The sequence below is a fragment of the Buteo buteo genome, chromosome 9 (assembly GCF_964188355.1).
Source record: "Buteo buteo chromosome 9, bButBut1.hap1.1, whole genome shotgun sequence".
Lineage (NCBI taxonomy): Eukaryota > Metazoa > Chordata > Aves > Accipitriformes > Accipitridae > Buteo > Buteo buteo.
The window spans coordinates 32356677-32500855 of NC_134179.1; the positions used below are offsets into that span (position 1 = coordinate 32356677).

At 42.0% G+C, this 144179-nt stretch overlaps 4 protein-coding genes and 1 long non-coding RNA gene across 10 annotated transcripts in view; 2 read left to right on the plus strand and 3 right to left on the minus strand.

Annotated features, from left to right (window-relative positions):
- Positions 1-829: 829 nt before the first annotated feature.
- DCPH1 (damage control phosphatase 1) lies at positions 830-68811 on the minus strand. Of its 3 annotated transcripts, XM_075035975.1 has the most exons (15): positions 68707-68811; positions 66940-67045; positions 66165-66406; positions 64490-64655; positions 62796-63518; positions 42635-42766; positions 39069-39325; positions 34594-34738; positions 32645-32830; positions 21387-21704; positions 12689-12889; positions 10721-10894; positions 9297-9539; positions 8135-8371; positions 830-1972 (listed from the first exon to the last, which is right to left on the minus strand). In XM_075035975.1, the coding sequence occupies exons 1-15, from the start codon at positions 68754-68756 to the stop codon at positions 1772-1774; spliced, it is 3381 nt and encodes a 1126-aa protein (XP_074892076.1). In that variant the 5' UTR covers positions 68757-68811; the 3' UTR covers positions 830-1771. The 3 variants fall into 3 exon arrangements, with proteins under 3 accessions (XP_074892076.1, XP_074892074.1, XP_074892075.1); XM_075035973.1 differs by lacking the exons at positions 62796-63518; positions 64490-64655; positions 66165-66406; positions 66940-67045; positions 68707-68811 and adding an exon at positions 48245-48337; XM_075035974.1 differs by lacking the exons at positions 830-1972; positions 8135-8371; positions 9297-9539; ... (5 more) ...; positions 39069-39325; positions 42635-42766 and having other exon boundaries at positions 62127-63518; positions 66165-66451; positions 68707-68792.
- A 25-nt stretch (positions 68812-68836) lies between these two features.
- On the plus strand, positions 68837-90932 carry RMND1 (required for meiotic nuclear division 1 homolog). Its single transcript, XM_075035978.1, has 12 exons — positions 68837-68977; positions 71932-72449; positions 77060-77168; positions 80101-80176; positions 80531-80570; positions 83999-84099; positions 85095-85201; positions 87284-87348; positions 88230-88306; positions 89461-89581; positions 90368-90484; positions 90733-90932. The coding sequence occupies exons 2-12, from the start codon at positions 71946-71948 to the stop codon at positions 90763-90765; spliced, it is 1350 nt and encodes a 449-aa protein (XP_074892079.1). The 5' UTR covers positions 68837-68977; positions 71932-71945; the 3' UTR covers positions 90766-90932.
- A 9523-nt stretch (positions 90933-100455) lies between these two features.
- Positions 100456-110346, plus strand: ZBTB2 (zinc finger and BTB domain containing 2). Of its 2 annotated transcripts, none has more exons than XM_075035980.1 (3): positions 100456-100899; positions 104905-105088; positions 107049-110346. In XM_075035980.1, the coding sequence occupies exons 2-3, from the start codon at positions 104916-104918 to the stop codon at positions 108409-108411; spliced, it is 1536 nt and encodes a 511-aa protein (XP_074892081.1). In that variant the 5' UTR covers positions 100456-100899; positions 104905-104915; the 3' UTR covers positions 108412-110346. The 2 variants fall into 2 exon arrangements, with proteins under 2 accessions (XP_074892081.1, XP_074892080.1); XM_075035979.1 differs by lacking the exon at positions 100456-100899 and adding an exon at positions 101816-102451.
- Positions 110347-110481: 135 nt separating this feature from the next.
- Positions 110482-117449, minus strand: LOC142034522 (uncharacterized). 2 transcript variants are annotated; one of them, XR_012651677.1, is made up of 3 exons: positions 116859-117449; positions 115969-116148; positions 110482-114562 (listed from the first exon to the last, which is right to left on the minus strand). It is a non-coding gene; the product is annotated as an uncharacterized LOC142034522 (long non-coding RNA). The 2 variants fall into 2 exon arrangements; XR_012651676.1 differs by having other exon boundaries at positions 110482-113326; positions 113873-114562; positions 115969-117449.
- Positions 117450-129852: 12403 nt separating this feature from the next.
- AKAP12 (A-kinase anchoring protein 12) overlaps positions 129853-144179 on the minus strand; it is a 31920-nt gene continuing 17593 nt past the window's right edge. For both annotated transcript variants that reach the window (XM_075035981.1, XM_075035982.1), the window contains 3 exons: positions 135900-139699; positions 133166-135109; positions 129853-132520 (listed from right to left, as the gene is read on the minus strand). In XM_075035981.1, the coding sequence (XP_074892082.1) occupies positions 132512-132520; positions 133166-135109; positions 135900-139699 (5753 nt within the window). In that variant the 3' untranslated portion in view covers positions 129853-132511. The remainder of the gene's footprint in view (positions 132521-133165; positions 135110-135899; positions 139700-144179) is intronic.

Sequence of the window (144179 nt, forward strand, 5' to 3'; positions counted from 1 at the left end):
TGGCACTCTCAGAGACTGTTTCTTAAAGTTATGAATGTACTACCTGGGCTGAGTGGACCTAATTTTGTAATGCAGTTTAACTTGCAAAATATGGTAAAATATGCTTTGTACAATATTTATTAACATGGATGAAGAAAACAGGTTTTGTCATTTAGTAATAACTCAAGCAGAAGTGTCTATAGAACCAGCAAAACACAAGCTGAAACTATTTGTATTGTCTGACGAAGAATTAGAAAATTATTAAATCCTTTTCCACCCTCTAAATTCCGAACAAACATATCATGCCTAAGAATATTTACATTTCAATCTTTTACTTTACTTTGAAACTGTTGTGCTTTCCTAAGATTATATAATTTAATATTAGCTTTTTCCTTTATTGAATTTATTAAACTTTACCTGAAAAACAATGTTACATTTTAAAACAAGAAAGGAAATTGATTTTAATCCAGGTAGCCACAGGAGCATAAGCATACATGATTTACCATATCTCCTCAAATGACTGATTTTGCAAAAGCTTGGGTGTTTGTTAGTTTTTTACTAACAAGTCACTGAGAAATGATTCTTCAGAGGCAAGTGAAATAAAAGCAACCTATTGAGTCCCTAGTCAGATACCAAATTTACCACACTTACTTGAAAAAGTCTCATTTTTCTTAAAAGTGTGCACTCAGTTTTAGTGAGTGGGTTATCATTTGCTGAGATACTGTAGAAAGTCCACAAATGGTCAGACATAAATAGGTAAGTCTTCTTTACTGTTCTACACATCCACGCAAAATACATAATGGGAAGAGACAACTAAAAACACAGAATCACGTTTGAGTGTGCTATTAAAACAGATTTATTGTTCAAATTTCTTTAAAAAAAATCATGAAGTTTAACTCTCAGAAAGGGTGATAGACAAGCAGCTTTTATGATTAAGAGGTAGTTCTGGACACCTCATCATCGCTTTTCTGAAAATAAAGACTTTAGTAATTCAACTATTTACTGTAGTGGTTATCCACTAGTTATTTTAAAATAACTCTTTATTAACTCAGAAGAACTGCCTCTTATTTGGCCTATGGATTAATTGTCCAAGGAATACAGCAGCTAGAAGAAAAATTTTCAAGGCACCATGACCAAGAGCAGCATGCAATTTTATGAAATCTATCTACGTCAGACACATGACTGCACCCAGTGAAAGCCTTTGCCGAAAAAGCGTAACTTTTTGTTTTGGCACAAGAGCAGACTAAGGAAAACAACAGAAGAAAATCCCTTGTTCCAAAATTGATAGTCCTTTGTCTAACTTGCAGCTAACTGTCTTGAAGCTAAAGTCCTTATGCGTAAAAATGCAGAGAGAGGTCCCATTTTGCAAGAGGAACAGCAGCGGGGCAACCCCCACTTTATTTCATCCCTGTCACCCAGAGGTAAAGCACAAGGAATGTCACTGAAGCTGACATTCATTAGCAAGTACTTCCCAAAACCGTGAACTGACCTCGGGTGGCCCATGCCTTCAATGCCTCTGCAACTGAAGGGCTATACATTGTTCACATATTGCCTGTCATTTTCATAACTGAAGTATTATGCTGCCCAGGGATTTTCTGTTTGCTATCTCTAGCCTGCTGGCTTTACTCTATCCATTCTGCTCAGTCTCCCTACTGAAACACTAGAAATCAGCCCAAGTTGGTATTTGTAGAGTAGGAAACAGAAATAAATGTCTGTTTTGTATGCACATCTAGCAGGTAGGGAAGCAAAAAAGGAAAATTTTACTTTGTTCTGTCTCCTTAAAAAACATGTTTCAGTGAAGAAGCTCTATGTTTCTTTGTGAGTGTTCCTCTGGTGCCCTTGCCACGTCTTTGAGGCAGACACAGGGGAAGCAGTGGTGCTGATGAGAGTGAATCAACCCTTCAAGACGTGTAATAATTTCATAGTCAGGAAGAGCCAAGCTGGCAATGTTGAGGCCCAGCATCCGTGATACCACCTCTCGGAAATCTGCCAGCTGCAAGAGCAAACAGAAAGGAATTACTAATAAATCAAATACCAATCAAAGGAGATGCCTGGAAGAACATATACATATATGCACACATAAACCCACAAGGATTTGTATTAGCAGTGCAAAATGTAGGAATTTCTGCTGTTGCTCAATACAGAGAGCTGAAGAGGATGGAAACAGCCTTTTGGGGTTTACCTCAAATACCAAAACATGTAAACAGCTGAGGTGCTAAGGATCTTGAAAACAAAACACAGTTTGAAGTGTTCTTTAGTAACCCTCACAGGCATATCTTCCCTGCTGAGTCAACAGGGAAAACTGAGCAAAAGACGGGAAGAGGAGTTGTATTTGACCTAGATGACTGCAAACTATACAGACAACTGGAAACTCTGGTGGGAGCATCCCACGGCACAGGCTAAGGTGCTGGTCCTGACCTTGAGCTCCTGACCACTGCCTGCCACTGCTCCCCTCTACCCTGCACTTTCTTGTGGAAACCACAACAGAAAGGAGGAAGTTAGAAGAAAGGTGGAGGTTTGGCACATCCTCCAGTCTGACTTTGACTTGGAATCAGGATGCAGCCAAAATGCAAGATGCAGCCTGGGAAATGCTCATTTTTCTTCTGTCCGTAGCTGCTGAAAATATATCATAGGAAGAGTATTTGGCAAAGTAATTAAAGAAACCAGCTTTCTCTCTGCAGTTCCAAATGGGCAGACATCCACGAGTAATTGTCATCACCAGTACCCCCGCCAGCAACTAGATTAAAAACTTAAGATCAGATGAACATGAATGCTGATTTACTCTTCTCAACTCACAATATGGATCATTATAAGTCAAACTTCAATGCCTCTTCAATGGACAATGCATTACACAGCCCGAACGACCAATGTCTTAATACCCTTTATCATTAACACACAATTAAAAATGGAAAATGTTCCTATTTGAGAAAATATGCTTGTCTTGTTATCTATTTGAATGTCAAGATACCCATTCCCAAGCATGACAGAGACTCAAAATGTCACAGAATTGTCAAAACCATCAAGAAGCCAGACTGGTGCTCCGGTGTGGCAGCACTCTCACACCAACAATCATGCTGACAGCTAATGGTAGAGGAGCAGATAAATGCGCTCCTGAAATGGAGATAACAGCACTCCTGAAATACGTGTCCACCTCCACGAATACTGTGCAGAACTCTAAAGCACTTATAAAATCTGTGAGGCAAACTGCAAAAACTCTGAAAACAAGGTCTCAGTTCCAAGACTTTGCCAAAGACAGTTTGTTTCATCCCAGAACAAACCTCAAGGAGCTGCTATCAGTTCAGAAAAACAAATATGGAAACTAAGACAGTATAGTGCAGAAGGATTTAAGAATTCAGTCCCAGCTATCTGTCTTACCAAGGCAGTGCAATGCCTTGGATGAAACATAGGAACAATTTAACACCAAAAAACCCCAAGTCCCCACATATTCTTTTCAACACCAAGTCAGGAGGTCACTGATGTGGGGCTCTGGCAGTGTGCTAGGCAAGTACAATTTAGCAGACGCTAAATATTTTTTTAAACATCTGGATCACAGACAGAATGAGCAGGCAGCAAAGCTGGAATTTGTTTCCATACAGACTTTATGTTAAAAGATCAAGGCAGTCCTCTACGAAGATCCAGTCTTTGGAAGAATTAAACCCCCACAAGACATCTATACAGCAAACCCAGCTGATCCCATAGGAGCACATTAGGGTCTGTGTTTTACACCAAATTTCTTGTTCTCATATCTTTGCTATTGCATGCTGTTCAATTTAATTACAGCAACTGTGAGTAAACAAAATCGCAATACGACCATGTGTCAAATGCGATCAAAATAAATTTGATGCACTGATGCAGATTATTGGTCCGGTAGGATTTTGCCAGAGGGAATAGATGAAAATTAAAAGGTATACACAGTCATCTCACTCTTTATTTCTGATGGGAAAAGGAGGTCATAGCTATGCTGAATGGACAATAAATATGTTAAGAATTCAATAATTTTCATCAGCAAATAACCTAAACTGGAAAGCACATAGAGCCCTTAAACAAATCCTTTAAGCCATTCATTTATGTGAATTTTAAATTGAGGATTTTTTTCCACTTTAATGGAATAACACTTAGACAAAAAACAATTTTTCTGATTATTATATTGTGGCATATAAAGTACAATGCAGACAAAGCTGTAGTTCAGTGAAAATGCAAGAAAAGGGTTGACGACAGAGAAATTCTCCACATAAACTGACAAAAAGAACCATCACTCTTGGATGCAAAAATGCCCCAACAGAGGACATCAATCTGAATTTTAAAAACTCCAAACAAAAGCAACAGACAATACACACTGGACAATCTTTAGAAAGCTATTCCATGTCTCACATCGAGCAAGATGCATGTTTATACTCTTAAGTGGATATAGTGCTGTAAGCACATTATGAGCAACTTTTTAAAATCTTGCACTAAAACATGTAATAGCTAAAAAAAAATCAGATGAGAAACATATTTCAGCTTTAAAAACAATGCAACAGAGGTATGAAGAACACAACAGTTCTGCTGAAATACTAGAAGCTAATAGAAGTACCACCTAACTCTATTTAAGGCTTTCTTCAATAGCAGTTAATATTTCTAAGATAGTCACAATTTGAAGTAAAGGAGAGAAATAGTAGAAAGATAAACATCACTAAAGACTCAAAACCAAAAGTTTGCTACAGGAGTAAGCACTCATGATAAATTTTCTTTGCACCTTCCATCCAGTGAGTAAAATTATCTGAAGTAAAAGAGAGGAAATGAATAAAATTTAGAGCATTTATTAGGAGGGGGAAGCAGAAGTAAAAACCACTACATTTTGTTTTCATGCTGTACCTACAGGAAAGTAGAAGGGGTCTTATTCCAATAGAAAGAAAAGAAGGGGCGGGGGGAACCAGGACTGGAAAAAATCCTTATAACAAAACCACCAAAAACTCAACCAAAACATTGACATTTATATTCTTACTCCAAGTACTACTGCAAATAACGACTTGAGTTAAATAGATATAAAAATAAAATATATTCAGATTTTAATCTGTAGTTGACTGCAGTGGTCATATACTGATGTTATCAGTCCCTGTGAACATCATTTTTTCATCAGTCATTATGCATACTCTTTATCTAGTCTTATTAAAATGAATGTCGGCTATGCTGATAGTTATTTATATTCAGAAATATGCAATAATGATATATGAAGTCAGGAAGTTTTTCTGTTCACCCCACAGACAGAAGAAATCCAGTATGGATATCTGTAAACTTAGACTTACTCTTGTGAAATTTCAATATGTCCAACTAATTCTCCACTATATATCCATTCTACTAATCTCTACTTTTTTGACTCTTCACATATAGCTTCATCTCTGTATGGCTTTTACTCTGCAGTATGATTTAATAATGCTTTGAGCACCATTTTTTTAAAATGGTTTTATATGTCTGCCCAAGAATATGCACAATTTGCTGTTATTTGCTAAAGCCACCAAAGCTGACTGTTAATCCTAAAGCAGATTGGCAGTGTTATTACACCCCGCTTACAGGACTTCACTTCTAACAGTTCAGTTGCTTTGATTCTGTGCATTCTCTGAGAAAAAAAAGAAATAAAGAAAAAAAAGGAACAAAACACTGAAATGCCAAAGCTAAATTTTCCTCTTAAACTTAGTAGGAATTAATAGTCTAAAGAGCAAAGAACAATCAGAAACACTGTGTTAAATTCCAATTATGAGTTAATTTTAAATTATTTGAATCCGATCTTGATTTCTGACTTCACTTGGGTATGTTCTGCCTTTTTTTATGATCACAAGACAAATCAATATCTTAACCAGTTGGCAGTAGTTCGGTTCTGCATACTTTTAATTTTGACAGCATGGAAAATAGCCATGCAATATTATGAAGTTATTTAATATTACACATAGTGAGTGAAAAGCAGAGTACACCTGAAAAAAACATGCAAATGCATGTACAAGCTGTCAACCTGGCCAGATCAACTCCATCAGGTAACAGCAATTTCAGTTTCTAGTAGTTTTCTTGACATGCATACAGACACAGATGACATAGCTGTGCTTATATTCAGATTAAATATATACACACATGCTCAGAGAAGTATTTAACATCTGCATTCGCTACCTTTTACAGAGAGTGAGAGAAGTCTAGTCTTGTTTAGCTTCCCGAAGAAGGAGAAACAAGTGAGTCCGAAGCAGGTGAAAAACTACACAGGATTGAGGATAAGGAAGGAGTTCTTGGGTAATGGCTCCAGAGAAGTCAGGAAAAAAACCTCACGTGTTAATTAGTGAGAGAGAGAGTTTAGAATGAATTATCTGATTTAGCAACAGTAGCTTTATATTAAGGACAGATTTTAGCTAAGTAAACTGGTAAGATACAGGAGAGTATGCTATGAATATTACTGGCAATTCTCATATTCTCAAAATGCCATTACTGCTAATCAGCACTGCACAAGTACCAGGCATTGGTTTTCCAAACAGCTTTGCTCCTAGTTTACAGTATAGTTCTACTTGTATGTATTCAAAATGTTTCTGTGATGCAGATGATTGTGGATGTTGGTGAATGATGAGTTGACATTTTTCTTTCATTAACCCAGAAAGCTTGAGAACTAGTGCTATGCTGTCCTTGAGCATTCTGCACTTCATAGCCCACTTACCTCACTTTTCCCATGTTCTTCAAATTCAGCCAAAGAATACTGCAACAGTATTCAAGTGGCTTGAAATGCCTTGGGTTTGGACAGTACAAATTCAACATTTGTGTGTTTTTAGTAAGTACTCAATGTATGACTCCATGTAATAATTTCCTGAATATAAGTCATACCTTCTTCTATGTGCAGGATGCTTAGTTTCCTCATGAGACATACAAATTAAATTTTCCTGACAAATTCCTAACCTTCAGTATAAAACAAAACAGTGCTAAAGCTTTCCAGGAAGAAAGATCCCCAGGTTGTTGGTCTTTCCTCCATGTGAGAAAAAAAATATTTCTCTGGACTCTTTTTTTGAAATAGCATTCTTAAACTTCATCCAGAGTCATCGTTAAGGCCAACATATAGCGTAAAAATTTTAGCTGGGAAAACTAACAAAGTTCTAAGCAGTTGGAATAAGGAATTTAAAATTACACATTTTTCTACTTTGAAGAAGCATCACACTAGCTTTCAACAATTATGCCATCTATAAAGTTCATACGAAACACAATATGCAGGTACTTTACAATTATTTGAAATTCGAATGGAACACATTTACTAATGTGTTTCCCACAAACTCCTTACACTCTCCTCAAGGTGAGTTACCACAAAAAATTTTCTAACCTAAACTTTAACAAAGTTATATGTCACAAATAGATCCAAAACAGTTACATTCAATATTAAGTCTGTTTTGGTTTGGTTTGGTTTTATTTTCTGATCTTTTCCAACATTCTTTGAATTTATGGCCTATACATGATAACATAGAATTATGGAATCATTTAGGTTGGAAAAGACCTTTAAGAACATCAAGTCCAACTGTAAACCTAGCACTGCCAAGTCCACCACTAAACCATGTCCCTGAGGGTCACATCAACACATCTTTTAAATACCTCCAGGGATGGTGACTCAACCACTTCCCTGGGCAGCCTGTTCCAATGTTTGACAACCCTTTCAGTGAAGAAATTTTTCCTAATATCCAATCTAAACCTCCCCTGGTGCAACTTGAGGCTGTTTCCTCTTGTCCTATCACTTAGCCTTGTTGAATCTCATACAATTGGCAAGGAGAAAGTGCAAGAGATGGATGAGGAGAAACATAAGGAAATGGATGAGGAGAAGTTGGTAAGTTTTATACCTAAAATATATGGAGAAAACATACCTTAAAAAGATACCAGGATTTTAAAGCATTTTTATACTTCTCCAAAAGGTGATATAATATTTTGCAATGAACAAAGAAAACAATGCCTGTATTCATTATTCATTTTCTTGCATATATAACTTGAAAAATAGCTTTGCCTCTCAGAATCACAACTGCTACTCTGGCTCACAAGTGTCAGCTAAAATTTCCTTGTTTAATAATGTTCACGAAAGTTTTCAGCACAGCTGGATAGCTGCTCCGCCTGTATCACATTCTTATATTCTACGTGACAGCTAGCAGTTCTCAAATACCTATACACCTACCTGTATCTCTCTTTTTGCTAATTCTGCAAGGGCTGTTTTAAGCACCTTCATCTCATTGGTAACTGCTTCTAACATAGTTTTGTTTTTTTCTTTATCTTCAGTAGCTTTACGCTCCTTTAAAAGGAGTTCTGATTTGACAGAGGTAAGTTGTTTCTCAGCCTTTTCTTTCATTCTTTCCAATTTGCCTTGAGACTTACTGAGTTCTTCTATTGTTCTGCTCTGCTCCAAAGTTTTGATCTGCAATAACATAAAACGATGTTAAATTTATCACACTTTTTCATCTAACACAAACAAATAATAAAAATATCAGGAGTAATCTTGAGTAAGCACTTTAATGTGGTGTCTTATGGGTTCTTGATGAAATTACATGCACATGTGAACTGAAAAGTTATTAAAGGAGACTGGCTAATTTCAAGTCAATTAACAAAAAGATTTTTGTTTCAAAGACAGTTAATTCTCTAAAGGTTTTGTGAAAAGAGGTAACTGGACAGACAAAAACCCACAGTGAGAGTTCACTTTGTGCTAGCCCCTGGAAAAATAGTATGAAAAAGAGCTGCCAAATGTTTTGTTGGTAAAAATTGTTCAGCTGGAACATGCCGCTACTTATCTCTTATTACTCCATCAGCCACAAGACAAAAACTCACATAAAATCACTCTTCCTTTCTTCCAGCGGTGGCAAGCTATCAATGACTGCACACTACCTGTATTCACCTGAGTTAAAGCAGGTAATTTATTACTGCTGCAATGTAACAAAACACAGGAACAATGAAAATTCAGCATCTTGCCTGTTTTATGTGGAAAAAAACCCTTTTTTTCCTCATACCTATCAGAATAGATCTTCTGTGAGCATTGTATGGAAAAATACAAGATTACAGCCATATCAACAGGAAAGAAAGGGATGCATATATCATATTTTTTTTACACTAGCCTGAAAATTTACATTGTGCTTTACAGATGCTACTTAGTATATCAACAAATTGCAAAATACCCAAAACATTGTAATATTATAATTGTTTTCCCCACCTAGATGGATTTGAGCAATTCTCCATGAACACATTTATTGTAAATGAACTCCAGCTGTATCAAACTGGAATAGAAAAATGGACGGAAGCACAAATGTAACCTTTTTGGAGAGAAGCACAAATGTAGCCTTTTAACTCACCTTAAGTTCATTGGTTTCAGACAGCTTGGCTTTGAGATCAGTATTCATTTGCATCGCCAGATCAAGCTGCTTCTGTAACCTCTCTATCATCTTATGTAACTTTCTGACAGCAAGATTGGCCTCATCCCTCTCCACAGCTAAGGTGGTCCTTACTTGCTTCTCTTCTTCTAGCTGGGTTATTTTCTGCCGCAGAAGGTTCATGTGCAGCTCTTTGCTTTCAAGTTTTTCTTTCTGAGTCTTCAACTAGTTTTCCAAACACAAGGATATTTGAAAAAATGTATGTGAAAGACAATGGTACTACACAGACAGTTTTGCAAATTTAATCCCTGTGTTTGGGATTTTTTTAACCCATATTTAACCTGAAATCCTATTCCTCTCTTGAAAACCCTGTAAAGCAGTATAAACATATATACACTAACTTGATACCTTTTATATTACCAATTCATTGTGCTTCTCCATCCCTGAATTTGTGCACTACCTTTTAGAATGAATTTACATATAGACTGCACCCAATTTGGACATAAATACTTGTGCATCATTCATAACATCTGAGATTGTCTGAAGTATAAGACTCTAGTCAAACGCAAGAGGTAAGAGGGATTCATTAAGGAAACTGGTTTCAGTGGTGGTAGTTTAAGATATTTCCATCTTTAATCATTTAATTAAGGCTATTGTGCAAGAAAGAGAATCAATATACAGAAATAAGAAAGCTTTCATTCACTGCTTCAGTACAAGGTCCGGCAGCTTCGTTTTGTAATTTTGGTGCTCAGGGAGCTTCCTGTTTTCAGTTTACCTGAGCTGAGCTGCCAGGCTTTACTCTGGAACATCTAAGGAATATTAACATACATACTATACTCCCTGCTAGAGAGGCAGTTGCTTCCAGAAAAAATACAGTGTTGTTTTAAACAGACCTAATTCTAAGCTCTGAACTGTTCTGATAATCCTAAAACCAGAAGATTGTACTCTGTCATAACAGGATGATGGAGAGGTGTCTGACCAAATTTGAACAGATTTTCTCCTAAAGGAGCACAGTTCTCGTTGGAGATGTTGAAATTCTTCGTGAAGTACAACCAACATCCTCCTAGTTTCTAAAGAAGGTTGTGTAAGATGTCCCCCTTCCCAGCAGATCCTTTTATATTTAAAAAGTAGACATACATACACATATAAACTTTATACACTTATTTAAGAAGGTGTGAAAAGCAGTATCATGTATTTAACCAACTGGTGATTTTAGTTGTTTTAATTTGCAGTCAGTTTGAACAGTTTGCAAACGTTTACTATCTTCTTTTTATGTAATGGACATCTTTGAAATTCCTTGCACATACAGGAAGCTGCAATCTGCTGCCTCTAGCAAGCCGCTACAGAAGTATAGCCATAATGTTTATCTTTGAAACAAACAGTAACAGTATGTCTTTTTTGCCTACCTTCCTTCTTAGGCTATATGCCATAGTCTTGTTTTCAATCACTGCATCACCTTCCAGTTTCACCAACTGCTCTACCCGGGCTAGGATTGCATCTGCATTCATATCAAATCCAACCTCTGCTGCTAGGCTATCCAACTTCATCTTCTCGTTAAGTTGCTCCAGAAATTTTAGATACTAAGATAAGATGTGGAAAAGTGAGTAAAAGAATATAAGAACTTCATCAAAAGTCCTGAAGTACAATTTAAAAGCAATTCCCCCTACACCAGCAACCAACTATATATAGCCAAGTCCACTATCCACAAGAAATAATGTATTGAAAGGGTACCTTTACAGTACACACACCTGACACAATTGCAAATTCTCCATTTGTCCTTTTTTAGTCAATAATTATTTTGTTCATAAATCCCTGGACCTACTGTATTTATCTTCTTAGCAAGATGAGATTGGTTTTTGCTCCTCTGTAGTAAGAAGAGCACTGGGTATGTGTGCCTGCTTCTGACTCCCGTTCCTGTCTGTGGCTCTGCTGCTTTACAGGACCATGCATTGATAAGGAGAAGTTAGAAGACAGCTACATCCCAACTATTTTCAAGTGCTGTGATTGCCCATTGCTGTAAGCAATAAAACAGGTAAAACTGGTACCAGGGATGCCATGGGCAAGATCCAATGTAGTCTGAGGAGATGCAGGAATGTTAACATGGTCAGTCTTTTGCCCTTCTTTGGAATAGCAAGTTTTAGAGATAACAGCTATTGGTTTACCAATTGCTTTAAAGACTATTTTCATTGCATCTCCATCTGGTTTACTGATGTGAACACATACAGATGTCAAGTATTATTTAATCTGGTTTTTCCTTCTTTTGTCCTGTCCTGCTAGCTCTTTAAAAATTGCATTAGTTCCCTAGTCTCAATTAGCCTCTCTTGCAAAATCCAAAGCTCTCCTACTCACTAAGAACTATGTTTGCCTTTGTTTTCTCTCACTTCTGTTGCAGGTCATAATCTTTGCAAAGAAACAACAAAGGGGGAAAAAAAAAAAAACCCAAACAGTTCCATAAGTGTTGCTTGAGCCCAAGATGATAAAACATAGCAAGAATCTCTTTTTGTTTCATGATGCTTCTGGTTCAAAAAATTAAAACCAGCAGCAGCAGAAGAAAGCACTGAAGTTGTTCATTAACAGAAAAAAATCACAACAAAAATCTCTTTATTGCAGCAAAATCTAGAGAGACATTAAGAAACTAGGGCCACGTGTTCTTCACAGAGGAAGCAGAGGGGAAGGAACAGCTCCATTTTGTGGTTTACTCCCAATGTGGTGGATGCTTCATTCATAAAAGTTATTCTCATAGATTAATGCAAAACAGCACCAAATTGTTGATTCTTTGCAAATTCAACTTTCTAAGCATTGATCTTGGCCTGGTAACATGCTACAACTTTGTCTTTCTTCGCTGTATTGGATGGCTGGTTTAGCTTTCCAGGTACCATGTCATTTTTCAAAATCTTAGTATGCAGATGTGTTATAGGCTAACAGTGTGTTCATTCATACAATTAATAAAAAAATCCTGGTAGCCATGATGGTCTAAGGATATAAAAGAATCAAGGACTGCAAGATCTTGAGAGACTGCAGACCAGATGATGTATCAGAGAAGGACAGAGAGATCAGAGAAAGCTTCAAGATCAGAGAATCCTTGAAGGACCTCAGATGTATTTACAGAGACTTCTTTTAATCTGGGGGGGGGGGGGGGGGGGGGGGGGGTGTCCACAATAAATGGATTTTTAACCCAAAAGCTTAACTACTTTTTCCAACTAAGACTGTTGGTTAAAGAAAAGATATTAGCACTCCCTACATGATGCCTGACTTTGCTAATTTGCATTACTTACAGTACTGTGAGTAATACTCCAGCTGATCAATGCAATATAATTAGCTGTATCTCTGTCTTTAGTGACTTTTATGCAAAAGAAAATAATGCATGCACCTACTTTTTGGTTCTCAAGCTTCAAACCATCTTGCATCAGATCTAGAGACAGTAATTCCTCTTCCAAGTGTTTCAGTTGATCCTGGAAAGTCTCAGAACATTTTTCAGCTTTCCTGCTCCTCTCCAGAGCTTCTTGGTACAATCTGGTCTGATTTTCCAAAGCTTCAGTCAATTTAGCTATTTGGCTTTCAAGCTGAGATACCATCTAGGGAGCAAACAAGCCAACAAAACATACGGAGTTAGGTGAGTATGGAAATGTTAGAAAGATATGAAAGATGCATCCTCAAATTATTAAAAAGAGGGTAAAATACCTATATTTAATATATATACACAATTAAAAGGACAAAAAGAGAAAAATCTGCTGTAACCACCAGGAGAAAACGGCAGAAATGGTGACATGTGAGACACCCAAAAGTGAACAGCAGAAACCGTATTTAAAATGAGTAAACTAAAAGGGGCTAACATCTATAAAAAATTAATACAAACTAATTTAGACACAAACTTTCCAAAGATGTTAGCAAACCAGCAACACCTGGCAGTCAACTACCATTCTTTAAAATAAGCCAACAAAATCAGTAGTCTACCAAGGAGCTGAGTGGAAAAAAATAGATCAAGTGATTTAGAAAATACATGCAGCATGTAAGTGAAAATGTAGATACGGAATCATAGAATCATTTAGGTTGAAAAAGACCTTCAAGATCATCGAATCCAACCATCAACCATGCCCACTAAACCATGTTCTGAAGTGCCTTGTCTACGTGCTTTTTGAACACCTCCAGGGATGGTGACTCAACCACTTCCCTGGGCAGCCTGTTCCAATACCTGACAACCCTTTCAGTGAAGAAAGTCTTCCTGATATCCAACCTAAACCTCCCCTGCCGCAACTTGAGGCTATTTCCTCTCGTCCTATCTCCAGCCACCTGACAGAAGAGACCAGCACCCACCTCACTACAACCCCCCTTCAGGTAGTTGTAGAGACTGATAAGGTCTTCCCTCAGCCTCCTTTCCTCCAGACTAAACAACCCCAGCTCCCTCAGCCGCTCCTCATAAGACTTGTGCTCCAGGCCCCTCACCAACCTGGTTGCCCTTCTCTGGACACGCTCCAGCACCTCCATGTCTTTCCTGTAGTGAGGGGCCCAAAACTGAACACAGCACTCGAGGTGCGGCCTCACCAGTGCCCAGTACAGGGAACAATCACCTCCCTGCTCCTGCTGGCCACACTATTTCTGATACAGGCCAGGATGCCGTTGGCCTTCTTGGCCACCTGGGCACACTGCTGGCTCATATTCAGGTGGCTGTTGATCAACACCCCCAGGTCTTTTTCTGCCAGGCAGCTTTCCAGCCACTCTTCCCCAAGCCTGTAGCGCTGCATGGGGTTGCTCTGACGCAAGTGCAGGACCCGGCACTTGGCCTTGTTGAACCTCATACAACTGGCCTCGGCCCATTGATCCAGCCTGTCCAGATCCCTCTGTAGACCCTTCCTACCCTCGAGCAGATCAACACTCCTGCCCAACTTGGTGCCATCTGCGAACTTGCTGAGGGTGCACTCCATCCCCCCGTCCAGATCATTGATAAAGATATGAAACAGAACTAGCCCAAACACTGAGCCCTGGGGAACACCACTTGTGACCCACCACCAACTGGATTTAACTCCATTCACCACAACCCTTTGGGCTCGTCCATCCAGCCAGTTTTTCACCCAGCGAAGAGTACACTTGTCTAAGCCATGAGATGTCAGCTTCTCAAGGACTATGCCGTGAGAGACAGTGTCAAAGGCCTTGCTGAAGTCCAGCTAGACAACATCCACAGCCTTTCCCTCATCCACTAGGTGGGTCAGCTGGTGATAGAAGGAGATCAGGTTGGTCAAGCAGGACCTGCCTTTCGTAAACCCATGCTGACTGGGCCTGATCGCCTGGCTGTCTTGCACATGCCATGTGAGCACAATCAAGATGAACTGTTCCATAATCTTCCCCAGTACCAAGGTCAAACTGACGGGTCTGTAGTTCCCCGGATCCTCGCTCCGACCCTTCTTGTAAATGGGCGTCACATTGGCAAGCCTCCAGTCGTCTGGGACCTTCCCCATTGACCAGGATTGCTGATAAATGATGGAAAGTGGCTTAGGAAGCACCTCTGCCAGTTCCCTCAGTACTATTGGATGGATCCCATCTGGTCCCATAGATTTGTGAGTGTCCAGATGGTGTAGCAGGTCACGAACTGTTTCCTCCTGGATTAAGGAGGGGATATTCTGCTCTTCATTCTTGCCTCCCAGCTCAGGGGGTAGAGTATCCTGAGGATAACTGGTCTCTCTATTAAAGACTGAGGCAAAGAAGGCATTAAGTACCTCAGCCTCTTCCTCATCTCTGGTGGCAGTGTTGCCTTCTGTATCCATTAAAGGATAGATATTCTCCTTGGCTCTCTTTTTATTGTTAACATAGTTGTAAAAACATTTTTTGTTGGGTCTTACAGTAGTGGCCAGATTGAGTTCTATCTGAGCTTTTGCCTTTCTAATTTCCTCTCTGCAAATGTGATATGGATAAGTAAGTCTGAGAGGACTGCTTCCAAATTATTAACTCTTAAAGGGTGTTCAACTAAAAGATTCTGCTAAAAAAAAAATAATAATATTTTCTGTAATCCAGCCAAAGGCCAAGGCTAAAAGGATAGAATTTCATAACAATAAATTAGACTAACAATTCTGAAAACACTTCTAGCTCTACAGTGTTAACTTTGCAACACCTACATACAGTGCAAGTTGTAAACTACTTATAAATTAAATGCCTGAAAGCATTTGATTACAGTACTGCCAAATACTGAAAGACAGTTCTATCCAAAAGTTGCTTGCTTCCCTCTTTCCCTCTCTCCTCTTCTTACTGTCATATAATTATTTGGTTACATAATTAATTATGTTGCATTTGTAACTCAGTGTTCAGGCACCCATCTCCAAACAGTCTTTTCATTTTAAGCATCTGTTTGCCTCCTGTTAATAAAATGAACAATAAGCACACAAAACTCCCATTAATTTTAATGGCACAGAAAGGTTTCCAACTTAGACTGCAATTGAATACAAACAATAGTTCGCACCCAGCCTGCCTAAAAAACACTGAGAAATTACTGTTGCTCCTAACAGTGGCAGAAAACACTAAACAATAATAAAACTGCAAGACCCCCCACACACATTTTATGCTTTTCTGCATCACATATCACTCAGTATGAAAATAATAAAGCTTTCAGTAACTTGTGCCCACAGAGATGCACTGCTGCCAGAGAATGCAGAGCCCCTTTATCAGGCTGCAGCATGGCGCTGGGCACAGTCCAGCTGTGTAGGGCTTTTACAGGCTTCAAAGGTCCATAAACAGGAGAAGGTGAGGGATCATACCACAGAAGGTGAGACCACAAAACCACTAAGTTGTCGGTTTATCTTCCAGAGCATCCTGGAGTAACCTTCATCTTTGGCTTAGGGACAATCAACAACTTAAGGGTTTCCTAAAATATAGTTGCACCCTTATTACCCACCCATGCCTCTATCCAGTGACTATACAAAGGCTGCATTTTTGGTCCTGCAGTTCTAACCTCCACCATTTTCTGTGCCAATAACTTGTGCAGCTTCATCAGCCAGCCTGCAAAAAAACAATTCCTGCTTTTTGTTTTAATGCAGCTAGCTGATAACTTCAAATGAAGACCTTTTATTTCTTGTGTCAAAAGAAGTTGCAAATACTCATTTCCAGAGGCACCTCCTACCTTGGGGACAGCAGGGTTCATCACTGCTGCAACTAAATAACCCTCAGTTAAAATCTTCCCGAACTTTATTTCTTCTCGTTCTAAGCTTTTATTTCTTCTTGTGCTAAGAGGGCATGTGCAAGCAGCAGGCCCAGCCCCACACCACATCAGAACAGAAAGCGGGCTACAGCTATGCAGTCGGTAGGACATTTCCCTCAACAGCCCAAAAGTCACAGACAGGCACATGGTGGACTTAGGATGAGTGCAAAAAAGCAGCGTGTAGGATGAAGTTACAAGGTCCTTCACATCATAGTGGCAATTTTTTTTCCTCTTTTCCAACATAACTAAATATTCTTATCTTCTTACTATTATCTTGACAACTAATAAACTATACTGTTCTGGTGTGGTAAGATGCTATCTTGAACTTCCACTGATTTATATGTAACCATACACGCACACATGCACCTAGTACATTATTTTTTTTAAGACCCCTTCCAGCTGAAAAGCATTAGAGCTGCCACATCTCTTATCATGGTACTTATGACTTGTACTTTGCTTTACTGCATTGTACTCACCATCCCAAGCTGGAAAGATCTTGTCTGTTGAGCCTTTCCTTGCATGGAAGCCTCTAGACACTCTCATGGCCCTTCTGGTACTTTTTGAGGGCCCTTTTTTTGAATGAAGTGATCATAACTGTGTGTGCTACTCAGAATGCAGCAGCCATGGATTTATACAGTGGCATAATTATGGTTTTCATTTTCTTCTCAACTTTTTTCCTAATAATTTCTCACATTCTAGTTGGTTGGGGTTTTCTTGGTCAGCCCTAAGTCAGTACCTGTATTACTCTGCCTTTATCAATGTTTCCTTTAATTTCCCAAATTATTTTCCACTCAATTCTTTTGTTTGAAGGATAAAGTGGATAAATCCCTAAAAGTAAATATGCATTTATGACATTGCCATAAAAATCATTATGAAACGAGAACCGCAGGAGATTTTAATGGGAGCAGTATTAGAGCCTAATCAATTTTGGTATTTAAGAGTCTGTATATCAATATGCAATGACAAAAACTGATAAAATTAAGATAATCTACAATCAGATCTGCTGTGGGTATTCAATAGAAACAGTTTTGGCCATATGAATTTAATTTGCTGCAACAGATCTGCAACAAAACCTGTCAAACAGAAAGGATCTGAACCCAGAGACCTCGTAACCAGGGCTGAGCTCTGTATGAACTGAGAACATTTGCTTGCCTTGAACTCCAGGTGCCCATGAACCCCTCCAGTATGTTACAAATAATAAATGACAAAAACACTGAAGAGCTGTGCAAACATATTCAGATGATACACATATTACTATAACTCCTGAAAAGATCATTAGGACACTGATTCAAAGCAGTTTCTTCATCCTGCAATAGAATATCACTGGACATTGTCAGAGTATATGCTGATTTTTATATTTTTTTTTGAATGAAATTACAATTTTTGCTAACGTTAATGCTAAGGGCTAGTATACAGACTATGACTAACTCAGATGCCCTTCAGATACCAAAATCACCATAATTAGGAGACAATCTTCAAAAGCATTTCAGATTTAACAGAAAGTCTGACTATAGCAGTTGCAGGTCTTTTAAAATTTAAACTTTTCACAGTTCTGTTTGACAGGTGCATATGCAGAGGTAAGCCACACATAGCTGACTGGGCTTGGATGTAAAGATGAACATTTTGCCAGTTCATCTAGTGTATACAATCCCATACATAAAACTCCCAGAGGAGCTGTAGTGATGATTTAAAAATGAAAACCCAAAACCTGTTTAGCGAAGGCATCAAAACACTCAAACAGAGAGGGTCCTCTTTCTCCCAAATTCTTGCATTGTCTTTTCCTGGTCCCACTAATCTAGTTTGCAAAGGCAAGTTGCTTGCAGCAATGTCCTAACAGAAGTGAAACAAGCTTTACTCAGGGAAAGGAAAGATCTAATAGTAATCCTCCTCCTGTTATACGTTAGTGCATTCATTAGCACATTTTTAATTTCCAGCAGCAAGGTACTCAGCTGCTGGATTCATACCCCTACCTGTCCTGGCATTGCTGCTGGATTGCAGCCACAAAGGGACTGTTTGGAAACAAGCTAGCTAGGGCACCGCAACGCTACAGGCTAATTTACCCTGCCAAGAAGTTTAATGACTCACTTTTGTGGGTCTTTTACTTAAGGCTGGACAGTTCGCTGAGAGGTCTATAAGAAATCCTATCTGAAGACAATTAACCTTTTTTCCTGATTGACTGATAGTAAAGCATACGTATCCTAATACTGATGTTATATCCAAATCCTGGAAAGAAATTCACCCAGAGATGCAATAGGAATCTGATCAACACAGATATACCAACATGTATATTCCTTACAAATGGAACCCTAGAAAATGTTCTTTTAATTCTGATTTACAGAAAGAAAAGCAACTCACTGTAAAACAATTTTTTGATGACAAAGTCTGTGTTTTATTAGAAACAGCTTCACAGGTATATAATATTGGCATTTTAGCTTAGTTATTTCAAAGTCCCTAATCTTAACGCAGAAACTCTTCTGAGAATAGATGCCAGCACTGCTTTAATAACATAGTTCACTTTGGGGCCATGCAAATAAATTTTTCCAAATGAGTCATAGCAGTAAAACATTAAAGCTTCATCCCTTAACATACTTAGTAAATACAATGATCTACAAAACTTCATCATTCAACTACAACGACCAAATTCACCAGGCAATATTAAGTTTAAAGCTAATATTTATGGTTCAGAAAACTGAGCCACAATTTTTTTTTTTTAGAAAGAACTAGCATTTTGAGAGAGTATTGCTAGAAGGATAGTAAGCAATTGCTGTATTTGCTAGCAGAGGCAGAATGCTATGCTAGACGGACCTGACATAGCTCCTCTACTGTATAAAAATAAACCAACAAAAGCTGGCAACTGTAAGACCAGCATCTTAGTTCCAAAGCACAGATTTAGGCAGTGACAGATTGGAGTTGATACCTGCTCTGTCTTAGTAACAAAGGCTTCCTTTTAGCACATATATTTAATTTTGATAGCAATAATGCTGAAAAACAAATCTGTCTCCTTCCTCAGACACCCGCCCCAAAAAAGGGAGTTATTTTCCATTGCAAAAGTCAACAGGTGTTTCAGGGGGCGGGGCAGGGAAGTTAGAGCACAGCATCCAAATAAATTAATTTTAACATAGTTATGGGAAAATACCTATTTTTCTGAACATGAGTTTCTTTACCTCTAACATAAGAATAATCACAGCTGTTTAGAAAAAAAATAGTTGATTATTGTATATTTTACAGTAGTTCTCTAACAGAACATGACTTCTCACATCAATACTGTTACTTGAAGAACCAGCCACATTCCCACCAAGCAGCTGGAAAAGTTCATATCTGCAACAAAATATAGACCAAGTTTGAATCTTCCCCAATACTACCAGTCTGCAGGATGATCAAGTGGGCAACCCAGCATGTAAACCTAATAATAAGGAATAAAATCAGGAACAATAAGAACTGAAACAAGTAGCACACACTATACATGTACTGTAGTATATCCACAAAGAGACTAACAGCTGCTCAATGTACTACACAAATGGACTTAGCCGCAACTGAATCTTAGAAAAGCAGCAGGTCACCTGAAAGCACTCCCAGGAGCAAAACCTTTTTACTCAATAGCTAACAGTCAACCTAAATTTCCCTGTCTCAGTAGTTCTCAAAATAATCAACACTCAACAGAGTGTACTGTATGCCAAAACACTAAACAGTACAAACACACATGCACATAAAATTCTCATTAGATTTTAATTTGAAAGTATTTTGTTTATGGAAACAACTCTCCATGACATATAGCAAAACTGTAAAGGGCTTCTATATGAAAAAGTTGCTGCCACACTTCCACTTCGGTGGATCACTTTTAAATGTTAATAATTTTTGCAAAGCTTGTTTTAATTGAAATTTGGCATACTGACTCTCAAACTAAGGTATAGGGGAGCTGGTTTGTGTTTTTTAACAAAATATTTAATCAAAATTCACAAGGATATTTTCAAGAGCTATTTCCAATCTTGGACAGAATACAAAAATACTTGCTAACATAAAAACCTATTACATCAGCAGGAGATGCTAGAATCTTAAAATCTGGCAAGGACACAGAAGTTGTTTTTCAGTGGCTCAGTGAAAACAGCTTTTGATTTAGTGTGTAACTTTTAATTATACAGTAGTCCTCACTGACAAAATTAATATATGCCCATGTAAGCAAGTGAGAAACTTCAGTGCAGCATCGGGATACTGACATTGGTCAGACTGTATTCTGGCTCACCTTCCTCCTCAGCTGTCCCTTCTCTACCTGTACATGCAAACACACCTTTGCAAACACTACCAGTCAAAACACCTTGACCCAGAGGATTAGAATACCCAGCTGCCTTCCTATTGCCTTTCTCCTGGATGGTGAGCAGTTAGAATTTCAACAATGTTTATCTCTAAGTGTAAAAATACTTTTTTCTTTTTTAGGTGCAGGTTTTGAGGGTTGGAGGGAAAGAAGGAAATTTCCTGGGACAACTCATCAATTATGTCTGCTTTGAGAAGCAAGTCAGTCCTTGAAGTCACTACTGTAGCAGCAAATCCATACTTGCTCACATGTTCTACTAAATCATAGCAACCACACAGCCACTTCTGATGTCTGCTAAGTGACACCAAAACCAAATTTCAATGTTTTAACTGAAAGACCATTCCATGTCTTTTCTTGTTAACAGCTTCTATTATTAATTTCATTTCTGACCTCTTCCTACTTAATAAAACATAGATGCTTTTCACCTATTATCTCAAATCAACAGACAACAAAATTAAAGGTTTCTATAATTTCAAAACCTAAGCAGAAGGAACCAACATTCTAACAGATTAATAAAATGAAAAAGGATCCAAAGAGAATAAATACACACATTGGGCAAGTGCAGTAGTTGCTGACTTACTATTTCTTTACTCCTCTCTTTGCAGTTTATTTCTTGGATCCTCTCCAAAATGGCCTTCTCGGAAGGTTTAACTATTGCAGATCTACCGCTGAGTAGAGTAGCAATTTGTTCTTTAAAAGCCACTAAAGAGGTCTGAGAAGTCCTGACCTCTTCTCTGCTGCTCTTCAAGCTTCTATCCAGCTCACTGGAAGATTTCTTCAGATTGTGCAGTTCCTGCTTTGAGGCGTCCAAAGCTTTCTGGTTAGCAGTCAGTTTATCTTGGAGGTTTCTAATTTCCATCTCCAAATTCTGTCTCCCTATTATAGCACTGTCCAGATCCTAAAATACATGAAAGATTAAACCAGGCTTTTAAAATTTGTTATAACCCTTCCACTCCACACACAAAGCAGGGAATAACTCAGAAGCAGGTCCTGCAGATAGAGAAATTAGGACCCATATTGTTCATATGGGCTCAACATCAGGGCTTCATAGGAGAAGTCCCACTGAAATTGGTGAAAGCTCAAAGCCTGCTGTAATCACACTATAGACTAACCTCTTGCAGTGGGCTGCAAGAAGTAATACATGAATAAGATTTGCAGGTAAACAAAAAGCAATTTTTAATTGTAAAACTACTGCTATCTTATTTTTTCATTCAGATAATACAACTTAGAAAACAAACGGTGAACAAGATGTAACACAAATAAAGCCAAAGTACCACACCTTAGAGGGGAAAGAATGGAATGGAATGGAATGGAATGGAATGGAATGGAATATTTCAGCTGGAAGGGACCTACAATGATCATCTAATCCAACTGTCTGACTGGTTCAGAGATGACCAAAAGAATACACATGAACTCTTTGAATATAGTGTTAAGAGCAGAATTAGAGGTGATCTCTGAGATCAATTTACCTCAATGTGACAAAAATTCCTGAGATTATTTACACACAGAAATGAGGAGTGAGGGGCCAAACAGAAAAAGTTGATGATGTTAAGACAGCATAAAAGAAGGTACAAATGCTCAAATACCAATTTCACCCCAAAGAAGAAATCTTTAGATTGCGAAGCTCTTAGAAAAATTTTCAAAAAGGGAATTATTCTGAGCTACGTCATTTTCTGAAGAAAGCAAAATTCCTATTATCATAAGGTCAAATTTGCCTGAGGAGTAAAAGAAAGTCAATGAAGAGCTATGCATCCTTCCACAGAGCCTACAAGTGCCCCCATCTGGTGCTCAGCTGGGCTGTCAGTGTGCAGAAGCATGACTGGGGAAGGACTAATGCGATAGCAGTTCTATCTAGTAACCTTGTAAGTTTTTTTTGTTTTCTTTTTGCTTTTTTTTAAGAAGTCAGTCCCTTGCATTTCAGAAGTAATACACTCAAAGATGATGTTATCTTTGGTAGGGAGACAGGGTACTGTAAGATAAGGCTACCTGGTGAATAGCCCATAGAATTTACTGCTCAGGGACATCCTCATATCTTTGGCATTTTGTCATGGTTCTCATTCAGCCGCTGACACCCATGATCCTTTCTTTCTAAGACCAGAGCTTTTAAAAGTTATTTTCCCTTTACCTTCTGATAAGTCAAGACTTGGTTTGGAAAGAACTAAAAATAGCTAGTACATATATACCTACATCTGTTGTTTATAAAATATTGACCCAACAGGGCAGAGCAGACAGATAGAACTGTGTATCCTGACCCATGACACAAAAGCAAATGATGACAGAAAAATGAAAGAAAAATAACCCATCTAAACATAAAGAAAAAAATCACCTCTCTCATTCAGTCAGCTTGTGAACCTCTTTCCTTTCCCCACAATACCAATATTAAGAGTGTTTACACACTCATATACAAGAAAAAAATATGCAGTGAAACCAACTAAAAGTATAGCAAAGACTAAGCCTTCATTCCTCAGGGTATTATCTGATTGATAGGAACAAATGGGAGAGAATATTACATCACACAATACACAAAATCATGCCAGAGGATGGCATGTTTATAGAGAGTGGTTGAATTTCTCAGGAAATTTCAGTTGTTTAGCAGAGGCTCAGTAAGTGGATTGGTATGAAGACTGTGTACATTGGAGTTAAAGAATTGTTCCCAGAGCAGCTGTGAATACGGTGACCACTTGGGGGTCTCTCAGGGTCTACGTGTGCTTGCTGCATAGTCATAGTAAGTCATTTGTATTATTAGAATACATGCCAATCATGTAATAAATCCAGGAGTATTTATGTAGATCAGCAGTGAGGATGGACAAAAAAGGAGTTTGGGAGGCACCCTTGGAAATAAAATAGAAACCTAAGATACTAAAAAAACTATAATTTTTAAATAGCTTCCAAAAGTCAAACATGCAAACAGATAAATGAAGACAAACCAAAACAAAGCCTGTCATTTAGGAAATTATTTGTTACTACCCCTTTCTAAAGTAATTGTAGAACTCTCTTAGAAACAAATATTGGCATGATTCCTTGTTATTTTCTCTTTTTTATTCTAAACAAGTCCTGTTAATAGAAAATTCCCACCTGTGCTCAGAATTACATTATGGTAATTACAGCAAAGAATAAAGAATGGTTTATTTCAATTACAGTTTTCAGCAGTATGTATTTTTCCTTTCAGAAAGGCAGTGCAAAAGTAGTTTTCCAGTACCAGAAGCATACCTAATTACAATCTTGTTTCAAATTGTGAACATCTGCAAACAAACACAGTTGAATCAAAAGATCAAGGTATAAAATAAGGCACTGCAAGCCTGTCAGTGCCCAAACATTTAAAAAAAAAAAAAACAAAACCAAAACCCAAGCAATTTACAGAATGAAAAGCCATAAACATCAAAACATTAAAATTCTTAACAATTCTCCTTGAAACCTCTCTTGAATGGAAAGCATTTACACTGGCTAGCTGCAGCAAGGTCAGCCTAAGCGTTGAACAGTATCCGGAACAGAGACTGTGACACGTAAAGGTGATATCCCAACTAGAAGAGCAGCCCTAAGAGCCTAAGTGATCAGTGCAAGCAGATAAAACAATTTCCGCCACAGAAGACTGAAAGGATAGAACTGCAACAGTTCATGTTTTCTCTTTGGCTCTTCAACACTTATGGTTAATGTCCCATGGCTCTGAATTATATGAAGGTTTCAGTGTGGAGCTTGTAGGATCAAAAAAGCTACCCAACACTGACACACAACCGATTTTGAAAACAGGAATAATTATGGAAATCGATGTTCAAAGAAAACAGAATTAGACATTAGATGGATTTACCCAGGGTAAACTGTGTCAATGACATGGGTGTTAGACACCAGAGATGCAGCTCTACCACGGCAATGCTCACCTGTGGACATAGAAAGCGGCACTAAAGGTTCTTCAGCTATCTGAGACCAGAGCAAAAGGGCTCATCTGGCATAGTGCCATACTTAAAGTTACCCACTCAGGCTGGGATGCAGTCTACCCACGCTCACCTGCTGGCACCCTACCTGCACTAGACTAGAGAAGATGTAAGAGTACCCAGACCATTGCACAAAACTGCAAGGCCTCCCTCATGAGAAATCATGTGTTCAATATTAGCTCAGCTGCGTTTACAGAAAATGTGTCCAAGCTGTAACAGGTGGGGAAAATTACTGCTGTCTTTTAAGCAGAGAAAGAGAGGGACTCTTTTATAAAGAATGGCTAGAAGAGCTGTATTTAACACTGCAAAACAAAATGAGGGAGATATGATCACATTAAAGAGGCAGACAAATGAAAGAGAGGAAACAAAGGAGAAGGTCTTTTAAGTAATGATACATATCCTCACTCTGTTGATCTCAAGATCTACTATGCATTTTTTTAAAGCTGTGATAAATCTTCCTTAATATACTGTATTCTTTCATATTTCTCAAAATTTCAACTAGCATGTCCTATACACATATAAGGTCTGTTGGTCTGTCAGTTCATCCAATAACCATTTTTTTAAAAGTGAACACTAGTCAAATTAATCACTCTTTCTGAGGCACTTTTAAGTGTCAGATTACATACTATAACTAATAATTAATCTATTTCAACTTCTAATTTCTTTAGAACATCTGAGTGGACATTACCTACTCCAAAGTGATTCAGGTGGTCAAACTCTGTTTTCCAGAGCTTTGAATTACCTCCTCTAGTTCTCCCTTCCTAAAGCAAACGAACAAACAAACAAACAAAAAAACAAAAACCAAAACCAAAAAACAATCCCACCAGCACAACTGAAGCACATTCAGAGAAAACACAACAGGTCCACATCCCAAAAGCACTGTAGCATTTTATTATGTTTGTAAGTAAACACAAATTTCATTGCTCATTTATCTAACGATACACTACAAAAATGAAATCTTTACTTTCATCTAATCCAATAAATTAAAACAGGCTGTGAAAATGGTTTTTCTCTAATGCATGTATGACATTACAGAAGCACACCACACCCTATTAAAAAAGCCACTGTTGTGGCTTTGCAGATGACATTGTGATAATACCAATTTTTATCTCCAGCACCAGCTTTCATCTTAACTTCTAAAGAAAAAAAAATAGCAAAGAATGTACAAAAACTCTCTTTTTGTACTGAAATTTTTGGTGCTAGGAATGGCTTTGTTCAATTTTAAACTGCCGAGCAAATTTTTTTTTATTTACATGAATTTTTAAAACCTGTGGGCTTCCAATACTAAAAAAGTGTCCAACCACATTTTCTTCTCCATTTACATATTGGAATCAAGCTCAGGTGCTTGCAAGTTTGGCAACGTCTAATTTCAGAAACTCTGCAAAGGTCTTCCCACAAAACACCTGCAGAAGAGAGGATGGCATGAAGGCTTCCCTTTCCACTGAGCCCTCTGAAGAGCTGTGAAGCTTTAATTAACAATCTTTCGGGAACGATTGGCATTCATTTCTGTCTTTCACTGTTCCTACACATGCAGTAGCTCCTAAAACAATTTCTCACTGGAAAGGAAACTGAATCATCATTTGCTGTTCAGGTTAAAATGGAGAGGTTTCCCCACAGACTGCACAGACCACAGCCACCTAATCACACAGTCTGTATTACCCAGCAGCCCTGTGGACAAACTATGCGGCCATACTCCTTCTGAACCCCATTAATTATCTGAGCCATAGCGAAAGCAAGGGACAGCTGCAAAGATGTTAGAGGAACTCATTCTCTCCTGATTTCATGTAAGCTGTTGTAAAATTTTTCACAGAAGAGGTTATCAACTAGGCAAGCCTCTATAGCCCTTCCTTAATTAGTTATCCATCAAAATTACAATGATATTTAAGTTCTATTATTAAAATATATTGTATTGATTGTGCCCGCTGCATGCAATTTTTTTAAATGTCAAACAAAATTATTATTTTCACAGAAAAACTGTAAGAAAGATTACTCTTATGAAAGCTATTTTCATACTTGAGATCAGCTTTGCACCTAACATACTTTAGGGGAAATCCCAACCCCACCTAAATTGGTGACAAAAGTTTCACTGACTTCTGTTGAGTCAAGATCCCACTGAAGAGAAGAGATTAAAAGACAATTTTAGTAACAATGACATTGTTATGCTTACTGTAAATACACCTTATTTCTCAGATTTAAAAATAATTAAAACTTTATAGTAAGTTCAATCAAGAATTTACGGAAACATGAAAATGAAGACTTGCTACAGGAAAAGCAAAAAACTTAGCAGAGAAATTAAACACCAGTTTTTCACTTCCAATGAGATAAAGAGAAATGCAACACTGTAAGAAGGTGGACACTGACTTGAAATCTCATGAGGCAGCTGAGGCTCTGCCTGGAGAATTCAGACCTTTAACAGCAACGGACACAGAGAGACAGCGTGCAGAGCCTTACCTGGACGTTAGCAATATAGCTGTCCCATGTACAGAACTGGACGAATTTCTGATTATTTTTCGTCAAAATTCACTGATAATGACAGGGCCATTTTCTAAAGGGCTTTCGTGAGATTTTATGTGAAACATTCATACTGTATCATATAGTAGCAGCAGCAGCTGCTAACATGGAGATGCAGCCTTTGAATCAGGAAGTCCCAGACTGATGGAAGCTGAGAGCATGTATGGCCAAAAGTATTTCTGCATGCTTGCCCACACATCAGCTACTGGCCACTCACACAGCTTAGACAACAGTTGTTTGGCTTGACATAGCAGATTCCTACATAACTGCTGTCCTTCACCATCATCTACCACTCTACAACCCCTGTCACAACCATCTCCTCCCTTTTATTTCTTGGAGCAGCCATACATTAACCTAGGCCCTTGTTACCCTTCTAGAGGAAACTCTGGGCTTTTGGGCTTTCATCTATTTTGAAGAGCAGAGTATTTAGGTTAAATAATTTGAGAGGGGTTTTAGACCAGAGAAGGGCATTTGAACTTATATCATAATCCATTGTTGGATGTGAGGGGAAACAGTGACAAAGGATGAGGAAAAGGCTGAGGCCACCTTTGCCTCAGTCTTTAATAGTAAGACCACTTGTTCTCAGGGTACACAGCCCCCTGAGCTGGAAGACAGGGACAGGGAGCAGAATGAAGCCCCCATAATCCAAGGGAGAAATGGTTAGTGACCTGCTACACCGCTTAAACACACACAAGTCTATGGGGCCGGATGGCACCCACTGAGGGATCTGGTGGCAGTGCTCACCAAGACACTTTCCATCATTTATCAGCAGTCCTGGCTAAAAGGGCAGCTCCCAGTGGACTGGAGGTTACCAAATATGATGTCCATCGACAAGAAGGGTCAGACGGAGGATCCAGGGAACTACAGGCCTGTCAGTCTGACCTCAGTGCCGGCAAAGGTTATGGAGTAGATCATCTTGAGTGCCATCACACGGCATGTGCAGGACTACCAGGGGATCAGGCCCAGTCAGCAGGGGTTTATGAAAGGAGGTCCTGCTGGACTGACCTGATCTCCTTCTATGACAAGGTGACCTGCTTAGTGGATGCAGGAAAGCCTGTGGATGTTGTTGACCTAGACTTTAACAAAGCCTTGGACACCATTTCCCACAGCATTCTCCTGGAGAAACTGGCTGCTCATGGCTTGGACAGGCGTACTCTTCGCTGGATGAAAAACTGGCTGCTCATGGCTTGGACAGGCGTACTCTTCGCTGGATGAAAAACTGGCTGGATGGACGAGCCCAAAGAGTTGTGGTGAATGGAGTTAAATCCAGTTGGTGGTGGGTCACAAGTGGTGTTCCCCAGGGCTCAGTGTTTGGGCTAGTTCTGTTTCATATCTTTATCAATGATCTGGACAAGGGGATTGAGTGCACCCTCAGCAAGTTTGCAGATGACACCAAGTTGGGCGGGAGTGTTGATCTGCTCGAGGGTAGGAAGGGTCTACAGAAGGATCTGGACAGGCTGGATCGATGGGCCGAGGCCAGTTGTGTGAGGTTCAACAAGGCCAAGTGCCGGGTCCTGCACTTGCGTCACAGCAACCCCATGCAGCGCTACAGGCTTGGGGAAGAGTGGCTGGAAAGCTGCCCGGCAGAAAAGGACCTGGGGGTGTTGGTTGAATATGAGCCAGCAGTGTGCCCAGGTGGCCAAGAAGGCCAACGGCATCCTGGCCTGTATCAGAAATAGTGTGGCCAGCAGGAGCAGGGAGGTGATCGTCCCCCTGTACTCAGCACTGGTGAGGCCGCACCTCGAGTGCTGTGTTCAGTTTTGGGCCCCTCACTACAGGAAAGACATGGAGGTGCTGGAGCGTGTCCAGAGAAGGGCAACCAAGTTGGTGAGGGCCTGGAGCACAAGTCTTATGAAGAGCAGCTGAGGGAACTGGGGCTGTTTATCCTGGAGAAGAGGAGGCTGAGGGGAGACCTTATCGCTCTCTACAACTGCCTGAAAGGAGGTTGTAGTGAGGTGGGTGCTGGTCTCTTCTGTCAGGTGGCTGGAGATAGGACAAGAGGAAATGGCCTCAAGTTGCAGCAAGGGAGGTTTAGGCTGGATATTAGGAAAAATTTCTTTACTGAGAGGGTTGTCAGGTATTGGAACAGGCTGCCCAGGGAAGTGGTTGAGTCACCATCCCTGGCAGTATTTAAAAGACATGTAGATGTGACACTTAAGGACACGGTTTAGTGGTGGACTTGGCAGCATGTGGTTAATGGTTGGACTTGATGATCTTAAAGGTCTTTTACAACCTAAATGATTCTACGATTCTATTAATACTGGCACCTCAATCAGCACCAGGGTCTCAATATACCAAGTCAATTACACATACATATACAAAATGCCCCACATTAAATTAACAGTAATAATAAGGTATAAAACAGAATGCAGTTATCTTCCAGATGAGTTCTTACACCAGCCACAACTCCAGTTACCACTGTCATACCACAAGGACTGTGAACTAGCTTCGTCTTATCTCCCATCTTGTCTGATGATTCAACCTGGAAATATTTGTGATGCTTCCTGAAACCTGTCCCTAATATGTATTTTCTTAGTGATATCTTATAAACAAACAAACAAACAAAAAAATCCAGGTTCTAAGAAATTCATTACTTTATTTATCTATTGGGACAAGAAAAACCGAAAATCGTTTGGTTGTGTCTCCTACAAAGTATTTAGGTGTATTCAAAACATAGGCATGTTTCTCAAGTTTAATCAATTTCCTTAAATAATAAATTTATATTTTAATTAATTATGTTTTCATACAATCAATTATTTTAATAAATTTATACTGATTAAATGCTACTTAGATAAATTGTATTCATTAATAACAATTTAATACAAGTCAGTATTGAATACTGAAGAGTATTTTCTTGGTTAATTTTGCATCGGTTTGCAGCAGATATATTTGTATTATTTGAAATACAATCAAGCAATTTTAATTATGTTCTTTAAAGACATTGCATGGTGCACATCTTTGCAAAACAAGTGTTTTAATTAACACTTCAGAGGGAATCACAAATATTTCCAGGTTGAATCATCAGCGAAGATGTGACACAGAACAAACCAGTTTACTAGTTCTTGTGGTTCATCAATGGCAATGCTGTACAAAAGGCAAATTCATCTGGAAGAAGAATATATGCATCTTCTTCTATACCTTAAATAAATGCCATATAGGAATTTATTAAATACTAGAAAGAAACTTGGTTAGAGCAAATAAGACATTTTTCAAGGACCTACAGACATTCTCAAAGAATGTTACAGTTCTGTAATTATGATTATCATAATCAATAATCACTGTCTGGACATACAGAAAGAACAAACAGGTATTCTGATTCTCAGTCTAGAAATTTGGGCAGTATTTAAAAGTTATTTTCCATCAAATGCAAATTTGATATCCAGCACTGCCAGAATAAAGATATGCACAATAGTTACAGAACTCCAGGAGCAAGCTCTTGCAATATTTGATCAGAAATGTGAGAAATTCAGAATTCTAAAAGAAAAATAATACATTACAACAAAATGGTGGCTTGCTTTTGTTACTTATATTAGTTCCGAGACCCCGTTCGTTTCTGTTGTTTGCTGTTTGCTATTGTGATGCAGTGAGGCTGAGAGGGGAACAGATAAAATTATCATTCACTTGTTAATGGTCCCCAAATGAAAACCAGCTAACTGCAAGAAATACTTGAGTATCAAATATACTAAAGAACATTCTGAATCACTCTCACATATTAACCTTAAAATGTAACCAATTGGCTTTCATTTTCTTCATCAAGAATTTCAGAATCTACAATCTGTTTAACTGAACATTAGATAGATAGCTGCCCCCTCCTGGGACATGAAGAAAGGCACCTGGTCAAGAGAGGGAGTTCATAGAAATCCCGAGGAGCAGGAATGAAGAACTACCTGGCAAGAAAAACTGGCAGCAATTCAGAGGGATGGCAAGGAACAGGGTGGTAGCTGAGGCTTGCTGGAGAAGACTGACAGAACAGTGTGACGGCCCCTATACACTTATGAAGAATTTTGAGAGAAAATTGGGGGAAACAGGTCACCATCTCAATCCGAAATACAGAAGATAGCAAACACATCTGGCCCTGGGAGCTTCAGGCAAACACAGACAAAAGTCACTTGTACTCAGTCTGTGCTGGGTAAACTCTGCTACAGGCAATTCCATTAATTAAAGCTCAGAAAACAGTCCAGAAACACACCACCATGTGCATGTCTTCTGGCACAGGAACAGTATGGATTTCTGCTTTTCATCTTCACAGGGGAATGTCACAACATGTGCAACTCTGTTCATGTGCTTAAACTGTGCAGCATAGTATATGACAAAGTCAAACTGACTTTATACCACTGATGCCCCTCCTGTAACCTAAGAGACCTATCAAGGGAACAGGGAATGCCATACATCCTCCTGTAGATATATGGATTTAAAGCATTTTTGCTTTTTTACTTATTTTTTCAATACTGAATTTCTTAATACACTTTTGTGAACACAAAACCTTCTTAACAAATTTACTCAGTATCAGCAAATTTAAGTAGCTAAACTGAAAGAGCACTGGAGGAGTCTGCAGCCTCTAGATAAGCCCTGGTGGCACACACTTCATTTGAAAGGCAATGCTAATAATTTAGCAAGACATTTCTGTAAAATGGGTTAAATAAATTATGTATTTGGCACATGCACAACAACGATAGGAAAATATTTTTCATAAAACTAGCTCAACTTTGGAAATGTTTTGGCAGTCAGAGCAAACTTGCAAAACAAATCACAAATGAAGCCCTCATCTTGGTTTAAAACATCTCCTGATTCTGGCTTGCTTAGTGAGTAAACTACACTCTGCTCTTACGCACACACCTGTGTTTGAAGTAAAGTATGCAAACAAAATGTTTTCAAAAAGGACCTGTTTAAGTTTTTGGTGCAGGTTCTCTCTCAGTCCCATTTGAGTCTTAGAAAAGTTTACACAGCTTCGTAAGAAGTATTTTCAGCAGTAAGTAAAATTTATGACCCTTGTGGTACTTAATATTTATCTTCCCTACAACAAATTCTTTCTTCTCCAGAGCACACTGTCAGCTATTTCTCATCTTCTAAGTATTTTGCCTACAACCAAATCAGAACACTATATCCTTTAAAGTGTATGGTGGTGGTCTTCTGTTCAGGAAAAAAGGAATGCCAGAGGAGCGGGGAATAAGAAAACCAGGGCAGATATATTTTACACAATGCTATTGTTTAATCTCCATATATTCTGAAGCTTTCAGAAAGTTGAGAATAACCTTAGAGAAATGTCCTTTTTAGGAAAGATCCTAATCACCAAAAGTCTTTCAGAAGCATTTTTTTCTCATACAACTCCTATTGAAAATTGAAATTTTGAGAAAACATTTGAAAACTAGACAAACATTCACGTCATACAATTATGTACCTTACTAAATTTTTCCATGTCTTGATAGTATCCTGCTGCCTTTTTCTGCTCCTTGGTCACTTCTGAAACAAGCCTTGTGATAGTTTCTCTACTAGCTTTGGACTCCATCTCATGGACACTGATAGCTTCTTGAAGAGCAGCAACCTGGTCTTTTAGAGTAAGATTTTCTTTACATATTTCAGACACCTAGAGAAATAATTCAAATATTAGTAACTTTTTTAAAGCACTTAACAATACATATATTCATCCCAGTATACCTGCTCCTAATCATCCCAATAAAGGCATGGCTTTTCTGGTGACCCCTGGGTCAGATTTATAACTGCACTCTACTATTCCTTTCTAAAAAGAGTAAAAATACAATTAAAATGAGAACCATATTCCCATCAGAAACCCACACCTTAGTGTAACGTGGTTCAGATTTACTCCCACACAATCTCTATGATCTATTAAACAAGTGGAGAGCTACTGTTGCTGCATATCTGCGCTTGACATGAAGCAGGTCAGAAAATGAAACCAGATCATACAGCTAACTTCATGTGAAAAACAAACCGTTTCAGTTTGGCTTGTTAAGATTTATGCACCTCATTTGGAACAAGAAACTGAAAGCTACATTTTATGCTTGAAACTTTTTAGGTGTGGGGAAGATCTGAGTTAGTAACAGCTCATAAGCATATTCAAGGGCAGGGCCAAATACCTGGTGGGCTGCTGTTCTGAGCAGCCAACACCTTGGAAAAAGGAGTCATTTCCAAGAAGTGGAATAGATGAATGTGGGCACTTCAAAGAGTGCATAAGTTAAAAAAAATGTACCCTGACTCTTACTGGCAAGACATTTGTTAGGACTAAGCCAGATCAATTCTGTCTTAAATAAAACCCTAACATGGAAAAGAAGCTAAATAGACATGTCATGACCCCAAACAGAAAATGAGTTGCTAAGTTTTCGTAATGCACACAGTTTTCAGCACAAATTAGATTTCCCAACTAGATTTATTATTACATTGTTAAAACAAGACATCAATATATACCTTTTTAAACTTCAGTTACTTCCTTAACTTAAAGTATGTAAGAGTTACAGCTTAATACAAACATTTTTGCCTCTAATAACAACTAGCCAAGTTTTCTTAAAGCATCTATTACAGTTTCAATGTGCTTGTAATATTATGAAGGCAAGTACTTTAAGAAATCACTGTGATATGTACCTAGATAATCTTAATTTATTAAGTATTCCTTATAGCCAGAACTCTTATAATAATATGAAAATAATGAAACATAATTTCCCAAAATACCTTGTATGCTCCCAAGTGAAGAAAAATAAGGATAGCAAAGAACCGGCAGAACATGAGAAAAATGCTCAAAATTAGGATAAATTGCCCTTCAGCATCATCAATAAAGTTTAAAAGAGTATACAAACAATTTTCCTTTCCTAAATGGAAGCTTATTCTTGGAACTTCAGAATTATTCTGATGAGAAATAACAGTTTTATGATTAAGTCTGAAAAACACCACACAGTTATTCACAGCATTTTGTTACAGGGCATAGTTAAGGTTGTTCTAGGGTATGCCATTTCAGATGTTTATATTTAATGGTATGTTGGCTCAAGATAAATGTTAAGATCTAGTGGTACAGTTTACACATCACCTAGTGACTCCCAGTGTTAATGTTTTCAGGAAAGCTTTCAACCAACTATCTAACCATGGCTGTACTTGGGAACTACAGGCTGATAAAATGCTTGTGCAGATAAGAGCAGACTGACTTCCCTGAGGTCTATTAGTGTTCAGCATCTTTGAACATCAGCCCAATATGGAAAAGAAATCTGTCTTAAATGATAGCACTGTCTGCAAATCATTACTTAACACAAAGATTCCTGTCTTCATCACTTGCTTTATTTCTTTGACAACCAAATATTCATCTGTTAAATCACTATACAGAAACCATTGCCTACACATAATCACCTTTGATGTTAAATGCTCTTGTGGTTTCTCTTTTTCTCTGATGTTTGTGTCCAAGAATCCAGAAAGCTCTGTAAGGAACTCTTCATACTTTCTGCTGATTTTAGAAGCTTGACTCATGCTTTCTTCACACTCATTCAAATATTTACTAATGAGACAGAAAAAAAATAATACAGACATCAGGATGAATGTTCTCTGAAACAGAATTCTAGGCCAAAGACATTATCCCAAGATTATTGCTAGCTTCTGCATACCACAAAATTCATTTTAAAAGTTACATATAATTCTCTATATCTGTTATTTAATACATATAACTTTCATTGTTGCTTTATGTGTAAACATTTCTTCATCTTTGCTTTTGATTAGCACTTCAAAGGATCTTCTATGATCCCAATCTCATTCTCAGCACAAGATTTCAGTAAAACACAAGAACCAGGTGACATCAGTAAGCAGTGCCCTCAAGATACTAGAAATGGAGGCTGCAAACAAAAGTTTAGAAAAAGTAAGGGGGAAGAGAGTGATGAAATTATAGTAAAAATATGCTAAAAGCACTTCATATCCCCTCTCTAACAAAGATGACAGTGCTGATCAACAAACTCTGGGGAAAGAGAAGCCCCTCTGGACTAATGGAAGTGTAGGACACCCAGAGTACCTGTGAAGGGAATTTTACCAGCAGAAGCAAACAGAGATGGGAGACACTACTTTGCTGTACATGCAGGCTTCTGCAGTGTAACACAACCCATGAAAGGGATCAATTAAAAAAGAAAATATCAAGGGACTACCACAAAAGTATGAAGAAAAGGCAGCTTTTTTTCATCAGTTTCATCACTCTCAAAAGGTGCCTATCATGCAGACACATATTCCACACAAAACATCTATTATCAGCCTTAACAGCAGGTATCAGTTTGTAAACACTCTATAAGAATGAACAACCAAATAATAGAGCGGTCAGTTTAACTCATTGGCATAAACGTGGTTACATCCTTCCCATTGCCAGGGACAAAGACAAGTCCAGCAAATAAGCATTGCCACAGTCTGCATAGGTAGCAAACATATAGATTAAAATCTTGCTCACAATGTTGCAACGCTGAGCATCACTTCTGAAAAACTACAAAGAAAGAGATTAACAGAAATAGGCAACCAAACAAAGCTCAAAATGGCCATTAGTGTAATCCAAATATCAACTCCAATACCTCTCAGATAACACCCATGAGAGAGGTACTCAGTGGTAGAGTACAAGAGACAAAACTATTAGGCTTTCAGTTGAGAAACAAGGTACTTTCTAAAGCAAGGTCCTCACAAGGATCTGAACACTAGAATAAAACGAGATGTAAGGTATCACCAAACAGCTGTCTAGAGCAAATACTTTATTGAAACTCATTTGCTTATCAGAGCATAGCACTACTCTCAGTTTTTAATGTCGGCATGCTAGTTATTTCTGGACTCATTCTTTTCCATTTCTGATCTCTTCCTCTCTAGGTTGCCATTCAAACAGGAAACAGAGCATCACTCCATAATCAAAAAGCAGCATGAGTTTCCTATAGGAAACACACAGTGAGTGAAAATACAGTACGTTAAATGGTTATAAATCACTAAGCAAAAGAGATGGTCCATGAAAAACTTCAAGATGTTGCCTTAGGAAGGAGATCTGTGCAGTTGTTATCAATGCTGCGAAGTGGAAGAGATAGGAACAATAACAGAGAATGGAAAATATTAATTAATGCTCTGGACAGGATGAGGACAGTTCCATGTACTATTGCACAGCACACGCCATGAACCAAAAGAGGTCTGCCTTCTGCAGCAGGCACTGGCCCTCAGAAAACAAGTGCCTCACAGCTTCCTCACCTCTGAGCACCTTTGTCTCCTCTATAGCCCCAGCAAAACTAAACTGTGAGATGGTCGCTAAACTGCTGTCCTGAGGAGGGGTATGTCAGAAGTGAAAAGGTATAAGGCTCCAGACATGTCATACATGCATTCCTGTATGTTAGAATATTGTATGAGATTGACCACCAACCCCTCAAACTGTTCTGTGGCTCTGAAAAATCAAGGCACATCACACACAAACCTGTGCCTGCTTCTAAAAATAAACAATCTGAAGTACAAAGCACATACTTGACAACTCTCTGAATAACCCAATTACCTAGTAAGGCCATAAAGGTATGAGCACCTAAAAAATAGGCAATCACGTACAAAAAAGTAGAACGCAGCTCTTGCACAGTTTTGCTAGCTCTTCAGAACTAATGAGCAAAGAGAAGAGGAGGAAAAAGAAAAAAAAAAAACTTTTCAGAGTTCAGGCTCTAAAAATACTTTGGCAATAGACCTGTTGAGTAGAAAAGCACCATTTGCAATAGGAGAGGTATACATCTGGTAGTCAATCACAGAATTCATTAAACATTTTTTACTACATCCCTACGTATAGAATGTAAATGTGCATTTCATGCCTACTGGCTTGCTCTTCCCTTTTATTAGTGGTTTTCAGTGAAAATCCTTCTTGAATACCTAATTAGGAATAATCATGTGCCATGTAGTACTAAGGTGGCCAGACCAAGCAACTAAAGCTCATTAAGTCAATACATTGACTAGTATTTAGTGGCACAGGTAACCATTAGCTGAGGATGAGAAAAAAACTTTGAAAACATACACTGTAGATTCACAAACAATCCAACACGTTTGTTCCTTCCAGAAGAGCAGACACCCTCCCTTTGTCCCTTCCCTTTTGCCAGCACTGTAGTGGTGCACTCCAGGTGCACAGTGAACCAGATCTGGGATTGGTAGAGCCAGAAATTAAGCTTTTTATTTTGCTCACTTCTCTCTTGGAGCAGTTCCCTGGTCCCAGTCACCATGCAGCAACACAAATAGAAGTGCTGACACAAGTGTCATGGGCAAAACAGAGCAGCCAGGACCGCACTGGGAGTCACAGCACAGATTTATGCCACATAAAATTGATCATATCACTGTATCATATTAACATTGTTACACAGTATTTTGGCAGGTTTTTTTCCCAGTGAGTCAGGCAAACAGGATAAGAGGTTTTTCTTCCTTTTATTTTCTCCCCCAGAAGTAGCACTTTAAAGAATCTTAACAACCATTATGTCAGAGACTGATGTTTTCTATGTTGCTAGGATGCATAATACACTTTTTGGCTTAACTATCTCCTCACTTATATTTGGATCGTATCCAAAATCTTTGGTGATCAACATTAACACTCTCCAGGCAGGCATTCTGGCAAATCAGCTGGTAATAGACAAATGCACTGCAATGGATTTCTCTAGATTTTAAAATAACTTAATTATCCATTTCTAATGCACAAAGCCTGGAAGAGCTGTGCAAAATACTGATTTGGGAAATACAGACATCTGGTAAACACTCACCTTGCTCTTAACTAGACAGTATTGAGAGAGACATGGATATTAGCCTTGTAATGGTGGGAAAAAATCCATTATAAAAGTCTACAAGGTGTCTATTAATATAACATGACTGACACTGATTTTGGAATTTTAAAGTTCAGAATATTTTCACACCAATCAATTTTACTTGTGATCAACATTGCTATTAGCCTCCATCCCACAGACCTGAAATATTAGCAGTTATGCAGAACTGACAGATCAGTGGTCTGCCACACTATGCTGAGAACAGTATAGTTAAGGACACTATCTTTTATTAAAAGTTTTATCCAATCAATATGCACATTTCAAAAAAAAAAACTAAAAAAAAAAAACCAAAAAAAACACCACTCCACAGCAATGTCCAGAAGAAAGCCAAAGAAAAGTCAGAGGAAGCTAACATTACTGAAAGCTGAACAAACATTAACCAAACATTAACATGCTTCCTTCAGGATGCTACTAACTAGGAATTATACCATATTTTCTTTATTACACTGCTCCTAACAGACTGAATTTCACTTGACACTGTTCCAGTTCCAGCTGTGACACAGAAGAGGAGAAAAAGAGACAAGTGGTGCAGCAGCACAGTCACTCACCACTGCACAGCCCATGCAGCATGTCAAGTAACAGGTAAATGTCTGCAAAAGATGCCATGTGATACGGATAGATCAGGGCACTAGACTGTAGTTGCAGGTACTGCCTATCACAAGCGTGCTATGAAAGGCATGAAGTTTGCCTCAGTGCCATACATGGAAATACCTGAATGAGGAAACCATACCTATCATTTCTACTGTGTTCAGACAAACAGCCCTCTGTGCTCATTTTTTGTAAACAATGAGATTACACACCAAGGTGACTCATATCGTCATTTCTCCTCTGAAGGACAAGACTCTCAAAACCCCATTTATGGGCTAACAACTCAAACCAAAATTCAAATTTCAATACCTTCCACACACTCGGGTACAATGGCTGTGCAAGGCATTGTAACAGAATTCAGATCTGCAACAAAGTCCATCCACCAAAATATTTTTTTGCATTGACAACTGCATCATTCTGTCATCCCAAACAAAAATTCTCATCTCGCATGAATCTTACTTAAGTTTGGCATTCTGCTCATGAAGCTCCTCCTTCAGCTCCCAGTTTTCCTTGAATGCCGCCTGAGCTGTCAGCTCAGCCTGGTTTTTAGAAGTGGTGAGCGCACACACCTCTTCCTCCATCTCCTGAATTCGGGTTTGCAAAGACAGGAGGCGAGACATCTGTCTAGCATTGTTTTCCTTGTAACTTTCAGCTTCAGCCTTCAGCTCTTGAAAAGAGGCTTCTTTAGAGACCATTCTGGACCTGAGTTCAAGAAGCTATAGATAGAAAAGGAGTAAATTCATTAAAAAAGGAAGAATAACTTTGCCCAGGCTGAAATATGTGCCTGCACTACAAGTTTAGTAACGTGACAAGAAACACATTTTGGAACAAAAGACCCAGAGTCTTCTATCACTATAAGACCAAGTGGAGGGATACAACTTTATTTTCATATAACTAGGAAAAAGCAATAGAAGAGGTTTGTAAAAACAAAAGCTGCTGTTGTGTAATGCAATACAACTTTTCAAGATACTCTCTTGCAGGAAGATAAATTTATTTACAAATTCAGAATTTAGGAAAAGTTCACCTTAAATTCTGCTGCGCAACCTTAGCTCACCTCCCGTATGCATCTGCATCACAATACAGTTATTAACACCACTATTCCCTCTTTTTTGCCTGCCTTCTCCCTGCCCTCAATTCTGGTGCACAATTCCACAGATATTCTATAGCTGCAGGGAGTTGTGACAACAAAGTATCCTGTTGTATGAGGGTGGAGCCTTTTGATGATTTGCAGCATATTCAGAAGCAAAGAAATTTTTGGAGAGTTGTGCTGTAGGCAACCTCTTCTCATCTTATGCAAAATGTTATTTTTTGGTCTGATAATCCAATCAAGTGTAGCTGGATTTACACAGAAACAGCAAGAGAGACTTTTAAGGGTGTGAGAAGGCACATCACCGCCAAATGTGAAGGACCTGGTCCAGAAATGATGCTAGAGCTTCCCAACAGTTCATGGAGTTCAGTTGTTTTTCTTTACTTTCCCCTCTCTTTTAACTAAAAATACCATTTTCCTTTGAAATATTTCTGCTACAAGCTTCTCTAAAAGACTGAGCTTGAGGCAGACACACCAGGCACATAAAATTTCAGTGTGTTTTATTTTGTTAAAAGGAACAAGTAATTTAAAGTGGATTTTTTTTGTCACAAGAAGTGTTAAGGCATGTTCCAGCTTTCCTGACAATTCCAATTATAAGCAGCAAGATGCATTCTGAAGCATTTATCTCCTACTACGTCAAATTAATAGGAAAATGATTAAGACACATTAACTGCTCTTTATGACATGTGCTAGGGCTTTTAACTTGTGGCAAACGTTTTGAGGCAATAAATATTTAAGACATTAAGCTGCAATTCAGGACATCAGGAAATTACCGCTCTGCCAGAGGCTTCCAGTGTGACCAAGACCCAAGCTACTCAGAGGAATTCCAGGAGGCTGGTGAGCCGACTGCATGGCAACTGCCTTGGAAAAGAGAGGGCCTGCTTCTCCTGCTCCCAGCCACGCATGCCTGTCCTCCCTCTCGCACCAGCTCTGGTATTTATCTGACTCCTCCACAAACAACTAACGCAGCTGATAGAAGAGAATTCGCTTTCTACAGAGGAAGAGGAAGGGGAGCTGGCCACGTCACAGAGAAAAGGCTAACACTGTATGAGGATCACTCTTCCAGCAGCAGCATAGTCTCTGATGAGCTTATGCTTCACCTGCAAGCGCTGGTTTATCAAACACTTTGGAGCTGACATAAAGCCGCACTGATTTTGAGAAAAGCAGCTCTACCTTTTCCCAGGCTCACTGGCTTCATTTCCACACTCCACCCTCTTCTCTGTGCTAGCAGAAGCACTTACATGGCTTCAAGGTGAAGTAAGATTGGGAAAATCATCTGGCTAAAAAACAACTCAGAAGGAAAGGCTTTATTTTTCAATTGCATCAGTTCCCCAACAAAACAGTGCATGGTAAAACTACACATACATCTGTGCCAGCACAAGGGATGGGGCAGTGTGGGGAAGGAAATGAGCAGCTGAAGAAACAATAGGATTGCTTTTCTTGGCGGCTGGACCAAGCTATGGTAGCTTAAAGTGTTCATAACCTTAAAATTTCTCTGTGGTTCAACTCCCCATCTGCAAAATGTGATATTTTTTCCTCTGTCCATTGTCTTTGTGGTCAGTTCCAATAGCAGAAAAAGCAAGAATAATCCCATATCATGAGTTTTGCAGAGTACTCGGCAGAACAGTGCTCTGACCTCAGCTGGGTCATGAAGGTCTTTATTAACAAGAGCATGAACAGCTGCTTTCTTGACTATTCTTTTGCTTTTGCAAGCACAGTGCTGAAAGAATCTATAAATCAGTCAGTTATGCTGGCAATAAAGCCATTCAACATTTCCAGTAATAAATTCTTTCTATGAGAACATGAAATTCTGTATGGCTTTTTAAAATTGAAATTTAAAGTACTGATCCTGGATAGCCATTAAATGTAGGGGAACTCTGCAGTAATTTCAGGATCAACTGGTCAAATTCAAGCTCAGCCGATGGACACTCATCCCTGTAGTTCTGGCTGGATATTGTATTAACAATCCATTCTCCTATAGTATTACATGTTTTTGCTGTTCCCCATATTCAGCTATCCACAATTAAAGAAATTTTATTTCATTGATAGAGCCTTTTTTAATGTTCAAGTGCTATGCAAGTATATCACAAAACACTTTACAATGTGCAATAGAAATACACATTTGTACATTTTACAAGTGTTTAAACAACTAGTTGGATGAATGTTCACAAGTTTCTATTGCACTTTATGTGTGTATGCATATTTATGAATATATACACCTAAATCTATGTATGTAAATAAATGTAAGCATTTCATGTCTCCTAAAGGCAAATTCAACTCCATTGTACAACTGACCACTACCCTCATTGCTGAATTGGATCAAACCAACCTTAGTCACTCATGTGTTAAAGAAAAAAATTACATGTGAAAATACAGAAATTCTAAAAATTATCCCCTCTAATAAATCCTCTGTCCTGAGAAGTACCATCCAAGCAGCAGAAAAGGATGTGTGTGTGTTCTGCAGCCTCTCTAGTTACAATCAACCTCATTAGCTCAAACACAACTTCAGTGGTGATGAAAGCAAAGCAAATTTGCGGAGCTGTAACCTGAATAAAGTGGAGAAGTGGGTAAGAATGGGCAATTATATCTTAACTCACCAGCAACAACAGGAAGACATCTATCAGAACTTTTATACAACCACAATTTAGAAATCCTAACTTTCAGGTTTAATTAAAAAAAGTTGCATTTAGATGATGACGATAAGCTAGACCGCTTCAAATCTTTCAAATATAAACTCATAATCAGTTCTTGAACACAGAAGCAAGCAGAGTAAAAATCGTACAGAAATTCTAAAAAGAAGAATGTTACAAGAAACAAGAGTTCTGTATCAAAAGCAAGAGGTTTTGGACTTTGTGCAAGCTTTCTATTCTCTGCAGAAAGGGACTCTGTAGAGAGTGCTCAAGTTTGGAGAAGGATTTGGAAGTATTTTTAAATTTACCTCTGACTGGGCACAATCATACTTCACCGAAAGTGCTGCAAGTTCACTTTGAGCAGTTTCAGCTGCAGCTCGATAGTGATTCATTTGCTCTCTAGTGACAGGAATATCCAGAAGAACGTGATCATGAGATTCCTGGGAAGACAGCAAGAAAACAAAAACCACTAGACATCACATTTTTAAAATATTTTTGCTTCAGTGCTTTTCTGTTTGATTAAGCTACTCAAGGGCATTTATTCCAAATACGTTATTCCCAGAGTAACTGACCCTTACTGAAAAATAGGATAAACAGTCACTTTTCTACCGGTTGCCACTTTCATCTGCAAGTTCAGCCATAAACATCAGTACTAAAATATATCAACATGTCAGATATTCCCTCTCAACAATCCCATGGCCTCCCACTATTTTAAGCTCAGGTTATTTCCTGCAGTTTCTATGTATTTAGCAATATCCAAAAGGTCCCTCTTCTACAAATTTAGCCAGTCACTCCTTCAGCCCACATAAACTTTAACACAAAGGGAGTCCTCAGTTGTCTCTTGTGCACTTTGGTTTTTAGACTTCAGTTACATTGCACACCCCCTCATTTTGATGTTGGAAGAAATGGTGAAAAAAAGCAATGGCTATCAATCTCCTCTGTGCCATTCATGATTTTGCAGATTTCTATCACACCTCGCCTTCACTCTCTCTAGCAGGTTGAAGAGTCCATGCCTACTCAGACACTCCTACCTGCTCCTCAATGTCACTTTTTGGCTTGTCCATTTGTGCTTTTAATTCTAATCTGCCAAGGCTAAAGGTCCTTTTGAACTCTGTCACTTGAACATAACTTCAGCTTTCTGAATGATGCTTTCTCATCCCCTGCAATCACCATACTGACTTCCTTTCAAGCTTTTTCAAGCCCTTCTGATAGATGGCAAGCACTGGCTCTGAGCTTCTAGCAGTCTCCTTCACCGCACTTGTACAACTCTTTTTGTTCAGCTCCTGCCCATTCTAAATAGAAAATAATGAATAGCTTTCTAAATAGGTGAACATCTAGTAAAATAAGCCTCTACCAAAAAACACACAGAGAAATCCCTGGGGGATAAGGCAAAACTACTGGTTTGGACTATAGCAGAAGATAAATTACCTTGGATTAGTTTCTATAATATTGTCATTTCTTTTCTTTAATCTTTCTTCAATGCACTAGTACATACCACATTAGATTCATCAAGTTCAATCACATTCATCTCCCTCAAAGACACTCAGCTGTGCTCTTTCACAAAGGAGTCGCCACTCTCATCAGGCCAGACTGATACATGTAGTACAGCTCACAGCCATGTAAAACATAGCACACAATCTCTGAGATAAAAAAGCTGCTAATTTTTGCAAGACTTTATCACCATTCTGAGGGAGTGCGGGAAGGCATGTGTCATCTCTTTGCTACTTTGTCTTCCTTTTTGCTTTATTCCACTTGTTTCACATTGTACAACCACATGAAATTCTTTGATGTAGAGAGGGTTTTTTTCATCCTGTAATATATCAGGCCTCCAAAACCATGCCTGGAACTTGCAAAGCATATCACCGTGTATGTTATTTATATATGCTGTAATATTTATATTACTATATAGATGTATGTTTTCTTTTTCTTCCCTAAACAAACAAAACCAATTCTGACTCTACAGAAAGAAGGAATGCATCACAAAACTGATGAAATAAAAACATTTCAGAGCATAGCTGAAGAAAGAAGCCCCCTGTTTAGCAGCCATAATCAACATAAGAAAACCCTTTACATCTGGAACTTCCGAAACTTACATTTGTCATACAAATCTAGATTCTAAAATTATGAGCACTTTACAGATGCAGATACACATCCAAAAGGATTTAAGAAAGGTTTAAATGAAGCCAGGTGCAAAAGTCAATGGGAATTACCATTTCACTCATTTACAGTCTTAGTGAGATTTACAGAAGCAGATTCCTGCATCCTCCTGTGCCTTAGTAAATACAAAGCTAATCATACATGGTGACTCCATGCTAGGAAAGTTGGTATGATCATCATACTTTTGGCAGGGAATGTACATGCTTTAATATTTAAGTAAATAGTTTTCTATGTTTTGCCAGCAGCCATTCACAAGTCTGATCATTAATCATACCTATAACAATGGAATCAATCGGGCATGACTCTACTATAGGAGAAAAATTTGTAACGCAGATGTGGTATGCTTGTAGCTCCAGAAAATTTCAGATTTGCAATATCTCATGAGTACTATGTAGTTTATACTGATTGCTGTTAAAAGAATAGAATGAATGAAGTGTTAAAAGAGCAAGAGGCAGTAGATGGGAGAAGCCTTAATATATTATCAATCAGCTCTAAATAGTCTAGCTTTTGGGTGTTTCTCCTATTCACATTGTTAATTTTTTTGATCCCTTTCCACTTGCCTGCAAGAAAATGAAGTTTTCATTTCACTTCAAATACTAAACAGAAGCTAAACCTATATTTACAACGCTCTATATACAATACTCTGATATTATCTCCCTAAGAAATCACAAGGAAATGTTAGCCCCCAAACTTGCTATTGGATCTGTGGGAGGCTAAGGTGCCCTTCAGGACAACGGGGATCAAGAGAAATTCATTGTGTACGGGCTGAACTGCTGGAAAAGGGAGCTTAAACATTATGTTTTTATTGTAACTATTCTAACTACAGCTAGAAAACTAATATTAAAAGTTTGTTGCCGTCCACAACCTAACTAGCTTAATTTTCTAATTAAACAATCAAAACATGTTCTAACAAAGCCATTTTCAAAACTATCTTGTATAAATTGATTTAAAAAGAAAAAAATTCTAATTCAGCATGCAGGGAATATTAAATTTCTATTTTATTTTGCAAAATCATCTATCCTAGCATAAAGACAGACAAGTTTCAGAATATGTTTCTATTCATTAAATCTGCAGGATAAAAAGCAAATCTTATATAAGTAACTGTAAGTTACATGAAAATCAGGCACCAGGCAGTTTTTAGAGATTCATTTCCAAGTCAAATGGAGGGAAGGCAGGTAGCAATTGGCTATTGCAGATTTTTCTTGGTAGCAGCAGGTAGCCAGACAGCCAGCATGCACATTGCTTCAGAGTAGCCGCAGCAGCTACAGACACCAATGAGCATGAGAAGCATTAGCCACTATTACACAGCAAGTCAGATTTTGTTAACACATGCGAAAACAGACTAAAATGAATCAGAGTCACTCAGGGGGAAAAAACCTGTTCACAAATTATCCATCTTTTATGTATATTTTGGGTAAAGTTGACTTCTTTCTAGATCATACTTTGCCCAATTTGCCTATCAGAGATCTCAAAATGTTTGCATTATAATGTTTTATTAACATAAATCAAAATTTGCAAGTAACATTTCAAAACCATTTCAGTTCTGTCAGTTTCTCTTTCCCATTATAAAATGCCAAATACCCGATTACTTTTGATCACTTCCCGCCCAGTGAAGTCCTCTTTCCTTTCTCTCATTTCTGCCTGTAACTAGGCCCAAATCATTGCTCGCAGTCTGTGCATGCAATTCTGAAAAGTTCTTTTTTTTGTTGTTGTTGTTATATGTGGAGTTTTTATGCATTACTGTTCCAGAAACACGTAAAACTAAGTAAAGTGTTCCCAACAGCTCAAATAAATTACCAAAGAGATTTTCTAAATTCCTTTCAGCAGGGTACTGCTTAGCTCTACCTTCCTCCCTTTGCAGTAATCATTGAAAGGTATTACTGAAAGATAAAAATCACACTCTGGTGGTGTTCATCCACTGAAGAGGCCAATTTCAAGCTTGATTAATGGGCCCAAATGAAAGTTTCATGACAATCAAAATTTTAGTCTTACCCTTTACTACTACAAGCAGCAGTTAAAGCATTTTCATATTTCAGTTCCGTCTCTGTTAGAATGAGGTGACTTTGCATCTAAATATAATAAATGCGTTTAATATGATGAAAGACACCAGTCATCTCAAGGCAATTACAGAGACACATCACCTACTGTAAATACTACTTAATATGTTCTTTGCTTTACTTCATTCTTTGCCTGTGTGGCTAAATTAAGGAATTTGGATCTTCCCTGACACTTTGTCTCACAGCTTATCCAAAATGAATAACAAGAAGGAGGTGCTGTGTTTAGTCTCAAAATAATAAAAAGGGTAGTTGCTAAGAAAAAATTTAGGAGAAAAATGTGACAAAATTAAGTGCTTATGCAGGGATTTTTGCAAACCACTTGTTGTTCTACTGTTTTTACTTTATCAGTGTGAACAGAGTTAAATAACTTGTAAGGGAATAGCTTAAATGAGAGATTTAAAAAACAGACCATTGTGCAATGCCAACACTCTTGCAATTTTCCTACAATGCCTACCGTACTTTACTACAGTGACAGGCAAATATTTTAAGTGTGTTGGTATATACACAATTAAGACTGATCAGTGCTGTAGTTCGATTTACCATTTGTAACCCACATTTCATAAATACATAGTTTCTAATGTGCTTCTGAGTCACTAAAGTAACATTCACAAACTATTTGACTTCAGGTCCGTAGGATGCAGAGCAGGTTACCACCAACTCTGTAACTAAGCAGTGCTAACAAAAACTTTGTAATGCGGTCAAAACGTTTGTAGTTAATACAATGGCAGTTGATTTTGCCATGACAAACAACCAACATTCTGCATTTTTTGTCTCAGAATAATATAGCATAATTACAAAATTGATTTTCAACTATTAAGGAGATACTGAGCTATTCACATGCTAATAAATTGTTTATCATTTGGAATACAAAACCGTTACAAGTTTTCTACTATATCTTTAGTACAAAAGAGTTTGATCCTTCCAAGCAATATCCTTGAGCATCCCCTTTAAATTCACATCAAAGCCAGCAAACCAGTTTCAAAGGAAGAAGAAATGCAAAGAAGAAATTCTTAGATAACTATAAATTCCTACTCCATGAAAGATACTCCCTTCTGCAAGACTTAATAAGAAAAAACTTTTGACCTTGAATTTGTAAAGATAAGCTGTAACGATCAGCTGAAGTTCATTGAGCTACAACTGAAGTGCAAGTCTACCACAGGGTACAGCTCTGCAGCTGTAGAAGCTGGGTTGTTTTTTTTTAAAAAAAAAAACAAACGCAAAATTAAATTTAAAATTGAAGAGATAACTTGCAAGGGGGAAGGGATTACAACCAGCCTCAATGTCAGCCACCCTCCTCAGAAACAACAGACAGAAAGGTATTGAGGACCGAGGGGAGGGGCCCAAAATCAGGGCTTTATTCTCTAACATAGGAACTGGAAAAAAAAAAAACCAAACGAGCCAACCCAACCCAAACCCTCTACCCTTTCTGTCTTCCCCTCCGTCCCCCTGCTACCGCCCAGCTTTGCCCCGTGCCGGACGGCGGGGCACGCCAGCCTCTCACGGGAGCCCGCGGGCGCCTTGCAGCGGCCCGGCCCGGCCCAGCCGACGGCTGCCCGCCAGCCCCGGCCGCCAAGGCCGCCTTCCCCCCCCCCTTCTTCCCCGGGGACGCGGTGCCAGGGCGAGCCGTAGCTTCCCGCCCGCAGAAACCACCATCGCGCCCGCAGACGGGGCCGAGCCCGGCCGGGCCGCTCCCCGGCGCGGTACCTCCGCCGCCGCCGCGCTGCGGCCCCTGTCAGCCAGCCGAGGGGCGGCGGAGGCCACGCGGGACCCGCCGCTGCCGGCCCTGGCGCCGCTCATGGCGGCCGCCGCCGGCCGTTCCCCCGGCAACGCGAAGCGGGCGGCGCGGCCTGCGCCCTCCTCCGGCCGGGCGGCGGGGCCGTGGCGGGCAGGCCGCGGGGCTGCCAGCGCGGGGGCCGCAGTGGGGTCCCCTGATTAGGCAAGGCGGGGGACCACCCAGTGCTCCGTGCCTGAAGGTGAACAGTCTTTACAAGGTGGGGCTCACGCAAACGGGGGTTTTTTTCCACTTCAAAAAGACATTACACAACAAAACTTTATAAACCTGAGAAAATTACCTCAAAATTTTCCTCAAAAAAGTCAAAACAGAGGCAAGCCAAGCAGATGAAATTTAAACAGCAGCCTGCTCTTCCTTCTCTCCTCCCTGAGCACCTCCCGCAACAGCCCCGGGGAAAGCAGCCTGCCTTGATCACTGCTAAAACGCCTCCAGCTGAAATAAAGTAGATAAACACGGGAAGAGAGAAACTGCAGCTGGCAGTAAAAGAAAACTAAACCCTCAGGTGTATCCGTGCTGCACATCGTTTGCTTCGGGGATGCTGTGAGCTGCTTAATCAGGCCTGCCCCAGTGCCTGGGGATGGTGCGATCTTGCACCATTTCTGTACTCAGAAGTCAAAAAGTATCTCATCTTTCCTAGGAACACTGACTTATTCAAGTTTTCCAGAGAAGAAAATGGAAAAGCTAGGGATAATACTGTTTTTTTCTTTTTTTCTGTCCTCCTCTCTATGTGCCTGATGCCATTTCACTGCCGCTGCCAAGGACAGAGGAGACCCCTGCCCAAACAGAGGGGTGCCAGTATGGATCATCACCCTATTTAAAAACTACATCACCAAAAGCACAGAGCTAGACAGTGCCATAGCTTGGCTGGAATCTGCCACTAAACTCATAAAGGAAAGGAGAAAAATCACTTAATGTGCTGGGAACAGATATGGGGAAACGGGAGACCGGTGCGGGGCTTGAGGCCATGCAGCGTGGGCGGCGGGAGTGACGGGACCACCAGACTCCATGTCAAGGAGCATCTGGGGAAAGACGCAATCGAATCGCCATCAGTGCGTGAGGTGATGACAGCTCCCTGGTGGCACGTTCCCAGTTTGTCCTTACAGGCGAAGGGTGAGCTAACAGCAACACAGGACAGCATAAGGGATATAAAAATGGAAACCATTGTTCTTGAGGACTGTCTACACAAATGCTCTTACTGTTGCTGTAGTAGAGGAGCGAAACCAGGAGGGCTGTCTGAATCAAAATTAGACGGTGCTGACAGAGCGGACGGGGGTGCAGAGAAGGTAGATGCGAGCTGCATCTCCCCTCTCTGAAGGTAGACACCCCCCTGAACGCAGCGACTGCTGCCTGGGAGGAGGGACCCTAGTTTTGTGTTGCTGAACTCTCAGAAGAAGCCAGGCAAGAAAGCAGCCAGAGAAGAGCAGAGTCCTTGGCCAGAAGGGAACTGTGCGGCCAGGCTGTCTCCGTACAGCTCAGAGAGAAACACCCAGGCAATCCCCAGTTCCCAGTTAAATTGCATTCAGTTCCTGAGCCAAAGTTTATCCCAAAGTGGTATAAATCTCAATTAACGCAAAGCCTTAATGCTTTCATGAGGATAATGCTCCTGACCTTTTTTTTTCCCTCTTCTGTGTCTGCGACTGTTCTATTGTGTGAGGTACCTAAAATATTATGCTGCTGGTTAGGGAGCCCAGCCAAAAGTTTTTATAATTTCAAATGGGGTGGATCAAAGCTGCTACCGCTGCATGGTGCAAAACGCTGATCCAGCGTAAACTCTTTCTGCAATTCAAATCTATTAAGCATTTTTAGCGGGTTAGATTTGTACTGGTGGTCTTACATAAAACCAGCATATATCTGGCACAAGTTTTAATGTCCTCTGCAAATCTGGACAAAAATATCATCCTGGATTTGTCCAGCGTTTGACTACAGCCTAATCTGTCCCACTACCAGAGCAGCGTGCAGATGCAGGATTAAATGATTGTGAAACTTTGTCCTAACTTTCTCAAGCATGTGCTTGAGCACACTTCCCCATTGCTAGTCCTGCAGTGCCACAGCTGGTTCAAGAGCTATACTTCAGCCACTTCTACACCCTTGGTGATGGGGAAAGAATGCTTATACAGCTGTATCCTACTGTAGATCTATAAAGTCATTTGGCTTTAAAAAACCCGCTGCATCTGTTGAACTGTAGTGAGAGTAACAACTAGAGGCAAGAAAAAAAAGGATGAAGAAAGGCAGAAATTTCATGTAACACTCTGAAAAAGAATGGGGCGGTTTGAGGGGGTGCAATGCCCACTCTTCAAGCCATTTGACTAAGAAAAAAGTATCTTATTACAGGGTGCTCAGTTTAAAATGCTTTACGCTTGTTTGCTGAATACTACAGGTAGTTCTCAAAAGGACTCCATGTTTCTTTTCCCTTAACAAGGGCAGGAAATAATGATTTAGGAAGCGCTACTTCAGGATTTTTAGTTAAAAATAATTTCAAGGAATCATTTTCATGAATATGATTCTTCATGTTGTGTTACAGAAGATACATGGGCAGGATGTTCTCAGCATTTCTGAGCAAAGAATGATGTAGAATCTCTTGAATGTATGTGCCTAATAAAGTCACTCTAATTTTCTAACAGAAAATAATAATAAAAAATTACTACAATTATTCCCTTCCATGAAAGAGCTTAGTGTTGAGAAAAGATGCTAAAACTGGTCCGGGATATGAAACCCCAATTCCAGGAGCCAGTACACTCAAAAATCTAACAACTAAGATAGTTCTGCAGGTTCCTAAATATCTGCTCCTAGTTGAATTTTCTCTAAGTAAATGAGAATGGACGTATCAGAGTAATTTCAAAGCTAAAAGTCAAGTGATTATGTGGATAACTTGCCCCTCGCTCAATGAAAAAGACATCCTTTGTATCGTGTAGGGCATAGATGGATGGAGAGCAATTGTTCCAAGTAGCCCAGCAGTTCCATGTTTCTGCACACTTGAACCAGAGATTCCCTAGCAGGTGACACAAATGAACTTAGATTGCCTTTTAAAGTGCTTAGTATGCCACAGGCTAAAATGACATTTCTGTATCAATCTCTGTATTTTGCTAACAAATCAGTCTGCAGACTTCCAAGAACTTAATAAAAAGAAAACTGAAATGAGTAACATAAAGTAAGAGCCCCACCGGGAAAAAAAAAAAAAAAAAGCAGCTTACTGGAGCCTGCAGGAACACTGCGAGAGTGATCCATACAGATGCACGGACATTGTAATAAATAGACCTGATCTAGGAAAGAGGTCCCTAAACCACTATTTCTTCAAGAAAGAATTCACAAAGTCCTCAGAGCCAAACCTGTTCTTAAGAATGGAATGATTAGCTCCTTAATGAAAGGTGAGATCTTATTTTTATTATTTGAATTGCTTTTAAATATTTTAACTAATTAAAATCAAAAGCACTATGAAAAAATGCATCTTTTGGCATTGCATTTTTAACGGATTTCAAAAGAACCAAGTGCAATCACAGTACTTAAGCATGCAGACACACAATTCTTAAACATTTTTTTTCCAAGTCCTTGACAAATCTCAAATAAATCTGACAGAGTTTATGTCAGAATAATGCTTCATTTCCTGCAAATATTGTGAAACACAGACAGCCAAGCACAGAATGAACACTGAGATGCCCCAACTGTATGGAAAGCCTGCAGTACACTTCTGTGTATTATTACAATCTCTACTGAAGTTTGGTTGTTCATTTGATTTTGGGTTTGTTTCATTTTGTTTTGTTTTCATATGCCCCCATCAGGAAGTGAGGCAAACTACCAGGTCTTCAGGTACCCATAGGACAGAATCTAGGGGGAAAAGAAACTTTTGCTTCATTAATACTACCATTCACAGGTCTTATAATTTAAATACATCACAACAATTGATTAAAAGACTGAATTAAAACACTAAATATTAATTTTGAAAACAAAATTTCTTTTTTTTACTAGCACTATAAAAAAAAGCTTTGTTATTAGCTTCAAGCCATCGACATCAACACCATATTGAGAAGGTGAAGTGTTTGTGTTTTATCATGCACACAAATTCCAAATGATTCTTGAATGCATATACACATTTCAGAAACTCATAACCTAAAAACAGCTATAGCTGAGGTAGAAAAGAATTGTACACTAGCAGCATTAAAAAAGAAAATTAAATGTATTTCTCCAAAAGACATTCAGGGGAAATTGAGTCCACAGGACTTCATTACCTACAAATTTAGCTAGAATAACTAAACCAGCCACATTTTCACAAATACTTGGCATGAAATTCATGGGCATGACTTGCCAAGGTTCTCATTTGCTTGCCTTCCAAAAGGTATCAACTCCAAAAGACAGTGTATGTCCCAACACTAAGCTGCACTCCTCCACCACCCCCTCAAATCACTAGTATCACATCCTGTAGTAGAGAAAGTTTTCTTGAGGAGTGCCTTATTCTCAGCTTAACTACTTCAAAAAACAATGAGGAAATCTAGACAGGACTAATTCCCATTTCTTTTTTGTCAGCTGATGCAGAAGTCTGGCTCACAACCAGTGACAGACAATTTGATGTAGAGATCCTAAACATATGCTTGAAATACAACTTCAGTTTACAAAGGGGGATACTGTCTCCCTGGAGGTAGTTCCATAACACGTTTACAGACTTCAAGGTGGAAAAGGTATTAATGCAATTATATTATCAGGAAAAAAACAGGCTTATACAGGAAAGTGGAGAGACAATATCACTAAGATGGTTAAGGTGTGTGTGTAAATTGTGTCTGATGCTAGTTACTATTGTAAATCTGATAGTGGACAAGTTTAAGGATTAACTAGTCTGATTAAGTCTAGCTCTTCGTCTCCCTAATCAAAATGGGAGTCCTTTTTTTCCCCCTGAAACATTGAGTTTAATGCTGTCCTCATCCCATGTGAATTTGCAAAGCTCAGCTAAACTGATGAAGACATCTTGTGGGGTCAGTATGTCTTCTGAAGGAAATAAGCCAGCTGGTTTTACAACCCTGGACTCTCCCAGTGAGACAAAGCAGGGTGGAGAAAACGCAATATGCCTATGGGGGAACTAATCGGACTTGGGAAAGAAGTGAGATTTTAACACAGAATCTGTTCAAGGCCAAGTTGGATGGAGCTTTGAGCAACCTGGTCTAGTGGAAGGTGTCCCTGCCCATTGCAGGGAGTTTGGAACTAGATGATCTTTAAAGTCCCTTCCAACGCAAACCATTCTATGATTCATTCTATGATATTCCCCCCCACCCCCCCATATACTTCAGGTTTGAGCAAGTCATTTCCCAGAAACATCAAGGAAAAAGAAATCACTTCTGGAGACGTTTTCCTAAAGATCTCCTATGTGGCAATAAAACAGCTTAGCCTGCCCATGAGCAGATATTAAATATCTTTGAATGACAAAACAGTAACCAAACATTTTTGTGATAGCATTACTAGACGCCTTCTTATCTTGTAAGGGCAGAGTAACCATGGACTGAAAACAAAAAGTTAATTCTGAAACACAAGGCAAACAGCAATAATGAAAATGCAAAGCTTCACGGTGTAACAAACACTGTATTTACACTTCTCAAAGAACATATTCTGAAGTTTTGGAAATTACAGTTGAACTTTTTTACTTGTAAATTCAAGCATTATGCCCCAAATACAAGCTATGTTTTAGTGAAGGAGAAACAAGAGGTGTACTAAGATAATGTCCATGTAAGCAAATATTTGGTTAAAAATACTTTATGCACAGACTAACATATCTCTGTATATCTATGTATGGAGGCAGAGGAGAGACAGGACACAGAACAAAACACATTGCACAGCTGCTTTCCAGCTCAGGACATCAGCAGTAAGTGCACAATGTTAAGTGAAAGCAAAGGCAAAAAATTCCATTAAACGATACTTGCAGCTATTGAAACACAAGTATGGTTAAAAAAAAAAAAAGTCAGGACAATTTAAAAGAATTCTTTGAAAATCTAAGAGTTTCTTCTTTGAAAGCTGCTACTGACATATTAAGTCATTTTCAGTTTGGGAAAATTAAATTAGATATAAAGTCTTAGAAAGTCTAAACTCTGTATGTGGAACTTAGGTTTCCACGTATGTTTGGAAACTCCCTGATTTGCACTGGGCAACTAGCTCCTGCTAATGCTCCACCACGATCCAGAATAGTAGCAGCAAAACTGCTAAGGGCCAAATCCAACACCACTGACATAGTCAAAGCTGCATGTCCAACACATCCCAAAGGCATTCAAGTGTAGCTCTAATTCAGAATTGCTTGAAATCAAGAACACAGCCAATTACAGAGAAATAGTGATACTTTTTGTTCACATAAAGATACTAGAGCCCTCACAGCAAGTTGTAGGCCCTTCTCTGCCTGGAAGAATCTGAACTTATTGTGTCTCCTAATTCCCTAACCTTCAGCCATGGGTACACACACTCCCTGGGTCAAAATACAGCCATTATGCAGGTAACACAAGAGTCACTGGACGGAAGGAAGAGCAGGTGAAGGGATCCTTCAGCCAGCTTGAGGAAGCACTCCTGAACAACCTTTCTATACACACCACTGCTGAAGGAAAGCACAGATTTACCAGCTTGCAGGTCCTTCTCTACTGCATTACTGTAATATACACAAGCATTTTAAAGATTGAGCCTTGCTCAACTATTTCAAGGAAACTCTATGTGATTACCTCCAGCACAGTATTCTGTATGTTAGGTAAGGGGGCAGCAAGCCTCTCCCTGCAGGTGCCTGAACTTCAGGGGTGAGAGCCTGGAGATGTTCCTGTACCTTGTGTCAGTGTTAAGCAGCATTGCGCTGAATACACAGGGTTTCTGTACAGCCATTTCCATACACAGAATAGAAGCCTGGATGCCTTCTGCCTCTATCATCTATTTGCCTGGATGCATCTCTGCATTTGGTTAACAACCAAGTCCTTTAAAATTAATCCCTGTGTGAAATACCACAGTTGCAGGCAAAACTCAGTGTGGATTACACATTGAAAGATGCAACTAACTGTATCGTCAAGCCCTTTATCAATTATAGTCACTTAGAAAGCATCAGCCTTACCATGATAGTACGAGAGTAATCAATTGGTTAACATTAAGGAAGCAAATGAAAAAGCCCGTAATATATACCTTGATATAGCTTACCTTAGTCTGCTCAGCTCTTAATCTTTTACTTCATTAAAGACTTGGAAGAAGTAAGTGGAATCCCAGGAAAGATAAAAGAAATTCTTACAAGCATGAAAATTTTTCTTCACAGGAAGTTTGAAAGACTATGATTATTTAGCTTACTGAAAAGTGATAAAACAAAAGCAGCATACCAGTACTGAATATGTTTATTCATTGTATATGAACATAATATGACATTTTATATTTCTTTCCCATTGGAAACAAAGCCAAATGAGCCAAACCTCAAAAAGAAGTGTAAATAAAAAACCTTCTCACAATGTATCTGCAGAATTCACAACTGTAAAGCTGAGACAGAATGTGGATTAATTCATCTATGTAAATTTATTTAAATGGCCTTTTTATTTCCAGGGCTGACAGAAATAGAAATCTGTCTGTATCAGCTAGAATAAAAATTCACAGAAGTTTTGAAAACCTGTTTTGGAAAAAAACCCACAACCAAACAAGAAAACATAAATAGTCCATGGTATAGGAAATTTTTTTCCCCACATACTTTCTGCCACTGCCATATTGGAGAGAAATAAAAGGACCATTTTAACCAGCACATTTTCACAGTTTTATTTTAAAATCCTTAGGTAAGTCTTAAGTGATTTTGAACTTATATTTTTGCTTCAAATAAAAATCATCCCAAACTTTTGTTCTGTAATTTGGGGTAAACAGAAGACTTGTAAGCAAACAAACTGTATAATGAAAAAAACTAACAGTTCTGTACAAAACTACATTTTGGAATTTGTATTTTAGACATGATTTAGGTTTTTTTAGATTAAAAACATTTCATGTGGTAATTTTCATGCAATAGAGGGAACATTTTTCCTATGCTGTCTGACACTTCACATGCAACAAGTAGTTAAGTAGTTCAACCATGAATGCAAATACACTATGAACTTTAAAGGAACTATTTCAACAACGTTACTTGGGGTTTAGGGGACATCAGTAAGGTGTGTAAAACAAAGTGATTTGGAAATATTTTAGTTACAAGTGTAACACTATGGAAATATTTCCATTTTTGCTGAGAATACGTGGAGCACCTATCAGTTTGGGAAGTGATCCTGATAATGACTCCATCAGCTGCACCAACCTTAATAAGTAATTGCCAGATACACTTTAAGAGATTCTCAATGCTTTTTAAGGTTTTGAAATTTGAACAAGAATATTATTGGTAGAGTAACAAGGTAGAAACTTCCTTAATACTGCCCTGTCTCAATGAAGAGGAACGTTTTATGATACCCATCTCTTGCATCTGTATCTTTCAAAACCTCATTGGATAAATATGCTTTACTGCTTTTTGCATAAAATCTGTTTCAGAGAAAAAAAACTTCAGGAACTAAGACCTGAATTATTTTAAGCTGGCTTTCCCAGCCACTGAAATAATATAAAGATGTTTGACTTTTGCACAAAAACATATAATTTATTTCAGTATTCTTGCAAGTTTCCAGTCATACGATCAACTTATTTTCCACATCAGTTTTTTTTCTAAGAAGCCTTATATACCTACGGAATTATTGTATATAACTTATCTAATGAATTATCAAGTATTCAGACAGATGCATGTACTGGCTTTCACTGTGCCTGTGACATTACTTTTCCTCGTGTTTCATCACAAATGAACATCATCGCTATCAAAAACTGATTTACAAATACAGTTGCTCAAAAGGTAGAATAAAAAAATAGAAGTCAAAATATGTTGGTCTGTTGTGGTCCTCAGAATTACTGAAAATGGCCTTGTTTTCTCTATAAATATTCAAGTGGCACATGAAATTAAAATCTCAAGAATTTGGGTATACAAATCAGTAGCTCCTGAGTTATGCTGTACAAGCATTTTGGGCAATCAGTTGTAACAGATGTACAGAAACAACTTTCTTGAATACTTAAGAAAAAAAATTATGCTATATTACAGCATATGCCATGGTTATAACATATACTTTATGTCATATAACAGTAAATTCCATCTAAATGCATTAGGCACATGCTGCCATTTCATACACAAGTAATTAATGCTAAGTATCTACAAAAGCATTTTCTATTTTCAACTAAACTGTAGCTAACCCAACAGCAGAGCACAGTGCCTCATCAGAATCTGTCTTCACTACTTCTGTGTGCCATGGAAGAATATAACTCTGGCATTACAGCACCGTTCTTTTTTTTTTCATAGAATCAATCCAAATTTTACAAAAATATAGCCAACCAATAAACAGAAAACTATGCTGCATATTCAGTCTTGTCTACAGACAGCACTTTGCAGTTACAGCTAGAGAAGTCAAGCCATTAAGGATTTGGAAGTTACAGCTGTGCCTTCCTCACGTAACTATGTACTCACACTGTATATTACCATATAAACTTCTCTTTCTGACAGGCAAAAGATGAAAAGTGCTCACTTACTAAACTGGAGAACAGAACTAATTTAATTTTTTCCCCCCCCCGCATGACATCATGCCTTACATTAGCATTCAAATGCTAATCTAAGAATTACATGTTTTACAGTACTCACGAAATCACCACCCTACTTCCTCACAAACATTAATGCAACAATCTCCAATGAGACGATTCAGTAATACTGAATGATTATTGCTGCATCACCTAAGTGAGTTAACACTTTGTAGGATTATATTTATCATAACTTCAGAATATTAATTTTCACTGATTTGCATTGTGAGTTCCCCAAAGTAACAGCCTGAAAGCAACATGGGCACAGAGAGACAGACTAACAACTAGTGAAAAATGAAACCAAGTTTCTCAGCATGGGTAAGGATTATGTAAGAGGCAAATCTGTTCTTCAAGGGTGGCCTCAACAGTGAAACAATCCTTTCTCTTCTTGTCCATTACACACTTTTTAACCTCTCCAGCACATTAAGTCAGTACCTTACAAACAATCTGTCCGCAGGCAAAGCAGATTTCTTCCCCTAATCATTTTACCTCTCTGAACAAGGTGGAAAGTTTTCACTGCAGGTATTCTACAACTTCAATCCCTCTGTTCTTATCACAGAATCATTTAGGTTGGAAAAGACCTTCAAGATCATTGAGTCCAGCCATCAACCATGCCCACTAAACCATGTTCTGAAGTGCCTTGTCTACGTGCTTTTTGAACACCTCCAGGGATGGTGACTTAACCACTTCCCTGGGCAGCCTGTTCAAATGCCTGACAACCATCTCAGTAAAGAAATTTTTAATATCCAACCTAAACCTCCCCTGCTGCAACTTGAGGCTGTTTCCTCTTGTCCTATCGCTTGTCACTTGGGAGAAGAGACCGACCCCCACCTCACTACAACCTCCTTTCAGGCAGTTGTAGAGAGCGATAAGGTCTCCCCTCAGCCTCCTCTTCTCCAGGATAAACAGCCCCAGTTCCCTCAGCCGCTCCTCATAAGACTTGTGCTCCAGGCCCTCACCAGCTTGGTTGCCCTTCTCTGGACACATTCTAGCACCTCCATGTCTTTCCTGTAGTGAGGGGCCCAAAACTGAACACAGCACTTGAGGTGCGGCCTCACCAGTGCCCAGTACAGGGGGACGATCACCTCCCTGCTCCTGCTGGCCACACTATTTCTGACGCAGGCCAGGATGCCGTTGGTCTTCTTGGCCACCTGGGCACACTGCTGGCTCATATCCAGGTGGCTGTCAACCAGCACCCCCAGGTCTTTCTCTGCCGGGCAGCCTTCCAGCCACTCTTCCCCAAGCCTGTAGCGCTGCATGGGGTTGCTGTGACCCAAGAGCAGGACCCGGCACTTGGCCTTGTTGAACCTCATACAACTGGCCTCGGCCCATCGATCCAGCCTGTCCAGATCCCTCTGTAGAGCCTTCCTACCCTCGAGCAGATCAACACTCCCACCCAACTTGGTGTCATCTGCGAACTTGCTGAGGGTGCACTCCATCCCCTCGTCCAGATCATTGATAAAGATATGAAACAGAACTAGCCCAAACACTGAGCCCTGGGGAACACCACTTGTGACCCACCACCAACTGGATTTAACTCCATTCACCACAACCCTTTGGGCTCGTCCATCCAGCCAGTTTTTCACCCAGCGAAGAGTACACTTGTCTAAGCCATGAGATGTCAGCTTCTCAAGGACTATGCCGTGAGAGACAGTGTCAAAGGCCTTGCTGAAGTCCAGCTAGACAACATCCACAGCCTTTCCCTCATCCACTAGGTGGGTCAGCTGGTCATAGAAGGAGATCAGGTTGGTCAAGCAGGACCTCCTTTCATAAACCCATGCTGCCTGGGCCTGATCACCCTAAGTGCTTCTTGACCCAAAGTTGTTGCTTCAAAGCGCATTTGAAACAAGTTAACAGCATTTTCACAGGTGAGAAACTGAGGATCCAGTGCCCAGATTCATCATGTCGTTTATGTGTATTTGATCAAAGCACCAAAACTGGAGTCCCCCTGAGCTCTCTCCAGTCAGAGACCTCCAGCAGTCTGACCTTCATCTCTCTTGGACTGGATTTCTAATTTACGCAGTTTAATCAAGTGCCTAAGGATGAGCACAAATTCATCCTTTAGGAGTACTTAGCCAGAGATACAAAGGAGATGAGAAAACTAAACCCAGGTCTCAGAAGTATAACCCTACTTACAATATCACATTGCCTCCTGAAATTCCTAGCACCTTAGTTTTTGAATACTTGATCTTGCAACTTTAAAATATTAATATACTTTCAGATGTAAGAGGAACACAAACACAAATAATCAAAGTTATCAGCAGTCGGAGCATATTTATCCACTGTACAGATCTTTATTGTATGAACAGAATATTGAGAGCAGCCCTGCGGAGAAGGACTTGGGGGTGCTGTTGATGACAAGCTCAACATGACCTGGCAATGTGCGCTTGCAGCCCAGAAAGCCAACCGTATCCTGGGCTGTATCAAAAGAAGTGTGACCAGCAGGTCAAGGGAGGTGACTCTTCCCCTCTACTCTGCTCTCATGAGACCCCACCTGCAGTACTGCGTTCAGCTCTGGGGCCGCCAGCGTAAGAAGGACATGGACCTGTTGGAGCAAGTCCAGAGGAGGGCCACAAGGATGATCAGAGGGCTGGAGCACCTCTCCTGTGAAGACAGGCTGAGAGAGGTGGGGTTGTTCAGCCTGGAGAAGAGAAGGCTCCGGGGAGACCTTACAGCAGCCTTCCAGTACCCAAAGGGGGCCTACAAAAGGGCTGAGAGGGACTTTTTACAAGGACATGTAGTGAAAGGGCGATGGCTTTAAACTGAAAGAGGGTAGATTTAGATTAGGTGTAAGGAAGGAGTGCTTCACTGTGAGAGTAGTGAGGTGGTGGAACAGGCTGCCCAGAGAGGCTGTGGATGCCCCCTCCCTGGAAGTGTTCAGGGCCAGGCTGGATGGGGCTTTGAGCAACCTGGTCTAGTGGAAGGTGTCCCTGCCCATGGCAGGGGGGTTGGAACTAGATGATCTTTAAGGCCCCTTCCAACCCAAACCAGTCTATGATTCTATGAGTAAGCACCAGCTGATTCTCTCCACTTCAGAAGACATGCTTTGCCAGTAATTTCACTGACCAGAAGGAGAATCCATCTTAATTTTCAAAGCCTGAAATAGGTACAAAATACCGCCCCATCTTCCTCCTCCCACTTCTTTAGGCCTGCCAAAGCTTACCCTTGTCTTAGGTTAACCATAAGTGCAAAAGTCTTTCTAAATCCACTTTCTACCACACAGTCATTCTAATTCCCTTGCCGCAGCACCATTTCCAGAACACACCCAAATAAGGCCGCTTTTGTGCCCTCCTTTTCACTGTGTAAGATGTATGTAAAAATAGAAAAGGAAGTTTCCCTACTGTCTACTCTTGTTCTCTCTGTCATAGCCATCTTGTCTACCAGGGGCAAATTCATCTCATTTTAGCAGCCCTAGACAAGAGCATAACCCAGTCAGACTCTATGGGTAATTCTGCCACCATTTTCTAACAAACCTGTGGCTATCACTGGCATTATATCACTCCCCTATCAAAGGCCCTAATTCAAACCATGGAAGTACTTTAAGACTTGAGAGAATCTATTTTTAATTTTTCCTTTATAAATGGATAATGCATTCCCACTTCCATTTCACTTCACTCTGAAAAAACACTAAACTATCCCTAAATTTTTCAAAAAAATCTGAGTAATTTGAGATCAGGGTAGAAGAGAAGAAATGGGCATCTAACAACTCCAATTAGCAGCAACCTGTATGGCGTATGCTTCTCTAGCATATACTTCACAGTGCAACTGGGGTTGTATTTCCCCCCTGAAAATGATGGTATCCTTCTTAAAAAAAAAAAAATACATTTGACAAATAAAGAGAATTATCACAATGGAAAGAGGCAGCAGTGCTTGAACCACAAACACTGCTGACAGGCCACATTTAATTCAAATCTGTATTAAATCTAAAATCCAATTAATGTAACTGGTTGGGTTGGCCAGTTTGTTGGGGGGGGGGGGGGAAGAGAGGGGGAGTTGTGTGCTTTTTCTTGGTAGAGGTTCTTAGATAAACAAGTATTTTCCATACTCTTAAAATAAGATTGTCCTTTCTCCCACTCATCTTCCTACCAGATGGGAGAACTCCTCTCCTACAGGCAAACTGGCTAGCAACATCCACTTGTATTTTAAAATTAAAATTTCATTTTCAAATTCTAAATTAGTATTTACAAGGTATCACCCAAGAACTCTTCTTTTAATGTACAGTGAACTATACTCAAAACATCAAAAGTTATTTGTCCATGGACACAAGAAGCAAGTAAAAAACAATTTATATAATGAAGTCTTGGTAGAAGTCAACTCAATTTTCAACAGTTTTAAAATACGATCGTGCAATGGGTTGCAAAGAATCTATCTGGAATTAATTTGTGCATTCTCTAAAACATCAAGTTTCATGCAATGCATGGCATGGAGCACAAATCCTGAAATAAGTAAACACATGCTAATGTGGGATTGAGGAAATGGTTTCTGAAGCAGATTTTTCACTTGTTAGCAATAAACTCTCATATCCACTGATGAAGAAAAAAATATTATGGACAACTAAATATTCATCTTAAACATCTCCTGACATTGGACATCAGAAAAACAAAATATATTGAAATGCAGATAGGTTTTTGTATACAAAGACAGTTTGTAAACTTTTGCACAACATTACAAGTCTTTTGTGGAACAAAACCAACAAATCACTTGGGAGGAAAAAGTGCAAACAAGAAGGAATCTTTGCTGAAGCCAAGCATGGAACAGAGAAAGTAGTTAAAACTCAGACTGAATCTCTCTTTCAGAATATTAGGAACCATTTAACTAGAGAGCAGCATCAAACTGAACTACCCCATATTTTCCATTTACCATCCATTCAGGTTCAGAAGCCTGAATTTGTTCACCTTGTCCAGGTTTTAGGCCAGCCTGAGTGTCAGATTTCAGTGTTCTCAAGCTACAGAGAGGTGCAGGATGAAACTTGTTCAAGGCTTGATGAAACGGAACAGTATATTCCCATTTTCTATCTCCTGTTAATTTTCTATAGTTTAGATCACCTTTGAAAAGAAGCAAGTTTGACTTCTGTAGATCAGCATACAAGTCAGGAGCAACTTCAGCCATACTGGAAAAGTCATGCGGCAAAGTCCAAAACATGTGATCACGGTAAACCCAAACTCCCTTTTTCAAATTGCCCTCCCAGTTTATCCCACATCTAGACATCCACATATGATTAGCCGACTGCAGTTGTTTAATAGTCCAGTTAAAATCATGCTTTGTGGTATCTGACACATACCATGGAATACTTTTTCCATGAAAATGGACTTCATCAGCTAGCTTTGACGATAACAGGAAGTCAGCCAACACAAGATCACTTACAAGTTCAAATCCAGCATTATCCAGGATTATGTCAACTCTAACATTACTTTTTTCTGTATTTCTTTTTTTGGCGTTTACAAGTAGTGACCAAAGTTTTTCCATATCATTCACTAAGATGTAAGGTATCATGTTTTCCAGGGATTGTAAAGGACTAGATTTCTGAGAGCTGTCTTCACCAGCTGAAAAAGAAAGGTCACACTTATTGCCCCACAATGATACCTAGAAGGAAGAAAAAACAAAAAACATTTGGTAAGTCTCACTGTAGTTACGTTCTAAACTTCACATACACTAAAGATTTTGTTTGTTTTTATTTTAGGGACATTTAACTCCACATTTCCCTCCAAGCTTTAATAAAATTCAACTTCTTGTACAGAAACCTTACTATAGACAAGATTTTGTGGAAGAAACCAAACAATGCTCTGTATTTATGCAGGCATCAGAAACATGCATTAGAAGTGACAAAGATGGAAGATTTAGATCAACGTAAATACACTGATCACAAAGCTTAAAACACACTCTCCATACTGTAATTCCAGGAAATATCAGTGGGAACACAGAAAAAGGAGTAATAAAAGCAGGTTTATTTTTTTATTACATGCAGCCAAGTAGAGAACTTGTATTTTAAGCACACAGTAATGAGGCCTTTTTAAAGATTCATCAAATACCTGGTGTGCCCTGTTGCCAGCTAATGGACTTATTTGTAATCCTGTGATATTTTGTACTCTACCCAAAGGCATTATTTTCCAAGAATAATGCAGTTATAAAGCTTCTAAACCACTTCTGGCCCAGACTGACTTCTAACTTTTTTTCCAAAGAAGTCTAAAAATTTTTAGAGTGTCAATAAAATGAACTGGTTTAAAATTTTATAGTTAAATAATAAAAAGGCCATCTGGCACTTGACTTACAATGCTTTAGAGATACTGGTTTTGAGGAAGAATAAGCTGGGTTTTCAAATACACAGAAAAGACACTCAGTGTAATGAAAATGTCACATTTAATACAAGAAATCAAAATTTAAATATTTCCAGAGTAGCAGCAATACAGTATGGCTGTCAGGATTTCACCGCATTTTTACAAACGAAAGAGCTATATTTTAATTTCCATATGAAGCTCAGATTTTATGACCTCAAGTTTTTGTTTGTTACATAGGAGAGATATTTTAAATTCTTATGTTAAGCACTACTAGTTTACCTGCAATAGCTTAAAAAGTTCCTCCTGAAGTTGTTTTTCGTCTAGGTCTTTGATGTTTTTAAGAAGTTCCTGAAAATAAGTGCATAAGGCAATAACAGCTTCTTGGGATTCAAAGAAATTTTGAGCCTTTCCTTCCTTGAATACATCAAAGTTATCAATAGGTGGGCTAAAAATAGAAGGATAACAAATATATAAGCACATTTGCCACATTTTCCATGACAGCACATGAAACACACGTGAAAATGCAAGCTCGAAGCTCAGCTTTTTTAGGCCATACTATGGGCCCTAGTTAGATTTTCCACTTCTCATTTGTCATACTGTATTTTCACACATCTCAATAACAGCCTGATATCCTATCTCACTGAAAGAGACAGTATACAAGACATTTTTTATTTCTAGCAATATATTCTGAAAGCAATAAACAAGTGTTCAGTCACAACAGTTCTGGGAACTGCATATACAGTGACAGTTTTAAACTCCAGTCTTCAGACACAGAGAATTAAAATTGTAATGTGCAAGTGAACTAGTGATGTGAATTGCTGGTCCAGTTTTAAGCGTGTTTGTGTGTGCTGAAGCATGTTTCCCATACCGAAGTCTCTTCCAGTGATATGAAGTTATTCTTATGAAAGTTTTTAACTAGGACTTTAGAAAATTAGCATGACAAAGATGAAAAAACAATTCCATTCTTGTAATGTATAAGACATATAGACTCACCTATTATGAGACATATTTGCACATACACCTTTTGACAAATGACTGAACATCCATCCAAGCATATGCTTCAGAGCAGCTAAATAATGGAGATCAAGAAACTTAAAGCTTACTAATGAGAAGTATCTGCTCAGTTTTTTAAGTGCAATCCAGCAGATCCATCTCATATTTGAATTTTTTTACTGTGAGATTCAAATTACACAATATACCAGTAGAAACAGGGTCCCATTACTGTGTTTGCGTCTCTAATAGTAAGGGCAAATCCAGTACACATGGAGCTTTCAATTTTTTTTGGCAGCGGTGGGAACTTGGACTGCTCATTCCTACCCCATTACATTGTACTGGCACCTCTCCACAGTACCAGCACAAGTTTTTCCTGCCAAGTTATTTTCAACCAGGATCAGCTCCCAAAGTTCGATGCAACATATGGTCTGCAAACACTGCTGTAACTAAGAAAAGGGTGTAGAATGAACAACAGGGGTTGCTTAAGCTGGGTCCACTGCTATAAGAAACAGTTCTCAAACAATAACTTCAGGTTTCGAGCAGCAGAACAAGTTAGAACGCCCAACAGATTAGCGGCTTTCGCATCGTGTGTTTGTTTTATGCTAACGTATATCTTAAGAGATAATTCTAGACTAACAAACCTTTTAGAAATGCTAAATAAATTTCATACCTCAATGCACATTAGTCTGCAAGGTCAAGCTATACAGTCAAGCTTAAGAGTTTTTGTGTAGACCAAGTCACAGAAACTGAAGCATAAAAAAACCCAATAAACTTCAAATTCTGCTGCATGGAAGAAAAAGGATTAATTTAAAATCTGAGGTGTGAGATGAGGGAAAAGGAATATGGTAAAAGCTTAAGATTTTCCTTTATCTTACTCCCCAGCTGTCTTCCCTTCTCCTAAAATAAAAATCGGAAAGAAAAATGTTTTGCAGAGTGGTACACCAAGCTAGTAAATACTTACTTCTGTGCTAATGCTGCATGAATTCTTCGATACATATAACACTCTACATATAACCAAGGGGACTGAAACCAACTCGGTCCTCCATTTCCATTTGATAAATTTCGTTGGTAGTCTAGGTATTGGTTCCACAGTGCAGCATCAGGCAGCTCATCTTCTAAAGGGGTCACTGGTTTGTCTGTTTGCAGTTCATTCCGCAGTTTGGAAAGGAAAGATATAGCTCTCTTCTCTGCTTCAACACCCTTCTGAAATAAGTGGAGAACAAAAGTTCCTATTCTGAACATTTATTCCTGTAGAGACACAGATCAGTTTTTCATGAAAGATGCAAGGGCTAAGTTTTAATTGCTAAATACGAGTCCCCAACAAATCAGAGCTTGATTCAACCAAACACATTTTGGTGAATGAAACTCATTTTACACCTAACATTCTAAAATAAATGGCGCACGGGACTTCTTTTTAGATTGGACTTTTTGCTTATTAGAGGGCAACAGAGTATTTAAACACTGCCACGTTCAGAAGATGCCATAGTCTATTAAACACTGCATCAACACAGATAGATCAGAAAAAGGTTAGACAGAAAGGTGAGTTACAAAATTAACGAAAAATAGCTATAAGAAAGAGATGATAAAGAAAAAAACAGCAGATGAAAAGATTAAGACAGACAGGTAATAACTGTAGTAAGAAATGAGTACAAACAAGGCAGAAAGGCAGAGAAGGGCTCTCAAGGGTTGGGGGGGTGGGGTGGGGAATCTCAGGCAGAAAGAGATCTTACTCTTACCTCCCCATGTTCTTCAAAGAATTCATTTTTATGTCGATGCAGAGTATCAATAACTCTTGTGAGGATTTGGGGCAGTCTGTCCTTAATTGTAAAATACGCAAAGGATCTAAAAAGGAGAGAATCAAAACGTTATTACTGAGAGGAAATTATGAAATACCTTCTATTTTTTTAAATAAATGCAAGGTCTTTGTCCTGGTTTTGGCTGGGATAGAGTTAATTTTCTTCATAGTAGCTGGCATGGGGCTGTTTTGGATTTGCGCTGAAAACAGTGTTGATAGCTCAGGGATGTTTTTGTTACTGCTGAGCAGTGCTTACACAGCATCAAATCCTTTTCTGATCCTCACCCCACCCCACCCGCAAGCAGGCGGGGGGGGGGGGCAGACACAGGACACAAGAAGTTGGGAGGGGACACAGCTGGGACAGCTGACCCCAACTGACCAAAGGGATATTCCAGACCATGTGATGTCATGCACTCAGCATATAAAGCTGGGGGGAAGTTGGGGTTGGGGGGGTGGTCTGCTGCTCAGGGACTAGCTGGGCATCCTTTGGTTGGTGGTGAGCAATTGTTTTCATTTGCATCACTTGTTTGTCTTGGGTTTTATCTCTCTCTCATTATTTTCCTTTTCATTACAATTTATTATTATTATTACTATTTTATTTCAATTATTAAGCTGTTCTTATCTCAACCCATGAGTTTTCTCACTTTCACCCTTCCAATTCTCTCCTCCATCCCACCGAGGCGGGGGGGGGGGAGCGGGGGGGGGGGGGGAAAGGGTGCAGTGAGCAAACAGCTGCGTGGTGCTTAGTTGCCAGCTGGGGTTGAACTATGACAGTCTTAAAAGCGATTTTATGTGCCTTTAAAGCAGTGGACACCAATAAAAACCAAACAAAATCTCAAACAGGTCAGCTTCTTAGGTCTGCTTTTGAAGAAAAAGGTAAACGACAGTCTTTTCATGGAAGAAAATGCTAAATGACCAGCCCTGCCGAAAGAGTGAAAACTGCAGTTAATTCCAGGCTAAAAGGCATTCTCTAATTGCTCAGTTATCCAGATGTGACCCCCCAAGGAAATTTAAAATTAAAAGCACAGAGATTCTTTTAAAGCGTATCTTGTATCCACGAGAAAATCCACACTACTTGCTCTCCACTCTGTGCTTGACTGACACCTTCCCCAGGCGCTGTCGGTAGGCGAGAAGGACAACGAGCAAGGCGCGATCCGCCCTGCGGAGAGCCGAACCAGGCCCCAAGAACGACTTTGATCCGAAGGGCTCTATCCCGCCGGCAGGAGCCCCGCCCTCAGGGACTTGGAACTCAGTCGTTACCCGCCGCCCAACAGCGAACCCAAGGACACCTGGGAAAAACTCAGGCACCGCTCGCACTCTCTAAGGCCTATTCTCCGTCAGCAACAGGCACGGACAACCGCCGCGGACAGAGGGGGCCGAGGCGAGCAAACGCCGGCCCCGGGAGGCGCCCGCCGCCGCGCAGCCGGCAACGCGGCGCCCACAGCGCCGCCTCCCGGCCAGGCCACCCCCGGCCGAGCCGGACCGTCCACGGCGCTGCCCCCGCCCGCAGAAGTAGGTCGAGAGCCGGCCCCGCCCGGCACCCGCCGCTAGGCCGGAGGCCCCGACCGAGGGGTCCGGCGCCCCAAGGCGGCCGCTCCCCGGCCAGAGCGGCGGCGGGGAGGGAGGGGGACACCAGCCGGTCCCTCGGCTCTCTCCTGCCACCCGCCCACCCCGCTGCCGGTAACCAGCGCGCCAGGCCGCCACGGACCCCTTAAACCTGCCCGACAGGGAGACCGGTAGCGCCGCTACCGCCGCCATCTTGCTCCGCCCCCGCGAGCCGGCGAACCGCCCCCCGGAAGTGGGGCGAGGCAGCCGGACGTTATTGGTGAGTCAGCCGCGCCCGCCGCGCGGCGCGGCACGGCGACGGACGGGCGGGCGGGCGGGCGGGGCCTGGCGGCCCGCGCGCCCTGGCGGAGCTCGGCGGGCGGTGGGCGGGGCCGCGGCTCGTACGGCGGAGAGCGACTCGCCCCCTCCCCCAGGTCAGTGCTGGCGCGCGGCGGGAACCGCCTCGCCCCTCCCGCGGCGGCGGCGGCGGCGGGCGGAGGGGGAGGGGCGGCGGGGCGGCTGCCCTTGAGGGCTTCCCGCCGCCGGTCGGAGCTGCGACGGGACCTTCTGCTGAGGGAGGGGGGGCTGTGTAGCACCCCCCCCGCCCCGGTGAGGGGGCAGGACGGCGGCACGGACGCCGGGGCGGCCTCTCCTGCCCTTCCCGCTGGCTCTGACCCTGACGCGAGTGGGGGGGGGAGCCCGCGCCTCCCTCCCCTTCCCCCCGAGGCAGGGCCGTAGGCCGTGAGGGGAGGCGGTTTCAGGGGTGAGGAAGAGCCCTGCCCGCGGGAGGGAGGGGGGCGATTCCCTGCCCCGTCCCTTTCTCCGCCCCTGGACTGCCCCTGCCGCGGCCGGGGCAGGAAGGCGGCCGGGGCAGGAAGGCGGCCGGGCCGCTCCCCCCACACCACCACCACCCCCCCGTACTCGGGCACTGCCGCCGGCGGCCGCTCCGCCGGGCGCACCCCGGGTGTGGCGCAGCCGCGGCGGAGGCCGAGCGTTACGGAACGGGGGCGGGGGGCCGGACCCCCCCCCCCCCCCCGCGCGGTGACGCTGGGCCGGGCGGTGGCGCCTCCCCGCGCGCCCGCTAGGGGCGCCCGTCAGCCGCGCGCCGCCGTCGGGCGGGGGCCCGAGCGCCTCGGCTGCCGCCTCGGGCGGGGGCGGAGCTGGCCTCGTTCTTCCTGCGGAGGCGGGGCGCCTTCTCCGCCCGATTGGCCCCCCGTCGGCCCGTTTCCCGCCCTCCCCGGCAGGGAGCCAATGGGAGGGCGGCCGCTCCCCGCGCATACCTGAGGGGGCGCTCCCGGGGGGAGGGCTGCCGCCGCCGCCATTGTTTCCCTCAGGGGAAGGGAGGGCAGGGCGCCCCGCCGCCGCCGGGCGGGGGCTGGGCAGGAGCGGAGTGTGCCGGCAGTGAGGCGCAGGAGAGTAGCGCCCTGCTGGTGGGGCCCCCAGCACCCGGGGGGGGGCGGAGTGGGCCCGGCTTACTCGTACGTCTTGCTGGCTCTGCCGCAGTAAGCTTGGACTGCCGGCCGGAAAGGCAACGGGCGTGAATAAAGCGTGTCTTGTATTAAAGAGGCATTGGAAAATAAAGGGTCGATTTGTTTCTGCTGCTCGGAGATGGCGCCCGCTGTCTTGCTGTGGTAGCTCGTTGTCCCGCTGCTTTCTGGGATCGCTCTGTTCCATGCTTCCTGCCTAGGTGCCCCTGCTGCGGCAAACCTGGCGTTAAGGCTCCACCATGGAATTTAGTCTCTAGGATCATTGCTTCCTTATAACTTGCTGCAAGCCCGTACGATTGAAAAATCACCCCTGGGATTACCATGATTTGAGGCAAGGTTTTGCTGGCTAGGAAAGTGCGGATCTGCCTGGCCTTTGTGAGCCTCTTTCTGCCGGTTACCCCACGCTTCTGGAGACTTCTCCCCTTGCCCTGGCTCTGTACTACCTTGGGTTGCAGTTGCTGAGTTTTTCAGCTCTCTTGATTATCCAGAGGTAACGGGCCTTTAAAAAGGTAAACGTACCTTGCCCTGGGCAGAGTCTTCTGGGTCACTTTTTAAATACAAGACAAGTTTAAAATGAAAATAATAATTAGTTTATTCTAAGAAGTATGCAAATAACAGGCTTACAAATTGGGCAAAAAGCTGCAAGTGAAGGGCACATAAAATTATGCCTAATATCAATTACTTATTGTGTGATAGCCTAAAGGTGTTTAATGTTGTCTTTTTTTTTTTTCTGTAGTATTGCGTGCTTCTTTCACCAGAATTAGTGTGCTCCCCTTATGTTAAGTTATGTCAGGGTGAGGTTTGTTTTATTTCAAGTTGTGTGTGCATTGTGCTAGCATCTAGGTATCCTTGTCAGGATGGAGGGCTTGTTCCAGTTGGCACGCGATTTGTTCCCACGAGAAAATGCTTATTTGAACTATTACCTTAAATGTATGGGTGGTATTGAAGATCCTTCTTTACACAGTTTTTGAAAAATAGTCTGAAATTGGCAGTTTTTTCAAACTATACAACTTAATGACTTTTTTTTTCTTGTTAATAACTTGCTGAAGATAGATTTTGTGTCATGAGGGAAATGTTCTTGCTTAATAAAAGCAGATGGGGGCAGGGACTTGACGCTGCAATTTTTCAGCAAGTGAAACACACCCACTGAGGTATTCAGTCTACTGCCTGTCAATACTTTTAAAGCTTATTTGATTAGCTCATACAACGTAGCATGAATATAATGAGCTTGCTCTTAGTCTGGAATAACAGAACAAGGACAGTATCGTGTTTCCATCAGCACAGGTAGATCTGCAAGCAGGCCTTGTGGTCCCTCTTGCACCAGTATGTACTAGCAGGATCAAGACTGTAACCTGACTGACTCGGCTCTCGCTCTAGTCAAGACAGATGAACGGAGCTGGATCCGTGCTTGGCTGTTTGCAATACAGCAGTTTCAGCTGATGCTGATCAGTGTGTGTATTCCATAGGTGACATTCCCATACAACCCCATAGTAATCTAATTGTTGTTTTTGTTATGTGTAAAATAATGCTTCACAGAGTCTGATATCCTCTTCAAGGTGCGTGTGCTGGATCATGAGTAATTTCATCCGTGGGGTTACTGAGAGTGCAGACTGCTACACAGAATGAGCAACAGAGGGAAAAGATGCCTGCTTACATATTGACATAGCAACCAATTCTACTTTTTCACCATGTGTTGCAAGCACACAGCTCAATAATGTGTTTTGATCTTAATTAGAGTATTTCCATAGTGTTGAAAAAAAGCTGTTTAATCCCACCAGTGTTTATGTGCTTAAAAGTACTAACACATGCAAAACGAGTATGGGTCACCTTTTAGATAAGGGGAAAATCATATTCTTTCTTTCCAAAGGGTTGATGGATGATTTTGTTTGTTTTAAATACAGTTCTGAGGGAAGCAATGAGACTGAAACTTCTGCACCTTCAGATTAGGTCTTTCCATGCTTTAACAACGATCTGCCAGTGCCAAAGCTTCGATAAAACTGGACGTCTACTATCAAAGCTGGATAATGAAGTTGACAGAACAGCTCACAGAACAGCAAAGTCTTGGAATTTGTACGTTCTGAAAACTGCTTCCTCTTTTTTGACAAGTCGATGCGTGCAAGTCAAGAATTGGCAGTTGCTCCAAGGAAATATATCGGCTTTGGGAAAAAATGTTTACCATCAGAGTGGGGAGGTTTTTTTTCCATTCTGGAAATGTTTTGGTGTGGCGACAACGGAAAACTACAAGCTCAATACAGAGCATATTAAAAAGCTTAGGAACATCTCATCAAGGTTTTACTCAGTTGTATCAGCTGGTAAAATTATTCCAAAACAGAGTAACCAGCCAGTTAAGAGGCCACTGAAGGCACCAAGGACCAAGCAGCCATCCAGAACTAACCAGCCACTACTGTCAGACATGGAGGTAAAGTAGAAAATTTACAGTCTGTATAACATTAAGGGAACTTCACCAGTTTAATTTAGATTCAGATTTGGGTTTAGATAAACATTTTAATGAAATTAACATGGTTTTTTTCATGAGGAGGATTTCATTATTTATCCTAGTGTGGCCACAAAGAGGTTGGAGCTCTGCAAACCAAACAAGCTTGATAGAAACTAGTTTGTCTGGTATTTTGAAGATAAAATAGAGACTTACTAGCAATGTGTGAACAGAAGTGGAGGTACGATAAGTGGAAAGACAAAATCCATTATTAACAACTTTAACCAGTGCTCTCAAATCACATTTAATGTTGAGAAACAAAGTCTAGCTTTTAGAATAATTTAAATTTCCCTAGGTATCCTTGCTTGTCCAGTTCTACCCAGTTTTAAGGCTTCACTCAAGCAGAAATCAAGGTGAAAGTAAATAATATAAAGTTTATATTCAGATTAAGTTTCAGATGGGAAACAGAGGTACAGATGTAGCCTGTGTTACTTGAGGAAGATTATTCCTTGTGTAGAAATAGCACGTTGACCTCCAGACTCCTAGGTCTATAGGGTAATTGCAGCAACAAACTGTTTTGGATAAAATGAGATATGATTAAGTGAAACAGTGCATACTTGTGGCTGTTTCTCCTTGAGATAGTTCTTTGCAAGCCTTAGTACTAGCCAAGGCAGACCTTAAGCATACTTGAATATAAGATCTCCAACGAAGATTCTGATGTCAGAAGTGTTACTCTTCAAGCTACAACCAGAGTTCCAGGGTATTGTTAATAAAGTAGTATTATTGATGAGACTGAAACAAGTATTGTGCTTTCAGAAATAGCTTCCACATTGCCTTCACATATGTCTATTACATGATCTAATGAACATAAGCACAGAAACTAAAGTTTTAATGCTTGCCTTCTTGTCACTAAGCTTCTGTTTAATATTTTGTATGATGAGCAGGAGTATGCTTTAATGTAACATAAAGGCTCCATTACAGACAGTTTAGTTCCCACTTGTATTTTCCTGTTGCTTTGAAAAAAGAAAGTGAAGAATATTAGTCCTGAAATACCATGTAATGTTTCAAGCTTGCTATTCATGCTATGACAATACATTCAGAGGTTGCTTCTTTTTGTTGTTGGGTGAATTGAAGTGACACTTTTTTTAGATTCTTGAGGCTTTTAGATGGCAGCACAGAACGCAAACAGTTTCTTTGTTTGACATGTTCATATATGTGTATGCAAGTAATAGGCGCTGCTATTTTTACTTTCTTCCATTGTGAAGAAATGGAGAAAATACTCCTGATACACTGAAATAATAATATACTGTCTGAGGAAGCTTCCACGTGGCCAAATGCTGTGCCAGAAATCACACAAACTCAGACCTAACAGAAACATCTTCTATTTTTGAATAAACCCCGTAAGGTTTTGTCAGATATATAGCCCCATCTACAGGGGTCTGGACAGGCTGCCATCTTGTCTGCAGGCTGACAGTATTTTGCAATAACCTTTTTTTTTACCTGTTTGTGTATTTCCTTATAGATATGTAGTATAGAGAAATAACTTAAAGATGTGGCCGATTTCTGCAAGATGACTAATAGAAGTAGCGCAAATGGAGAATCCTCGAGGTTTTTTTCAGCATGCCATTGGTTTTCTCTAAATCCTGGTGTCCTGAAAAAGCTGCTCTTGCCTGCACCCTGTGGAGGCAACCAAGACCCTTCTGGTAACGCAGGCCTTATTGCCAGGGCAGTTACCTGGGGGCAGGCCGCTGCGTCCTCTCCTGCCTGGTCTGCCCCTTGAGGCAGTAGCTCTAGGTCCACTCCTAAGTTTCTCAGTTAGATGAACCCCGAGGATCTCTGGTGTTTTCTGTCTGGGAGGGCCTGGCAGTTGGCACCTTTCTTTTGCAGAACAGTCCGTGTATGAGGTCCTTCCCACCCCTCCCCTGCACTGGTCTTCATGTGTTGTTTACAGGCAAAGTGCTGAGCAGCAGCAGTGATAAATGGTTGTAAGACCAGTTTTTCAGGATAGATGGAGGAGTTACTTGAAAGCAGTTAACTGGTTTAGTCAGTCCATCAGTGAGTAGTACCCCTAGTCAGTTTAGTTAACCTCCTAAGGTCTGACTGCATGAAAAGCCTTTGAGCTAATTTTTAATGCTATAGCCATATAGTATAGAAAAAGCTTGAAATTGAAGTAAAGATGTAGTATTTACTGCACGTAAGATAAAGACTGATTCCTATGGTGACGTGAGGATTTAAGTTCATCCTACAGGTTTTCTTTCTTAAAAATTTTTGTATGCTTGAAGTGGAAGGGGTGGGCTAAGGAGAATTATGGTTCTGTGAGCCTGTACAGTTGTTGGGGGCGTGATGACATGGAAAATGAGTTGTTGAGGTACTTAGGATGGCTACTTCTAAGGTTAGCTGTTGTGGTACTCTGAATAGAATCCCAATGAAGCCCTGGCTGTAGGCAGAAAGGAGGAGGGTGGTGAGTAGCTGGAGTTTCTTTCTAGCACCAGTACAGATTTTGTATTCTGTTTTTTTTGAAGTTTGCAGGTGAAAGTGACATAGCAGAAAGCATGGCATAAAGGTTGATCGGCCAGTTAACGTGTCTGCTTTAGGATTAGCTGAATCGGTCATTAGAGTATAGATGTTTTGGCTATATCTCCACCATCTATCATGGGAGCTTAGACATCTAGAGTGCCTGTGGACACATGTATTTTGGGTGTCTTAATCTCAGATTACACCCAATCCAAATGTTTCCTATCAAACAAGATTTTAGTAAAAATTTAAGTGAAACAGTACATTGTAAAAAAAAACCAAACAAACTAGTGCATATCCAAAATGCTATTTCAGGCATGTAGTCTTAGCAGAAAACTTCTGGCTCTAACTAAATGTAAAGTCTTTATGTTGAAACTAAAATTGCAGCAGTAAGACAGAAAGTCTGTCCTGTAGTGCATCTGCCTTGAAATGAACAATAGCACAAGTAATAAACTATGGGAAGCATAGAGCAGGGTAGAGATTTTCAGATTATGTACTAGCTGGAAGAAAAGAGTTTGTTCCCTTAACTCTTGACACAAGGGTTTCATGGCAGAGCATGTGTACTTGTAATAACCAGAGCTTTCTGGAAAAAATCTGAAATAAATAATTTGCATTGGCAGTTTAGAGATTGAGAATGGATTTATACAGATGAAATCGTAATAATGCAACTTTGCAAAGGTACTGCAGCAAGGAAATTGAAAACGCAGTTCTGTTCCACTGTTAACTCAGCCTCGTAGCACAGTTGTGGAAATATGCCTACAAAATTGCACACCGAATATTGTCATTACTTTTAAAGTTTATTTTCTGTTAGTGATCACTGAAGATGATGTGTAAGCATAGCTTTGGGAGTGATAACAGAATGTTAACATTAAAAAAGAAAAGAAGTTTTAAATGTGTGATTGTGATTCTGATGACTGGTAACAGGCCCCCCAAGGAGTACAACACCTTTTTAAGCCTTGCTGTTTGATAGCGTATGAGTGCTGCAAGAATATAATTTGGATTTTAAGTTGAAGTATAGTGTGGGTATAAATGCTTGCAGATAAGTACAGTTCTTTTGTTCATTTGTTGTTGGTTACATCCCCATTTGTATTAGTTACAAAAAGCTGGGAAGTGACTGATCCGTAATGAGACACATTGCTTTCTGGATATCTTCTGCTACATTGTACTGAAAAACATTATCACGGGACACATATGGTATCAGAACAAAGAAATCCACTTAAAATGAGTAGTAGAATTTGTAAATCAGTTTACTGTGACTTGTTTGATTCATCAAGAAAATCTTTACAGAGATGATTTTCTGATTTCTTTGCCACACATGAGTCAGTCTCATTGCAATTCAGTATTATTTTTCCAGTTATTTGTTTGAATATGGCATTTTAGTTATTCCAGATTGTGGAATATTGAGACAAACTCTGGCTGTTTTACACTGTTCAACTGTCGTGTCAGTTGAGACCATGTTGTTAGTGCAAGATTCAGCTCAGGGGGACACTGTAGATCTGCAGCACCTACAACAGGCCCAGAAGATCTGCAACTTTCTGTGCTGCGGTGTTGCAGTGGCTCATACCCTGGGAGTTACCTGGGCAGTGAGCTTTGTGCATGGAAGAACATGATGTTTGCAGTTAGAGCTTCTGTTTGATAAGCAGGCTGGGATAGTTGAACTCCATTTACCTTTAAAATATGGATGTTAAAGCTGATACTGGGGGTGTCCTGCTTTTGATTTCAGCGGTCAGCCAAGTATGTCATAAGCTGTAGGATGGGAGAGCAGTAGCAAGTGTGGTTCTACTGTTAAAGCATCTGATTGGCATTCAGGGAAGAAGGGTTCGCTTTGTGGCTCTATCACAGTTTTTTGGTGCGACTTACTCATGTCACCTGGTTTGATATCAGTCTGTGATTTGCTTTCCCATTTAACAGAGAGCAGGTAATCTCGTTAGTATTTGTACACCAGGTGGACAGCATGGCAATGATATCGTAGAAAAGAGTGAATAAATGTCACTCTCATGATAAATCTGAGGCAAACAGTTGTCTTACGAACATCTTGCTTCAGCCTTACCCTAACTCAAATCTTTATTCCTTTGGCACAGAATCTGATGCAGTGCACAGCCTTTGCAACAGCAGATGAATATCATCTTGGTAATCTGTGTCATGACCTGACTTCACATGGATATGTTGAAATAACAAGTTTGCCTAGAGGTAGATTTTTGAAACGTATTAAAAGCAATGTTATACTTTGGGAAATGAAATATGGGTGAGGTATATAATTTTTATAACTTTATGTATTCTTGTTCTGGTTAATACCCTGGAATATATCATACTGCCTATAAAAAATATTGCTTTGCTTTAAAATACCACGTGCCTAAAAAAGCCACAACTAAACCTTTCAGAATAGCAATATAACCAGCACTTGCTGTTACCCTATGGTAATTTTCCCAAAATTACAATTACACTACAAGTATTGAAAAATTAGATGCATGCAGGAAAAGTAAATTTGAAAATTTTCTGATACAAAGAATTTCTATAGGAATTTGCTAACTGAAAAAATTCTGAAAGTTTTCTTTATTTTAATTAATCTTTCAGTAATGTGATACCGTAATGCTTCAGCTGTCAAAACAATTTTGTAATTTGGAGTATTGCATCTTCCCAAACCCACATTTCTATTAATGTAGATCACTGAGGGTTGGAGAGGAAGGCATGCAAGAGAGTATCTTGCTGACTAAGTGAAATGAAAAAGATACACACATAAATGCCTAGTTCTAGTAAAGAGAATGCAGCTGATACTTTTTTTCATTGGGCCAAATATATCCTAGCAATTGTTGAATGCTTCACTTAGCTAGGCTTCAGCAAAGTAATTGCTTCTGGTTTCCATACAGTTATCTCTGAAGACTTGGGAAAGTATGGCTTGGAAATAGCTGCAGTATACTACAAGAGAAAAACCAATGGAGCTTTTTGTAGCTTAAGGAACCTTATGCCCTAGAACAGCTGTGATTTTCATATGTTGGCAGTAGAATGCTTTTTTTTTTTTTTTCTTTGAATGAACAGATTATATGAAGCTAAGAGAATGACAAATAGTGTTTCTGAGCATTTCAGTAGAGGTTATCAAATATCTGGCTGCCTCTCAAACACTTAGTAATCCAAGCGCAATAGTACTCCAGTGGGTCTCTTTCAAACACGAGATTTACTATGATTGTCTTGCTCAGAAAGATGAACATGGAAGGACAAGGTGCTGTAGAGTATAGGCTTCATGTTCTTTTGTAGTTTCTTTGTATTAAAACCAACACTGGTTTCACAGCTTTAGGATAGAAACTTTGTACAAACAATCTCCAACACAACTGAATTTTCGTAAGGCAAATGTTGCTGGTGCTGGTGTTTTACCCTGGGAGTGTGGGTTTTCCCAGTTCTTTCATTTCTTCATGGTGTGTTTTTGACTCCTCACAATAAATACACTATTTATCAAAAGTTTAGAGGAAGTAATGGTGAAAGGATGTTGGATTGTGCCACTAGATCTGATGCCTTCTGGTGGTTGGCTTGTATATGTAGCAGTGGTTGGTTACCAACTCAAAACATCGACTCTTGGAAAATCAAAAAATATTAGCACATAGAAATCTAAATCAGCAATTATTGTGTGGATTCGTTGCTTTGTAGTGTTCTTCTTAAGCACTATTCTTGGTTTTGACCTCTTTAAAAACATTTTAGAGGCAGATCCTGTACCTCCGCTTACAATGGACCAGATTCTCTTCAATTGTGTATGTTTTGGCTGGAGTGGATAAAGATAAGGGTGATATTTGAAAAGGCAAATGAGAAAATGCAAACAAATGTTTCTTCCGTGGTGAACTCAAACTTCACACTTAAAACTTGCTCTAGTGATTCAGCAAATCATGTGTTTCTGAACTGGAATAGCAAGTGAAAGAGAAGTCTTTAAAGAGTTCATACAGATTCGTGTGGTCTCAATTTGGGTATTAGCAAAAGTATATCCGATTCATCTCTCTCTGCTGCCTTAGTCTACCTGGCCTCTATGGCTTGAGCAGTAAAGCAGAGAGTGGAATTTGTACACAGGCTGAAACTGATGCCTTGTCACTTGACTTGTGATCTTTTTGCACCACCACAGGGTTGAACTTTTTAAGGCTTAAGTGTTAGGCCCTGCAAATTCCTCTTCGTAGAGTCTCACTTTATAGTAGAAGTAGGGGGTTTTGCTGATCTAGCTCCACTAGTTCTGCAACAAAATGAGTCATGCTGGAAAGTAACCTTTTTTTTGTTAAAACCACATCAGGACTTCTAAAACTTTATCTATATTAGCAAGTAGTAGTACAGTGGAGCAGACCCATAGGGGAAAAAAGCAAAACGCTGTTCTGAGAACCCAGCATTCCCATTTTGTAAGTTTTGGGGCATTCTACTTACACTGGCTCAAGTCTGGTCCGTTGTAACAAATGCCCGTTAGTGGTTGGAGTACCACAGGTGCATTCTTGGAGCTCCTCTTTGACTTTAATTTAATGCAAAAAAAAAAAAAAAGGCAGTTTGTGTACTCTGACACTGTTCTGCAGTGCACATCAGAAGCATGGTAGATGAGGGTGGCTGGCAGATTTGTTTCAAAAGCATGATTCTGATCCAAAAGGAAGATGCAGGTGTACCCTTTCCTTTCTTGGGGGTATGCTCTTTCAAGTTTCTGACTGTCAAAGCAGTCAGTGCAATTTGAGTGCAGATTAGTCCCTTACTATATAGAAAAGAGAAAGATATTCTGGGCAAGCATATTTAAATGGTAATTTCTCTGCAGTTGTGGGCAGCCTCAGTCACTTTACGTGTCCATGTCTATAATCTGTTCCTGGTTATTTACTATGCCCTGCATCAGTTTTCCCTTAAGTCTTTTGTTCTTCAAAACTGTTACATTTCATTAACTAAAGATTCCAGTGAAGTTCAGCATAGCAGCGGAGTCTCTCTAGAGCGTGATGTTTCAGAGCAGCAGTGTAGTTTGATACTGTAGTTGTTTCCTGACAAGCATTTCCATCAGAAAAATAAAATATGGGACTGGCTGATGTGTTAGCATGTAACTTAAACTGGAATTATATGCTTATAGCTATCATGTATAGAAGTTTGACTAATTCTTCAACTTTTTTCATTTATTTCAAACTAGATGCTGCAAATGTTTTAGTGATTGGTACTGAGAAATCTGCAAAAGAAGATGACCCTGGCATGATTTTTTTCTTCAGGTAAGCTATAAATCATGCCCAAAACATTATTGTATTAATAGCAATGGCGTGACAGAAGTAGTGCAGCTTCCTAGATCGTTGCATCGTATTATGTCATGAAACTCAAGGAATAACTGTTCAATCAGAATCATTTAAAAAAAAAATCAGAATTATTTAAATGGTTAAAAAATAACTTACCTTATCATGTTTTTCGACTAAAGTACGGCTAAAAAGCAACTATTATGTAGGTTTTGTGAAGATAGTATTAAGTTTCTTGATTCACAATGACAAAAATTGTCACTGTACAATTTGAGTATTGTGTTGAAATACATTTAAACAGTATAATTACACTTAAGTTTTTCCTTGAATTCACAGGGAAGGGGCTGTTGTGTTTTGGAATGTGGAAGAGAAAAGTGTAAGTAAAGCAAAACTGTTTGTTAAGACTTCATAAGCAGATGTTTTGTCAGTCCCACAAAGCTCAGCGTGCTTGGGCATTGTTTGGGAGCTTGGACCTTTCCATGAAGGAAAAGGACTGATCTTCTAATGAGTGCAGGTGCTTGCCTCCTGCTGCCCTGAAGTGTGTGGATTGCTGATAGATCCCCTTTGAAACTTGACTTTCTGCACAAAATGAGCAAATATATGTGTAGCATACAAAGTGGAGAACATTTTCTGCTTAAAGCCAGAAATCTGAAACCTTAATCTAGTGAGATTGACAAAAAGAAAATTCTTTCAGCTCTATGTCCTGAAGTAGATTAGAAAAATCAACCTGTGAATGGTTGTTTGAAAGGCACTAATGTAACAGAAAATGTGTTAGAAGAAAAGGATCATTCTATTCTAAGTTAAAACTATTCAAAACTTATGTTTGGATAACTTTGAAAGAGACAAAATTTGTAAGCAACTTTTTAGTATTGTTTTGTGTTTCTACCAGTTAGCAATTTTCCTGAAGGAAGATTTTTATTAGCTGGTATAATTGTTAAAATACGTTGATATTGGAATGACATGCCCCTTATGATAATTTGGTGCTCTTTGCTGACCAAGAGGGGTATGCCACAGGCATATCTATTTTTATGAATAAATTTATAGTTCTTTAAATTTTTTAATATAATATATTGGGTTTTATTACTGTAGTTAAATAAAACTCTATTCTAGATACAAAGAGGAAAGTATCGATCTTACCTGTAGGCAGAGTATGTGAAATTAAATGGTGTATTAAATAGATGAGTCTGAGATGCACAGAAGTTCACAGGAGGATTTTCAAGGTAAATGAAAACACAGAGCAGTTGTTTCCAGATATGAACAATTTCTGGATTCAAGTTCACTTTTTCTGTTTCAGACCTGAAATGTTCCTGATTTCCTGTCTGGTTTGGGGGGGTTCAGTATATCAGCCGGCCTACAAAAAGATACTAGTTCTCCCTTCCAACCTTGCCTGTAGCACACTTAGGATGCTATGGCTGTAACTACGCTACTGATTCACAGGTATTACTGAAGACTAGCTGACGTAACTCCTGTTGATTTTTATGAGTTGGGCATCACTACCCACTGTGAAAAATCTGGTTTTGTTGTACATGCTTAAGTACCTTTGAAAAATTGATACCACGTTTTTCTTGTCAGTACTAGTAACTTTAGTTGGTCCCTTGCTAGCTTTATGTATAAAACAAGAGGAAGACTGCCTCTTTCTGCTTATTGAAATCATAGTAAAAGTTTTAACTTCCAAACAACTTGCTCAAATAGACGAGGTATTTTTATGCACATGTTTAATGAACTGAAACAAACAAACAAAAACCAAACTGGTCTGTAGAACAGAAACTGAAAGTAATTCAGTAAAACAGAATGTAGGGAATCACTGTGAATGGACAAAATTGCTTTTTAAAAGTACTCCAGAATGACTATTAGGAGAAGAAAAACTATTTAAAACTAATGTACACTTAAGAAGTAATAACTACAGACTGATCATGAATAGAAATTTAAAATGTTAAATACCATTTTCAAGTACCTGGGTAGGGAGGTCATGCAACAGCTTCGCCACCAAAAATAGCAAGGGCAAAAAGCAAAACTAGCTTTGAGGTGGAGTCTCATCTGTTTTTTTAAAAGGAAATTGTGTGACGTGATTGCCTGTAATGGCAAGAGTTTGCATTTAGTGAATCCAGAACACCTCATTAAATGTACTGTGTCAGAGGTAGTCCCTTCCATAAAATTAGACGGGGCTTAGAAGAAACTCACATCAGTCAGTGGAAGCCTTTGTATTACTCTGACTACATAAAAGAAAGCTGCCACTGAAATACAATTTCTCATTATCCAGACCAATGGAAGAACTTTGGAAGTATGCACATTACAAGACCTATGAATTTCACAGAATCGGCTATGGTCTGTAAAGCTTTGTTAAATCTTGCTCTGTACTGGCCCTGGGAAGCCTGAGCTGGTTGTAGTTCTGGAAGGGACTGTTAGTCTATTAACAGCATAATTATTACTGTATTACTAATGACTTCACAAAGCCAGCTAGAGCACTTGGATGCAAGTGAACTCTTGAAGTCTGGCATGCTACATTATGGACTGGCTATTACCTCTGGCATTGTTTTAGCAGCGTTTGCCTTGCTGTACTGTCCCTGGACACAGCATACCTGGTTGGCCGAGCTGACTGGCCTAACAGCAGACAATTCCTTGCTTAAAAAATGAAAATAATTTTTCATACCCTTTTTTACCACAAGACTTGGAATATATGGCAAGTACTAGTCATGCTAATACTAAATTCAGGATTATGAAACAAGCAGTTGTAGCTGTAGGGTTGGGGACTTTTTAGTGAAAAATGTTATCATGTCTTACATAGATACTTTCACCAAAATTCTTGAAAGCAATGAAGAAAGCTAGCACTGCAAAGAAAATCCCTCTTGCAGGTGATCCAACAGATTTTTTTATTTACTAGCATACAGTTTTGCACTAAAAGGTTAACTGTTATTTTGAAGAGAGTGTTTTAAGTATGTGGAAGATTTACCTCTTTAAAGAATTTAGGCATCAAAAGTGTATTGGTTTTTTTTTTATTGGCTGTTGTGTAGCTAAATGCCTTTTAAAAACCTGTAGGTGAGTGGGTTTTTTAGTTCAGAATTTGTTCTAATTGCAGAATGATTTTTATGAGGGGAGCCTTGTAGCACGTAGGATCCCTCATCCTTGTTCCTTTCTAAGGCAGATGTCAGAGGAGAAAGTTTTGTAAGAGAAAAGGGCTCTTTCTTCCTGCATCAGGTTTTAGTGTGCTTGAGAACAAAATGACAATGAGATTACTTCTGCAAGTAAAATTGTACATTTAACTGTTTACAGGGTTGAATATGGGCAGCTGAAACCATTTTTACAGATTTCTGTGGTGATAAAGGATTTCTGTAATATAACCCAACCTCTGGTAGCCAAAACAAAACTATTGATTTTAGCAGCAAATTAGTAATTTTGGCAGAAACAGCCACCTGATGTACTTATCCTAAAGATTCATTCCCACACTCAGACATTGGCCAAAATCTTGTACAGCACATTGTTTAATACTGAATACATCCGCATTGTCTTTACTGCTGCTGTGGTTAATCCTTACCCTGTTTTATATATGCAGACATTAAGTGACATTTTAGTCTTCACAGATTCCGTGCAGTTGTTTATAGCCATAAATTCTTCCACACAGCTACAGATAGCTTCAGAAGTAAACTGTGTTAATAATCACTTCATTACTTAGCACACCTGTTCATTGTTTCTTAAATAACTTCAGCATGAAAGTTGCATTCATCAACCTATTATATGCGAGGTCTTTGTAGAGTGATAGTATACTGCATGGTAAGTGTTCTGTGTGTGCAATTGTCTTTTTCTTAGATGAAGAATGTCATGCGAGTGTTAGAACAGCATGAAATTCAGCCATATGAAGTTGCACTAGTCCATTGGGAGAATGAAGAGATGAACTATAGAATAGGAGAGTAAGTATCTTCAGGCACTCTTTATATAAAAGCTAATAGATACCTAAAACAAATGCAAGCGAAAGCAACTAGTAAAAATATACTTGTCCTTACTCTTTTTTCAAATGAGTAAAATAAAGGAGAAAACAGTAAATCGAAATTGACAAATTTTGCTGTATTGCTAAACTTGCAAGTAAGGGCCTTTGTGACTTTGTTATGCAGTAGATTTTGTAAATTATGAAGGTCCATGCCCACACAACTGACTATGTTCTTCAGCAATCCCAAACAGAAACCATTATGATCTTTACGGAAGTATTTCTCCAAGTAAATGATTATATAAATTATCTATAGTTTTCCAGCAGCACCAAAAACCAACTCCTAGACAGGACAGTGTAACACTAGGAGCTGAGCAAATGAGGTTGAGCTTATTTAAGGTAACCTGGTAAGAGGACAGGTTTTCCTTTTTGTTTTTTTTTCCTAGCCATTTGAAAACTGCATGTACTATCCAGTTGTGTAATTTGTGATTCCAGACATATTCCATTGTGTTTATGCGAGTTTCATAACGAGATTGACACGATAAATTGAACGACTCTCATGCCCCCTTTTCTTTGCTCCTGGCCCCCTGTGCAACAGAGGGTTCAGGGAAAGTAACATCATAGCAGGGAGGGAGAGCTGTTGATAAAAGAAGAAAAGAAAAACAGGAATGGATAATACACGAGATAGTGAGCAGGAGAGAGGCCAGCATCCTGCTTACTCTGAACTATCTATGTGTATATAGTAATGCTGTAGTTACCATCATTTCTTGCTGCAGTTTCATTTAAACCTAGAAAATTTGGTCATAATATTAGTCTTAGACTGAGGAACTAATTTTCAGTGATTTGTTTTGGTTATTGTCAGGTTGGACATGAGTAAAATGCAAGGACAGGGATGATGTCCATATAGATACGGTATACTTTATATAAATAACCTTTGCTGGTGGCGTAGTCAATGAAGATGCTTCAATCCTGTTTTAACAGAGGTCAGTCAAAGCTTCATAAAGGAGAAATCTTGTTAAATTCTGAGCTGGATAGTGATGAAGTTGTTCTGCAGAAATTTGCCTTTTCAAATGCCCTTTGTCTTTCTGGTAAGTTAATATTGTTGGTAATTTCAGCCTATGCTACAGATTTTGTGAAATGTCATTATAAGTGGGACCTGTACAGTGACAGGTTGGAGAAGACTCGGTGTCTGGTTTAGGCAAACTGTGTAGAGATTGATTGTGCTTCAGTGGGTAGATTCGTTTTCAAAGCTTTTACCTTGTTTTCTGTGAATTTGAATTACCTCCTTCAATGTAAATCATCCCAAAGATTATCAAAGCACATTAAGAAACATACTTTGCAAAAGATAGATACACATTCTACTGAGCATCCTGTTCCCCACCCTTGAGAACTATTCTAGGATAGCAAGAAGTGTAGAGTCCAGTAGTAGAAACCTGTCAGTAATTTTAGGTAATTCATCCTGACATCATTTCCTCTAACAAAAAAAGCTAGATGCCAGCTAAAGAAGTAATGTAGAGCAGTGATTCCCAGCTGGGAAGGTGTACCAGTATCAAAGGTGCAGACCAGAGTCACAGAGAATGTTTTCCAGGCTTATTAGCCATGGCAGGAGACAGCAGGAGGCACTGGGAAGAAGTCAGGCTCAGCAGTGGTGCTGCTGCTTGAGGAAATACACCTCTCTGCTGCTTCAGACCTCGAATGAGGTAGGAAGTGGGAGTAGAAACTAGCAGCAGTAAGGCTGTCCTCAGAAAGACCTTTAAAGGCCGCCTGGTCTGTCTACCCCTACTGCTTTTAGGGTAAATTACAGGATTCCTGTAGTATTTGGGGAATTGCACCTTCAAACAGAAGAGACATCAAGAAACAGAATGCATGTTTTTGAAGTGATATACCATTTGATGAAGGAGTACAGCATAACTAAATGGCTCTTGACTGTTAAAGGAAGAACTATTGAGGAAAAAAAGCCTTTCATTCCCTGTAGTTTTCCTATTCATAAAGCCACTGCATGGAAGCGTAGTGCCACATATAATAGAGCAAGCGATTTATTCCCAGGACATAATTGGTACCAATTTATGTTAGTGGGAGACATCCACATCATAAAGGAAAACAGTTCAATAATGTTTAATAAAAATGAAGGATGCAAGTATAGTCCAAGTCAAATTTATGACACAGCAGAAACCACCCTCTGTCAAATAATCGGTAATAGCTGAAATGCCTATTGGCTTTTTTTCAGGGGCTAAATTAAATGTCATTTAAGTCACTGACTTGGATTAGGCCTCTCTATTCAAAAGATGAGTGTGAAGGATGCTCGGCATTGGATTTACTGTCAGCGTCCTGCCTAGATGATACTATCAGTTACTACCATGAAAGAGTTCATTTTGACAATTACATCTTCCCTGATTAATTCTTTGGAGTGAATAGGGTTAATTTTTGATCTGTTGTTATTTCATTCTTGTCGGGGAATCTGCAGACTAAAGAACAAAGGCATGACTTTTGTCATCTTCCTGTAGAAACATCTTTCCAGGCTCAAGCTGAGGCACAGTAGAGTTTGTGTTGCCATTGCCTGTGCTGAACAGCTTCCATAGAAGAGAAGTTATATCTTCAGTGAACAGTATATTCACCTAAAAACAAAATGGGAGATTGCTTAAGTTTGAATTTAGCTTAAACAAGTACAGGTGGTGTCTCTGTGCAAGCTAACTCTCCATGGTTTGAGTGTGCTGCATCAAATACTGGACAAACGGAGAATGAGAGTTCTGCAGGATGCTAGAAATGCAGTGGAGACTCTTGAGCAGCACCACATGAAGTCAGCCTGACTCCAGCACGGCTCGTTATCTCCAGCCTCCTTGGAAGGTAGCTCGCAAAGGCTTCATACATACAGCAGAGCACTCACACAACTTCTGAGCTGAAGCAAAAACTCTCCTGGATCTGAACTGATCATTTGGAGAAGAGAGCTGCGCTCAAGGTGGCTCTGCATGCAGAGTTGTGTCAGTGCCCAACCCAGATTTGTCTGTAGGTGTATGAACATTGATGGTATAATACAAACGGTAACTTGCTGCAAATAATGTTTGTATGTATCAACATGTCTTGAAGCAGCATGTTGGCAGATTTAAAGTTACGATTACTAGAAAGCATATATACGTCTCACAGTGTCCTGCTCTGTCGCCTCTGTGTTGCAGTAAAGCTGGCTATTTGGGAATCATTATTGGATAACTTCGTGGAATCTATCCAGTCAATTCCTGAGGTGAGGTCTTGTTTGTACCTCTCTCCTCCTTTTCTCCTGTGCTTTGTAAAAGATCAAGCCAGATACAGCTGAGGATATGGAAAAAGCAATTGAATGCTTAACACGTTTGATGGTAAAGCCATCAACGTAGAGAAGCTCAGAATACCCGCAAAGCGGTGGGACAAGAAATCATCGGTCTTTAAAGGGTTGGGAGTGGGGTTCTGCCTTGGAATGTTTCTCATGTTGTGCCACTGTCACCTGCACTGTTGAATGTGTACATGTAACAGGACAAGCGGCATTTAAAAACCTGCCACAGTGTGTGGTAGCTTGGGTCTGAAAGTAATGTGCTTTAACATGAAGAGTTTGGGTGAGTTACTTAAACCGCAGTTTTTCGTGAGACTTAATTAAAGTACAAAGCGCCTATGATGTAACACAAAAATGAAATTCCTAGGGTTCAAAAAAGAAAACATAATTTTTAGTATTGTTTTATGAAGGAAATAAATGGTAATACATTGTTTGTTGTAAGCAAAAAGTCTATAAAAAGGCTAAGTAGTAGCAAGGTAAAAGAATGCTGTCATGACTTAAAAATAACAATAGTAGGAAGAAAAAACAAATGATCTCTTGTTCAGGAAATCATCCATAGAAAATGCTCCAGGATTTTGTACAGATACTGATGTCATACTCAGTGATTTATTGAAAAAAATCTGGATGAAGAGTTGCATGGTGATATTCTTACAAAGCTAGATAAGCAAAGCACTAAGCAAACAAAACTCAAATGTTAATAAGTATGATATGTATTCAGATTTTCACTCATATACATACTTCAGGCTGTAAAACTCCAGACTTCTTAACTACTAGTACATTCTACTTGATCAAGCGGTGAACAACTTGTTACTTTGCAGATACTGAAGTCACGAAGGAAGGTAAAACTGTCTCATGCAGATGTAATGCAGAAAATTGGAGAACTCTTCGCGTTAAGGTAACTTTTTTGGTTACACCCAAGACATTGTGTTACACAGAACTTAAAAATTAAGTTCTGCACGATACAAAGACCAGAATACACACGAAACACAGTGGGGTGGGGTGGGGGAATTCCTTCAACCTTCTTTTGGCTGGAGACTGCGTGTGCTGTTTATGTTAGAGGACCCGCTGGCTCACCACTCGCTACAGCATCTCAACTATAGACAGACATTAAGCAGCATATTGTAAATGCCCAAATTCCACACCCTTTTCCCTCCCTGGGTCCAGCAACGCAGGTCTCATAACCAGTAATTATAGTAGATACTAGACTGTGCAGAGGACGCCAGGAAGAAGGACAGGGGTAGGTAGAACTGTTAACTACGGCCTAGAGTTAGTAGAACTTTTCTGTAAGTTCTGTTCTTCCCCTGACTTACTCAGAAACCACTGCTACATTGTAAGAATTTAATGGGTTTTTTTCCCCTCTGAAGTGAGATTTGGCCATTGAGAATACAGAGCATTACACACTTTTTTACAAAAAAACCTCAAAATCAGTGAAGAAAGAGGTAAATTAAAAAAGCAATTCCTATTTGAAACATTGGATTTTATATCCCTACTTGAAGGACTGTTCAGTAATGAACAATGATGTTCTAAGTGTCCAAAGATTTATATGAGCAGTAGGTGGAGGGCAGGAGATTTTAGCTCTTAGCCTTTATAATGTTGAGGCAATAGCCTGGTTCAGCAAGGTGTGCTGTGCTCACATACCCACCATGTCAGTGTCAGTACCAGTCACACTTAAGAGTTCTGAGATATAAACAAGCTGTTAAGGAGCTCCTCAGTAACTTTAATCCACGTACCACTTCAGTGAGCTGCTAGCATAGTCAAGGACTTCTCTGCAGATATCAAAAGTTAAGGTGACAAGTTGAGGAGGCAATGTTGCCATAAGGCAAAAGTCATTTATGCTCAAAACTGTTCCACAGTACAGTATTCTCAGAAAAGTTTCAGATGTGACCGATTTTAAACAATCACTTGTATTTTTACTATGAAAGGAGATTCTTTTCATATTTTACTTAAAATTACAGGAAAATTTTCCTGTTTCTTTTAAATGCTATGTAAATATTTGCTCCTGTATTCACCAAAAGAAAGTTTGACTACTGTAGTACCCATTCTTTTTAGGCACCGTATAAATCTGAGTTCAGACCTGCTAATAACACCTGACTTCTACTGGGATAGAGAAAAACTGGAAGAGCTTTATGACAAGACTTGTCAGTTTCTTAACATTAATCGCAGAGTTAAGGTATGTGTCTTACTGTTAGAATTTTCCACACTCAGATCAGCTGTCTGTCTTTGGCTCAGCAGGGTTACAGACTGCTCCATGAATGTCTTGTTTTAATTGTAGAAACTGATTAAAGAATAATAGAATCCTATACGATATCCCCTCTTCCATGTGTTCGTAACGCACTCACATGTTTTACCCAGTTTAGGTTAACAACCCTGCCTCAAATCAATGGATTGTGTATTTCCTGAGCCACTAAATTAGGTGTTACATGGTTGTAAGAGGAGGATGTTTAATTCTTGTTCTGAAATGTGTGCAAGAAGACAAGTTAAAAACTGAGATGTGAAGCAGTCTTCTTACTGACATGACCAGTCAGGCCAGTTCATTGAAGGGGGACATAATGCTTGCTGCTGAACCAGAATGAGGAGCACAAAAACTACCTCTTCTGGTGGTTCAGCAACCTTCAATATTTAGTTACTTTTGAGGCATTCCAGTAAGCTGTAAATTCTTTTTCTTGTGCCTGTTTTCACAAGTAGATAGCACCCGGAAGCAGTTTAATACCTGTAGATGCATTATCTAAATTTCAATTATTTTTGTGAACCTATTGAAAAAACAGACTTATTTTATATTGAAACTTCTGTCACTTGTTCATGTTGCCTTACAGGACTTTCTGTTCTTTCGCAGACAAGTGTTAACACCTCTCTAGTTCTGTTCAGTGAACTCTTCTGTGGATTGTGTTCCTTTATTTAGTGATCTTGTTCCACTTTACGGAATCCAGATTTGCCATATATTTGGAATCTCTTGCAGGTAATGAATGAAAAGCTTCAGCACTGCATGGAGCTGACAGACCTAATGCGAAATCACCTGAATGAAAAGCATGCTCTACGCCTCGAGTGGATGATAGTAATACTCATCACCATAGAGGTTGGTGGGGTTTTTTTCCACTGTCACACTGAAAATGTAATAAAAAGTTCAATTTATATATATCATAATTTGAGAATCAAGATTATTTTATTAATGTACTGTACAAGTGGATTAGTCTTCAGTTCTTTGCAAGTAACTTGTGAATTGCAGCCACAGTTATTTTTCAGATTACTCGTTTACAGTGTAAGCTGTTTTAAGGATCATTAAATCAAATAAAAATTCCTATCAACATGTTTGCTATTCCACAGGTTCTGTTTGAACTTGCAAGGGTAGTTTTCTGATGACAGAAGAAACTCAGGAAGAAGAAAACTGACAAAACCATAAAGACCACATGGCCTGGAAAATTCCTGTCTACTTTATGCTTCTGGAAAATAGTGGAATTGTGTCTCTTGATAAATATGTACATCTTCTACTCAAATTAAAAAAAAAAATCTGTCTCTGAACATTATTCCCAACTGCTGTACTAGTGATGTTAGAGAAGTCTTAATCTATGGATGTGGTAGTGTAAAGCTGAGATCCTAATGACACATTTGCAGGGGAAGTTTTCTAGTGAGAGGCCTGGATGCATGCAGAGATTTAGCTTGTTCTTCTTAATAAGCAAGGACAGAAGGCTGGATCCTTTCTGTGCTGACTGTATGTATTTGGTGAAGGACTCTGCTGCCTTGTCGCCCTCACAGTTAAAAAGACACTGAGTACTTAGCTACTTCATGCATTTCTGACTGATTATGAAATTTTCCTCAGCTCCTTCTTGGATAGCTGCAACACTGTCCCAAGCTTGGAAACAGCACTACTATGTGTTCTTCTCAAGTTACCTGGCATGATTTTAATATACCCGGCAGGTATATTTGATGTTATGTTCTACCCCATCACAAAAGGGTATTTACATACTTGTACAGGAATACATTTATTTAGAAGGTGTTTATATGAAAGGGGAACTAGTTGAACTTTATCTGAGGTTACAGGAAGCTGTAGCAGAATGATAAATCAACGTAAGAGTCACAAAATTTCTCTATTACTAGACTGTCCACCTTATCATCTTACCTGATTCTTAGCAGTACAAGTTGCAAGCAGTGAATTAGCATAGGCTGAGTTGTCTTAATTATCCTCTAAGGTAAAAGTGTGGGTTGCTTTTTTTTTTAAAAAATCTATTCCTACTCTACAGGTCTGTAGACGGCTATCTCCAGAATGTTATCACTTACTCTTATGAGAGGATGAGGGGATTTTTTTTTCCCCAGCAACTTCTCTTTGTAAATGCGTTTTCAGGAACTACTATACAGCCACTATTTTATCACCTTTTTCAAAGTCAGGTCAGTCCAGTTTATTGCTTCAGGAACGTAACCCAAGAATTTTGTTAAAAGCTCCTGAAACATCATTAGCAAGCCATGATGACTTAAGTTCAGGCTAGAAGCATCAACCACATTTGCAGTAGCTTGCTGCTCTCTCTTCACCTGAAAACAGTATTTCCGAGTGCGATACTAGGCTCCTGTTGAATACATTACATGCATACATGATGGGGGAATAAAGTCAGGCAGAGCTATGAAAAACATCTGACTACAAAGCCATCCTTTTGCCATAAGTTATGTTACCAGTGCCATGGGAGTCTCTTAAGCAGCAGCAGCTGCTCTTAAGAGTAGGCTTGTTCCTCGGAATCAGAATAGGTCATACCTGGAGACCCTGGTTCTGGAACAGCTCAGCTACCACTTCTCCGGGCTGCTGAGAAGGTCTGAACCATCAGCCCCACTCAGGAAAGTGAATTGGTCAGCAGAACAGCTTGGTGACAGAGTCTTGGAGCACACTGGAACAGCTCCTCAGCACCGATCTCCCACCTTACACAGGGTTATGGAAATAGTCCATCAGATTCTTCACGCAGCAGAAAAACTTGCCACACACCACTTAAATCCAGTAACAGAGAATTAGGTTACATTTTAATTGCAATTTTTGTAGCAAACATTTTGCACCCCTTTAGACAAATAGGTGCTTTTCTTCCCTATTTGAGTGTAGTATGCTCAAGAACATAAGTTCCCATTCATCTCATGCTTAGTGTTTCAGTATTTCAGCTAAATTGCTAAAATGTAAATTTGCAGGCCAACTGCATCTATCAGGAAAAGTGGTTTTAACAAAGTCATTTGAGGGCTCCTAGATGCTCTTTAAAAGCATAAAGTGCCTAGGCTCAATTATCTCAAGTGTTCTGTCTTGGGACTGTATTTAAGAGTTACTAAGTCAAACACCTCAAAACAAAAGAAGCACGGTTACTTTTGAAACCTTCAGTCAGTTTATATGAGCATGTAAAATTGTAGCCATAAAAATCACACTCTCTTCTTCCCGCCAAGCCCCCAACCCCATTTACTGTGTTGGGTGGTGTCGTGGCTTAACCCGAGCCAGCAATTAAGCCCCACACAGCCACCCACTCACTTCCCCCCCATCCAGTGGGATGGGGGAGAGAATCGGAACAAAAAAAAAAGTAAAAACTCAGGAGTTGAGATAAGAACAGTTTAATAGAACAGAAAGGAAGAAACTAATAATAAAATAATAAAATGACAGTAACAATAATAAAAGAATTGGAATATACAAAACAAGTGATGCACAATGCAATTGCTCACCACTTGCTGACCAATGCCCGGTTAATTCCCAAGCAGCGATCCACCCAGGCCAACTCCCCCCAGTTTATATACTAGACATGACGTCCCATGGTATGGAATACCCCTTTGGTCAGTTTGGGTCAGCTGCCCTGGCTGTGTCCTCTCCCAACTTGTTGTGCCCCTCCAGCCTTCTTGCTGGCTGGGCATGGGAAGCTGAAAAATCCTTGACTTAGTCTAAACATGACTTAGCAATAACTGAAAACATCAGTGTGTTATCAACATTCTTCTCATACTGAATCCAAAACACAGCACTATACCAGCTACTAGAAAGAGAATTAACTCCATCCCAGCCGAAACCAGGACTGGTGGCTATTCACAGTTTTGCAGCTTCAGTTAAGCCTTAACTGTACATTAAAACTTCGTATCCATCTTTTTCACAATGTACCCATTGGCAGCTGCATCAAAGTAGGAGGGGTTTTTGTTTTAGCAACTAACCATACAATCTCTTACTGAGTATATTCTCTCTGTATACACACAGAGGACCAAGACCAAGCTGCAAAGTTGAGTGCACCAATAACCCAACATGCACTTTAACAGCACAATATACACAGAAAGCAGAGCCCTCCTGCAACCAGACAGTACTTGGGAAACTCTCCCCGCCTGCAGTTGTTGTTTCTGCTTCAAGCTGGAGATCTCTGGGGACCCTGTGCAAGTGTACGCCTGGCCTGACCAGGAGGAAGTTTTATGGCAGAGGCAGGATGAGACCAGTTCCAGAAGCAACACACAACTCCCTTAGCCGTGAGAACACACCTCTCTTTCGTCTGCCTCACCCACCGCACACCTTCACAGCGTAACTGAAAAGAACCATCTTCACCACACAGTTCAAGTCTTCACAAAAATGGGCCTATTCTAACCAGTAAGGGTCACCGGGGGGGAGAGCGGGGGACCTGGTGAAAGATGCAATAGCAATAAATACTGAATATACAAGGAAAACCAGAGAGGAATCCTGGTATATCCAGAACTCTAAAATTTTAACCTTTTTAAAAAACATCAAGACTGATGGGCAAAATTCTGTTTATATGGAACCTTTTTAGACCATCCTTTATAAGGATTCCAACCATGCAGACTGGTTCTCTCTGTGCTTTCTTCCATCAGATGAGGTAAAGGACAACTTACAGATTATTTTCTTTGGCAGATCTGCTAGAAAGTTGTCATAAGGCTATTTGTAAAACAGCAAAGAATGCGGAGAGAGTTGGGACTCCTGACTTCCAGTCCCACTTTTGTGGGGTAATAGCTCTACTGACTACAGCATCAGCCCCACTGGCTGGATGAGCAGCTGCACATACACGACACCTCCCTAGAGCTCTCGGCAAAAATAATGTATATTCAGTCCAGCCAGCACATAGGAGCTTCGATGGGAAGGACAGCATTCTCGCCAACTTCAAGCACCCACCTGAAACAAAAATACAGAAACACTAATACAGGTAAGAAAGAGCCTCTCCTTCCCCATCCTACCTTCGTCCTGGGCACTGAAAGAACTTCAGATCAAACTTTAGTAAGGGGAGAAAAAAGCCAGATACTTTGTGCCCACCTAAATAAGTTAGTTTACTGACAGGTGAACAACAAAGTTGCCTTGTAAAGGAATGTACCAGACATTAGGACAAGGCACAGATGGATGTCCTTGGTACTACTGATAATGGTTGTGGTGAACCTTTGCCAAGTTACGGACCCTTCTTGCATAGAGCAATTTAGAAACGGCAAAAGGCACTGGTGTATTGAGCTTGTCAGCTTACTTTTCTCAGTCACTTTCCCCAGACCATCAAGATACAGTCGAAGGAAAGTCTGCAGGCTGGAAACTACTGATCTGTCACGCACTACCTTCCTTCACTGGACAGCATTTAACACCTGCCAGGAGTCTTATTATCCTTGTCTACAGACTGGTTCATGATACTAGCGTGACAACTACCAAAAAGAAATGCAGAGTCTGAGGTAGCCAGATAGAGTAAGTGATATGCATGGGGTTTAAAAGTCAAAACCACTGCCCAAAACATTCATTGTCTTGGGGGGGGGGGAAGCTTAACTGTCTGTCTTAACTATCTAGGAGAGGGAAAAAGTGTCCTGAAATGTAGCATAGCTCCAGATGAGAAAAGGATTTTTAAGAGACTGTAATTCTTTACAATCAGCAGGAAAGCAAAGATCTTTGTCAGCCTTAGAAAATTATTTTGCTGTAGCTATACACTGTATAAGGTAGCCTGTTTCTCCCCATCCCCCAAGTGCCTGCCAGTGATGTACTTCTTGACATCACCTGTATACTCTCTACTACACATAGGACCCAGGCGGCTGAATCTGAGAAAACTAAGCAATTCCAACAGTTTGGGGTCCTCCCAAGTTTTTGACAGAGTAAGAGTTGGACAGACCTAATCACATTGGAGAAACAGAACAAAAAATCCCCTCTCCTCACACATGTAGCATGACAACCACCCCCATTTCTGATTCTTTTAACAAACTTTATGAAACAAACTTAGAACAAGGACAAGCAATTTTTTCCCTCACTCTCATTTTCAGCTGTTGAAGGCATCGCAACTACAGCTACTATCACCGTTTCTCTCTGTTAGTGTTCAGTCTGCCCCTTTATGTCCATCTTCAAGCTCCAGCCACACAAGAAATACATTTTCCAAACTGGTGAAATATGGCTACTAAATGATGGTAGCCACTATTTACTATTGGCCCCTCCCCCCAAATACTTTTAAACACTTCCCCAAGCTTGAGTCAATGCTGATGAACTCTCTATTTATTCAAACTGTTTATTAAGTAGCTCATGAGCTTAAAGTCACCATTTGGATAATACTACATAGCAAGGTGGACATAGTATCAACGCTATTTCACTTAGAGCCTCTTTCCCTACAGAATACCTCACCTGCACATGCACTCACTACAGTTGCAGTTTGAATCCTTTTTTCTAAGGAAAACAAACCATGCAATTACTGTAACTTCATAGTCATGCTCCACTAAAAACGTCACTCCAGCCAAGAATGCAAAGTCAAGTTTGAACTTTTCCAGTTAAAAGCAGGCAGAGCCCATTTAATAGGTCAATCTGGGACTAAGGCAAAGCCAGAAAGTAGAGGGCTAACCTGCGCTGCAGAAGCTGCATCAGTTCGGTTACACTAACCATTCCTGACAGAGATGAGACTCCCAACAAGAAAAATTCTATACAGACAGTTAAACCATTTCCTTAGATGACATATATTGTACTAACAAAAGGATTCCCCCCCCCCTCTAAATTGCAGCTACTCACTAGCTGTTGATAAAGCTTTGTTCACTGGGTATAGAAACAACTCCTAATGAACATATCGATACCAGAATAACAGCTTAGCCTACAGATTGGCAAAGTCTATTTCTTCATTTTTTCACCTTATCAGCCTACGCAAAAAGTGGCTTACACACCATAGTTCTCCCTCACCTCTAAGACAACGAGACTGACCTATTTGCCACAAAAACATGAAAGCTCAGACCTCCTTGGGGGCTGACCCCTCACCTGTCATGAGTGCACCCCAACAGCCTCCCCACGGCAAGGAAGCCAAGGTGGGGAAAAGCAGAGCCGTTCCACAACTGCTGCTGCACCCTTACGTCCGGGTTTTTCCCTGGGGATCGCTGTTACTTCGTGCTTCCAATGCGAGCAAGATTTGGAGCGAGTGTGTGAAAAAGTCTAACAGGGAGGGAGAACATAGGCCCAGATGAAAAGGTTGGAGACTATCAGAGGTACAACATTTACTCATCCAGCAAGAAGCTACTGCAGCTGTCGTGCTTCCCACCAAGCCTTCTCACCAACATAAATCAGAAGTGGAAGTGTTAGAAATGGCAGCTGTGCTAATAAAACAGATTTACAGCATTGATATAAACTCATGTTTTACTACAGCTGTACCAAAGTGGAAGTGGTGCCCCACACCTCCAGGGAAGGGTTCCCGCCCATTGCCTAGGACATGCAGCTCCCAGATCCCCAGAGCTTCGGCAGAGCCAGCGATGGTCCTGGGGGAGTGGGTCAGCAGTGCTGCAGACAGCAGTGAGCAAAGAGCTCTTCAGAACAGGGACTCTGCTCTCTTTGTTTTTCAAAAACGCTGAGAAATTTGAAAACTCACCAAAAACCTTAGCAGTTTGAGCCTGATTAATGTCGCTAGAGCTGTTAAGGTTTTGACCATAATGACAAAAAATCTGCTATTCCACTCCAGATTTCAACTGAACGCTACCGAAAAGACACACTTATAGGACTTGGGTCTGGATCAAGTTCCTCCCACTGCTCAAGTGAATTTTCACTCAGATTAGCAGACACTTTCGTCATCCTATTAACACTTAAATCATCAGCAGTATGCTCATTTACAATGCAAAATATGATCTTACCAGACAAAATTCTGCCTTTAATCTGGGTATGCGCAGACCAAAGCAAAACCAAAAACCTAGGGACTGATCCTATCATCAACAGCAACACAGCTAAGAATGCTCTCAGGTGAGTAGCAGTATCTGAATCAGTCTGAACAGTCCTTTTAAAACATCATAAAACTAGGAAAGCAATCCTAAACAAGTACCTTAAGAAACTCGGGGCAGGGGGGCGGGGGGGAATCAGCATAGAGAAACTAAAAGCACAATAATACCACTTAATGAGCCAAGGATAAATTCTAGTAACAATTTCAGCTGCATAGATTGTAACTGTTAAAAAAAAAAAAAAAACAGAACTCAAAAGATGAGATGGAAGTAAAATTTTAGATTCACATCTTAAGTCAGGTGTCCAAGATGCAACAGATGAACCACTATCGCTCCCTGCAACACAGACATGTCTCAGGTGTAAGTCAGCACCAAAGGTGTGAAGTTCAGCAGCATTAAACTCAACACAGAAATCTTTCTACAGATTCCAACGGGCATTGAATCAGATGGGAAGCTTTTAAATTAAGAATTGCATTATGGCTGGATTGAAGTACTGCGGTCCAAACACAGGTGCTTTAAGGTTGGATTAATAGCTATTAATTAAAAAAAGGTAACTAAGTTAATTTTTCTCCAGTTTCAGAGATAGCACAGAGGAGAATCGCACACGAATGCCAACACAGAAGTACTCAAGTGCAAGAGAGAGTAGAAAAAACAGGCCACAAAGCCTGCCAGATACCTGCCAGAAACACGCTGGTTTTCCTAAGTAGCCCACTCAATTTAATTAAAAATTATATCACTTTTACCATCTTCCATGAGAATGAGACAAATCACTACTAAGCAACTTGATTCAAATGGCCATCTACTCTCTTTACTTTTTATTTAGTTTGCAGAGCTGAAATGCAAGGGAAACATACAGGGAAAAAATTTGCCAAGTAGACTGGTTAAACACACTCTATGAACTCCTGCCATGCACTCACATAGTAGAACTAGGAGAGCTGTTAAAAACATGTCCCTTGTAGTTCAGCACATCACAGGTACTCGAGGCGGGTCCTAAAGAGGCAGTTCTGTTCAGCTGCTTTTTTCAAAAGTCTGTTTGCTGCTCTTGCAGTATATCAGCTTTCAGCTCTGCTAAAATTAAAAATAAGTTGTTGGGTTTGGGTGTTGGTGGTTTGGAGTTGGTTTTTTTAGGACTTAAGTAGTTAGTTTTCAAGTGCAGCTTAACTTGTATAAATAAATGAATATTCATGAGCTATATCATGCAAACAAACTCAAGCTGTGTCTATCAAGACTTCCGTTAACTTCAGTGGGAGACAGCAGACTCAGACTCACATAAAACTGGTCTAGTCCTTGACCAGTTTAGATCCTGTAAAAATAACAATAGCCTGGGATGACTGCAATCATCTGTCCATCTACAAACCAGACCAGATACCATATTCCTCCTCCCCTTCACACTCGTATCAGCACACCTGCTGTCAAGACACTAAATAAAAGGGGTTTGGGCCCTTTTTCCACAGCACATCTTACTTAATCACTGTGGAAACATCATCCCAGCTACAGCTAGCCCCCCAAAAGCTTGCTTAGGTAAGTACCTTAAAAAAGGTAATAATAATATGGGCCTAACTCAAATTGTGGGCATCGTAGTGTATGCTGTTCCTAACAAACAACAGAAAGTGTATTTAATGACAGCAGGAGCAGGTCCCCGGGGCAGGGGGTGCAAAGGAACCCTCTTTAACTATTGCTGGCCAAATATCTTCCCACAAGGTTTTCAACACCACCAGTTTCTCTCTGAAAATGGTTTTGTCCGTGCCACTGCTCTGCTTAGCAGGTGTCACCGTACAACAAGGTGCAGATCCGGGCCGTGCCCGGACCCATGCTCTGACTCAGGGAAACCACGCTCAAGCCCAACGCAGGGCTCGCTCACCCTTCCATTTCTTCAGGGACTTCCCGGCCTCTTGCAGAAGACGGCCTCCCTGCTCCACACTAACGACTCCGAGCTAATAACTTTTGCAAGACCGACAACTTTTACACGTATCGCAGTGTCCCTTGGTGCATTTATTTACGTGCCCACGAATTCTATAGCACGCCTCAGATTTGGGTAAAACGAGGCCTGGCTACAGCCACCTTCCCTCCGCGCTCCACCACAACCGAATCTGCCGCCGCGCAAAGCTGCAGAATGTGATTTTCAGGGAAGACCGCCGTGCACGAGTTCAAAACACCCACTTCGAATAACTCGCCCGCCTGAATGGACCAAACGCAAACCCAACCTTCCCCCTGCCGCGCTCCGAAGCCGCTCTTTTTGACAAGGCACCTTGTCACCTCCCACCTGCCGGTTCAACCGACGCGCCCAGGACAGCTTCACCCCGGCCGGCCCCCCGAGGCCCCGCCGCCTCCCCGTGCCTGCCGGGGCACCGGAGCCGGCGGACCTTGCTGTAACCGACGCCTGGAGAAGGGCCGGGGGACGGGACGCGGACTCCCGCTCGCAAACGTGGTGCTCGAGAGCCCCGGGACACCGCGTCCCACAGCCGCCGGTTCGTCCCCGTCTCCCCCGCTGCCGGGTCCCAGCGGGTTGCGGGGCGGAGGGACGCACCTGCGCCCGCCACTTCTCCCCGGGAGAGCGGGGGCGGGGGGACCCGAAGTGTCCCCGCGCCCGCCGCCCCCAGCCTCGCTCGGTCGCCCAGCGTCGCCCGGCAGGAGCCACCCGGTGCCGCCGCCCCCCCCACCCCCGCCGGCGTCGAGGCCGGGCGCCCCCGGCGGCACCGGGCGCGCAGCCTCTGCCGCCGCGGCGGGGCGGGCAGGGCGCCGGGAAGGCGGCGGCCAGCGCAGCGCAGCGCAGCCCCAGCCCCAGCCCCAGCCCCGTCCCCGTCCCCGCCGGGGAGCCGGCAGCGGCCCGGCCCGTTATTCCGCAGCCCGACAGGCGCGGGGAGGGGGGGGGGGGTGCGGGGGGCTGCACCGCCCCCCCCTCCCCACCACCACCACCACCACCCCGGGAGTTTTAAAGGGGCAGCGCGCCCGCCACAGGACCCGAGCCCCGCTCCGCCGGGGAGCGAGGCTTTCGGCCGGGGGGCGCCCGGCAGGAGCGAAGCGGCGGCGGCGAGGCCGGTCCCGGTGCCGGTGCCGCCGGTGCGGCCCGCGCTGCGCGCGGCGGGCGGGGGAGGGAGGGGCGGGCGGGGGCTGGGTGGCTCCTGCTGCTGCTGCTGCCGCCGCCACAGCGCTCGCCGCCTCCCCTCCCCCCCGGCGGGGGCTCCTCGCTGCAGCCTCTGTGCTCCGCTCTCGGTCATGTGACCCTAACGTAACCGGACAGGAAAAGCCGCCGCCGCCGCCGCCGCCGCGCTGACTCCGTTGTTGCTGCTGCTGCTGCTGGGCGCGGAGACGGCGGCGGCCCGCGCGGCACCAGGCGCCTCGGCGGCCCGCGCCCCCCAGGTGAGCACCGGCCGCGCCGCGCGCCCGCGGGGGATCCCGGCGCCGCCCGCACGTGCGCCCGGCCCCGCCGCACCGGCCGCGGCCCGGGCTGAGGCGGCGGCGGCGGTGGCGGGCGGGCGCGGCGGGGCCTGCTCGGCCCTTCCTCCTCATTGTGTGCGAGGGGGCGCCCGGCCGCGGGGTCCGGCCGCGCCGCGGCGGGCCGAGGGGGGCGCGGAGGAGGAGGAGGGCCGCGCCTGGCGCCGCTGGGGCTGCCTGGCCTCCTGACAAACCCCCGCCGGGCCGGGCCGGGCCGGGCCGGGCGGCTCCATCCGGGACACAGCCCGGGGGGGGGATGGGCCCGCGCCGAGGGGAGGGGAGGGCCGGGCCGCGCCGGGGGAAGGAGGGAGGGAGGGGGGAGGGGGCAGGGGCGGGGGGGGGCCGGTGTCGCCCGGCGCCGGGCTCGGCTCGGCCGGTTGGGGCCCGCGCGCCCTCCCTCCCGCCCGCAGCGGGGCGCCTCCCCCCCCCCCGGGCGGCATCCGGCGCAGGGAAGGGCGGGGGAGGAGGGCGCCGCGCGGAGCGGGAGGGGGCGGCCCCGCCTGTCTCTCCTCGGCAGGCTGGGCGGCCCTGGCGGCGGCGGCGGCGGCGGCGGTTCCCGTCTCGCGCGCCCTGGCGGCTCCGCTCGCGCTGCGTCTCGCGCCGTCTCCGTCCGTCCGTGCGCGCGTGGCGTGCGCGGGGGGGGGGGACGGGTGGGAGGGAGGGAGGGAGGAGGGGGGAGAGGTGGGTGGGGATGGGGGAGAGGGGCGGGACGCAGCCAGTGAGAGCGGCGCGCGGCCACCCGGCCTTCCGCCCCGGCGGCCAATGGGAGGGCGCCGCCACCTGTGCCACAGAGGCCGAGCGTGACTCCGGGGACGAGGGGGGCGGGGGAGAGGGCGGGCGGCGGGCCACGCCTCCCTCCCCCCCTCCTCCTCCGCCCGCCGCCAGCGGCGCCCCGCCGCGCGCTACGGCGCCGGCAGGCGGCGGCGGGAGCGCCCGAGCGGCGCGCGCCCCCCCCGGCCCTTCCCCCCCCCGCCGGCGCGCGCGCGGTCCCGCGGTGGCCGGGCGGGGCCGGTCCGGCTCGGGGTGTCCCCGGCGGCGCGGGGACCGGCGCGCCGTGCGGGGTTCGTGTGTGGAGCCGGGGGCCGCGCTGTCGCCCCCTCTGCCGCCGGAGCGGACGGAGCGGCGGGGGTCTCGGCGGGAGGTTTGGTGTGCGCCGAGGTGCCCGAGGGCAGAGCGGGAAGCGCCGGGCTGTGCTTGGGGCGGGCCGGCAGCTGTTTCCTGTCAGGGCGGCCGGCTTCCCCCGCCCGGGCGGCCGCCGGGCTGTGCTCCCGCCTCCTGCCCCGTCGCGGGCGGCCTTGTCCTCCTCGGCCTGTTCCTCCTCTTCCGCGGCGCGGTACCGCCTCGGCCTCGGCCTGCGCCCACCGCTTTTCCCTCGGCGGTCTCCGAAATAAACGCACGCTTTCCGAAAGGACTCGGCCCCGCGTGGTTTTTCACCCGCCGTTGAGCAAATTGGGTAACGTCAAAAGTTGTGGTACAGGTGAGCCAGGCCAGTCCTGTCAACCCTACAACGGAAGGACTGTCACTGTAGGGCATCGGGGCATGGGACGTATTGTACGCAGTTGTTCAGTCGGTCAGCACTAAAATACGGCCCTGCTGGTGTTAATCGTCATCTTATTGAGCTGAGGGTAAAGCTCCTGAACGCACCCATGCCTGTAACATGCCCCTTTCTATATAAAAGAGGGACACAGTGCTTTCCTCGCTCTTTTCCTCTGCCGTTATAATTTCTTCAGAGTGTAATTCTTCTAGTGTTTTCAGTTCAAAGCATTTAAATATCTTTCAGATACACACAAAAACGTAGTGTCGTGCACGTGCACAAAAGCCGTATCATTTTGTGCAAAGATTAATTCAGGTCTCTGATGAAGGGTAACAGCTTCAACTGGCACAGTGACTGCTGCTTGGATAAGGGTGAAACTATAAGCTAACCAAACTTAGGGTGATAATAACTGGAAAGGATGCCTTTCTGGTTTGGGGTTCCCTCACACCGATGGTTTGCTCTGCCTGACCAGTTTTGCTGTCCAAGTACAAACCAGACTCTGCACTGATGAATTAAAAAATGTAGCACACAGAATAATCTAAATTAAAGCTACGAAATAAAAAAAAAAAATCTAGCGTGTTTTCCGTAACATCACAGAGTCTACCTGCATGGAGCACCTTGCAGGATTAAATAGCCATCAACGTGATTTTTGTTACTGCTGACAGCAAGTATTCCCTCTTTTGGAGAGAGGGAGAGGATTTTAGCACGTTGTTTGTACAAACATAATTATCCAAACAGTAACTTAGGGAGTAGAGGATGGACCTGAAGAGAGTTGAAACCTGATTTTTTTTTTCTCTTATTAACTGTAAGAAAATAATCAACTGTATCTTAAGTTGCGTGTCTTTCTTTGCCCTTACACTCCTGACTCAAACGAGTTCTGATCTCATGTGAATGCAAAGGAATGCATTTGGTCAGCCTGGTTGTTGGTTTAAATACAAGGGCATTCTGCACTGTCCAGCAAGTAGAAATATTTGTTTCTCCAATGACTAAACATATTGGCATATGTGGAATACACTTTTATTCTCTTTCCCCAAAAGCCACGCTCTCACTGTATAGAAGAAACAAGCCATTTGTACCTTACAGAAAATTTCGATAACTGCCTGTTGAATTTTCAGAGGGAAAAAAACCAAGGCTTTTTATAAATTTACTGCTTTTGATCCACTTCTGGTTTCACCTTCTCTTTCTTTTCTGTTTGTAGAGCATCTGCACTGTTCTGGGCATAACGTGCCCAGGAATTTTGTTGACTTTTCTTGCTGTTTTACATGGCTACATAGAGACCTACGTTACTTCATACTTTCACTTTTTCTGCTCAAAGCTTTATTTGTTTTGGTTAAGTCTGTACCCACTTGTTGATCTTACTAGCCCCATATTCATCCATCCAACCATACCCAACTGTCCTAATGTGTTTCCCTCGTTGTTTTTTTCCCAGCGTTATCAATTCTTGCTTCTGAGGCTGCCCTTGAATCATGGGGTGGGGGGGGTGGCCTGCAGAAGCCCTGATTTAGGGGGGCTCAGGTTGGTGCCACATTTCACTGTTAGTTGTCCTACATTGTGCCGACGGCCAGTGATGGACGGAACTGCACCTCTCACCCCTCGGGTTTCTTGATTTGCTAGGCAAGCGTGAGGCACTCTGGCATGCAGGCTTCTCACAAAATGCTGTTGTAGCTGATCTTGATAAATAAGAGTTGTCGGGTGAAAGGATTGGCCCCTCCTGTCCTGGTAGTCCAGAGGGCTTGCCAATGCCTAGAATGAATTCATTGTTTCAGCCTGGGAAGACTCAGGTATGTATCTGGTATTTCCCAGGAGGGGGTGTAACCATCAGAAATGCTTAATTATTTAATGTTGGGTTTGGATTCAGCTGGATGGACACATAACTTCTAGGTGAAAGATACACAGAGGCACTGAAAATTCAAGTTCAAAGTATCTAATTTATCTTCTGTTGGGTTCTGCTCTTGTGTCTCTCACCCACTTAGGTGAGGGTGACTGGTATCAGAAGGGAGATTTATCTTTCCTGTTTGAACAGACGAGTGGCAGCCAAAATACTTTGTTCTTCCCATTACAAATAGGTGTTTTTACTACTTATTCATACTTCTTCCTCTCCTTTAGCTATTTATCTTTCTGTATCCACGTGTGTGTCCCCCATGCCTTTTCAGGACTCTTTAGTCCTGGCTCTCCTTTGCTCTTTAAGCCTTGGCAAATCACTTGCATCTTTGTGAATCGCATTGCCCATTGTGAAACAGAGATCCTTGCCTACGTGTAGGATATCAGCTTGGGATTAAGAGGTGTTACTAAAGCATGACATATGGATATTAGAGGAAAGTATCTCTTAAGAGACAGCTACTGTTGCATCTATGCATCTACTGTTAAGTTTTACATGGAAGTAATTTGCTTTTCAGAGTGTAAAAAAATGGATTTGGCCAACCATGGACTTATTCTGCTGCAGCAACTAAATGCTCAGAGAGAGTTCGGTTTCCTGTGTGACTGCACAGTTGCCATTGGTGATGTCTACTTCAAGGCACACAAATCGGTCCTTGCTTCTTTCTCCAACTACTTCAAGATGCTGTTTGTTCATCAAACCAGGTAACTATAAAAAGGTTCACTGTTTAAATGTTGTTCGGTTAGCTAAGCTAAGGAGGTCCAGCAACACTTTGAAACCTGAAAATGTTCTTTTTGCTTCTTGCTATGACCTAAGGAATATGGGAATCCAGTCTTACCTGCAAACTAGAATCTTACTTTAAAACACGTTAAACTGTGATTCATTAACACTAATGTTATAATTTAGCACAAGTTCTTTATCCTTAAAAAAGCATAGAATTCCTAGAATTGAATACTTAAAGGATCCCATCTTCAGTCTTGTACTTTCCTTCCCCCACTCACTATCCTCTACTCTGTCTTGGCACTATTCTTGACATTTCTGTAACTTATATACAACCCAATAAGTATTTGCTAGGAGATTTTGAGAAAGGGACTTATAGAAGAGGTTAATATGTTTGGGGTTTTTTTGGTTGTTTTTTTTTTAGTTTACCAAATTATAAGGGGGTTTGTGTTTCTTTTTTTTTTTTTTTTGGGTGGGCAGCATTACATGGAGGGCATTGAAAAGACAAAAAAGTGTAAAACTTTTAAAGATTTTTTTTTGTCTTTTATTTTTCTCAGTTATTTGAACTATCTCCAGAAGTTTATATTGAGTGAGTGAAATTCTTAAGAGTTCTTAGCCAAAAGTAAACGTCAGGGACAGAAGTGCATTTGCCCTTCTGAGACAGGACTGCAGGCAGATGTATTGGTCTTGATGCTCCATCAAGAGTGCACAGTCATCTCTGAAAGACACCATTGCAAAGTTTACTTTTGAGTAATATATCTGACTTCAAAAGCAGTCAGAGAGAGAGCTCAAGAAGGGTGCACCTTAAGAAATGGAAGAATTGGCTATCATTCCTCCTCAGCTTGGTAACCTACTGTGGTTAAAGCATTCAGAACACAGCGTGCAGTCATGTCCATTTCTCGATTTCTGTCTCTTATTTAATGTTTGTTTAATACAAGAGCTACAAATAACTCTGAAAAACGATTAGAAACCCAGATCCTTTCCTGGTAGCTAACTGGCCTAACCAAGATGTTGCTGATTTTCTTTCTTCTTCTGTGAACCTTGCCTCTCTTTCTGCACAGAGATCCCGCTTCAACCGGAGGAGTGGTGGGTGTTTCAGTCCAGAGTATCCTAACGGTTGATGCATAGGGCACGCTCTCAGCTAGAGGATGGTGTTGGTTTCAGTCCTGTTAGGCTGAAGAGGGCATCACAGCCAAAGCGTCTCCCCTTGTTGAGCACTCTAACCAAGGGACTGGCCTTAGGCTGACCAGGCATACCCTGGTGCTACCATTTCTTCCTCCCTATTCAAGGAAAGAAGCTACTGTTCTGCTTTGTAAGGAGCCTGGCCTCCACTGGTTAGATGTGCTCAGGCTACACCTGTTGCATCAGATCCTCAGGGGATTCACACCCTGTCCTGCATGGTTTCTGGATGGTAATGCAGTTGAGACAAGGTTATACCACACATTTGCAGAACTGTAGCTGTAGACAGTGGTAAGACACGGAAGCCAAACAGGCAAGTGCCAGATGAGTTTTAGGTGTTTTCAGGGCTAAGTACTCAGAAAAGTTTAATGGATTGTGAATTTAGAGTCTGGTGCTAGCAGGTTTAAATTCAGCTACAGATGGGTTTGAATCCAACCAAAAAAGGGGGAAAAATGTCTTTGCGATTTACAAAATATATTAACATGTGACAACTAATCTGTAATTTAACAGCAATTTAGAAGGGTGTAGATTGCAATGGGACAGCTTTGTCTTTCAAGCCAGTTACCTCCCTGAGGAAAAAAATGTCATCTTTCAAGTGGCAATAAGATTAGCTCTTTCACGTTAAAGCGTTTCTCTATGTTCATTGCAGATTCTGTCTTTTGATTTTAAGTAGATGCCTCTGATTTTTATCAATGCTTGAATAACCTAGATCTGGTAAAAAAGATTTTCCTTATCTCTTATTGATCATTTTGTTTCACCTTTCAGTGAATGTGTCCGTTTGAAAGCAACTGACATACAGCCAGACATCTTCAGTTATCTCTTGCATTTGATGTACACTGGGAAGATGGCACCGCAGCTCATTGACCCAGTTCGACTAGAACAGGGAATAAAGTTTCTGCATGCATATCCACTAATTCAAGAGGCCAGCCTTGCAAGTCAGGGAACTTTTTCTCACCCGGATCAAGTTTTTCCATTAGCATCTTCATTATATGGCATTCAGATCGCAGATCACCAGATAAGACATCCCACTAAGGTTACATCAGCGACTGACAAACTCGGGCGAGAACCAAGGCCACAGACATCACGGATGAACCAAGAGCAGGTTTCTGAAGGCCCACAGCTCTCACAGTTAGCTACAACTCTGCCACAAGTGACCCGGACAAATATGTCCACTTCTGACCCATTGCCATCTTCTTTATCTCCAGAATTGGTATCTGCTGCTGGTAATAATTCACCTGCAGGAGAAGAGGCCAACATGGAAGCATCTTCTTCAGATGAACAGCCTGCCTCACTCACAATAGCACATGTCAAGCCAAGCATTATGAAAAGGAATGGAAGTTTCCCAAAATACTATGCCTGCCACCTCTGCGGTCGCCGGTTCAATTTGCGAAGTAGTTTGCGTGAGCACCTGCAGATCCACACGGGAGTTCCCTTCACGTCTAGCCAGCAGGGAGAAAGTAATATTTCTTTGTCTCTCTGTAACAACACAGCTGATAAAGATGCTGTGGAAGTGCCTGAAGCAGGGATGATTAGTGACAGCGAGCTGCAGCAGATCTCAGACTCCCCTATAATTGATGGGCAGCAGCAGTCAGAGACACCGCCCCCTTCTGATATTGCAGACATAGACAACTTGGAGCAGGCAGACCAAGAGAGGGAAGTAAAAAGACGGAAATACGAATGTTCCATCTGTGGTCGCAAATTTATTCAGAAAAGCCACTGGAGGGAGCACATGTACATACACACTGGCAAGCCCTTCAAGTGCAGCACTTGTGACAAAAGCTTTTGTAGGGCTAACCAGGCTGCCAGACACGTGTGCCTAAACCAGAGCATGGACACGTACACGATGGTGGACAAACAGACTCTGGAACTCTGTACTTTTGAGGAAGGCAGTCAAATGGACAACATGCTAGTACAGACCAACAAGCCCTACAAATGTAACTTGTGTGACAAAACGTTTTCAACTCCCAATGAAGTAGTCAAACATTCGTGCCAAAATCAAAACTCTGTCTTTACACTAGAAGAAGATCGCTCCATTCTGCTAGGTGGTGGGGACACAGAAGCCACAGAGACTGATAATGCAGTGTTAGCCTCCATCAAAAAGGAGCAGGAAGCAGTGTTGTTAGACTGAATGTGAAACCTATATCAATTTTTTAAAATTTCTTTACTCATTTTTTATTAAATCAATTTTTTCCTCCCCCCACCTCTTACCTCACTTACCCCTGCCATCTTTTCCACCAGCCTCCTTCCCACCCTTTGTCTTCAGCAACCAGAACTGTACTGGCGCGTTAGGAAATTGGACTTTGCCTCTCCCACCAAAACAAACAAAAAGCTCTTGCATCAAACCACAACATAATTGATTTTAATACAAAGGAACGTGTGAAAAAATAATCCAGCTAACTATGTTGATAGTATTAGTTAATCCAAATTTAATAGATTTTAAACAAAATTTAGATTGCTTAAAAGTGTATTTAGATACAATGATGAGTGTAATGAGAAACAGAGTATCAGTTTGGTAAGCAAAGAAAATATATATATATATATATATATGTATATTACTTTCCCTGGTAAAAGGCATTTCGGGAAGATCTGGCAAATTAAACACCATGCTTTTTAGAAGTCCACATGCAAGTTGATTAAGGTTATAACTTAAAACCCTCAGAACTTTTTGCAACGAATGCAAAAATCTCTGTTCATTGAGTTAAAAAGAGCTGAGGGTGTTGGGTTTCTTTTAGCCTTATGTTTTCTTTCAAGTATGCCTTTGGGTATCTGTTTCAGATGCATCGAGTCAAGCAAAGTAGTTACTTAGTCAAATTTTGACTTAAGTAGCTGTAATAATAATGTGATGGCAATCTTTATATATATATAAAACACTGTATATGTATAAAGATTTATATATATATATATAGAAAGTGTTTGTGTGTATATTTGGTACAGGTAAATAAATGCACACATCCTTTTTAAGTAACTGGCCGTCTACTCTCAGATTCAGCCCAGAAAGTCTTTTAGTTGTTTGACAAAACTAGTCATTGCACAGGTTATTTTTAATCAAACTTAAAACGTCCTGAGCTGTGTGCATTTTTATTGGCCTGTTGAAGAGAAGCTAATAGGTAAGTGTTGGCACCCAAGCTGCAAAGGAAACTAGAGAAGTGACATACTGGTGAGCACTGTACCATCATTAGTGCAGCACATGCATGTGGTGTTAGCTATAGGTTTGAGTCATTCTGGATGAAAGGAGAGAGAAAAGCTTTATTGCCTTACTCAAGCAAGGAATGTCCATGATTTCATTTGGTCTAATGGCATGAGTTAAGAGGAAGAAAAAGTAGTGCAGAGACGTTCTAGCAACAGGGGATCATGGTTGTTTTGAAGTGAATCTGTAGTGCTGGCTGGCAAATTCTGCTCTGTGAGAGTCCCATTATTTTCAAAGCCAAGACAAAGTCTGGAAAAATTGAAAGGGTGAATTCTGTAGTTTTAGTTACTGCTGATGGTAGCACTGCATCTTTGTGTTAAAAATCAAGTTGTTGATTCTTATTATTTTATATAGATGCCCAGATTTTTTGCTGGTAGCCTAAAAACCTAAACTGACAGCAGCAATGAAGCCCACCGAGCAATAACTGGGCCAACAGAAGGCATAAGCGGACAGAATAATTGCCCCATCGTAAATGGAGACAGTGTGTGTTTTGGGGGGAGGGGCGGGAGAGGGCAAGTCACAAACCACAGCTCTTCTCTGTGTATACGTTTAAACTGAATATCATCTTTTTGTGTATAGTTAAGTTCTCAGATTTGTAAGTTTTTATACATCATTTCATTGAATAAAAACTGAATTAAATGGGATATGATTTATTGAGTTGAAGGTGAAAGGTTGTTGGTTTTTGATCTTCCTGAAAGAGCTCTTCCTGAATTGGTTTAAAAGCCAAGCAATGTGTTGTCTATAGGACTAAAACCTCCGTCACACAGATGAACAAATAGCTCACTAAAGCTTATAACAGTGGATTTAGCACAAAAAGTCACTGCATATTCATTTTTTCCAGTTTATTATAACGTGACAATTATTGTAAAGTTTATTGTAAGTGGTGTTAAGTTTATTATCTCTCTTGTATTAGAGTAATAGATTTAAAATCAATTGATTTTACTTCAAAGTATACAAGTGTTTTGAGGTAAAAAAGATGACATCGTACAGAATTATTTTAGTGTTGCCCATTTTAAAACTTTACTTTAGAGTCTTCATCTACCAATATAATTTCTTTAAGTGTGTTTTTTATTTCATCTCACTTAGTCTGAAATGCTCTCAGAGTAGGAAAACAGAAGAATAAATCTTTCCTAATTCAGGGTAAGGTCGGCTTTTGAGGTAGCTGTGGTTTAGGGGATAGTCACAAGTTCATTTCCAAAATGACTACAGCTGCTAAAGGTGCTGCCGCCTCGGCTATTAGTTACTGCTTAGTCAGATGCTCTTTTTTTACAGCGCTCCAGCTCTGCTCCAGTGCAGAGTACAACAGTTTAGCTCAACTCCCCAGGTGGCTGGTTGTATCAGAAGGGTACACATGGATGCACCATTTTTTGAGACATTCAGCAGCCCTGGGTCCTTACCTTATTCCTGCTCTCACCTCTCCTTCTCCCCTGTTTGGAGAACATGGTGTTTGCTCATTTAGTTACAGGTTGAATGGGCTCAACTGAACTGATCCCACTGAAAAACAACCAGTCTTAAAAAAATGCTATTTTTCTGTCAAATCTGTTCCCTATTTCAGCTCTGCAGAGCATTTCAGACGACTCACGGATTATGCAAGGGCAAAGGAAGGAGGCTTACTGAAGCCAGCGTTGCTGCTGGCAACGTCCAGGGTGAAGAGGGTGGGAAGCGGTGACTCCACTTGGTCAGGTCCCTCATTTGGTGGGCAGTGTGGCCTCGCACGCTGTGTACTGCCCAGAAAGAAGGGGCAGTGTAGCGCAGGGAACAAGCAGCCGGGGACGAAGTTGGTTATGACAGCACTGCTGCTGCAAGAAACATGAAATTGCAGGCTCAGCAGAGATACTTTTTCATGTTAATATTTATGCTTAAGAAATACCACTGTCAGGTAAAGAGAAAAAAAATCACAATAAAGAGATTATTTTTATATGTGTTCAGCTATGATAATGGTTTATTTTAAATACCCTTTATCGTCTGATGCTCTATAGTCATGTTAAACTCACTGCCTCTCATTGCTTGAGCAGTGGAACAGTATATTTGGGTTTTTAACAGTTCCATCGAGAATTTGAGTAATTGCAGCACAACTATAGTTTTGTTCAAGCTTCTTTGTTAAACCCCATCTGAATTATTATTACTACAGCTAGGGATAACTTCAGGTTTTATCTTTTAACTCAGAAATTTGTGACCAAGTTGCTCATTACTCATTCAGTCTGCCCACCTGCTGAAGTTGTGAATTTTCTACCAAACAAAAGAGGACAGCTTTGCAGGAACCACTGAATAATCAGTGAAAATCTGTCATTCAAGGCTGTGGGCTGGACCTTCAGCCCCTGTGTATTTCCAAAGGAGTAATTTCAAAGTTAATGGGCAAGACACCTCTGCCTTGACTTCAGCAGTACCAAACACCTACAAATCTATCATCTGCTCAATAGAAAGAACAGATGATTATCACTTCTGAAAGCGAAGTTTGCAGTCCTCTGCAATCAATCAGTATTTTTTGTCAGCTTTTTATCAAGTATCTTCTTGGTCACTGGTCTATCATTCTGCTTCTGCAGGGGGATAATTTATTAGAAGATACTAGTGTTACAAACATTGAATAGTTTAAACTGTGCTCCTGTTTACACTGCAGGGCCTTAAATTGCTATCTTGCTGTTTAAAAAAATCTGCTTTCTGGCTGTTCAGCTCCAAATCCCATAAAATAATAGCTCCAGTCACAAGCGGTAGTCAGTCACAAGAAAAAAAAAAAAAAAGAAAAGTAGATTTCTTCCTGTTTGCTTTAAGTAACTTCTTCAACATTGCAAAATCTTTTACATTAGTTAAAGGAAACCTGGTTAGACAAGAGCAAGTTCGATGGTGGCCGGTAGCATCACAATCCCTTGCAATAGTTCTTCCCAATCTGCTTAACGGCAGGATTACCTTTTTTAGGTAGTTTGCCTTTTTGGCGAGTAATATAGTTCTTTAGTTATCTTCAGCCCAAGCAATTGAAGACCGAAATGATTCATTCTTAACCAGGTTAAAGTACTCCTCCTTGATTGTATTTCCACACCTTTTAATCTTAAAAAGTAAACACAACTAAGGGAGAGTTCATTTTGGAGTTCTGTCATTGACTCTGTTATTTATTGCTTCCTAAAAGTCAAAAAATGTTTTAAAGTGGCAAGATACTTCATAGCTATGAACAATCAGGAGTAGCTAGGCTACTTAAAGAAAACAAATTCCACTTAACATTCTTACTTCAACACTGTAAGTATTATGCTGTTAATTACAGCAGCGTACCTTCATAATGAAATCTAGATGTACTACCAGTGGTGATAAAGGCTGGCTGTTCGTCCTGCCTGAGCCAGTATGTTTCCATATCTACAGTTCTTGTTTTGTTCATTTGGTTTTGTTTGTAAAAATGCCTGTTGTTGTCACTGGACAATGAAATCCCACTCGTACCAAAACCAGAACAAAACACAGAAAGAAGCAAGAAGTCTTTTGCAGCATGCTTCGTTGATGTATATTTGCCAAATGATCCGTGATCATCTCTACAAGAGAAACTCTGACTGTCCTTAAGTATGGGCTTCTATCAAGCCTGCCATTAAAAAGGACATATTTTAATGAAATTTAGCCAAAACCATGAAGCACACTTCCTCTGCAGTACAGCCTTGCTGCCATGCTGTCCATGCATCCATGCTTTTGAACAGATCACGTGTACCAAGATGCAGAGCTCAGCTCAGGTCCCTGAGCAGCTGTCAGTAACTGTTGCCACCCCTTGCAGTGCCGGTATTTCAGCCCTTGTGCCAACGGAGCTGCCAGCAGGACTTCCTCGTATTCAGTCCATGTCTGTTGCCTTGGCCAAAAGCAAAGCTTTCCCAGAACCTTAGGAAATCTACTCGGAGAGAAGCAGAGCCACAAAATGCAAGTTAACACAAATGTACACTTTCTGTACTGCTCTGCAGAGTGTGGAGGAGGTACCCCACCATTCCAGCGTGCCTCAGCACAGATCCACAGCCTCTCTCCAATCTGCTGACTGTGTCAGGCTCGGTTTTGAAGCAGGCCCTACGCTTTCTAAGTGTGGTGGGTTGACCCTGGCTGAAGGCCAGGTGCCCACCAAAGCCACTCTATCACTCCCCCACTCAGCTGGACAGGGGAGAGAAAATAAAACTAAAGGCTCGTGGGTCGAGATAAGGACAGGGAGAGATCACTCACCAATTACCATCACGGGCAAAACAGACTCAGCTTGGGGAAAATTAATTTAATTTATTACCAATCAAATCAGAGTAGGATAATGAGAAATAAAAGCAAATCTTATAACACCTTCCCCCCACCCCTCCCTTCTTCCCAGGCTCAACTCCACTCCCAATTTTCTCTACCTCCTCCCCGCCCAGCAGCGCAGGGTGATGGGGAATGGGGGGTTGCAGTCAGTTCATCACACCTTGTCTCTGCCGCTCATTCCTCCTCAGGGGCAGGACTCCTCACTCTCCCCCTGCTCCAGTGTGGTGTCCCTCCCACGGGAGACAGTCCTCCATGAACTTCTCCAGCATAAGTCCTTCCCATATGCTGCAGTTCTTCACAAACTGCTCCAGTGTGGGTCCCTTCCACAGGCTGCAGTCCTTCAGGCACAGACTGCTCCAGCGTGGGTCCCCTGCGGGGTCACAAGCCCTACCAGAAAACCTGCTCCAGCGTGGGCTCCTCTCTCCACGGTGCCACAGGTCCTGCCAGAAGCCTGCTCCAGCACGGGCTTCCTGTGGGGTCACAGCCTCCATCGGGCACCCACCTGCTCCAACGTGGGGTCCTCCCCGGGCTGCAGGCAGATATCTGCTCCACAGTGGACCTCCATGGACTGCAGGGGGACAGCCTGCCTCACCGTGGTCTTCCCCACGGGCTGCAGGGAAATCTCTGCTCTGGCACCCGGAGCACCTCCTCCCCCTCCTTCTTCACTGACCTTGGTGTCCGCAGGGTTGTTTTCTCTTACATGTTCTCACTCCTCTCTCTGGCTGAAGTTGCCATTTGTTCTCCCCTCCGCCCCTTCTTAAATATGTTATTGCAGACAAGCTACCACCATCAGTGATGGGCTTGGCCTTGGCCAGCAGCAGGTCCATCTTGGAGCCAGCTGGCATTGGCTCTGTCGGACATAGGGGAAGCTTCTAGCACCCTCTCACAGAAGCCACCCCTGTAGCCCCCTCGCTACCAAACCCTTGCCACGCAAACCCGATACATTAAGGGAGCTTCCTGATAAATCCATGTTTCCTTCAATCCTGTTCCTTAATCTCTCAACCACATGGTTGAAGCATTTTCCATTTTGTTACTACTGTATTGTGTAATTGCAGTTTCAGCAGTGAATTATTTTGTGGATTGATATGGTTCATTTGGGTCTCTCAAATTCACAGAGCAATGTACTACTCTGTGAATCAAGCTTTATTTCATGAGCTCATTAGGTAAAAATCAAACAAGGACTCAATCCCCTTTTGACAAACTAGTCTAGATTCTCAATTCTCTGATTTATTGATTCAACAATAAACATGCTCATTAACTCATGAAGTCACTAATCCACATGCTTATGAGCAAAAGAGTTGCCTGGCTGAGGGGTGGGTTGCTTATCCTTCCTCCTGCATCATGCTGCAGGTGTCCCCTCTATCACCCAAGGAAGCAGGAGAGACTCAGCAGCCCAGCTGCTGATGGATGTGCTTCCAAACGCCTTTTGGGATAAGCTAGCATATTCCTGCCTTCCAGCTCAGAAGTCTGGTCGACACCCTTCCTGTGGCTTGTTGCATTAAGTCCTGAAGACTTCCAGGCTTATCAGAAACTACCAAACAGTTACTCCGGCAAGGCTGCAGAGGCAGCAGACCTTATCTCCTTCTGGCCTCAGCATCCAGCGTACATGCCGCTCCTTCTGCAGCCAAAAGACACTGCTCTCAGCACAGATCAGGCCTTCGCAGGAGCTGTGCCTTAGGGCAGCACCTGAGCAGGAGCCGAGTGAGCAGCCGCGCTGGGTCTGGGCCTTATTTCTGCTGTTGCCTTATCGTTTCCCGATTTGATTCAGACTGGCACTGAATGCAGCTAGCAATTCAGAACTGAACCTGCGTTTTCCCTTCAGAGCCCACTGAAGCAGCTCATTATTTCACACATACATTTTGTGCACGTGCAGCACTGATGCAAGCCAGCGCTGTGCCATGCTTCTTCCTCTCTAATGGCTGTGCAAGTGGGATGGAAGCTCACCTAACAGGGAAGACAGTGGCTAGAAGAAGCTGCTGCCTTTGCCACATCAATTTCTCCCGCTTTTGGGGCATTACGAAAGAGGAAGTATGGTTCTACGCACTTTTGAGGTGCAATCCCTGTCGACCTGTGAGCAACCAGTCGAGCCTCCTTTAGGCTCTAAGACAAGCGGTGAGTTTGCAGAAGACAGCACTAGATGGTGCAGTCACACCAGCGCAACCACCCAGGCGTCCTGGCTGGCCGGCCAGCAGCCCTTCACGGGGGCAGGCACTGCACAGCAGCCCAAAGAGCATCTCTGTGACAGCAATCCCTTACCGAGAGGCTGCACCGGAAAGCCAAAGCAGGCAGAAAGGGCTCTCGCAGCCCTGCCTTGCAGCAGGCTTGCTCCAGAGAGCAGAGCCCTTTGCAGGGTAGTCTGCAGAGCACTCAACAGCACAAAGTCCCGAGGCTTGCAGCGGCAGGTACACAAGGTGGGGGGATCTTTTCACATCTTCACTGATGAGAAAATACATAATTTTAAATATTATTAGATTTTATTATACATATATGTATTATATTGTTATATCTGCCATTCAGGACTGACCAAGACCATTTCCCCTCAAAAGGAGTTGACTGCAAACTGGGTCGATTTCATGGTGGCACAGTCAGCCCCTGCAAGTGCAGCCCTAGACAAGGACAAGCACATGCTTTTGGGCAGCCCTAAGCATTGACACTGGTCACAGCCTCTGTGCTGGTGTTAAACTGCTAGTGTGAGCTTCCCATCTTAGCAGGAGCAGGTCTTTCCTGACTGCCCACAAAAGGGTAAAGCCTGGAAAACAGGGAGGGCTACACACACTCTGGGTCAGGTCCTTCCACCCCAACAGCAGTACTTGGGAGGACGTGAAGTGAAACAGTCACTCAAAGCATGTGATTTGCATGCACTGATGAGGAAAGGAAGGTGATGCCCCATCACCAAACCACCACTGCTCCAGTTGCTGGCACGCAAGCCTCCACACAGAGACATGTACACAGAAAGTTGACTCATAATTGTTCAATAATAATCTTATTCTTTTGTATGACTGCACTCTTATGCAGATTTTTCTTCTTAAAATCGCAATTTGAGGCTTACGTGAGACATCTTTGGCAATACTGACACAGGGAAGAGACCCAGGACGAGCCCTGATTTGCGTACAAGAACTGACGAAGAACCTTCCGACAAACCTCACCTGTGTCCGCCGAGTTTATTAAAGTTCAAAGTTTTCCTGCCCTACGTGCTCATTTTTCGGTAGAGCTGCAGTAGGACCTGCATTTTAAAAAAAAGACATACCACAGGTATGGCTGGAAGGGCGCGACCGTCACCCTGCGCCGCTCCCCCGTCCCCGCACCTTCCTCCTCCCCACAACGCCAAGCACCCGCAGCTGCGGCGACGGAGCAGCAGCCCGCACCCCGGCTCCCAGCCCCGAGAGGCCAGGGCCCGCCAAGTGCACCCCAAGTAACGCTGAGGTCCGGTGGGGCTCCCCTCGCCCGGGCAGGGCAGCGAGGACGGCCGCAGGGGTCGGCCCTGGCGGCAGCGGCGGGGCCGGGCGCGCAGGCCCGCCGGAGGCTGGCACTCACGGCTCGGCGGCGTCAGGCGGCGCTCGGTACTCCGCGCGGGCAGGGCAGGGCAGGGCAGGGGCCGCTGCAGTAGCCGCGGGCACCGGTGGGGGCGGCTCCGGCCCGCAGGGGGCGGCTCCGGCCCGCAGCGGCCGGGCGGCTCCGCGGGGGAGCGGTGAGGGCCCTCCCGCAGCGCCGCGGCGGCCATCTCCGGGGCAGCGGAGGGGGCGGTGAGGGCCGCGCATGCGCGGGGCGGCAGGGCGCCGGCGGCGGGAGGCCGTCAGCCGCCGTCCCGCCTGAGGCGGCGGGGTGCGTGAGGGTGGTGCTGGGCGCCTGAGGAGCTTCGTGGGCTTGCCCCACCCGGAGCGCGGTGCTGGCGTGGGCGGCAGAAGTGGAGTCCTCCCAGTTGGTTTGGTAACACCACAGTTTTACTTAAAACTGGACCGGCTGGGGCAATGCGTGGTCCGTCCCACAGGCCAGAGTATTGCTGCCCTGGGGAGTCTCCGTGGGTAGAGGTGTGTCCCAGAGCAAAGGGCCACAATGCCACACGTCTTTCCTGAGCTCCATCTGCTGCAAGCGAAACAAATGCAGAAATCAGCTGGAGGAATCGGCAGAAATCTGGAATCGGCTTTCGTCGGTGCGCAGAGCTGTGCCGTGCGGGGTGGAGAGCTGATGCGTGGTGAAACAGCAGCTCGGGCTGAACCGGGAGAGTCTAGGGTCTGAAAGACGACTCAGCAGATACTGGGGAAGCAGCCACCTAAGCTGTAAAACTGTGACCATGCCTCTAAGGACACCACCTTTCCTGTTTCGGGGTGGAGTTTGGTTTTTTGTTTTGGTTTGGGTTGTTTTACATTCTAATAACTGTTTGCTCTTAAGAGAGTGGGAACATACAGGGCACAGAAGTAACGTCGAGGTCTTTTACAGTTATAGAGGATTTTGACATTGCAGACGTTGCTGCAATAACTTTGTAAGGCACATACGTGACTTGGGCAGCTTGCAATGACAACAGTTTTTCTCTGCAGTCAGACCATGCCCCCATCTTAGAGCAAGAGTGGAAGCAGGGGCTTCTGCCTTTCAATGTCTTTCACAGACAGAATCGAGAACACATGGCTTCTGCTCTGACAACATAGGGGCAGCAGCGCTCTGACAATAGTGCTCCTCTTAGGGCTGGTGCTTTCCCCTTGCTACTGCCGGCTGGGCAAGAGAAGGTGCTACCAAGCACAGTATACTCGCCCCAGAGAATGGGAGCACCACCTTCAGTTCTCGGTAGCTCGAGGGTCAGAAGTCTCTTGGCACAGGATTTGTATCTGTGTCTTAAAGAGAAGAGCGTACTAGCAATTTGGAGATGACAGTTGTATTGATGCTTTTTTCCCCTTCAGAAACTGAGAGAGAGATCCTCTTGCTCCTAAAGGAGTTGCATTCTGCTCCAGAAAGAAGTTGTCATACAGAAATTAAAAGTTCTCAAGACCTGTATTTGTGTCTCAGCACAAGTCCTTGGTAGACCCATGAGAACGTCACCTAGTGTTGCCATGTCATATAAAACATTTTCCTGTTTCTGATACTCCTGCAAGGGAGTGTGACGTGATGGCTTACTCCACCTCTGGCCATGCCCTGCTGATGGTCTTCTCCAGAGTGCTTACAGGAGCTGAGGTTTTGCATGGTGAGAGGAAACAAGTGCAGCTGCTGCTGCCGAGAGAATGTATTTGCTCTGGCACGTAGCTGCCGGTAGCAGTACTCACTTGCAGTGCCACACCTCAGTGGTGACTCCTACATGAGAAATGAGCACATTTATTTCCTATTGCCGTCAAGGAATGCAATTAAACATGGCTCTGAGAACTGAGAAATAGGGATGCAATACCACTGGCACTTAGCACTCATGTCTGCCACTGAGCGTAAGGGAGAGAGGTCATTTGCAAAAGAGTAACACTCCAGGCTGTAAGCTGTCTCCTGGATAGCGTTGAATTGCTCTGGCTGAAGTGAAGCAGGCGGTTTTGCAGAAGTGCCAGCTTGCAAGCAATATAGAAGAGGGCAGTTCCTCAGTTTGTCTTTAAAACCTACCAGCTGAGTGGCAAAATCCTTCTTCAATGTCTGATGGGACCAAGAGAGTGCATTTCTTGGTATCATGCTGCAGTTAGAATTGTATTAAGATTACACAAGCAAGTTGCTCCAGCTACTCAGAAACCCAAGAGAGACTCTAGGGTATAACTAGAGCAAGTCTAGCACCTGCTGCAGAGACAGTTAGGTCCAGGAACGGCAGTGCCTCTCCAGGTGACAGGGCCGTTTGTGGCAGTTTGTGCTGCAGCCAGCCACACTTGGACCTGTCAAGAAGGCCACAACCCCAGCACTCTCAGACTGCAGTTTTGATGGGGAAAAGCCACAACCCAGAAAGAGTCATCTAAACATGACTGAGGGGCCACACTCTCCCCTCCCAAAGAGTTTTTCACCTTTGTGCCAGGGCTGGGTGTTCTGGACAAGGCTCAACTTGCAACCAGGGTATAGGTTTAGGATTAGGGTTAGGACTGGGAGAGAAACAAAGCAGGAGCTTCTCACTGGAAGCTTTGAAGGAGCTGCTGGAGGAAGGGGGAGGCTGCAAAAAAGTCTGCATAACGACTGGTGGAGAGTGCAGGCACAGGACACTGCCTGTTCAGCTGGAATGACACCAAATGAGTATTTGAAGCATTGCAGCACTAAATCTCCCCTTCTTTCTCTGTCTTTTCTTCCCTAACTTCAGCTTCATTTTTCCCTTTCACCTGAGAGCATGTGCAGGAGATACCCCTGTCTCCTCATAGGAAAGGGGAGAAGGAGGCGGGGGAGTCCTTGCTGCCCACCATGAGGGGAGTGGGTTGAGATATCTGCCAGGATCTTGGGTCAGTTGTGCAGACCTTTGCATGGAGAACACGTGTAGCTATACTGCGCATTAAAGGCATTGCTTTTTAATGACCATGACAAAAAGGTGAAGTCTTCAAAAGAGCACATTAGCATCCCTGAGTTAAGCCTTGTGAATAAATCTTCTGGCTCTGCCACAGCCTTGCCAGTTGTGTTCTAAGACTGGCATCTCTCCTAATGTCACATGAATGCTCAGCACATCTGACAGAAAGAAGACAATTAAAAAAGCTTTATTAATGACACTCTCTCAAGACCATCTTATTTTCCCAAGCAGGTCTCAAAGATGGAGATAACGAAGGTCTCAGTTAAGCAAGTGCAGTAAATAGCCTGGGGAGAGACTATACCTATTGTCTTTTCTGAGTCAGATTTCACTGAAGTGCGAAAAGTGTTGGGAGTGAGGTACTCCATGCTTACCATGGAAAAAAACCACTCATGCTCTTTTGGATTTTCCAAAAGCTTTACTAGAGGGGAAGTGTATTTGCCCTCATGATGACCTCACTGCCCAGCTTCACACTCCTTCTGTAAAGACATAATCTCTGGTTTTCTATTCAAAATTAGGTTTTCTTTTCATAATTCTCTGATAGTAGTCTTATTGTTCTATATGACTGCATTCTTACATGAAATTCTGCTGCGATTTGGAGCCCAAAGTGATGCAATGTTGCATGGATCCAGGCAGCCCCTATTGTTCTACTCCCCACCAATATCCCTTCTCTCCCACCTGGATGTGTAGTGAGAGGGGCCACATAGGGTGGATGAGTCCCAGTGACTGATACACATTTATGGTTTTCTTTAACAGCTCTGGGGGCCTTGTTATGTTGTGGGATCCACTCCCAGATTGCATTTTTCTTTAGTAAATTATGGAGTGGTAACGCTATTCTACTAAACCCTGGAATACGTGCCCTCAGAGATCCTAAAGTCCCTAGCGCGGCACATAACTCCTTTCTTATTCTGGGGCAGGGGTAACTATTGGATTCCTTGTAGCACCTCATCGGGGGCTGTTTTTCTCTCACCTATCCATCTGACTCCCCAAAGGATGAATGCGTGACTGGGCCCTTGTGTCTGTTCTTCTGATATCCCTACCCGGGTTGGCTGTGGGTGTGTTGTAGCAAGTGTCCGTAACCGGTTCACAAGTTCTGCGAAGCGGCCACCTCTTAAGAAATCACCGACGCGCTGCCCCACAGTGACCTCTTGTGGAAATTTTCACATTTCCAGCTCTTTAGCCAATGTAGCATGAGCTACACGTATGGTGGGACTATGGTTTAAGCCTTACCATAGGTGACTAAATGTATACTGGAGTCCCTGCCAAATGAAAGCAAAGCTCATCTTATCTGCCTTCAGTGCTGGGATCATAAAAACCATATCTTTCACATCGATAGTTGCCATCCATCATTAAGAGGACCGACTATATCAGCTATATTGGGAACAGCCGCAGTGAGTGGTTTGGCAGCAGCGGTCAGGCCTCCATAATGTGCTGTTAGTTGCCACTTGCCATTAGGCTTCTTTTGAGGCCATACAGGAGACTTGTAGGAGCCTGAGACTTGCCAATGATTCCCTGTTCTTTCGCCTGTTTTGTCAATTCAGTAAGAGGATAGATGGCATCAGGAGGGAACTTGCAATGTGGAGTGCTAACTAGCTTGCTATGGGCTAAGGTGGCATCTGTTTGTAACAGGCTAATGGGGTGCATCGATATAAGGCAAACTGCGGTAAAGGGGGTGGTCATCCTTGTTTATTATTTCTCCCCCTTTACCAACTCTTCAGTAAATCTGTATCTAAAAGAAGGCGCCTATCATGAGGATTTAAGAGTAAGGTTGGGTGGACTGCTGGTCCATTAGACAGAATTAATTTAGCCCTGGCCAGTGACTTGCCCATGGACGCCTACAAATGAAACTAATTTTTTGCACAGTGAAGGCTGTCCTTGCTAAGTGCCCTTATCTACCATCTACATTTGGGCTCCTGTGTCCATGGGGAATGTCATAAAGCAGTGGTCATTAACTGCCACCACCATCTCAGTACTTGAATCCTCAGCAGGGCAAGTAGCAGCCGCTTGGACTGCCACAGGATCAAGCCCAGACCTTGGTTTCCTGCATATTCATGGTCAAGGGTCAGTGCTGATAGATGTGGGTATCCCAGATGTCACATCCCTAAAATCCTCTGCCGTAGTCATTACTTTCTTAAGTTGTATTGTGTCACCGCCATCCCTGGGTATGGATCCCAGAGGACTATCATGAAGAGTTGATGAGGCAGACTCAGCCAATTGCTGTAAAACAGGTGTTAGCACATTTAATTGACTCGGAGATTGCTCTTTTTCTAAACACTTTTTCCATAACTGCGTATGCTCAGTGGAGACTGAGGGTGCTCCTCTGTTTCCCCATTTTGCTTTCTCATTTTTGCAGAGACAGGCTAGCTCTTTTCCATTACATTTACTTTAGCTGAGGCTCTCCTCTGTTTTTTATCATTTGTGGAATATGCTGGTATATGTGTTAACATATGCTGGAAGACCTCTCAGAAGGTATTACCACTTAACCCTGACTAAGGGTAATGATTCCAATGCTCCGTCTGCTTCCTTTCCATCATGCTGCAGGTGTCCCCTCTATCACCCAAGGAAGCAGGAGAGACTCAGCAGCCCAGCTGCTGATGGATGTGCTTCCAAACGCCTTTTGGGATAAGCTAGCATATTCCTGCCTTCCAGCTCAGAAGTCTGGTCGACACCCTTCCTGTGGCTTGTTGCATTAAGTCCTGAAGACTTCCAGGCTTATCAGAAACTACCAAACAGTTACTCCGGCAAGGCTGCAGAGGCAGCAGACCTTATCTCCTTCTGGCCTCAGCATCCAGCGTACATGCCGCTCCTTCTGCAGCCAAAAGACACTGCTCTCAGCACAGATCAGGCCTTCGCAGGAGCTGTGCCTTAGGGCAGCACCTGAGCAGGAGCCGAGTGAGCAGCCGTGCTGGGTCTGGGCCTTATTTCTGCTGTTGCCTTATCGTTTCCCGATTTGATTCAGACTGGCACTGAATGCAGCTAGCAATTTAGAACTGAACCTGCGTTTTCCCTTCAGAGCCCACTGAAGCAGCTCATTATTTCACACATGCATTTTGTGCACGTGCAGCACTGATGCAAGCCAGCGCTGTGCCATGCTTCTTCCTCTCTAATGGCTGTGCAAGTGGGATGGAAGCTCACCTAACAGGGAAGACAGTGGCTAGAAGAAGCTGCTGCCTTTGCCACATCAATTTCTCCCGCTTTTGGGGCATTACGAAAGAGGAAGTATGGTTCTACGCACTTTTGAGGTGCAATCCCTGTCGACCTGTGAGCAACCGGTCGAGCCTCCTTTAGGCTCTAAGACAAGCGGTGAGTTTGCAGAAGACAGCACTAGATGGTGCAGTCACACCAGCGCAACCACCCAGGCGTCCTGGCTGGCCGGCCAGCAGCCCTTCACAGGGGCAGGCACTGCACAGCAGCCCAAAGAGCATCTCTGTGACAGCAATCCCTTACCGAGAGGCTGCACCGGAAAGCCAAAGCAGGCAGAAAGGGCTCTCGCAGCCCTGCCTTGCAGCAGGCTTGCTCCAGAGAGCAGAGCCCTTTGCAGGGTAGGCCGCAGAGCACTCAACAGCACAAAGTCCCGAGGCTTGCAGCGGCAGGTACACAAGGTGGGGGGATCTTTTCACATCTTCACTGATGAGAAAAAAATTTCCTTATACTGTCCTACCTGCCATGCAGGGCTAGCCAGGACGAGGCTGGTGCCTTGGTGTCACTGAACCATTCGGAAGTCAGGAGACAACAGTTTCACTGCCCCTGACCTGCCTTTGTCCTCAGCATCTTGGCAAGCACACTCTGTGCTATGGGAATACCTGTGCAAGGACTTCAGATGAGCATCTGTCTTTCCCCGTGTAAGCACTTTGAGGTAATGATAGATAGATAGATAGATAGATAGGAATACACATGTGAATAGATGTTCTGAAGGGTGGGACATGGAGCCAGACAGTTTCCTAAACTCCAGATGCATCACTGTTCTTGAAATTTTTGCCACTGTGGAGAAAGGGAAGTATTTCTCTGGGTCTGAGCATCCACTTCCTGCAGGAAGACACAGTGGAGGCAGAAGATTTTTTTTGAGAGCAGCAAAGAACAGCGTCCTCAGTGAGCAGCCCCTAGGATGCCCAGGCGTGACAGGTCTCCCTGGCCGTGAGTGAGGAAAAGAGGTCAGGAAGAGGAAATGAGCCTCAAGGAGGGTGTTTTGTGTCCCCCACACTCTGTTGGCAGCGCTGCCATGAGCCATGAGCTGCTCAGCAGGTGGCAGAGAAACTTCAGTGGGGCGGAAACACCGGCACTTCCCTGCACGCTGTGTTCCAGCTACGCCAGGGAAGTGCGAGGCCAAGGGGAAGTAACTGTTTGGGCTTCAGTGTGGCTGCTGCAGTTCCCTGTCCCCAGGTCCAGAGAGGAGAGAGAACCTGAGCATGTCCCGCCAGTGGGAGTGTACATGTATGTACACACACAGAGTACACAAATGTCCAGTTGCTCCTCCAGCCCAGAGTGCTGCCTTCCAAGGGGGGGGGGGAGAAATGTGAATTCTCCAAGCATCAGCACTACTACCCCCTCTATTTAATTTTCTCTGCTTAAAAAAACAGAGTATCTTCTCCCTTTAGGGACACTGTTTCCATAGTTTTTTTACATTTCAAGTTCACAACAGAGTCGAAGTGTAGATTTTTCGCTGGAACATTAAAACAGGCTAACCTCATCAGTGCTCATGCAACAGTCTATTTTAAGCTCTTCTGAGCTGAAGAATCATTAATATTTCAGTCTATTTCATTTAAAATTCAAACATAACCTTCTAAACTTTGGTCTGTGTTTATCTAGAGTAGGAGCCAGTTAGATCGTTTTGGTGTCTCCCTTTCTATTAAGAAAATAGGTAATTGAGGGGGAAACTGAGCTACATTGAACGTTACATTTCACAGGTCATAATTAACTGTCCAGATACTTCCCTATTTTTTGGTTTTAGCAAATTTAAAAAAAAAATCTTACCCCCCTTTCCTCCTGCAGAAAGGGAAAGCACTAGCTTCACAGCATCTTTGGTTCATTGCTAAGTGTTACTTTAAAGATAGGAACTTATCTTTAAAGTGAAGGTATTCTTACTTTAAATGTTCATATGTATGTATGAACATATTCTTTAAAAGGGACATCATCATAGACATGCCACTGTGGCCATAAAGCCTTTATCTGCTGCAGTGAAGTGTTTATTTATGGACTTCTTTATTTGTTACAAAGCTAGTTTTCTCTCCACTTTGTACAAATAGAACTCACTTCATTTGGGGTTTCTGTTGTTTATGTTTGTCGGGATTTTTTTGTTTTGTTTTGTGTGGGGTTTTGGGGAGGCGGGTGTGTTTTATTTTAATGATGGGGGCTTGCGCATAGCAATGAGTGGTTCAGAACATTTCTGCCTGGAGGAGCAGTCTATGGTCACAGCAGGCTCAAGTTCTGGAAAAGTATATTGGGTTAAAATGCAGTTAGCTTGAGGACAGAGAGTGTAAGAGTCCAGCACATAAAACGCTAGCTCCATAGCCAGTACAGTGTATTTCCTGGCTACAGGACAAAAGGTAGGGAATAAAGAAACAAGATCCCACCTTACCACTTCCATTTCCCACTCATCTGTGCAGAGTGGAGTCTGCAGCCCCCAGGAAGCTCTCATTTTTTGCATGCCATCCTGCTTCTCCCAGCTGCTCTGGATGAGCTGTTTTACTTTCTTGTGTTGCCGCAAACAGGTCACGAATTAACATTCAATAAAAGCACTCACTTTTTTTCAACTCATTTCAATCTTTTTCTGGTTTTGCAACAGATTGTGGAGCCTCTCTGATTTTCTTCTAATGCCAAGTTTGTCATAATAAACAGCTTTGGTTCCAGTAACAGCAATCTTACATCCCTTGATGCATGTTTGTCCCGGCTCCTGCAGTCCTCCAGCTGTGCTCTTCTGCTTCCCTGCATGTTGTCAGTACCACTCACTGCCACTTTCCTGCTAGTTGTACCTTGCCACTCAATGGGGACAATTAATCATAGTTTTACATCATAGTTTACAACTCAAAATTCAAGAAGCATTACATTATTTTTCAGTGATGTGCCAAGGTTCCTTGTTTCTACAGTATGATATAGAAGTATAACAGGTTGGTTTGCCATAGCACATCATCACTGTGCTCCTGTACATTAGGCACAACCAAAAATAGGAGTGTTTGAGGTTTTAAGCAAAATCATCTCTATTGCTTAGATTGTAAGGTTTGATGCTCCCCAGTGACCCAAGCTCTTAATAGAAAAGTAAAAACAAAACATGATGTCTCTTTTATTGGAAAAATAAATAACTAATAAATAACAGGAATGTCCAGACCCTTGAGACACATCAAGAAATGATTACAGAAAGAAATATTGTATCTGTTCTTTCCATGAGCAACTATTGGTTATGAGTGAAAGAAAACAAAACAGTAATTTCAACATAGTCAATATGCTGCCACAGTGAATATGAGCCTACTTCTACCTATCAATATCAATACTGGCTTAAAGGGTTTCTCTGTTGTTTTTTTTTTTTAAATTAAATATACTTTTATATGAAGAATTGTAAGCAATACACCCAGCCTTTGCCACACCACTCATACTGATGCAGTTTCCTGCCCTGCATCTGCAAGGCATTAACTGGCTCTACTGTGGGGAGGAGAAAGGATGTATGAGCCTGAATCCAATTGCAGGATCAAGACAGATTATGCAAAAATCCAATAAAAGCATTTCCCCAGCAGGGAGACTTATGCCAAAGAGAATAATGCTATTTTCAAGATTGTTCAGCAAATATTCTCGTTTAGAAGAGTTCGTATCAGCTTGAGAATAATGGGCAGGTCATACTTGTCTCTGTAATTCTTAATTGCTCTCATGAAATGCTAGTGAAAACACCATCTGGGAGATTAAAAAAAACCCCAGATGTATTTTAGCTAAGAAAAGTTTCCTCTGAGCAAACACCCACACTGCCGCCAGGGACTGTGGGAAGGTTACCTTGCCAGTCAGCATCTCAAACAGTTTGGCTGACGCTTCCCCCTTGCTCTGTCTTCCCCAAGCACAGCCTGCCCTCAGAGCTGTAATTAAGCCTCCAGTCCCCTTTGCTTTAGTGAGCCAGCCTTGAAAACTTTACTTTTTTGGGCTGCCTCTTCAACTACAAAAGCAAGTGAAATTCAAAACCCGCAGTCAGCCTCCTCTCCTCCCTTGATGTCTTGCCAGAGGGTCTCAGCAGGCACAAGAGGTGATCACAAGTGTGCAAAACTCACACTCGTTCCTGACGCTGTATGGAGCGGAGGTGGCCCAGCACCCTGGCTTGCCTTGGATCTGGGCACCCTGAAGCCCCAGGCATGCACTACCCAGGCAACTACTCTCAAATACTGGCTGAGCATCACCTCTCTCTGTCTTTAGTCTGTGAGCCTCATGGCTACCACTGGAAAGGTGAAAGGGAGAAGTGTTAGCACAGGCGGTTGTGTGTCAGGTTTTCCGCTTCATACAGACATTTCTGTGGGAAATGACAGGCACCTCTGACTATGTCAAACTGACCCTGAGACTCTCTGCTGAAAAACTCCTAGAAATGAGTTTAAAAGTTCACAAGGAACCTGCTTGCTAAGCAGAGAGACAGACAGCTCAAGCAGGGGAGAGGAGGCTGTAGCACTGCGAGGCCAAGGGGCCACAGAAGACCACGACAAGGGGACAGTTGCACCGGGGAGGAGGCAGGAATTGCTGTTGGGCTGCTTCCCGAAGGCTTCTTGGGATGTCTGCCTTCCAGGACAGCGGCTGGCTTGTAAATGCCTTGCCATTTTTTACAATTCCCTCTTGTCTAGCTGCTTAGAGGAAAAGGCATCTTGCTGGTTAATCTTTCTAGTCTGGTGCCTTTGTAGGAGGGACAGAGACATATCTGTAAGCTCGATGATGAGGGCAGGGTCAAGATGCCACAGGACTTTACACAGAGACCATCCCCAGGAAGCAGCTCCCATAGAGTATTGGACTTCTGCTTTCCTCACTTCATCATATCATCAGTTGTTGCACTAAGAACTGAAGATATGGGAGTTTCTCAAGCTCTGGAAACAGATGTCATTTTCGAGAAAGAATAGGAGACACTTCTTAAAACTGTTCTTCCTATTTTAAAGAGTTGACACTATTTTTTTCAAAAGGATGTTGGAGCAGAACAGACACAGGCCTTTACTACTCCCTTAGCTTTCATTCTTACTTTTGGAAAGACTAAATTTAATGTCCAACTAGAAATTACATCAGCCCTAAGTTAGTATTGTGATGGCTAAGCTTCCATCTTGTTAGCAGCATCTTAAAACGTTCACCCTCTTTTACCCCACCTCATCCATCTCCCCCAAAACAGGACTGCAAACCCTGTGCTGCCAATCCCACCGGCCTTCTGCTCCACATTGCTCCTCATTCCAAACCACATCCTTCCTTGCACGGCCATCAGCCTCCTGAGGCCTTCTCCACTCCCATGTGACAGCGTGAATGTCAAACATCCAGCGTTCGGCATCCAGACACGACCATCTCAGGAATCCTCCGTGCTTTTGGCAAGCCGCCTGCCCATCCCCAGGCACTTGCTGTATCCAAGCTGTGCAGGTTCCTCAACAAGCACAGCTGCCTCCCATATGCTCTGGATCTGAATGGGAAAGCCAGATCCCCTTCCATAGCTTGAGCTAATAGCCAGGATACTTGAGCTATTGCCAATAAAACAGCCTTACAAAAGAGAAAACAGCACACAAACCTCCCTGGAATGCAAGAGGCTTCGTCTCCAATCCCTGCTATAATGCCTGTTCGGGGACTTCCTGTTAACCAGTAACAGGGTAATATAAATGCATAAACCTTGCAAAAGGACTGGCAGAGATTGTGTGCCCTCAGCACAAACTGTAGCGGGAGATGCTGGTTTGATCTACACCTCCAGGTGCCAGAACTGGACAGCGAGATCAGGCGCCTGCAGTATGAGCCCCCGATGCAATATGAAAGCAGGAGAGGGACAGGCATCCTGCAGTTTCGACACCCCTGCGTTTTCTGTGACCAGTGCAGGTAAGTAGTTGCAGATACTGGATTTAGCATCTTAGCTGAGATAGGAAGGTAAACATATAGCTTTACAAAATGAGTTCAGATGTGAATCTATGCAAGTCTTTTGAGATACAAATGCTGCTCAACATCCTTAGCCATAGAACATAGCTAGAAAAATTTCATGTCTGAAGTCCAAGGTCTGTGAACATAAATCACAAGCACCTCTGGATTTTCAGTGCCATGAGGAATACACCCCAGCTACACAGAAGTGGGACAAGCTAAAGAAATCAGTTATGGGCCTAAGGTCCTTAATCTACTACTCTATGCCAAATTTTTTGAGGACATTCATGGTGTTGCTTTGTTGGGTTTTTTAATACTTCAGTTACACCAGCAAGGCACATGATTTACTAATTTTTCATTCTGGCTCACTGAATACTGTTATCTACCTTGAATTTAATGGAGGGGTTTTTTTTTCACAGTCTTCTGAAGTATCTTATTACTTCTTCTGAAGTATGCGTATTTTATAGAAACTTAAAACCAACTTGCAGTTTAATTCTGTAATTAGTTCCTCTAATTCACATCAAAAGCTGAACGTCAGTAAACAACAAATGAATTGTCAGGAGCAAATCAAACTCTCTGAAGATGAAGCAACCATCAGAAAATAATTTACACTAAGCAAGCTGAAAAAAACATCACATACACACATTAGAACAAAGTTGTAGTTGTATTTTATTTAATCAATGAAAATCTACCTTAAAAACACAAAATCAAATTTGATAACCCAATACATTGGATTGGAGAAAGCTTCAAGCTTTTAAGCACAAGCCAGAAGTCACAGTCTCAAATGAGAGTTTCAGAGGCCAAAGCAATACACCGGAACAAAGTAGTATCTTTATGTGGAGGCATGCTCCTTGCACCATTAGCGTGGTTTCAGGTGCAGTAATGTTTTAGCTGTCAGTTATAAGAAGAAGCATTTGCATTTGTTTTATAGTTAAGTTTGTTGCATTGCTTACCTAGGCCCTGGATTAATGGAGAAAACAGGCAAGTTAAAGCACTTGCCTGTCCAATTACTACCAACAGACAATTTACATTGTGGTAAAGCTAGCTTTATTTAAATGAGGTTCAGACAAGAATTAACTTTACATATTATTAACAGCTTTGGAGCTACAAACATAAGAATCAGGATTACACAGGTCATGCTACTGTTATTTCATTTTACCTGCTGTAGTTATTGCAATATGGCTTAACGTACATAGGTATACAATTTGTACAAATTCAGCCAAGTTTGCACTTGTAAGGTGTTGTTAAGAGCATGATTAACTTGCAAGCCAAATTAAACCTGTGGAAACCAACCGAGGTTGCTGGAATTGCCCAAAGCTAAGGGGGAAAGCTGCCACTAACGATGGACAGAGATAGACTGGATTGTTTGAAACCACATTGTTCGGCTTTAAATATTTATATAATTTGCTCTGAGGTAAGGAAAAATCTTTTGATGCTTCCACACAGGGCAGCACCAGATGGTGCAATCACACCAGTGCAATCAGTCACATTGCTTGCTGTACGTGCAGCCTCAAGGAGAGGCAAGCACTTGCCATAACAAGAGCATTTGTACACTAAAAGTTGATTTTAAAATAAATTACTATACAGGTAGGATAGTGAGCTATTGTTCAACTTGATGGGCATCGGTTTCACAAAGTGCGATCTGTAACCTTCACTTTAGAAATCAGAGCTGAAAGTACTGACTTGTACCCCGTGTTTGATTTTAATGTAAACAACAAAAGAGAGGACCAACTCCTGTTGGGGACAGGCATCCCAGGACTCTAAGTCTTGGGGCTTCTTTCCATCTTTAAATCACTCTGCTCATTCTGGTCTACAGCTGTTGTCAGTCCAATCCACCTTACATGAAGGCTTGTAAGATCTCAGCACCCCAAAGGTCTCATCAGCTTTTTGCACTCCAAGGCAGAATTCGTCACCAAGACCTTACCCTCCTTCCTACTCCCCCCTCAGGGAAGACAGGGAATCAATAGGAGCGGGGAGGATATCAGGAAACGCTGTGGTGGGAAAGAGGTTCAGGCAGGGGTTGGGAAAGGAGGAAGCTTGTATGCAGGAAGGATGTTAGATGGTGTAGGTGTGGGGAAAGGCTTGGGGTTGGAGGGGCAGCGACCAGAAATGAGCAGACTCTGGAATGAGAAGGGTGTGATTTGAGGGTTGTGGTACCACTGGGGTTGCTACACGAGCAAGGCGACAGTAAAATGGTAAGTCTGGAGGGTTGTCAGAAACCAGGGAGGACTGCAAGTAGAAGTGATTGGTGGATCTGACACAGGTCAGGGCTCTCCTTTTGTCTTTAGAAATACCATAGCTCTACATTAAAATCAGAACTGGGTTTAGGATACACATATAAATATTCAAAGCAAGACAGCCAAGTTTTTGAGAGATTTTACAAGGGGAAAAACCTGGAACAATAAATAGGAAACCACATGTTATCAATTTCCGCTCCAATGGTATCAATTTCCTCTCCAGGCTACTCTACAAAATTCATTTAAGGGTATGCCTAAATAGTACAGAAGTATTATAGCTCTACATTAAAATCAGAACTGGGTTTAAGACATACATATAAATATTCAACACATTACAGTCCAGTCCTGAGACCTGAAGTCTGGAACAACAGAAGAAGGGTATTCTCAATCTCCTTGCAAGCTACACTGTGGAAGTAATTTCTGACTAAATCAGGCCTGCACAAATACAACTGAAGGATGGATAGAGATACCTGAATGGGACTGAAAGGCAGCAATCTTGAGCATCGTGTTCAAGAATTTGTGCGTGATCCAGTTCCTGCTGTTTGATAAAGACACATCTGCTACTCAGCCAGAAGTCTCATGTGTTCTCATCAGTTAGCCCTCCTCTTCCCCCTCACACACAATTCTAGCAGCATCTACAGCCACTCGTAGGTCAAATCAAGGCAGCTACGGAAGATGTGGGGGGTAAGGGAGACTGCAAGAAGACAGGAGGGGGGTTCAGGGATGAGTGAAGGGATTCAAGGAGATGGGACAGACAGGACACACATTAAGTGAGGGGACAGCAATAACTGTGGCACAAATTTTAGTGGTCTGTTCATTCACTCAGTTGTGCATCTCCAGTCTAAATGGTATATTTTGGGCAGAGGCAAATGACCTTCAAATGGAACACGTGTGGATATAGCCAACGTTAAAGGCATTGTTTTTTTAATAGAAATGACAAAAAAGGTGAGGTCTTCAAAAGAGCAGATGTTAACATCCGAGAATAAAGGGTAGTGAATAAAGCTCCTGGTTCTGTCACAGGATTGTCAGTTGTTCTCTAGGACTGGCATCTCTCCAAATGCCACATGGATGCTTAGCACATCTGAAAGAAAGACAACAGTAAAAAAGCTTTATTAATGACAACTTACTCTCTCAAGAATCTCTTATTTTCCCAAGCAGTTCTTGAAGATAAAGGTCTCATGACTTAGTGAAGCAAGTGCAGCAAACAACCTAGGGAGAGACTGTACCTATAATTTCTGATTCAGATTTCACTGAAGTGCAGAGAGCTTTGGTACATGAGGCACTTCAGGTTTACCAGGGAAGGCAACACTCACATCCTTTAGGATTCACTCACATCCTTTAAGATTTTAAAAAGAGCTTTGTTGGAGAAGAAGCACGTTTGTGGATTAAATCTTATACATTAACACACGTCATATCACTGTGTATCTAGGAATACTGGAAAGTACATTTTCTACCTCCCAGAAATATCACCCTGAACAACAGGCCAAGTCAAAGGCTATTAAAGTGAGGGTAGCTGTACAGAAAAGAAATAAGGTGTTGAGTAGCCAGAGAGAGAAGCAGTAAAATGACAAAGAAAAAAAAAAAAAATCTGTGGCCTGTTGGTTATACCAGGAAGCAGTTGCCTTTCACCAGAATAAAAAAAAAAAATTAGAGACACAACAGTTTTAGACACCCCCAAAACTACTTTGGAAAAAGAAAGAAATTACTGGCTAAAAAAGCTACTTACATTCAACGCCTCAGGAGCCACTGAGTTCTGACTTTGTGGACTATCACAAGATGTTCCTTCTTTGCAACTGTCATCCTCCCATGTCTGTGTTTTCCCATCTTCCACTGGCAGGTGATGTTGTTCTTCCTCACTTTCTCTGCATGTTTGCTGACCTGTATGCTGGTCTGGGACTTCCATAATCTGCCCAACCTCTTTTTCCCTTAATTTTGGTGGGTGTATGTCTAGAGGGTCTTTGGTTGAATCTTCTGAAGTACTTAGTTCTAGTGTTGATTTCTGAAGTCCCACACTTTCCCTTGAAACATCTTCAGGGCTAGTCACAATTGTTAAAGAATTCTGACTTTGTCCATCTTTCAGCATCTCAGAAGTTAACAGCCTATCTTTTGTTTTTTCTACAGTTGCATGAATTTCTGCAGACTTTGTTAAGGTAGCAGTTTTCACTATTCCTGATTGTTGAAGCTCTTGTTCTTTACTCCCTATCTCTTCCACTTTTACTGGAAGTTGATGATCCACCTGCATACTTTCCAGAAGTTCAGGTACATTTGTATCTGATGGGCTTTTCCCTATGGACTTAATGCACTGCTCTGACTCAAAGACAGCTGACTCTTCTGTTTCTGCAAGTTTGTGAACAGCCGTCTGGATGGCATTCAATACAATTTTCGTACTCTGGGACTCTATAGTCACAGACTGAACAACATCCTCCTCAAATTCTGTGTGGGTGAGAGACAGACTGTCACTTAGAGGAATACCATTTTGTTCAGGTTGCCCTGCACTCTGGGGCCTCTCTTGCTCCTCTGATACTCCATTCATGGAAGCAGGAGGTACCTGAGACTCAGGTGCTTCTGCACTACCAAGCTCTGCAGTCCCACTGCCTGAAGGGTCAACAGTAGTAACTGGAACCTCTTGAGAAGCCATTTGCTCCGGTGTGGTTGCCAAGGGCTGTAAAGTTTCGGCTGTTGTGTCTGCAGGCGTTACGGTTTCTGCCATTACATGGTCTTCAAGTGCTGCAGCTGCTACAGGCACAGGCATTTTCAGAGCCTCCAAGCTTTCAGCTTGTAGGAGGGCTGAGTCAGAGCCTTCCTCTCGCACAGTTAAAACTTCTTGCTGGACAGCAGCTGAACATTCATCACCTCTCACAGCTTCCCGTTTTCCAGATTCAACTACTTCTTTGGCCCTTGCCATCAATTGCTCATTTTTGTTATCTTCTTTCTGAAAGTCTTGACAGTTTGAGGTTTCTACAAGTTCTTGTTCTTTCTCCACAGTCTCTTCTTCAGCTAAGCTGCTTGGTGTTTCACATTTCTCAGGGCTTATGTCAGCGAGGACAGTGCTTCCATTTTCAGTGATATCTGGGCACGTTGATGCTAAATTAGATACACTGTCTGGTTCAATCTGCGTGGGAGCCTCAGTGACAGTGGTATCACTCTCCAAGTGTGTTTCGGTTTCAAGCATAGCATCCTCCATTTTGCCACCTTCAGTTTCATCACTCTGAGAGGGGGGTTCAGTTGGTTTTTCTCTGCATGGTGGCTCTAGGATGGGCACAGAATCTTTGGCGGTAATGTGCTTGCCAGCCCCATCCCTCACACTCTGCTCAGCATCTGCTGCTCCTTCTGAGCCAATTTTTTCTGAAGGAAGGGCAGAGATTTTAACCTCATTCTGCAGTGGAACCTCAGTAACAGTGACTTCTGTGCTTTTTACTCCAAGGAGTACAGCATCATCTTCCTCTTCCTCTCTGTGGGCAGGTGGCCCGCTAGGAACTCCTTCAGTACAAGCTTCCTCTTCTAAGTCAGGAATTTCATGTTGTCTTTCAGGTTTAACAGGGACCACAGTGACAACTGCTTCTGTGCACTCTGGTGCCACAGTAAGGGTTTTGCCCTCTCCTTCAAGCTGCACAGGCTCTTCAGCTGTAAGCCCCAAGGACGAAGTTTCATCCTCTGTCTTGTCCTGCATCTGTGGAGAATTGCAACAGGTCTGTGAAAAAGGGTACGAGCAGGGACTCATCAGGAATATCCTGGGTAAAAAAGCACCAGAAGGAATGACCAAAAGGAGGAGGGTTATGGGAAGAGTGTGAGGTGATGACACTCAGACTAGTGGGTCACCAAGATCCCAGTTTGTGTTCAGCTTCTCAGGACACACAGCTCATTAAATAAAGGGCAGTCTAAAGCAAGGGACAGCGGACAGCACTTGAAACAAAGACTAAGCCAGGAAGATGGGGGCGGGGGGCAGGGGTAGGGAAGAAGGTAGGAATACATCAGCCACTGTAACTCCTGCATGTTTAAAGCTGGAGATAGTGGTGTCATTTCCTTTCTTTCCTTTGCAGAGGCACCTCAGCTACAATTGTATCTCAGCCTACAACTGAAGATACCATCTACTATGTATGGTACCATATGGATCACATATGTATCTCAGGTGTTCATATAATATCTTCAGTCACATAGCACTGTGCTGGCGCCACAATGGCAATTGTTTCAGCGCCTTCGGATCCATGCACACCATCTCCCACTCCATTTCTGTAGGAATCACATCCACCTCACTCTGCACAGAAGCCTCAGTGGCTGCCGTGTCTGGACATCTGTGTGTGTGTCTCTCACTGGAAATGAACTTCAGTTGCCTTAGGTTGCACAAGAAAGGTCCTCGACAGTAACATTGCCACAACCTGGTTCTAAATTAGGTATAATATCTAAAACTTGCTGGTTTTTTTCTTTGACAAATCAACCTTTATGTTATATGTAATACTTACTGCAATCTGTACTTCTGGTTTGTGTTCATCTCTTGTCTCATCTACTGTCAACTCTGTTGCGGGCAGTTTCTCTTGTTCTGAAGGCTCCTGCTTTGCAAACGGCTCTTCCTTGGGAGTCACTGCTTTGATGCTGTGAAACTCTCTGTCGTGTGATGAAGGTTCCTCTACTGTCTTCTGCACATCAGGTATTTCTTCATGGTCTTCTACAACTGCTTCTTCACATGTCTGCCCCTGGCTTTCATCTCTCAATACACCCACATTTTCATGTCCTTCTGTGCTTTCTTTTATTGCAGCAGATACTTCACTTCTCTCTGAACCTTCATGTAGAACACTCTCTTCAACTCCATTTTGGCCTTGAACGCTCTCTGCACTTCCCTGGGGCTGGAGGCCATCCTCCATGTGTTCTCCTTTTTCCAAGGACTGTTCAAGCAGAACAGTTTCCTGGCCTATGACATTCCCATCTTTAGCATCATCTTTCACTTCTGACTCCATTCCTTGTACTGTTGTAATTATAGTTGCTGTCATGGTTCTTTCACTAACCAGCTGCGCTATATCTGCTGACTTTACTCTTTCAGCAACTTCATGAAGAACTTTTTGCGTCTGTTTGTCTAATTCTTTCAAATTTTGTTCAGTGGCCTCCACTTCTTGTACAGGTGTAACTTCCTCTGTAGTATCTGGGGTTTCTAACAACTGTGAAACAGCAGAAACCATCTCAGTTGTCTCCTCAGCAAGGGACACTGCCATTGTTTCTTCAGCGCAGGAAGCTTCTGCTGTCTCCTCCAGAGCTGTCACTGCTTCTGAGGTTAGCTCTAGCTCACTTGCTGTGGTGTCATCACTTACATCCTTTCTCGTCTCTGGCACTGTCTTAGCAGCTACCACTGCTTCTTCCACAATAACATCCGATTCAAACGTTTTCTCAGTTTCTTTCTCCTCCTCTTCTCTCACCTGCTCAATGCACTCTGTCAGAGCAGCAGATATCCAAGATGGTGACCTTTCTTCAATACTAGTAACTGCCCTTTCCCCTTCCACAACAGTAACAGTAACTGCATGTACCAGCCCTTCATGTGCTTGTTCAATTCTTAGGGTCTCCTCTAATTTTTCTGCTCTCTCTTCCACTGAGGTCTGTTCTCTCATCGCTTCAGCATCTTTCGCTTTTTGGGCTTCAATTTTCTCCTGCTCTGCTGCTTCGTATTCAGATAAAGGAACAACAGCTGGAATATCTGAATCTTCTTCAGTTGTTTCTGCCATGTCTTCTTTTGCTTGTTTAAGATGAGTTGGTTCTGGCTTTCCATCTGACTTCTTCTTCCTGCGCCCAGGCATCAGTTTTCTAAATGGAACCCAAGATTCATCTCTTCCAGGCTCACCATCCGATGTTGAATGCTCCAGGCTAGATCCCACAAGAGAGTCTTCAGTTCTCTCTTCCATTCTAGTTTTGGATCTCCTTCTTGGAGTGACTAACCTTTTAAATGATTCCCATGTTGAAATACCTTCACCTTCGGATGGGCTTCCAGCTTGTTCTGGGGAAGAATTCCCTTGTCCTGGATCGCTCTCCTGAGAACTAGTAAGAATTGCATCTGTTGCCGTTTCTTTGCTCTGTCCAGACTCTTCTATTTTTTGGCTTTCTTGACCAAGCTTATGTTCAGTTTCTTCATCAGATGATGATGATTTCCTGGCTCTCTTCTTTGAGGAACCTACACATATAAAAGCTTCCCAGGACACAGAGGTGTCAACCTTTCTTTTGGGCTCCTCCATGGTCTTCTCTGGTTTCTGGTCCATCCCATTTTCTTTTAATTCTCCCTGATTTTCATCAACAGCATTTTCAGTTGCAGATACTACAACACTCTTTGTCTTATCAGTTTCTTCTTCTTTATCACTTTCAGAAGGTCTTCTGACACGTTTCTTGGGAGTCACCATCTTTTTAAATGAAGCCCAGGGTGTCACACTTTCTCTTTTTCGCTCCACGTCTGAAATTGCAGCATCGTCATTTTCAGTGACCTGCATTCCATCTACAGATTTTTCCAAAGAAGGAATTTCATTCATCTCCTCAGGAGAAGAAGCAGAACTCTCCCCTTTTTGTTCCTCTGGGCTATCTGCGGAATCTGATAAATGCTGAGTTGGTTCACCGTGTTCCCCTAACTTAGATTCGTCTCTTCTGCCTTTATGCTTCTTTCCAGACAGTTTTTTTAATCCAGTACCCGTAAAGAGTTTCTTTAAAGGGCTGCCTTGTAGTTTAGTTTTTTCTTGAGAAGACAGCAGTTCAGCTTCATTTGTGATACCTTCTGGAGGCCTCTTTTCAGCTGCCTCTTCAGGAGTTATTTCCATGGTTATTTCATCTGGTTTGATAGCATCAGTCGTAACTATGCCAGTTTTTCCCTGTAGTCCTTCATCGGTGGGTTTGATTGACTGTTGATCATCCTCTGTGTCAACCGAATGTTCAGAATTAGAAAAGGACTTCAATCCAGGAGCACCCAGAGTCAGTTTTGGCTCATGTTCTTCACTTGCTTTCTTCTCTGTGGTTCTCTCCAGAGCTTCTCCTTGTGTGATGTCTTCTGCTGTGGGTGACATTTTCAATTCTGATTCCTCTGTTTTTTCATCAAATGTTTCTTTCCCCAGCGGAACAGGTTTATTTCCTTCTTCTCTTCCTTCAGATTTTTTAAGCTGTTCACTAGAAATTTCAATTGCCAAAGATCCTGCTTCAAGTTTCTCTTCAGAGGGTATTTCAGTTCTGTCATCTACTTCACACTTCTCCATTGACCCCAGTTTTTCTCCCACAGGTAGGACTTCTGAGGATGTTTTCAATTCTCCATTCACACTACCAAGGACAACAGATACCACTGACCTTGTTTTTAGTGGTTTTTCTGTCACCTCACTTTCCTTCTCTCCTTCATTTCTTTCTTCCTTTTTACCAAGATCTTCTGAGACTTCCATCAGTTTCCCTTCTTGATCAGCTTTTTTCTCCTTCATACTTTCTGCTGCTGCTGCTACATCTTCCTTTTGTCCCTGCTCTTCATGCCTGATTAGCTCTTCCTTCTCACTTGCTTCAGCTCCTGTGGCTGCCACAGTCTTTTCTGACTCCTGCTTTTCACCTTCAGTTTGCTCCTTCTCATGTGCTTCAATAGTTACTGCTGTCACATTCCTCTCTTCATCTTGCTTCTCAAACTCAGATTTCTCCTCCTTTTCACTGGTTTCAGTTGTTAATGTTGCTCCTTCTTTGTCTTGCTCCCCTTCTTTCGTAGGAGACTGTAGTTCATCTTCTTTAGGTTTCCTAAAACTCTTCTTTTTTCTAAATCCAGTCCATCCCTGAGTAAAAAATTTTCTTAATGGCGATGCAGTATCAGTGGCTAAGGCAGCTGACTCATTTGCTTCCGGTGTTTGAGGAGATTCGTCTTCTGTTTTTTCATTTTTCATTGTGTCTTTGGTGTTGTCTTCTGCAGAGAGTGCATCCTCAGGCATCACTATTTCTTCTGAGCTGACTTCTTTTTGATCATCAGCTCCTTCAGGGACTTGTGTTTCCTTTTTTACAGTAAGCAGTTGAACTGGTTCCGATTTTCCCGTCTTTTCCTTCTTCACTGTGAATCTGAACCCAACAAATTTAAAAACCTTTTTAAACCCCAGATCATAAGACTGTGGCTCAGATGCATGGTCTTCTGCGTCTTCTTCCAAAGATGGCAACTGTTGAACTGTATGAGCATCCTCTTTCTCAGCATCTCCACCATCCTTGGTGCTTGAGTCAGATGGACTTGTCTCCATAGTTTCGGTGTCTTCCTTCAAAGTTACACTGGAATGTTCTGTTTGTCCAACTGTTTAAAACAACAACAACAAAAAAAACCAGTTAGTTTACATCTCAATGTAATGTTACACTATAACTCTTTTTTTTTTTTTCCATTTTTATCAAACTTACCTAAACATACTTGTTCTATTATGTGTGCCTCTTCTATGTGCTATTAACTTTTTTAAGGACCAGTTTTTATTCTAAGATTACTATAATTCCTTTCCTTCTGCATATCAGCATATGGGTCTTTCCAAAGTTTATTTGCAAATGTACCTTTCAAGCTTATATTGTCTCATTCTCTTTCCTTCTTTTGCAGGTGTGGGGTTGTGTTGTGGGGTGGTGTTTTTTTTTTTTTGGGGGGGGGGGGTGTTGGTGTTTGTTGTTGGGTGTTTTTTTTCGTTTTGTTTTCAGGTTTTTTTTACTTTAAGGCAAACTATGTGAGGGAAAAAAAAAATATTTCTATCCTACCATTAATCAAAGAATATACAGAATATATGTAATTATTCCTGAAGCAAAGCTCAGTATCCCTTCCATGCAGAGAGACCTCTGAGGGAAAAGGAAAGGAAAAAAAACCCAACCCAAACCAAAAAACTGTGTGACCTAAAATGATGACAAGAAAAGAAAAGCTCATTTTACAGCTCTGTCCCAAAAGAATAGTAAGATGTGAAAATGCCCATGGGAAATTTCATGTTTTTCTGAAAACTTGTAATCCCCCAAACAGCTACATTACAACATACTTGTTTTAAAGACCATGAATCTTGGAATTCTCCCACATATCACATCACCACTACAGCCAGACAGAAACCTCATCTACAGCAATTCCACATTGCTTAAAATGAACGAGGTCATTACTATGCAAGCAGGTAAAATCCTACCCTCCACGGCTCACAAGTCTTTGTTTGCTTTATCTCTTTCTTGAGCACCATTTGAGTTTTTCCATCAGGACGCTAGCAACCACCCTCTCAGTCTTGCTGGGACAATTTAAGTATTATCGGTGCTCTCTGGCTATGAGCTGCTTAAGTTCACAGGCTGGCATATAAATTAAACCCCCTGAAATGCAGCAGTTAAGAAGCCAGCATGCATCCAGTTTAGAGCACAAAATTGCAAGCTCCCCGTGCCCCAAATAAGTAACTTTGGAGGGCAAAGGTGGAAAAGGAACAAGGACGCCAAGCCTTTAAGTTCTGTCATTTAAACACAAAAATGAGCAGGTAAAACTGCTGTTGCCTATGATAAGAATTTTAATAATAGTAATAACTGTGCGATGAACATGCCTGATGACAAACAGGACAACATGTGAAGACAAAATCTACAGCAAGTTCAAGACACGAGAAAATTCTTGGGCTTGGATACTGCCAGGGTTTCAGTTTAACATTGTTCTTTACCCTTGATTTTGTGCAACAGGTGAAAGTACAAGGCCACGAGGGAGTGTACTCTTCTCTCTGACCAAACTTGTTGGAATGCTATGGTGACAAAATAAAATTTAAAAAAAATTTAAAAAAATAATCAATGTTAAACAGCAACATCCTGGGAGAAGGCATGGCCCCTTTCTTTTAAGTTGTACATGTGCTACTTCAATGCCCACAGGCATGCAGGAGACAGCTTTCAAAAGTACATGCATCATTGAATTCCCCAAAGCGATTTAGTTTTTATTTGGTCCATCTTTAAACTGGATCTAACTCTGCAGTTGGCCCTGCTTTGTGCAGGGGCTGGACCACCTAATCTCTAGAGGTCCCTTCCAGCCTAGATGCTTCCTCGATTCTGCTTGCCTAGGTCCCCTTTAGGAAGAACTGCATCTTTATAAGCACATAGACAATGCAATCTAGGCAAGGCTGAAGCATAACCAAATAATAAGCAAAACTAATTCTACAAGTATACCAGCTTCTAATAGCTATGTAGAGGGCAAATTATGTTTATGTTCACTATCAGCAGCCTACTGGTTGTTGTTTCTCAGTTGACATAGGCAAAGCTTTTTGTTTTTCTGTAACGGTTTAAAATTATTTACTTCAATTGTTAACTCCTAATTCACTTAAAAGTCTGACCTCTGGTAACACCCTAGCTCCCTGAACATTTTAAAACACAGATGTTCAAACTGAGTAATTTGTGAGGGAGCAGGGTAAGAAGAAATGGACATTTTTCTGAAGAAGCCAGGATTATTACTGCATTGGTAATATACCTCTTGCAAACACCACAACACTCCGTGAGCAAAAATAACTTGCTGTGAGAACACTTCAGGCTGTGGCAGGGTGGGGAAGGGAAATAAGATTGTTAGCACAACTAGAAGCAGCAATAACACATTTGAACTCGCTTTTCATTTTAAAAAGGTTACTAAAGAAAAACTGATGTCCTTATTTTATTACTATTTTTGGAGTCTTATGAATCAAACTTTATGTAGTTGTATGCTGAAACTATACAAGGATAAAGGCAAGGAACTGCTTTTGTATCTGTGTTCATTTATTCCTAGGTGCAGAAATAAATTCCTTGTCATTTCTATCAAACTATGTAATTTAACAGAAAGCTTATCACAGCTTAATGGGAGCTCACCAAGTTAGAGGCGTTTCTTCAAATACTACGGTACATATCACGTATTTTATAATTATTTAGTAACAGGTACTTCGATACATTCTTCAGTTTGTCTACTCTAAAAATAATTTTTGTGGCTGAACCAGCTATGAATTTAAACACTGATCATTTAACATTAAATAACAACTTGTTCATGAGCAAGACATTTTAACACCTCTGGTGGAAAAAAAGGTCTGTAGAGTCTCCCTTCTTTTCTTCCTCGGTCCTGCATTAATGCCAATGTGCTTACCCTTAGACATACGGAAATATGCATGTCCATCTGACATGGCTTAGATAAAGGTAGAACAAAAAATGGGGCTGAGAGCCAGTGGGGAATGCTGGGTCTAAGTGGGAAAGATCAGGAGCTGGAAGGCAGCAGGAGCGGAGGAGAAGCCAAGAGGCACTCGTGACTCGCGCAGGCAACTGGTGGGCAGCTAGAGACGCAGCTTTCTAAGGGTTCCCCTTTCCTCTTGCAAACACTCCCTGGGAACGCAGACCTACCACCATGTTGAAAATCTTGAGGTTTCAAAAAAACTGTAAAAAGTTTATAGTTGCAGTTGAGGCTGCATTGCTTTTTTAATTTATTCCTAGAACACAAATTTAGTGTTTAAGAGGAGTTTCAAGGTTTTATAGGTAAACAGGATTACTGTAAGAGTGGAATATATAGACTATGAATGCATGAGGTATTCTATTTTCAAAGTCAGAGATAAGATGCAAGACTAATGTATAAAGGCCTCTCTTCATATTCATGATAAGCATTCAAAGGATTTTTGCTTATTCTATTTATAAAATGATATGTTCATAACACCCTAAGATAAAGGCTATGTCTCTGCAAAATGCTTTGCAGGTGAAAAGAGCTGAGTAACTATTACAAAATCTGCAGGTATGGGTATGTATTAAGACAGCAAATACAATCATAAAAATAGGTAAGAGAGTTTAGAGGCACAGTGATAAGCTTTCAAAACTGTTAAATCAGGCTGACAGTAATTAGGTCTTCCTCATGAGTCCAGCAAACATGCTACCTTGCAATACTTCATTGAATAAATTGCAAAAGGAAAAACTAACAAAAAAAAAAAGCTGACTGAACATGTACTTTTAATATCAATCTGAAAAGCTGCAACTATGCTACACATGTCACGCTTCCATCGCTCCCTCATAGCACAGGGTGGGTATACTTGTAGGCTTAGTCCAAGCACTACCCTTCAATTCCACAAAAAAAAACCCAAAAACCAAAAACACAAAACAAAAACAAAACAAACAAACAAAAAAAACCACCAAAAACAAAAAAACCCAAGCATATAACCTGTCCAAAAGGTATTTCATCCCCAAGGTAACACAGAGCTTGGATGTCAGCTGTTAAGTGACCTGCTGCTGTTGCTCCCAGTCTCTACATTGTCCACTTCCTTCACATTTAAATCCCTGGAAGAGTCTTTTAAACAGCATTTCTGATGCCCTTCCTCAGCATTTCTGGAGAAAGATGCCATTCAGGACACCTGTCTGCATGCTGCCAGCAGGCTGCCACTGTTGTGTGACAAGCCTGCAGTGCAATATATATGCAAGTCATTTTCAGAAGATATACCCCAAAGAGCATTTTTACATCCAGTAAGGCACAAAAGAAACAGAAGACCCAAGAAGTCAACTGTACACGCTGAACTTTATATTTAGCAGTCAGATTCTTTAATGACATTTTTATTAATGACATTCTTGGTGCCCAAACATTGTTAGCACTCTTCTGAATGCAAAGCAAACAGTGACTAATTCCACTTGGAGAGATTTGGAAGTTATTTACACAAGGTATTGTTGTTAAGAGTACTGTAGTATGTCACTACCACAGGTATTTTGGCAAGACAACTGGCACTTTCTGAATTAAGTCATTGAATTTGAAAGCATCTTTAAGAAACACAGGAGAGCCTCATCAAAATACCTACCGGGGAAGAGAAATAAATCTA

Coding starts and splice junctions, on each gene's coding strand:
- DCPH1 (XM_075035975.1), bottom strand. CDS start 68,756: ATGGCGGCGGTAGCGGCGCTACCGGTCTCCCTGTCGGGCAGGTTTAAG. Junction 63,519..64,489: donor AACTTTTTAAGCTATTGCAG/GTAAACTAGTAG, acceptor TCTTCCTTCTAG/GTATCATTGTGGGGCAATAA. Junction 9,540..10,720: donor CATATAGCCTAAGAAGGAAG/GTAGGCAAAAAA, acceptor TTGGAAAACTAG/TTGAAGACTCAGAAAGAAAA.
- RMND1 (XM_075035978.1), top strand. CDS start 71,946: ATGAGACTGAAACTTCTGCACCTTCAGATTAGGTCTTTCCATGCTTTA. Junction 80,571..83,998: donor GGAATGTGGAAGAGAAAAGT/GTAAGTAAAGCA, acceptor TCTTTTTCTTAG/ATGAAGAATGTCATGCGAGT. Junction 89,582..90,367: donor ACATTAATCGCAGAGTTAAG/GTATGTGTCTTA, acceptor AATCTCTTGCAG/GTAATGAATGAAAAGCTTCA.
- ZBTB2 (XM_075035980.1), top strand. CDS start 104,916: ATGGATTTGGCCAACCATGGACTTATTCTGCTGCAGCAACTAAATGCT. Junction 105,089..107,048: donor CTGTTTGTTCATCAAACCAG/GTAACTATAAAA, acceptor TTCACCTTTCAG/TGAATGTGTCCGTTTGAAAG.